The 144,179-nt window shown below is 43.9% G+C and overlaps 2 protein-coding genes across 2 annotated transcripts; one reads left to right on the top strand and one right to left on the bottom strand.

The window, feature by feature from the left end:
* The first annotated feature begins 11,616 nt into the window (after window positions 1-11,616).
* LOC145343338 (selenoprotein P-like) lies at window positions 11,617-26,143 on the top strand. The gene is made up of 5 exons (XM_080189558.1): window positions 11,617-11,743; window positions 16,010-16,221; window positions 19,261-19,476; window positions 22,219-22,336; window positions 24,683-26,143. Exons 2-5 carry the CDS (start codon window positions 16,028-16,030, stop codon window positions 24,968-24,970), a joined length of 816 nt encoding a protein of 271 aa, XP_080045684.1. The 5' UTR covers window positions 11,617-11,743; window positions 16,010-16,027; the 3' UTR covers window positions 24,971-26,143.
* A 27,579-nt stretch (window positions 26,144-53,722) lies between these two features.
* Window positions 53,723-142,672, bottom strand: ccdc152 (coiled-coil domain containing 152). The gene is made up of 8 exons (XM_080189561.1): window positions 142,607-142,672; window positions 114,030-114,135; window positions 94,155-94,223; window positions 91,010-91,074; window positions 86,361-86,463; window positions 75,394-75,521; window positions 63,150-63,239; window positions 53,723-53,845 (listed from the first exon to the last, which is right to left on the bottom strand). The coding sequence occupies exons 1-8, from the start codon at window positions 142,670-142,672 to the stop codon at window positions 53,723-53,725; spliced, it is 750 nt and encodes a 249-aa protein (XP_080045687.1).
* Window positions 142,673-144,179: the final 1,507 nt, after the last annotated feature.

Genomic DNA, 144,179 nt, shown 5'->3' with positions numbered 1-144,179 from the left:
ACTGATTGGGAGGGTGGTGGAAGTGGGATGCCTCACACCTTTTAAAAAGTACCTGGATGAGCATTTGGCACATCATAACATTCAGGGCTATGGGCCAAGTGCTGGCAGATGGGATAAAGTGGGAGTTCAGCTGTTTCTCACTTGCTGGTGCAGATTCGATGGGCTGAAGGGCCTCTTGTGCACTCTATGATTGTACGATTCAAAGAAATTACCTTTAATTCTTCCAAAAGTTTCAGCCAATATACTCAGCCACTCATCAGAGACCAATCTTCTCAGTCCAGGAATCATTTGAAAGTGGTGAGTGAATGGAATCGGCTGCCGTCAGTGGTGGTGGAGGTGAACTCGCTGGGGTCTTTTAAAAGACTTCTGGATGAGTATATGGGGTTTTATGGGATTGGGGGTTATAGATAGGTGTTGATGTGATCGGCGCAACTCGTGGGCCGAAGGGCCTGTTTGTGCTGTAGTGTTCTATGTTCTATGTTCTAACCTTTGATGTACAACCTCCAATGCAAATTTATCCTTTTTCAAGTAGGGGAGCAGAAATTGCACACAGTACATCAAAGGCTGAAATTTCATATACCCCATGGTGGTAGGAATCAGATTGGGAAACCAAAAATTGTGTTTTTTTGTGGCAGTAAAATCAAATTTCCGAACTGAATGCTATTTTCGTTAATCCTTTTCACAGGTCTCAAAGACCTTGCGTGCAAGATGCAGAAGAACAGATTTCTGATGTCAGGATCACTAGAGTGAGCTCTTGAGGAAAACATGAATTTTCTTCTCCATGCTGGTGCTGATTTTAGAAGCCCTAAGAAAAGTACTTCCTTAGAAAGTTTGTGATCACTGAAAGAAACTTGCAATGGATTCTATAGGCTCATCACTCTTTGGGTGAAGAAATGCCCCCTCGCCTCTGACCTAAATGGTCTACCCTGAGTCCTCAGAGTGTGACCCCTGGTTCTGGATTCCCCCACCATTGGGAATATCCTCCCTGCATTTACCCTGTCCAGTCCTGTTAGAATTTTATAAGTCTCTCTGAGACTTGGACTTGGAGGGAGTGCAGAGGAGGTTTACTAGGCTGATACTAGAGTTGAGGGGGTTGAGCTATGAGGAGAGGCTGAATAAACTAGGCTTGTACTCGTTAGAGTTTAGAAGAATGAGGGGAGATCTCATTGAGACGTATAAGATGATGAATGGGATGGATAGGATAGAGGTGGAGAGACTCTTCCCGCTCAGAAAGGACAGTAGGACTAGAGGGCACAGCCTCAGGATAAAGGGGGGGTGGTTTAGAACGGAGTTGAGGAGGAACTTCTTCACTCAAAGGGTGGTGAATCTCTGGAATTCTCTGCTTGTTGAGGTGGTGGAGGCTGCCTCGCTAAATATTTTTAAGACGCGGGTTGATGGGTTTTTGATAAGCGAGGGGATTAAGGGTTATGGGGAGAGGGCGGGAATGTGGAACTGAGCCACGACAGATCAACCATGATCTTATTGAATGGCGGGGCAGTCTCGAAGGGCTAGATGGCCTACTCCTGTTCCTATTTCTTATGTTCTTATGTTCTTATGAGATGCCCCCTCATTTGTCTGAACTCCAGCGAAAACAATTCTAACCTAGTCAATCTCTCCTCATGCATCAGACCTGCCATTCCTGGAATCAGCCTGGTAAACCTTCACTGCACTCCCTCAAGAGCAAGAATATCCTTCCTCAGAAAAGGAGACCAAAACTGCACACAACACTCTAGGTGTGGTCTCACCAAGGCCCTGTACAATTGCAGTAACACATCCCTGCTCCTGTACTCAAAACGTCTCATAATGAAGGCAAACATACCATTTGCCTTCTTTACCGCCTGCTGCACCTGCCTGCTTACCTTCAGTGACTGGTGCACAAGGACACCCAGGTCCCTCTGCGCACTCCCCTCTCCCAATTTACAGTCATTCAGGTAGTAATCTGCTGCCTTGTTTTTGCTTCCAAAGTGAATAACCTCACAGTTATCCAAATTACACTGCATCTGCCATTGATTAATCCACTCACCAACCTGTCTAGATCATTCTGAAGGATCTCTGCATCCTCGTCACAGTTCACCCTCCTACCCAACTTGGTATCATCTGCAACCTTTGAGATGTTACATTTTGTTCCCTCATCCAAATAATTAAGAATATTGTGAATGGCTGAAGTCCTAACACCAATCCCTGTGGCGCCCCATTAGTTACTGCCTGCCAATTTGAAAAGCACCCATTAATTCCTACTCTTTGTTTCGACTTAATTTGATGATGGGTAGGAATAGATTGGAAATTGAGGAACCGGCAACTCCCTTCTCCACTTCACTGCTAATCCTGATAAACCTCTGCAGCATCCGATAATTACAAATTAGGAGGGCATTCCCCCAAAAGTGCTGAATTGGTGGGAAAACTGTTCTAGATCCTGGCTGTTTTGTTAGTTCAGCTTCTCACTCGAATCTCTGCACTCTGTGCATCCAATCATGAATCTCAGTAAAAACCCAGGGAGGCGGGGCCTATTCGCGCCGGGGTCTGCGCGTGCACAGTGGCCCCGATCTGTCAGTCTCTCCATTTGCTGGCCAGCCTGAGACCCTCGCAGTGCTGCCCCTTCAGCCCTCGATGTGGATGTGCCGGCATTGGACTGGGGTAAACACAATAAAAAGTCTGACAACACCAGGTTTTAGTCCAACCGATTTATTTGGTAGTAAACTCACAAGCTTTCGAGGGGACTCCCTCTTCGTCAGGTGAATGGAGAGTTCTGGCCTTAGACAGAGCATATAAAGCACAGACAGTTTACAGATTACTGATTAGAATACGAATCTTTACACCTAACCTGCTGTTCAAGTCCTAAAGTGGCCGACAATGTGTGTGGAAGGAGCACTGATCACAGGTTAAAGAGATGTATATTGTCTCCAGACAGCACAGTGAGTGAGGTTTTGCAAACCCAGGCAAGTCATGGGGGTTACAGATAGTGCGACATGAACCCAAGATCCCTGTTGAGACCATCCTCATGTAAGTTCCACACACATGAGGATGGTCTCAACAGGATCTTGGGTTCATGTCGCACATTGTCGGCCACTTTAGGACTTGAACAGCAGGTTAGGTGTAAAGATTCGCATTCTAATCAGTAATCTGTAAACTGTCTGTGCTTTATATGCTCTGTCTGAGGCCAGAACTCTCCATTCACCTGACGAAGAGGGAGTCAACTCGAAAGCTTGTGAGTTTACTATCAAATAAATCGGTTGGACTAAAACCTGGCGTTGTCAGACTTTTTACTGCCTTCAGCCCTCCCCATGGCCCAATCACAGCCCCCACAACAATTCCTGGGCTAGCCCTGACCCCACCGCCCCGCAGCGCCCCGACATCCAGCCCCCGCAGCCAGCAGTGGCGATCCCCCTAACCCCCTCACCCGGCAGACCCCCACCTCCAGCCCTACCGGCTGACTGCCCTCAGGGTCAGTCCCCTCCCCGCCAGCAGACTACCCCCCATGGCCACCCCGATTGCTGGCCACCCTCCATCCCAGACCGATCGCTGTGCAGCATGGCAGTGGGACTCCCCACCCTCACTGATCGCCCCTAGGCCCTGCCCACAATAGGCCTCTCCCCCTTGAGACTGCCTGATGCCCAATGGGCAGTGCCAAGGTGCCCCCTGGGCATGGGCACTTTGTCCCTTAAGCAGTGCTGGGGGTACAGGCAGACACTGCCAGGGTGCCCATGCCAAGGGGCCACAACTCCCCCGCCCCCGACCCCTTGGGGGTTCTGATTTTCCCCCTTCATTCCATCATCTCCTGCTATTTTCCCAAACGTGGGGAACTATTCTAAACATCGCCAGAATGAAGTACCTCTGGCAGGGTGGGAGATTCAATCGGGCCCAGCAAGTTCCCGATAATCGAATGCTAAATGTCTTTACACAACATTAAAAAGAGATTCAAATGACTTACCTCACTTCCTGCCAGTTTGCAGCATGGTTCTGACTGTTCTCGGTTCTAGGAGATGCGTATGTGTTCCTGGCGCCCGCGCAAATCCCAGAAAAAGGCTAGCCATGCGCATTTCCCAGCCCAACCTGCCAGAAAAGTCGTGATTGCAATGGGAGAATCGCCCCCTGGATTTCCAAACACACTGTTAAAGATAATTTAAACATGTTACAAACACCTCTCCAAAGCATGAATAACAACACTGATATCCAACATTGTAAAAATGATGATGGGCACAAAAACAGCATGTTTGGTTTGTGTTCTGCTGATTTTGCATTGTACCACCACCCCCCTATCATTCCAGAACTCAATGGTCAAGGAAGGTGGGTTGAGTATCAACTTGAAAATCATTCAAATACATGTCAACAGCAGGCAGAAAGCACGAGAGATTCCTGATCAGTCATGTAATGGAAAGCATAGAGTCATAGGATTCCTACAGTGCAGAAGGAGGTCATTCAGCCCATCGGGTCTGCACCGACTACAATTGCACCCAACCTCTAACCCCATCACCCCACACATTTACCCTGCAAGTCTCCCGACACTAAGGGGCAATTTACCATGGCCAATCAACCTAACTTTGGGAAGAAACCAAAGCACCCGGAGGAAACCCACGCAGACACGGAGAGAATGTGCGAACTCCACACAGACAGTGACTTGAGTCGGGAATCAAACCCAGGTCCCTGGCTCTGGGAGCAGCAGTGCTAAGCACTGTGCCACCATGCCACCAAACTGCCCATCTTGGAGCCTTTACTATCACTAGCCACAGCTCCTGAATGAATATAACACGCACATGAATATGTATGTTGTCAAAGCAACTTGATCCCTTAGTGAACTGTAACATGCTATCCACACTTCATGACAAGCTCCCTCCCACCCCCACCCCATTATGGACGAGCGGGGGTTTTGTTGCAGATTTTTAATATTGAGGTCAATGGTCTAGTGGTGGTAATTTTAAACTATTGTAAAGCTAGTCTCTGAGAAACAAACCTACAGGGATTTTCGAGTTAACATTGAGCAAAACACAGTTTCCTTTCTGGAGTTCAGTGAGGACAAACTCTTGGAACTAACAAAATAATGTGAAGAGATGGCATCTGCTGATTGCAGAACTGCTGACAGAGACAACTTCACATTGTACCTTGGCACTGCTCCCAGTTTCAGATGAAGCTTGCGTTGGCTCCAGGTCCTGGGAGCGAGTTCCAAGTTAACATAACTGTTTCTGGGAACAAGAAAAACACAAACAGAACCTTCCTCCCTTTTCAAACAGAATCTTCACATATCAGCTTTTCAAAGTCAACAAGACACAACTGGAAATAACTGGAATTTAAAAAGCAAACTCTTGCAATTTATGAGTTTGTAAAGTGCAGGAAAGAGTAGAGATGATTCTGGGTTCTTCTTGGGTGTTGGTGTCTCAGGGGATGAACCCCATTCCACTAAAAAACAAAGAGCAAAGAAAAGTACAGCACAGGAACAGGCCCTTCAAGTCTATGCTGATCATGATCCCTAACTAAACTAAAAGAAACCTTCTGCCCTTACTCAGTTCGTATCCCTCTACTTCCTCTTGCACCCATCCAGATGCCTCTTAAAAGTTGCGAATGTGCCTGTTTTTACCACCTCCTCTGACAGCGCATTCCAGGCACCCACCACTCTCTGCATGAAAAACTTCCCCTGCACATTCTCCCTTAAACCTATCCCTTCTCACCTTGAACCTTTTAATTGATAATTCCACTCTGGGAAAAAGCCTCTAACTGTTCACCCTGTCTATACCCTCATAATTTTGTAGTCCTCTATCAAGGGTCTCTCCTCAGCCTCCATCTTTCCAGTGAGAACAGTCCTAGTTTATTCAACCTCTCCTCATAGCCAACACCCTCGAGACCAGGCAACATCCTGGTGAACCTTCTTTGCACTCTCTCCAAAACACCTATCTTATTCTGGTAGTGTGGTGACCAGAACTGCATGCAATACTCCAAATGCAGCCTAACCAAGGTTTTATATAGCTGCAACATGATTTCCCAACTTTGTACTCAATGCCCCGGCTGATGAAGGCAAGCATACCATCTTGCCACCTGTCTTGCCACTCGTAGGGAACAATGGACCTGCATGCCCAGATCCCTCTGTATGTTAATGTTCCTAAGGGTTCTGTCATTTACTGTATAATTCACACCTAAATTTGATCCTCCAAAATGCATAACATGCATCATGAATCTCCAATCTCTTTGCTGCTGTTGCAGGGCAGGATCCAGGTGACACCATCACCTCACTTTAGAAGGTAGAATGTTAAACTCATGTGGAACCAAATTGCTCTTGGCCTTCCTTGTTCTTGGTTGGATTAAAAGCATGTTGGTCAACTGAAGGAAAAGAGCCTAACCACACAAACTTAACATTCATTGCAGATTGGACAGATTGAAATTGCAATAGTATGCCCAAGATTGGGCATCATTTGACTGTGCAGTGAAAAGACTGGAGGCAGATTAAATTCGCAATGATTCACACAATCTTTAACCAACTTCTTGCAATGTGTTTGAGGAACCTCACTGGGACAGCTCGCAAGTTGTTTGCCATTTCTTGCTCTACTACTAGTAGGAACTCAAAAGCAGGATCTGAGTTGGTCTATTCTGGTCAATAAATTGATTCAATACTGTCACAGGGCAGTAGATGAAGCTAAGCAATCCCACTATTTATGGATTTAATCAAAGCTCTGTAGTCCAGTCATGAATTGTGGTGGACAATTAAACAGTGAACAGAAGGAGGAGACTCCATAAATATTCCTCTCCCAGCTTTAACAAAGGGTCATCTGGACTTGAAACGTCAGCTCTTTTTCTCCTCAGAGATGTTGTCAGACCTGCTGAGATTTTCCAGCATTTTCTCTTTTGGCTCTAATCCTTAATGATGGGGGAGCCCAGACATCAGTGAAAAGGCAGTGAAGCATTTGCAAACATCTTCCGCCAGACATGTCAAGCGGGTGATCCAGTTCAGCCCCTCCTGAGGTCCCCATCATCACAGTCTTCAGCCAAATCAATTCACTCCACATGATATCAAGAAACAGCTGAAGGCATTGGATACTGCAAAGGGTATGGCCCTGAACATTCTAGCAGTAATACTATATGCCAGAAATAACCATTTCTTATTTAGCCATTGCTGCACTGCACCCATGACTAGGCAAAGGAGTGAAGATCCAAGCTCACATCCAGCAGCCATTGAATGCTGTGTTGGACGTGGTTCTCCAGGCAGCAGCCACCTTTTCTTTGGAGCCTTCCAAGTGCTGGAGCCCTGACAGCGGACAGAATATGAGCAGGCTCCTCCAACAGTTGGTCCAGTCTGCACATGGTCTCTTGCAATGCTGCTGATATTCCCCTGGCTGCCTTGGCATCACCAAGAGGTCTCTTAGGATTGAGTCCGGAATCTCGTCCTCTACTCAGGGCTCAGCAAGGGCCTGACCTCCAGCAGTCTTCTGATTGTTCGAGGCCTTGGTTGCCATGGCTCCTGTCAGCTGTGGACTTGTGTCAGTGAAGCGTTCACTCGATTGCGACCCTGAGCCTATTCCAGGACTTGGACTCACCAAGGTTGTGTATGTATGCTGGTGAAGGATGCAGGTCAACATTGTCTGAAAATTCTGTGACATGTCCCTCAGAGGTGGGTTTGGGGCTGGGGTTGTGACTGGTCCGGTGTGTGCTTCTCCATTTCTTGCTAGTACCTGGAACAAACAAATGATTGATTAAACAGACTCAAAAATTAAAGTCCTCTCATAGTCTGTGGGCACAGCTGACAACTGCAGACTGGAAACATCCTCGCTGACTTGTTTGTGTCCTATTTCACCCTCAGCAGTGTTGGGCATGCTCAACACCAGCCATCCCAGCTCCTATTTCCTCATACTGGGTCAAGACTCTGAAACTAGCAATTCTCCCTCCTCACTCGGCACTTTTTCACCTGTTGAGGACATTCTTCTCCAGCAGAAATTCTGAAGGATTGATTGTGACCCCGGTATTTATGTGAAGAGTTCAGGAACATGCATATATGTGGCAGCTCCTGAGCCCTCCCTAGTAAGTGATTAAGAAACTGTTTAGCCTGTATCTAATATGAGATTGAGAGTGTAAAGTAGTTGCTACACATTCAGTTCTGGTGCCCCATCTGCTGGTCTTGTGTTTTTTGCACTCTAACCCTTAACCTTACCTAGTATCCCTTCTGAAGGTGTCAGTTTGCCATGAATGGATGGTGCACTTACCCAGGTGGAGTGCAGCAGATCATTCATCCTCCTATACTGCTGACTGGTTATTTTTTGGCTGCCATAGGCACTAACCTCTTCTGTGATTTCCTCCCAAGCTGCCACTGTTGGACAGGAAGGCATCCTGTTGGTATCCTTGAGAAACACCACCTCCTACCTTTCTTGGAGGAGTCTCCAGTGAGGCATTGCTGAACCATGAGGCCATGATGTCTTTCCTTGGACATTCTTGAATATGCAGGCTCTAAAGCTCCTGGTGTGCACTGAGTGAAAGGCTGGCAGAGTGCTCTTTAAATATGGTGACTAGACCTCTGACCCAATAAGGTAATGGCAAGACCTCAGTCAGGGAAGAGGTTACAGAATGAGGGTTTACTTGTGGAAGGGGAAATGCCAGGATGTGTATAAGTCAACATGTTAATCTGTGAAAGTGGACTAAAGACAGAGGGTCAAATGGAAAATGGGGCATTGATACCTCCACCTCACAATGTCTATGGGCTATCAAGCAGAAATCCACTAGAGAAAAAATAAGATCAAGTGTTAAGGGGGAGGACTGAGAGGTCTTTCAAAGATTTCTATTATTATTAAGGGTTCTTAACAGTAAATGATTCGGCACAAATGGTGGGGTGGTTTCAATACTTTCACAGGGAGGGTCACAGCTGGTCAAGACCAGTGAGATCTCTGCACCACCATATAGTAAGGGGCTGAGGGCACAGCCTTGTGGGACAGCGTTGAGGAAAATCATGAAGAAGGTATTGTTGTCTATCCTTATTGATTGTAGTCTGTGGGTTAGGAAGTCTAGGATCCAGTCTAGGCGAGGGGCAAGGTTGAGAAGACAGGCCTTCATGAATAACCTCAACTGGCATGGAATTGAAACTGTCCTAGTTCTAGTTTCACCCGCCAGCGGAAACAACTTTCTTGCTTCTGTCTTATCTATTCCCTTCATAATCTTATATGTTTCTATAAGATCTCCCCTCATTCTTCTGAATTCCAATGAGTATAGCCCCAGTCTACTCAGTCTCTCCTCATAAGCCAACCCTCTCAACTCCTTAATCAACCTAGTGAATCTCCTCTGCACCCCCTCCAGTGCCAGTATATCCTTTCTCAAGTAAGGAGACCAAAACTGTACACAGTACTCCAGGTGTGGTCTCACCAGCACCTTATACAACTGCAACATAACCTCGCTGTTTTTAAACTCCACCCCTCTAGCAATGAAGAATAAAATTCCATTTGCCTTCTTAATTACCTGCTGTACCTGCAAACCAACTCCTTGAGATTCCTGCACAAGGACACCCAGATCCCTCTGCACAGCAGCATGCTGCAATTTTTTATCATTTAAATAATAATCCATTTTGATCATTTGATCTAATTTCTCCTTATGCGGCTTATTGTCATATTTCGATTATTACAACTGTTGACTATCTTTCGCAAGTGATATTGACTGCCTCTGAAGATGGCTGATGAAACCAATTTGGGATCTGCAAACTTTATGACGTGTAGGCATTTGTTGTCATGTGGGATATCTGGTCATAGTCATAGAGGTTTATAGCATGGAAACAGACCCTTCGGCAAAACTTGTCCATGCTGCCCAGGTTTCACCACTAAGCTAGTCCTAATTGCTTGCATTTGGCCCATATCCCTCTATAGCCATCCAGAAACTCACCACCCTCTGTGTGAAAAAATTGTCCCTCTGGACACTTTTGTGTCTCGCCTCTCTCACTTTAAACCTATGCCCTCTAGTTTTAGACTCCCCTATCTTTGGGAAAAGATATTGACTATCTAGCTGATCTATGCCCCTCATTATTTTACAGGCCTCTATAAGATCACTGTTAAGCCTTCTACACTCCAGAGAAACAAGTCCCAGTCTATCTAGACTCTCCTTATAACTCAAACCATCAAGTCCCGGTAGCATCCTAGTAAATCTTTTCTGCACTCTTTCTACTTTAATTGTATCCTTAAAGTCACGATGTGTTGTTTGTGCTTTTTTGGCTCTTCCTCTTCAGTTTGTCAGCATTGGGCTTCAAAATGCTTGGATCCTTGTCACAAGGATTTGCTGCCATCTGATTTGATCTAGGGTGTTGGTCACCCAGGAATTGATGCCAGTGTTGCATTTTGTTGGCTTTCAGCACATCTTTGAAGTTCTTCTTCTGTCCTCCACTGATGTGTTGACTCTGACTGAGCTGGGAGAAGAAAACTTGCTTTGAGAGTCTGATATCTGACATCTGAACTGTGTGACCATGCCAATGAAGCCAAAGGTGGATGATCATAGCCTCAAAGTTGTGGTGGTCAGGACGAGGACATGGATACATCTGTCTTCCTATTTATATTGCAAGATCTACTGCAGGCAGCATTGATGGCATGACTCCAATGCTTTGGGGTGTCTCCTGTATGCTGTTCATGTTTCAACCCCATACAATAAGATAGGGATCACAACTATATAGTAGTCCATGAGCTTGTTTTCCATTTTCATGTCCTGATCTACACTCACTGGCTTCCTCAGATGATCAAAGGCTGTACCAGTTTATTCTTAAAATGTTACTGTGATTATGATATGGTGGCACAGTGATTATAACTGCTGCTTCACAGTGCCAGGGGCCCAGGTTCAATTTCCTTCGGTCACTGTCAGTGTGGAGTCTGCACGTTCTCCCCGTGTCTGCACGGGTTTCCTCCGGGTGCTCCGGTTTCCTCCTACAGTCCAAAAGACATGCTGGTTAGGCACATTGACCACGCTAAGTTCTCTCTCTGTGTAGTTGAACAGGGACTGGAATGTGGAAACTAGGGGACTTTCTCAGTAACTTCATTGAAGTGTTAATGTAAGCCTACTTGTGACACTAATATATAAAATGTAAACTTAAATATAGGAAATGTTGAATAATTATTGTTATTCTACCTTATACCTCTTGACTGTTAGTGTGTGCTCGTGTGTGACCATGGCAGAACCAGGGATAACAAAGACAATTTTGGATACTGTTAAATATTTCTGCTTAGATTTATATAAAATGTGGTGGAATTTATCTGCTTCAAGATTTAGAGATTAGTTGTTAAAAGGATCTTTGACCTGTTGAATGAAATCAATTATTCCAAAGCTTGTCATTCCAAAAACTCCTCATGTTTGCAATAAATTTCAGAGATCCAGCTTAATCCTCAAATTTTAACTGCTTTATGTGATCATGAGATTCTCTCTGAGAAGTTTCATTAAGGACGAAAAAAACTCTGGAAGTTTTAAGCTAGTGTCCTCTGCAGGACCTTGAACTACTTTTACTTGGCAAAATATGTTGTCAATAACATTATGGAAAATCTGAGCAAGCATCTAAGAACTTTTGCCCTTTTTCATAAAATGAAACAGTAACTTTCAAGACATAAAAACACAGGAAATGGGAGGGGGCACGTAAGTTGATGATTTTGCTATTATTATGTGGCTGACAGATGTGAACTTTGAGCCAAATCTTGTGACTGCAAAGAGACAAGTGATAAACAACACGGGTATAAATAGCAGGGACAACTGGGAGCCCAGCAGAGAAAGCAAATCGAGCAGAAATAAGAGTTAAAGAAGACGAGCAAAAAAGCACGTAAGGCATAATGTTTTATCATTCTTTTCATTAAGGATTTGCATTGAACTAGTAAAATAAGTAAGATTATCTAAGAGTGCAAAGTGGAGTTTTTCCTTTGCCACAGTATTCCAGTTTAGTTTTTGAAAATTTAACTGAGCATGAATACAATAATGAAAATGATCCTTTTTTCTTAATCAGTCGTGTCATTCTAATTACTCAGTGAATGTACTGGATTTGTTCACGCAGCTTCTGATGAAAAGTTCTATCAGAACAATCCCAATATTGGATGGGAGTTATCAGTCTAAGTTTTAGTTTAATAAAATTTATTTGAAGCTATTGCATAAAGTTGACTGATTCTTGCTGTTTTTATATTCATTTCTAGAATTCGTTATGCATCTCCAATTTTTCTTGCCATTTTTTCTTTGGTACTTCTTTCCATTTTAACATCTTTAAATTTGGTAGAGTTGGTTTGTATTACTTTTATCTGACCACATTGAGATTCTAAACTCTCATTGCACAATATGTATGAAAGGAGCTTTTGTTATAGCGTCACAGGAGTCCGTGCTCACCACAGTCATTGGGCAGCATGGTAGCACAGTGGTTAGCACTGCTGCTTCACAGCTCCAGGGTCCTGGGTTTGATTCCCCGCTTGGATTGTTGTCTGTGTGGAGTTTGCACATCCTTCTCGTGTCTGCATGGGTTTCCTCCAGGTGCTCCAGTTTCCTTCCACAGTCCAAAGATGTGTGGGTTAGGTTGATCAGCCATACTAAAATTGCCCCTTAGCATCCTGAGATGTGTAGGTTAGAGGGATTAGTGGGTAAAATATGTAGGGATACCGGGGTAGGGTCTGGGCAGGATTGTGGTTGATGCAGACTTGATGGGCGAAATGGCCTCTTTCTGTACCATAGGGATTCTATAGGCATGCAGATACACAGTAACTGCACAAAATTCCAGCAGTGAAACTTGACAAACGCTGCTTTTGTCTATGTAAATCTCTCTTGTTCATTGTCAACATTAGAACTTTTTTGGACATAGATGTCTGAACATAGTTGCAAAATCGCCACAGTCCCAGATGACCATTGGTTATTCTCCCCTTTGAGGGGGAAAGTTGACTGGGTGATTTAACCTGAGGATTACCACACCTCAGGCAAGGGGCAAGGTTGAGAAGGCAGGCCTTCATGAATAACCTCAACTGGTATGGAATTGAAACTGTCCTGTTGGCATTTCTCAGCCTTTCAGTCAACTGAGCTAATTGACTCAGAATATAAAGTAACTGACACTGAATGTAAATGTTTTTAACAGTGGAGAAGTCTCCTGGTATGCAACAGGGTCCACTTTACAAACTTTTTATAGTTTCCTGAGTCTCACCGTGTTTCAATGCCATCTAATGCACAAAAATCCTACATTATCACTTTATATTTCACAGTTTTGTTTTACACTCTGTAGTTAACAGACAATCATGTTTTTTAAGGACGGATTGTGGATACAGGACAGTCAAGTTTGCAAAGATGCTATAATCTGTCTGCAAAAAATTGAAAAATCTACCTTTTCAGGTGGCATAAACATACTGGGTTACTGCAATTTTACAACCAAACAGATTTTTAAAAATCATTTCTGCAACATGGGCATTGCTGGCTGGCCCAGCATTTCTTGCCTATCTCTAGTTACCCTTGAGCTGAGTGGCTTGCTAGACCATTTCAGAGGACAGTTAAGATCCACACTTTGCTGTGGCTCTGGAGTCACATGTAAGTAAGGATGGTGGATTTCATTCCCTATAGGGCATTCGTGAACCAGATGGGTTTTTCCAATAATCATTTCATGGTTATCAGTAGATTTTTAATTCCAGATATTTTAACTGAAATCCAAATTCCACCATCTGTTATGGTGGGATTCAAACCCAAGTCCCAAACCCTTGGCTGAGTTTCTGGATTAATTGTCTAGTGATAATATCAGTAGGCCATTGCCTCCATGAGGACATGCCAGTCCTATTTAATAACCATAGCAATGTTGAACACAGTCTGTCACAGGGCAGTAAAATCAGAAACAGCACTCCAAAAAGTTTGAGTAAAATATAAAAAGTCTCATTAATGTGGAAAATTGTTCCTAACTTAATTCAATTTTTTATTACAAAGCATCGCATGTCAGTACAAAGAAATGAAAATGGAAAAGCTGTGTGGTTAGTGTTTCTGCAAACCTCACAAACCATTTGACAAACAGGACATGTTGCATGAAGAATAAATCCCTTCTTTGAATGCTGGTGTAGCAACAATCTACCATTCTACATAGAGTCATATCTCACTTCTAGCTGCAATCAAGATAAATGACATTGTATGGATAGATAGATAGAATGTGGTTGTTTTATAAACAGTAAACAACTTCTCAAACATTTAGGGGGTGATCTTACCACAAAATTTTAAGTGCTGAATGAGCTTGAAAATGGGAGAATTTCAGATCCTTTTTTTGGCAAAGCCACAAGTGAAATCTTATGCTACTTACAATCTATTTCCAGTAGGGGAGGGGGCGGGGCCTAAGCTCACCAGAAAACCAGCCACTCTCAATAGAGGGCGCATTCACAGATCTTTCTGTGCTGCATAACAGGTAGATCTGTCAGTCACCCCTGGATATTTCCCCCCCATCCACCCCTGCTGATCGCACAACTACCACCGCACCCCTCCCCACCCCAAAGCCCTGGGCCAATTGAGTGCACAGCTCCCTCCCACCTACTTCCTCACCCCATCATGACCCTGCCCGCTGAGGCACTGCCCACTTTTGGCACTGTCCGGTGCTAGGCTCGCACTGCCAGTGTTCCAGACTGGCACTGCCCAAGGGTCCCTGCCCCCAATTCCTGTGGGGGGGTGGGGGGGGGGCGGGGTTAATGGCCTCCAGTCCTACCAGTGAGGCTATCACATCAGGTCACTGTTAATGGGGATCATACGTGATCCACGTTGGTGAGGAGCTTCACTGGGCAAGGCAGTTAAAGCAAGCGAACAATTGTGTCCTGGGTGCTTTAATAATATTTAAATCTTTATTTAAATAGATTTAAATATTATAATCAGCCCTTCCCGGCCCAAGGCTGATCTCGCCAGAAATCCAGGCTTGAGAAGAATGCGAGAGATGAGAAATTGGGTACGAACCTAATTTTCCATCTCATGCACGATTTTACTGGCTTGCCTCACCCATTGACTGGTGGAACAAGCAGCTAAAATCTCCCCCTTAGATTTCAGCACTCCAGCTTTAGAAATCAAACCAAAAATGTTGGGGACACCATCTGTGGGCCTACAGGTGAAGATAATTAATATTTCAGATCATGACTTTCAATTCGGGTGAAAGTTATTTGAACTAAAATATTATTTTGTTTCTCTGCCCACTGATGCTGCCTAACATTTTCTGGTTTGATTTTGGAATTCCAGCCACTACAGTATTTCAAATTCTAGTTATAGATCCCAGCATGGCTAATATGATTCCAAAATCACCAGCAAAGATCCAGAACTCTGATGATACATGTGGGATTTGAGTCATCATTAAACAGTATATTTAGTAATTGAGTAGGAGGGCCTAATTTCCCAAAAGGTAATCTATTATTCTCTGGGGCAGATTCATGAGAACTCTAATTGCAGCATCTTGTCTTTTTTTAATGCAATCAATCAAATCAAGTCCAATTCAGAGTCTCGACAAGCTGGGACATTCCTGATCCAAGCTGACAAGACAGGGCTCTCACCTCCTGTCTTGGGCTTGATCTACATGATCCAAACTGATTGGAGTAGGCGTAGCTCCTCCTCCAAGGATTGATCTTAGCCAAAAGGCCGAGATGCCGCTTTTAAAAATTGCTTCAAATTAAGCTAAAATGTAACCTAATGACTTCAACCAAGCACAGCATGTCAATACTACATTTGATCTTAGCCAAAAGGCCGAGAAGCATCTTGTTTCAACTATTTTAATGTTAACTTGTCAACAGTGAAGTAAAATTGAAAAACTATATGTTTTGGGTTGCTTGTGTATTCTAATCTTAATGAATTAAGAAACTTAACTAAATTACTTAAGAAAATACTATTTTTGTGGAGATGAATTCTTTGTTTTTTCCAATCAAAGCTCTCCCTTGTGGTGGTATACCAGAGACTGGTGCTGATCTGAAAAAGCCCGATCTCGTTCTGAAAATAAAATGCTGCAAGTGGATTTTCTGTAAATTAAAATCTGTAAATATATGCTAAACTCAAAAGATGTTTTCTGAAGAAACAAAATTTCTGAAAGTTAGATCTAACTATAAACTTAATACTTTTCTTTCAGCCAAAGCCCTGTGCATTAATGCACAAAGGGCTGGGTGTTGCCCTGACTCTCTGCCTACTCCTGGTGGGGTGGGCGGAGAGTCAGGGACAATGTACGAAACCAACGCCATGGACCATTGGAGAGAAAACACCTATGCAAGATTCTCTGGGTAAAGTGACTGTGGTGGCACTGCTTCAGGCTAGCTGACATTTCTGTCTGCTTCAGGGTGCCAGGTAAGAACTGCAAATTAAACACATTTATTCTTGATTACATCAATAAGCTAGAAACATGTTAAACATTTTTCTGGATGGACTATAATATTATTCAGTATGCCCAAAGTCATTGGGAGTAGAGGAGGGGCAGGCATACGCTGGCTTGACAAACCTTTAAATCATCAGCGCTTGACAAATTGGCAAATTATCAGCAGGACTGGAGATTCATTTTTGAAATAATTACCTGTTACTAGAACTTCAAACAATATCTGGTAAGTCATGATTAAGAAGGACTTTCGTACCAGATAGATACACACTGCATTCCACTCGATTATGACTTTACCTTCTTCAGGTATTAGTTCAGGGAGCTCTGAGCAGTCTGCCACTCCATTATTAAATAGCTCTTCCAAAGAGTTGGCACAGGTACAATGGCCCAAAAGGCTTCTTCTGTGTTGTATTGTTCTGTAATTCAAAACTTTTCTTTCCCCTTGCAAGTTTTATCAAAACTAGTACAGTCAGGAGAGGCCTTTTGTAACCTACAGGAAAACACTGCTCCCTTGTGGTGGAAAGCTAGAGTTGTCACATTTCAATTTTCACCACTGGACTTTTTACATTTATTCACATCTCCAAGCCATAGAATTTTACACAACCTATTTCCAAATCAGTTTGACTGTATGTACTAATCATGTTATGAATTCTGTGGAAGATTTATAATTACTTCCAGTACAAGATAAAATAAATCATCTTTATCTCACCCCAACAGTTAATCTAAACCACCACTAAAAGCGCTCAGTGGCTTGTTACAGATAATTTTAAACTGTTTTGATAGGTTTCTGAGGAATACCGTCCATTCTCAAACTTGAAATATCACTTTCTTGCTATAGTTTTTAAAGACCACTTAAAATTTATATAATCACTGGTGTATCCAAGTTCAGTCATCCGGCAAAGCTTGGCATCACTAAATTTAAAGTTTATTTTATTAGTGTCACAAGTAGGCTTACATTAACACTGCAATGAAGTTACTGTGAAAATTCCCAACTGGACATCCAGCTCAATTACAGCATTTACTTTCATAATTAGCATTTATGAGCTGTATATAGAGTGGCCTCTTGTGGGTTTTGGGTTGGTGACTTAGACTGCACATAATGCCCCTACATCAGTATTTCATTGTTAAAAAGGAAATTTAAAGTATAAAGTTCTCCCCTCTTTTGTGAAAGAAAGCATTAGAGGCTAGTTCTCTGAATTTGCTTTGTTCAGTTAACTTTAATTCAAATTTTGTAAAAATAAAATCTTGTGCTGCTTTATTCATTGTGTGATGACATTATTCAACTTTTTTCAAGTAAAAGATTATTTTTAAATAACAGAACAAATAATAGCATTACCATAAATTTCCTTGACATTTTGCTAGGCTACTTCAAGCTAGTCTGAGCTACTTCCTCTCCACATTACAACCCACGTCCACCTACTTTCAGAAAACTGACCAAATTTATTGTCTGTCAGGCACTTGGGTGACCTCCTTCAGTCCTTCCTTGGGATTTAAAACCCCAATATTGAATGCCCTGCCCTCCCAGGAGCTGCCAAGCAATTAGATGTTGGTAGCTCTCCAGTACAAATAACACCACCAAGAGCAGTGGCTGCTTCTGGTATTACACAGGGATCTTCACAAGAGATTGTTGTGGGATTCTGTGAGAGAGGTGAGCAGGGTGGTTTAAAGGGGGAAGAATCACTGGCAGTAGTGGATGTGAAGGGAAGTGAGTCAGATAGAAGGAAAGGAAGAAGGCCTCAGGGATAATGACCTTTAGGTGGCTCATTAATGAGTTCCCTGCATCAGCTCCTTCCACTGATGTAATGGGGGTCAATGACCAGCGACAATGGGGTGTGTGCCTCAGCCATCATCTAACCTGAAAGCTTGGTAGGAAGGACTACTACTTACAGGGCGAAAAGCTGCAGCATGCTACGGTGCAGAGGGACCTGGGGGTCCTTGTGCATGAGTCGCAAAAACCCAGCCTACAGGTGCAGCAGGTGGTCAGGAAGGCAAATGGGATGTTGGCCTTCATAGAGAGGGGGATTGAATATAAAAGTAGGGAGGTCTTTCTGCAACTGTACAGGGCACTGGTGAGGCCGCAGCTGGAGTACTGTGTGCAGTTTTGGTCGCCACACCTGCGCAAGGATATTTTGGCCTTGGAGGGAGTGCAGAGGAGGTTCACTAGGCTGATACCGGAGATGAGGGGGTTGAGCTATGAGGAGAGGCTGAATAGACTGGGCTTGTACTTGTTAGAGTTTAGAAGGATGAGGGGAGATCTCATTGAGACGTATAAGATGATGAAACGGATGGATAGGGTAGAGGTGGAGAGGTTCTTCCCACTCAGAAAGGACAGCAGGACTAGAGGGCACAGCCTCAAGATAAGGCGGGGGGGCAGTTTAGAACGGAGTTGAGGAGGAACTTCTTCACTCAAAGGGTGGTGAATCTCTGGAATTCTCTGCCCATTGAAATGGTTGAGGCTACCTCGCTAAATATATTCAAGACGCGGGTAGATAGGATTTGGTAGGCAAGGGGATTAAGGGTTATGGGGAGAAAGTGGGAAAGTGGAACTGATCCACTTCAGATCAGCCATGATCTTATTGAATGGCGGGGCAGGCTCGAAGGGCTAGATGACCTACTCCTGCTCCTATTTCTTATGTTCTTATGTTCTATTAAATTCAGCCCTATGTGATTAAATATTAATACCACTTGGGATAATGAAAGGTGGACAATAAATACTCCCTTGCAAATGCTGCCCAGAAACATTTTTAAAAAAATCTACATCCATAATTGCAAATTTAGTGCAATTCTCAACCAGGTTTGGAAACTTCACATAAATGATCATTTTCATCTGGGTAACATTTTAGACAAAATTATTTCTCCTAACTTTCCTTTCCCTTAATCAACTAATTCTTTACAACTTGCATTTATATGGTATCTTTAATTTAGTGAAACACCCCGACTCAAATAAACCTTGGCTAAATTACTTCAGCATTCCATCTTCAGTTTATGATTTTTAAAGTGATTTATCATTTCAGTTTGAAGCGCCTGCAAGAAAAATTAGAGAGCCGTGGATTTGAGAACATCTCCTACGTGGTGGTAAATCACCAAGGGAATTCCTCACGTGAAAGCTACAAACTTCTAAAGTCAAGCGTGAAATCAGAAAAAATTCCTGTGTTTCAACAAGAAGTTAACCAGCCTGACGTTTGGAAGCAGCTCCAAGGCAAAAAGGATGATTTCTTTATCTATGACAGGTTTGTTATGCCATTATATTGCTATCAGAGTTTACTTTTGAAATGAGTCCACAATGTGTCAATATACTGTCGCACTGTTTCTCAACACAAATTGCAGTGAAGCTATACTAACATGACATGGAACTCAGTCGTTTCTGTAATTGCATCTTGAAAGGATGCATCATATTTTTGTTAAAAGTATAAAGATTCTCAGGTTAGCTTCTGCCCCTCTTTGTTCAGACCACATTAGATTAAACTGTGGTTAAATAGGATTAAGGAGAACCCTAAGGCGTTTTACAGGTATGTCAAGAACAGAAGGTTGGTTAGGGCAAGATTAGGGCCAGTTACAGACAGTAGAGGGAAGTTGTGTGTCGAGCCGGAGGAGATTGGAGAGGCGTTGAACCAATATTTCTCTTCGGTGTTCACGCAAGGGGACATGAATGTAGCTGAGGAGGACACTGGGGTGCAGGGGTGTAAAATAGATAGTATTGCAGTTGATACGGGGGATGTGCTGGATATTTTAGAGGGTTTGAAAATAGATAAGTCCCCTGGTCCGGATGGGATTTACCCTAGGATTCTCTGGGAGGCAAGAGAGGTGATTGCGGAGCCTCTGGCTCTGATCTTTAGATCGTCGTTGGTCTCTGGTATAGTACCGGAAGATTGGAGGACAGCAAATGTTGTCCCATTGTTTAAGAAGGGGAGAAGAGACTTCCCTGGGAATTATAGACCGGTGAGTCTTACTTCTGTGGTGGGTAAGGTTTTGGAAAGGATTATTAGAGACAGGATTTATAGTTATTTGGAGAGTAATGAATTGATTAGAGACAGTCAGCATGGTTTTGTAGCGGGTAGGTCGTGCCTTACTAACCTTATCGAGTTCTTTGAGAAAGTGACCAAAGAGGTGGATAGGGGTAAGGCAGTTGACGTGGTGTATATGGATTTTAGTAAGGCGTTTGATAAGGTTCACCATGGTAGGCTTCTGCAGAAAATGCAGATGTATGGGATTGGGGGTGATCTAGGTAATTGGATCAGGAATTGGCTAGCAGATAGGAGACAGAGGGTGGTGGTTGATGGTAAATATTCGTCATGGAGTTCGGTTACGAGTGGTGTGCCTCAGGGATCTGTTTTGGGGCCACTGCTGTTTGTAATTTTTATTAATGATCTGGATGAGGGTATAGTTGGGTGGATTAGTAAGTTTGCTGATGACACCAAAGTCGGAGGTGTGGTAGATTGTGAGGAAGGGTGTCATAGTTTGCAGGAAGACTTAGAAAGGTTGCAGAGCTGGGCCGCGAGGTGGCGGATGGAGTTTAATGTGGAGAAGTGTGAGGTAATTCATTTCAGTAGGAATAACAGATGTGTTGAGTATAGGGCTAACGGGAGGACTTTGAATAGTGTGGAGGAGCAGAGGGATCTAGGTGTATGTGTACATAGATCCCTGAAAGTTGGGAATCAAGTAGATAAGGTTGTTAAGAAGGCATATGGTGTCTTGGCATTTATTGATAGGGGGATTGAATTTAGGAGTCGCAGCGTCATGATGCAACTGTACACAACTCTGGTGCGGCCGCACTTGGAGTATTGTGTGCAGTTCTGGTCCCCACATTACAGGAAGGATGTAGAGGCTTTGGAGAGGGTGCAGAGGAGGTTTACCAGGATGTTGCCTGGTATGGAGGGGAGATCCTATGAGGAGAGACTGAGAGATTTGGGGTTGTTTTCGCTGGAAAGAAGGCGGCTAAGAGGGGACCTTATTGAAACATATAAGATGATTAGAGGTTTAGACAGGGTAGATAGTGATAGCCTTTTTCCTAGGATGGAGAAAGCTAGCACGAGGGGGCACGACTTTAAATTAAGGGGGGGTAGTTATAGGACTGATGTCAGGGGTAGGTTCTTTACCCAGAGGGTGGTGAGGGACTGGAATGCCCTGCCAGCTGCAGTTGTAAATGCGCCTAGTTTGGGGGCGTTTAAGAGATCTGTGGATAGGTTTATGGACGAAATGGGATTGGTTTAGATTAGTGGGTTAGTGTTGTTGTTTTTTTTTAAAAGCTGGTCGGCGCAACATCGTGGGCCGAAGGGCCTGTTCTGCGCTGTAATGTTCTATGTTCTATGTTCTAAGCATCTGTCAAAAAGTTTTCCACTTTTCAGGAGTGGGTGAATGAGAGGAATATCCATCTGATTTGTCTTCTTTCTTTGTGGTAAAATGATGGTCTTCTGTTCAATATTTCTCTAAACTGATAGGCCTAAATCTGGATTTCTTTTCTAAAATCTCCCACAAGGGGAAACATCCTCCAAGCATTTATCCTGTTGAGCCCCTTCAGAATCTTATATGTTTCAATAAGATCACCTCTCATTCTTCTAAACTCCAATGGGTATATGCCCAATCTGATCAACCGTTCCTTATAACACAGCCCCTTCATCCCAGGAATCAGCCTAGTGAACCTTCTCTGAACTGGAAAATTCTGACTGTTAACTCTGTTTCTCTCTCCACATGTTTCTGATGTCTCTCAGCATTTTTGCTTTTATTTCAGATTTCAGATTTGTTTCAGTAATCTATGAGGGGATTCTATCCACTGGTTCAAAAATGCTCCAGGGCAGTCTTTGAAAGGTTGCAGCAACTTTCTGCAATGGTTTATCAATATCGCTTTGCCGAGCAATTGCTCCTCAGTCAGCTATGTTACAAGAGACACACATTTCTTTCCTTCCAGCACTGCATTTAAATTTGAATCATCAGTACATAAAAATCTAACAAACTGCTCATTGTTCTTTAAACAGGTGTGGCAAACTGACTTACCACCTGGAACTGCCATACGCTATCCTTTCCCAACCATATGTGGAGCATGCAATCAGGAAAACATATTGTCAAGCAATATGCACCAACTGCTCTGTAGAGGTAAGCATCAAACCATGAATTTAATTTTATTAACCAAAAGCGAAGAGATGTGTGTTGTTACACTGGTTGGCGACCTGTAACCAGTGGGATTCCACAGGGATCAGTGCTGGGACTGCAACTGTTTACAATATATATTAACGACTAGGAGGAAGAAAGCAAATGAACTGTAGCCAGATTTGCAGATGATGCAAAATAGGTGGAAAGGCAAGTTATGAGAGGGATACAAACAGTTTACAAAGACATATTGATAGGCTATGAAAGTGGGCAAAAAGTTGGCAAATGGTATATAATGTGGGAAAATGTTTAGTTGTTGATTTTGGAAGGGAGAACAAAAGAACAGAGTATTACGTAAATGGGGGTACTTCACAGAAAGCTGCAACACAAAGGACTTGGGGATACTTGTACAAGAAACACAGAAAGCTAGCACACAGCAGATAATCATGAAGGCAAATGGAATGTTAGCCCTTATTTCAATGGTATTGGAGTGTAAAAGTCAGGAAGTCTTGCTGCAACTGTATAAGGTACCAGAGAGACCACGTCTGGAGCACTGAGCAGTTTTGATCCCCTTATTTAAGGAAAAATATTTAATTGGAGGCAATTCAGAGAAGGTTCATTGGGATGATCCCCAGTACAGAGGGACTGTCTTTTGAGGAAAATAAGTCAGGACTCTACTCATTGGAGTTTAGAAGAATGAGAGATGATCTCACTGAAACATAGAGGATTCTGAAGGGGTTTGATAGCGTAAATGCTGAGAGGATGTTCCCCCTCATGGGAGAGCCTAGGACCAGATGGCAGGGTCTCAGAATGAAGGGGCACCAATTTAACACTGAGATGAGGAAGAATTTCTTCTCTCAGAGGATTGTGAATCTTTGGAGGAATTCAGAGTTATGGGGAAAGGGCAGAAAAGTAGATGTGAAGTATGTTGGATCAGCTATGATCCTAATGAATGGCAGAGGAGACTCAAGAGGCTGAACAGCCTCCTCCTGTTCCTATTTCTTATCGACATATGGAAAGTGATTTTACCGAAAAAAAAACTAAGTGCCCAACACAGGAATGCGGGAATTTTTCCTGCTTGTTCTTTTGGCAAGCTTAGATGAATGAATTTCTGGCACTCTGCAACACTTGTGACTAATAAATAAAACTTAAAACTTAACTTAAAGGAGCACTAGGATACAGTGATCATGCAATTAGAAATGGAGATCATGAATCTATCATTGATTGTTTGAAAACTCACCAGATTCACATATATTTTCGGGAAGGTAGTTGAGGAGATGAGGGGATTGAACTATGAAGACAGACAAAATAGACTGGGTCTGTATTCGTTGGAGTTTAGAAGGATGAGGGGGGATCTTATAGAGATGTATAAGATAATGAGAGGGATGGATAGGGTAACATAAGAACATAAGAAATAGGAGCAGGAGTAGGCCATCTAGCCCTTCGAGCCTGCCCCGCCATTCAATAAGATCATGGCTGATCTGTCGTGTCTCAGTTCCACATTCCCGCCCTCTCCCCATAACCCTTAATCCCCTTGCTTATCAAAAGTAGAGAGATTCTTCCCGCTTAGAAAGGACAGCAGGACTCGAGAGCACAGCCTCAAAATAAGGGGGGGTGGTGCAGTTTAGATCGGAGTTGAGGAGGAACTTCTTCACTCAAAGGGTGGTGAATCTCTGGAATTCTCTGCCCGTTGAAGTGGTGGAGGCTGCCTCACTAAATATTTTTAAGACGCGGGTTGATGGGTTTTTGATGAGAGAGGGCATTAAGGGTTATGGGGAGAGGGTGGGAATGTGGAACTGAGCCACGACAGATCAGCCATGATCTTATTGAATGGCGGGGCAGGCTCGAAGGGCTAGATGGCCTACTCCTGCTCCTATTTCCTATGTTCTTATGTTCTTATGAAGGGAATCTGCTGTCCTTGCCTGATTTGACCTATGTGATTCCAGGTCCACAGTCATCTGGCTGAATCTCAACTGCCCTCTGAAATGGATAAGCAGTTCAACGGTAGTGTGGGATGGGCCTTGCCAGTGACACACACATCCCATGAAAGAACAAATGATATCAGCACAAGTCACTCAGTCAGAAAGAAAAAGCTTTGTACTTCTATAGCACCTTTCATGATCATAAGACACACCAAAGGATTTTAGGCCATTGAAGTACTTTTGAAGTGTAGTTAGTCCATTATTGTAGTGTTACAAATGCAGCAGCCAATTATGCACAGCAAGATCCAGCAAACAGCAATGTTATATAATGACCAGTTAACTTTATTTTAGATAACTTCCTTGTCTAAGTTTAATGCAATTAGAAAATCATCTTTACACCATTTTAAATGTCCTGTCTTTGTACTTGCAGCACCATCCTGCAGCATGTAGTGGAAGAAGCAGCAAGGAAGAACCAAAACCTGACACAATGGAACAACCCAGACAGACTTCCCATCACACCCAGCATCACTCTGTCCATAAGAAAGTTAATGAGGATTTGGCAGGAAAGCAACAAAATCAAAACCTGACAGACAACACACAGTTGGGGCAAGATAAACATGAACATCACAGAAAGCATCACCATAACCTTCAAGTTGAGTCAGCAGTAAGGAGCCCTGGCTCCGTTGCTGATAATGGCCCACAACAGCAAAATCTATGAAAAAGTAGAGTAACATGAAAGAAGGAGTTCAAATGAAAACCCGATGGCCTGTCAGAGCTAACTGGGATGAGATGATGATGATACTGACGTCAGCAGCTCGGTGCCAAGTCCTCCAATAACGAAGTGACTTGACAGTGACGAGCACAGTCGTCGTCCTGATTGTGACAGGAACAGGGAAAGCTGACTGAAGGCAGCCTCTCTGAATCCTGACAATGACGACCGATTCCGGTTCTCTGACCACAAGATCGAGTGAGGCACAGCCAATGAGGATCTTGACAAGGAGGTCAAAGCTGACAATGACAAAATGGGCAGCCATGAACAGTCCGTTAGAATGTAAATTGCTACCTGTTCTCATAAAGCTTTGAAAACTCCATGTTGAATTTCAGCTTTAAGGTTCTATCCAACCCCTCTTTTCCACCTTGAGGGCTGAGCTGTTGCCAAACACTATTATGAGGCCAATCAATACAAGGTACCGATTAGACCTTATCGCTATTGCTTGTTTTCCAAATCTTTGTGGTTGCCTCTGTGAGAAGAGCAGCATAAACTATGCTCTAGGAGCTGCGATTTGATGTAAGGCAACACATAGGGAAGATAAGTGAAGCAGAGAAGCTAATCTGCATTATACACAACAACTTTGCAACTAGATGAGTATACTAGTACTTTTGATCTATCACTTTTTTCTACAATAATTTTGAGACAAAATGATTTTTTATTTTTTGTCTTCTTCTAAAACATTTTTCATTTCAATTCCAACAAAAAAAGAAAATGTTTTAGAACAAATTAGAACAAATAACATCCAAATTAGATACAACCAGTGTGACATAAGTTGGGGTCATTATCATGCACATTGCAATTGCAACTCAGTCCTATTCTACACTCTAATTTGAAATATGGACAACAAAGAAATCTTCTATTAAAGTCACGGAACACCAGCTATTAAGCTTTGGGTTTTATTGATAATAATAGAAGACTTTATTGTGATGAAATGAAAGACCATTGTGGCATGTTTAGAAGCAGATGCCATATTTTATGATGGTTACCGGGGAAACTACTGACCCTCATGTACCTGAATCTCTGTATGGTAAATGTTAACAAGATTAGATATATTGGAAAGTCTGCAATGCACTGGAAGTATTTGCAAAAAGATTTCAATAAAATTTCTGTTTCTGAAAAGCAATGTTTTGTATTTCTGTAAAGGGATCCATCAATGGTCATATTTAACACAGGCCTGTTGGTATTGAAAAAAGTGCTGTAGACACTGAGATTTACGTATTGAACAAATTGTTCAGGCTGCTGACTGACAAATCTATCACTTCTCCTGAAGGTCTTGAAAAAAATGACTAGTGAGTTTCATAGAATCATACAGTGTAGAAGAGGCCCTTCAGCCCATCGAGTCTGCACCAACACGTGAAGCACCTCACCACTCACCTCATCCCATTTACCAGCACTTGGCCCATAGCTTGAATGTTATGGCATGATAAGTTCTCATCCAGCTACCTTTTAAAGGATGTGAATATCCTACCTCTACCACCCACTCAGGCAGCACATTCCAGACTGTCACCACCATTTGGGGAAAATAGTTCTTCCTCACATTCCCTGTAAAGCTCCTGCCCCTCACCTTGAACTTGTATCGTGTCGTGACTGACCCCTGAACTAAAGGGAGCAGATGCTCTCTATCTACTCTGTCCACGTCCCTCATAATCTTGTACATCTCAATCAGGTCACCCCCTCAGTTTTCTCTGCTTCAACGAAAGCAACCCAAGCCTATGCAACCTCTCTTCATGTTCCGTTGCACCCTTCCAGTGCAATTACATCCTTCCTATAACATGGCAACCAGAACTGCTCATAATACTCTAGTTGTGGCCTCATCAAAGTTCTATACAACTCCAACAACAATTCCCTGTTTTCGTAATCTATGCCTCAATTGATAAAAGTAAATGTTCCACATGCCTTTTTCACCACCCTACGAACAAGCCCTTCCATCTTCAGATTTCTATGGACAAACACGTCATGGTCCCTTTTTCCACAGAACTCCTTAGTGTCATGCCATTCATTGAATGCTTCCTTGTCAAATTACTCTTTCTAAGTCTATCAAGTAAAGTTTGTTTATTAGTCACAAGGAGGCTTACATTAACACTAAAATGAAATTACTGTGAAACTTCTCTCGTTGCCACACTCTGGCTCCCGTTGGGGTACACTGAGGCAGAATTTAGCATGGCCAATGCACCTAACCAGCACATCTCTGGACAGGGGAGGAAACCAGAGCACCTGCAGGAAACCCCTCACAGATACGGGGAGAATGTGCAGAGTCCACAAAGAGTGACCCAAGCCGGGAATTGAACCCAGGTCCCTGGTGCTGTGAGGCAACAGTGCTAACAACCACTGTGCCAATGTTCCACCCACACTTCACCTCACACTTTTCAGGGTTAAATTCCATCTGTCACTTATTTGCCTATTTGACAATTCCGTCTATATCTTCTTGTAGCTCAAGACATTCAGACTTGAGTTAATCTTTCTGTCCAATCTTTGTGCCATCTGCAAACTTACTACTCCAACCCCACATAGTCATCTATGTCATTTATATAAACAATGAATGATAGGAGGCCCAACACTGATCCCCATGAACACTGGCTTCCAGTCACTAAAGCAGCCTTCTGTCATCACCCTACAACTGAGCCAATTTTGAATCCATTTTATCAAATTACCCTATAGTCCATGTGCATTTGTCTTCTTTACAAGTCTCCTATGTGGGACCTTGTCAAAGGCTTTGCTGAAATCCATATAAACTACATCAACAACACTACCCTCATCTACACACCTGCTCGCTTCCTCAAAAAATTCAATCAAATTTGTTAGGCATGATCTCCCTCTGATGAAGCCATGTTGAGTATCTCTGACGAAACTGTGCCTCTCTAAGTGGACATAAATGCTCGCCTTCAGAATTTTCTCCAAAGTTTCCCCAGAAAAGATTTACCAGGATGTTTCCTGGTATGGAGGGCATTAGCTATGAGGAGAGGTTGGAGAAACTTGGTTTGTTCTCACTGGAGCGACAGAGGTTGAGGTTATTTTCATTGGAGAGAAGAAGGTTACGAGGAGACCTGATTGAGGCATACAAGGTGATCAAAGGATTGGATAGGGTGGACAGTGAGAGCCTTTTACCTCGGATGGTGATAGGTAACACAAGGGGACATAGCTTTAAATTAAGGGGTGGTAATTATAGGATGGATGTCAGAGGTAGGTTCTTTACTCAGAGGATAGTAAGGGCGTAGAATGCCCTGCCTGCAGCAGTTGTGGACTCGCCAACTTTAAGGGCATTCAAATGGTCAGTGGATAGGCATATGGATAACATTGGAATAGTTTAGGTTAGAGGGTCATTAGATTGGTTCCACTGGTCGGCGCAACATCAAAGGCCGAAGGGCCTGTGCTGCGCTGTAATGTTCTATGACTCTTTGACTAGGTTGAGGAGATAGAAGTCTACAAGATTCTGAGAGGCATGGGAAAGTGGATTGTCAGAGGCTTTTTCCCAGGATGGAAGAGTCAATTACTGGGGGGCACAGGTTTAAGGTGCAAGGGGCAAGTTTTAAAAGAGATGTACGAGGCACGTTTTCACACAGAGAGTAGTCGGTGCCTGGAATTCAATGCCGGGGGAGGTGGTGGAAGCAGATACGGCAGTGACTTTTAAGGAGAGTCTTAACAAGTATATGAATGAGATGGGAATAGAGGGATATGGTCCCGGAAGTGGAGGGGGTTCTAGTTAAGTTGGGCAGCATGGTCGGTGCAAGCTTGGAGGGCCGAAGGGCCTGTTCCTGTGCTGTAATTTTCTTTGCTCTTTATTCTTTGTTCTTTGTTCTTATTTGCCTGGATACTTGTCACACAAAAGTTAAATCAAGTAGTATTGAACTTGGATTTAGGATTCTGTAAGGCAACTTAGTAGTAATTGTGTGGGTGATTAATATCAATTGTGTGTGTGAATAAATATTACAGTGCTATCAAGAAGTTGGCTCGCAATTCTTTATCCACCATATAAAGGGTTAAAACCCTTTGCTGCAGGCGCAGCAACATTCAAACCAGGTAAAATGGCAGATTTCCTTCCCCAAAGGGCATTAGTGAATCAGATGAGCTTTTCCAACAATCAGCAATAATTTCATGGTCATCAGTACATTCTTAATTACAGATATATTTTACTTATTGAATTCCAATTCCACTATCTTACCATAACAGGATTTGAACCCAAATGTAAACTGAGTTGCTGGATTAACAGTCTAGTAATAATACTATTAGGCCGTCGTTTTCACAAGTTGATCAGGAGAAGGCAATAATGTTAGGTGAGATTACTGACAGATCATCCATGGTCTTATTGAATGGCACAGCAGGCTCGAGGGGCAGACTAGCCTACTCCCGTGCCTAATTCATATGTTCATATATTCCATTCTGAATTTAATATTTTGAATTTAACAGTCAATTTATAGTACACAGACTTTGCTTTCCCCCATACCAAAGTTTTGTTGTGTTAATCTAGAATTAGAATTTAATATGACTCAGGATCAAAGCAACAGCAAATCACTTCATACTGCAGTCATAACCTGACACTAAATTCGCACCAAAAAATTTTAGCACTGACCATGGAATCCTACAATGCAGAAGGAGGCCATTTAGCCAAACGAGTCTGCACCCCAATAACAATCCCATCCAGTCCCTAGTCCTGTAACCCCATGTATTTACCCTCCTAATTCCCCCTAATCTACACATTTTGGGACACAAAGGGGCAATTTAGCATTGCCAATCAACCTAACCCGCACATCTTTGGAGCGTAGGAGGAAACCGGAGCACCCAGAGAAAATCCATGCAACCACAGGGAGAATATGCAAACTCCACACAGGCAGCCACCCGAGAATGAAATTAAACCGTGATGTGGTGAGGCGGCAGGCTATGCACTGTGCCACCCAGATGATTTGATTTGATTCAAGATTGCCACATGTATTGGGATACAGTGAAAAGTATTGTTTCTTGTGTGCTGCACAAACAAAGCATACCATTCATAGAGTACAGAAGGGACAAGGAAAGGAGAGAGTACAGAATGTAGTCTGAGATGTATCTATTTTAACGCCAGGAGTATAGTGAATAAAGTGGATGAGCTTAGAGCGTGGATTGCTGCTTGGGAATGTGATGTGGTGGCCATTAGAACATAAGAACATAAGAACATAAGAAATAGGAGCAGGAGTAGGCCATATAGCCCTTTGAGCCTGCCCCACCATTCAATAAGATCATGGCTGATCTGTCGTGGCTCAGTTCCACATTCCCGCCCTCTCCCCAAAACCCTTAATCCCCTCTCTTATCAAAAACCCATCAACCCGCGTCTTAAAAATATTTAGTGAGGCAGCCTCCACCACTTCAACGGGCAGAGAATTCCAGAGATTCACCACCCTTTGAGTGAAGAAGTTCCTCCTCAACTCCGTTCTAAACCGCCCTCCCTTTATCTTGAGGCTGTGCCCCCTAGTCCTACTATCCATTCTGAGCGGGAAGAGTCTCTCCACCTCTATCCTATCCATCCCATTCATCATCTTATACGTCTCAATGAGATCTCCCCTCATTCTTCTAAACTCTAACGAGTACAAGCCTAGTTTATTCAGCCTCTCCTCATAGCTCAACCCCCTCAACTCCGGCATCAGCCTAGTAAACCTTCCTACCATTATTCCTACCAAAGTGGACCACCTCGCACTTGCCAACATTAAATTCCATTTGCCAGCTCCTGGCCCATTCGCCCAGCCTATCTAGATCCTTCTGCAGACTCTCCATACCCTCCGCACAATTTGCCGTTCCCCCAATCTTGGTGTCATCAGCAAATTTCAACACCATAGACTTGGTTCCCTCCTCCAGATCATCTATATAAATGGTAAATAGCTGAGGCCCCAGCACCGACCCCTGGGGCACTCCACTAGTCACCATCCGCCAATTCGAATAGCACCCATTGACCCCCACTCTCTGCCTCCTATTTGACAACCAATCCTCTATCCACGCTAACACCCTACCCCCAACTCCATGTCCCCTGACCTTCTGCAATAATCTCTTGTGAGGTGCCTTGTCAAACGCCTTCTGAAAATCAAGAAAGACCACATCCACCGGCTCTCCTCTATCCACCGCCCTAGACACATCCTCGTAGAACTCCAGTAAATTTGTCAGACACGACTTCCCTTTAACGAAACCATGCTGCGTCTGCTCTATCAAGCAATTGCCCTCAAGATGCCTCGCTATTTCCCCCTTGATGATGGATTCTAACATTTTACCTACAACAGACGTTAAACTAACCGGCCTATAATTCCCTGCCTTTTGCCTGGCACCCTTCTTAAACAACCGCGTAACATTAGCCGTTTTCCAATCTTCCGGCACTTCCCCGGAATCCAGAGACGTCTGGAAAATAACCACCAAGGCATCCACTATCACCTCCACCATTTCTTTCAGAACCCTCGGATGCATTCCATCCGGTCCTGGCGACTTGTCCACAATCAGCCCCTCCAGTCTGTCGAGCACCGCCTCTCTCGTAACAGTAATGTCATTAAGACCCTCTAGTCCTACCACCTTTCCATCTCTAACATAAGAACATAAGAACATAAGAAATAGGAGCAGGAGTAGGCCATCTAGCCCTTCGAGCCTGCCCCGCCATTCAATAAGATCATGGCTGATCTGTTGTGGCTCAGTTCCACTTTCCCGCCCTCTCCCCATAACCCTTAATCCCCTCTCTTATCAAAAACCCATCAACCCGCTTCTTAAAAATATTTAGCGAGGCAGCCTCCACCACTTCAACGGGCAGAGAATTCCAGAGATTCACCACCCTTTGAGTGAAGAAGTTCCTCCTCAACTCCGTTCTAAACCGCCTCCCCTTTATCTTGAGGCTGTGCCCCCTAGTCCTACTGTCTTTTTTGAGCAGGAAGAGTCTCTCCACCTCTATCCTATCCATCCCATTCATCATCTTATACGTCTCAATGAGATCTCCCCTCATTCTTCTAAACACCCGGCAAATTATTCGCGTCCTCCTCCGTGAAGACAGACACAAAAAAGTTATTCAAGACCTCCGCCATATCCCCATCCCCTACCACTAAGTCCCCCTTCTCATCCTCTAAGGGACCAACGTTCACCCTAGCCAGCCTCTTCCTTTTTATATATTTATAAAAACTCTTGCTATCCTTTTTTATACTAAGCGCTAGCCCAGCTTCATAGTTTCTCCTACCCTCCTTTATCAACTTCTTTGTCAATCTTTGTTGACATTTAAACCTCTCCCAATCCTCTTCTCGCCCACTACTCTTAGCTACTCTAAACGCCTCTGCTTTTAATTTAACACTTTCCTTCACCTCCTTCGTTATCCACGGCTTATTACCTCTCCTCCTACTGTCCTTTTTGACCATCGGAATAAATTTCTGCTGAGCACCAAGAAAGATCTCCTTAAAGATCCTCCACTGCTCCTCAGCAGACCTACCTTCCAACGCGCTCCCCCAGTCCACATTCGCCAATTCTTCTCTCATCCTACCGTACTCCCCTCTATTCAAACAAAGGACGCGTGTCCGGGAACCCACTTTCTCCTCCTCCATCTGCACCAGAAACTCCACCATACAATGATCACTCTCCCCAAGAGGATCCTTCACTGCAAGGTCCCTAATTCTACCCACCTCATTACACAACACCAGATCCAAGATAGCTCGCTCCCTCGTCGGCTCCAACACACACTGTTCCAGGAAACTATCCCGGCAGTATTCCAAGAACTCCTCCTTGAGCCCGCCGCGTCCAACATGGGTCGACCAATCAATATGGAGATTGAAATCCCCCATAACTACGGCCGTCCCATTCCTGTACGCCGCACTTATTTGCGCGTTAACAGCCCGCCCCACCTCCAGATCATTATTTGGGGGCCTATAGACGACACCCACCAGCGTCTTCCTCCCTTTGCTGTTCCTAATCTCTACCCACAACGATTCCACTTTCTGCTCCTTGGCTCCAATATCATCCCCTGCTACCACCCTGATGCTATCCTTAATCAGCAGAGCTACGCCCCCCACTTTTTCCTCCCGCCTATCCTTCCTAAACACTCGATACCCCTGGACATTCAGCTCCCAGTCCCTGTCACCTTGCAGCCACGTCTCTGTAATGGCCACCAGATCATATCCATTTGTGCCGATCTGCGCCACCAGCTCATCCACTTTATTCCGAATGGTTCGTGCATTCAGATAAAGTGCCTTCGTCCCAGCCTTCACCTGGACCCTATTTGCCGGAACACCACCAACCATACTCACGTCCCCTACTCCCTCTATTATTAGGACATCCTCGGCCTCTACCCTAACCTGTACCCTCTTCTTAACTTTAGACCCCGTAATAGAACATAGAACATAGAACACTACAGCACAAACAGGCCCTTCGGCCCACAAGTTGCGCCGATCACATCATCACCTACCAACCTACAGACCTATCTATAACCCTCAATCTCATTAAACCCCATATACTCATCCAGAAGTCTTTTAAAAGACCCCAGCGAGTTCGCCTCCACCACCACTGACGGCAGCCGATTCCATTCACTCACCACCTCTGAGTGAAAAACTTACCCCTAACATCACTTCTGAACCTCCCTCCCCGCACCTTAAATCTGTGTCCTCTCGTAGCGACCATTTCAACCCGGGGAAATAGCCTCTGAGAGTCCACCCTATCTATTCCTCTCAACATTTTGTAAACTTCTATCAGGTCGCCTCTCAACCTTCGTCTCTCCAGGGAAAAGAGTCCCAGCTCCCTCAACCTAACTTCATAAGGCATGCCTCCCAGTCCAGGCAACATCCTTGTAAATCTCCTCTGTACCCTTTCAATAGCTTCTACATCTTTCCTATAGTGAGGCGACCAGAACTGCGCACAATACTCTAAATGAGGCCTGACAAGGGTCTTATAAAGTTCCAGCATTACCTCCCGACTCCTAAACTCAATCCCTCGATTAATGAAGGCCAGTACACCATACGCCTTCTTGACCACGTCCTCCACCTGCGAGGCCGATTTAAGAGTCCTGTGGACCCGGACCCCAAGATCCTTCTGCTCCTCAACACTACTCAGACTTCTGCCCTTGATAGTGTACTCGTTCATCCCGTTGGTTCTGCCAAAATGGACGACTACACATTTATCCGCGTTGAAGTCCATCTGCCACTTCTCCGCCCAGTCCTGCATCCTATCTATGTCCTGCTGCAACTTTTGCCATCCTTCCAGATCATCCACAACACCACCGACCTTCGTGTCATCAGCGAACTTACTTACCCATCCCTCCACTTCCTCATCCAGGTCATTTATGAAAATGACAAACAACAAGGGTCCCAGAACAGATCCTTGAGGCACTCCGCTGGTGACTGACCTCCATTCAGAAAAAATGTCACCTACCCTCGCACCCTCCCCCCCTCTAATTAGTTTAAAGCCCTGTCTACAGTCCTCTTTACTCGATTCGCCAGCACTCTGGTCCCAGCACGATTCAGACCAATCCCACCCCGCCCGAACAGGTCCCACCTACCCCAATACTGGTGCCAATGCCCCATAAATGCAAACCCATTCCTCCCACACCACTCCCTGAGCCACCCATTCACTTCCTTAATCCTATCAACCCTACGCCCGTCTGCACTTGGTTCAGGCAGTAGTCCAGAGATAACCACCTTGTCGGTTCTACTTTTTAATTCCATTCCCAGCTTTTCATACTCCCTCCCCAGATCCTCAGTTCGCATTTTGCCTACGTCGTTGGCACCCACATTGCAGAGACTTGGATGTCTCAGGGACAGGACTGGGTACTTCAGGTGCCGGGATTCAGATGTTTCAGGAAGGACAGGGAGGGGGGCAAAAGAAGCGGGGGAGTGGCACTGTTGATCAGGGATAGTGTCACGGCTGTAGAGAAGGAGGACGCCATGGAGGGACTGTCTACAGAGTCTCTGTGGGCGGAAGTTCGGAACAGGAAGGGGTAGGTAACTTTACTGGGTGTTTTCTATAGGCCACCCAATAGTAACAGGGATGTTGAGGTGCAGGTAGGGAAACAGATCCTGGAGAGATGTAGTAATAACAGAGTTGTCATGATGGGAGACCCTTATTTCCCAAACATCAGTTGGAATATCCCTAGGGTAAGGGGTTTGGATGGGGAGGAGTTTGTTAGGTGTGTTCAGGAGGGGTTCCTGACACCGTATGTGGATAAGCCTACGAAAGGAGAAGCTGTACTCAATCTGGTACTGGCTAACGAACCTGGACAGGCGTCAGATCTCTCGGTGGGAGAGCATCTTGGGGATAGCGACCATAATTCTATCTCCTTCATGATAGCATTGGAAAAAGATAGGATCAGGCAGGCTAGGAAAGTGTTTATCTGGAGTAAGGGGAAATATGAGGCCATCAGGCAGGAAATTAGACAAGTAAATTGGAAGGAGGTATTCTTGGGGAAAAGTACCAAAGGAAGGTGGCGGATTTTCAAGGAATGTTTGTCTGGAGCTCTGCATGACAATGTTCCGACGAGACAGGGATGTTTTGGTAGGTTATGGGAACCGTGGTACACGAAGGTTGTAATGAACCAAGTCAAAAAGAAAAGAAAATCGTACAGAAGGTTCAGAGAGCTAGGCTATGTTAAGGGTCTAGAGGAATATACGGGTTGTAGGAAGGAGCTTAAAAAGGAAATTAGGAGAGCCAGAAGGGGTCATGAGAAGGCCTTGGCGGGTAAGATTAAGGGGAACCCTAAGGCGTTCTACAAATATGTGAAGAGTGAAAGGATGAGATGTGAAGGAAGAAGAACATAAGAACATAAGAAATAGGAGCAGGAGTAGGCCATCTAGCCCTTCGAGCCTGCCCCGCCATTCAATAAGATCATGGCTGATCTGAAGTGGCTCAGTTCCACGTTCCCGCTTTACAAAGAACAAAGAACAACCCAGCACGGGAAACAGGCCCTTCGGCCCAACGAGCCCGCGCCGCCGCATCACCCTACACCTATTCTACCCTGCATGTCTACGAATGGAACCCTACTCAGTCAGATTCAGGGAAGAAATAGTGTCAATTTGGTAAAAACCGATTAGCCTAAGAGCACATCTTTGGGGTGTGGGAGGAAACCGGAGCGCCCGGAGGAAACCCACGCAACCACAGGGAGAATGCGCAAACTCCCACAGACACAGGCCCAAATCCATGTGTCTGCACAGCCAGCAGTGCTAGTCACTGAGCTGTTGCGGCGCCCGTCTACCGGTCCAGGATCAAGCACACACACCGACATGAAGTACTAGGCCACTCCTGGAACTTCCAAGAGCAGCCCACGCACGACTCGCCGTGTGCATGCCCCTCGCTTGACACGAGGTGGACCTCCACCTGTGGAATAAAGACAAAAATATTAATCTTACAGCTTGCCCTTCCGGTGTCTCCCGAGGTTTAACCCTATTTAATAGCCCCTACCATAACCCTCCATCCTCGTTTCACTCATGTGCCTATCTAACTGCATCTTAAACGAGTCCAACGTTCCTGCCTCCACCACCCTACTCGGTAGCGCGTTCCAGACCCCCACAACTCTGCGTAAAGAACCTTCTTCTCACCTCCAAATTATACCTCCCCCCCTCACCCTTAAATGATGACCTCTCGTGTTCGTACCCAGTCTAGGGAGCAGTCTCTCACTATTAACTCTATCTATTCCCTTCAGTATCTTATATACTTCTATCATGTCCCCTCTCAATCTCCGTCTTTCCAAGGAGAATAGTCCCAGTTTCTTCAACCTCTCCTCGTAACCCAGTCCCCCCATGCCAGGCAACATCCTGGTAAACCTCCTCTGCACCCTTTCCAGAGACTCCACGTCCTTCCGGTAGTAAGGTGACCAGAACTGGACGCAGTACTCCAAATGCGGTCTAACCAACGTTCTGTACAACTGAAGCATTAGACGGCAGCTTTTATACTCTATGCCCCTTCCTATAAAGGCTAACATCCCATAAGCCTTCCTAACAACCTTCTCCACTTGTGACGCAACCTTCATGGATTTGTGAACCTGCACTCCCAGGTCCCTCTGTATGTCTATACTCCTAATCGGCCTACCTTTTATCACATAGCTCCTCTCTGCATTATTCCGTCCAAAATGCATCACCTCGCATTTGTCAGGATTAAATGCCATCTGCCACCTATCTGCCCACTGCACCAACCTATCTATATCCTGTTGTATCACCTGACAATCCAGTTCCGTACCCGCCAACCCTGCCATCTTGGTGTCATCAGCAAACTTGCTGATCACACCACCTACGCCCTCTTCCAAGTCATTTATGTAGACTACAAAGAGGAGAGGTCCCAGTACTGAGCCCTGCGGCACACCACTGGTCACTGGCCTCCAGCCCGACAAGGTCCCCTCCACAACTACCCTCTGTCTCCTATTTCCCAGCCAGTTCTCAATCCACCTAGCTACCTGGCCTCGTATCCCATGCGCCTTAACCTTTTCTACCAGCCTACCGTGAGGGACTTTGTCAAACGCCTTACTGAAATCCATATAGATGACATCAACGGCTCTCCCATCGTCAACCATTTTTGTCACCTCCTCAAAGAATTCCACCAGATTCGTAAGGCAAGACCTCCCTCTAACAAAGCCATGTTGCGTATCCCTAATCAGATCGCAACGCTCCAAATGCTCATACATCCTACCCCTAAGTACTTTTTCCATTAACTTCCCTACCACCGACATCAAACTCACCGGTCTATAATTCCCAGGGTTATCCCTACTACCTTTTTTGAACAACGGGACCACATTTGCTACCCTCCAGTCTTCTGGGACCTCACCTGTGTCCAAAGAAGAGACAAAGATTTGCGCCAGAGGCCCAGCAATTTCATCTTTCGCCTCCCTAAGCAGCCTGGGATAAATACCATCAGGCCCCGGAGCTTTATCCGTCCTTATGCTACCTAAAAGCCCTAGCACTTCCTCTCTCATAATAACTATATCCTGCAACTGAACCTCCGCTCCCTCCAAGAGACCGCACAATTCCGAACCCCTCTCCTTCGTGAATACCGACGCAAAGTATTCATTCAGGAGCTCCCCCATTCCCTCCAACTCAATACACAACTCTCCACTCTTGTCCCTAAGAGGACCAATTTTCCCTCTAACTACTCTCTTGCCTCTAATATAGGAATAAAATGCCTTTGGATTTTCCTTAATCCTACCAGCCAAAGCCATCTCATGCCCTCTCTTCGCCCTTCTAATTCCCCTTTTTAGCTCCCTCCTACTCTCTCTATATTCCTCCAGCGCACTCTCCGTACCCATTTGTTTTGACCTAACATACGCCTCCCTCTTCTTCCTGACCAAGTCTTCAATATCCCCCGTAATCCACGGCTCTCTAATCCTACCTTTCCCATCCTTTCGCTTAACCGGAACATACCTCCCCTGCAACCATTTCATTTTGTCCCTAAAAGCCTCCCACTTGCCAACCGTGGACTTGCCAGCTAACAGTCCCTCCCAATCAGTTTGCTGCAGCTCCCTCCTAATCCTGCCATAGCTCGCCTTTCCCCAGTTCAGCACACTCCCGTTCGGACGGCACTCGTCCCTTTCCATTTTTATCCTAAAGTAGACGGACTTCCCACCTGCCCCGGCTCGTTTCCCAACACTAAATCCAGTATAGCCCCTCCCCTAGTCGGGCTAGTTACATACTGTTCTAGCGACCCTTCCATAACACATTTCACAAACTCCTCTCCCTCCGTACCCCCAGCTCTAGGCCCCCTCCAATTCACTCCGGGAAAATTAAAATCACCCACTACAACCACTCTATTCTTCCTGCACCTGTCCAAAATGCCCCTGCAAATGCCTTCCTCCACTGACTTTGGGCTGTTGGGTGGCCTATAGTACACCCCTAGCAATGTAATCTCTCCCTTTTTGTTCCTCAACTCCACCCACACTGACTCAATCCCTATCTCTTCCATATCGTCCTCCCTCTGCACTACTGTGATGTTTTCCTTGACTAACAGTGCCACCCCTCCACCTCTCTTCAACCCTCCTCTGTCACACCTAAAACACTTGTACCCAGGAACATTCAGCTGCCAGTCCTGCCCTTCCCGTAACCACGTCTCCGTTACAGCCACCACATCTAACTGCCTCACAAACATCAAGGCCCTAAGCTCATCCGTTTTCCCTGCCACACTCCTAGCATTGAAACAGACACAGTTCAACCCACAAGTGTCCCTCGGAACCACCTTCTCCCTTATAATTTTCCTTTCACCCGACTCTCTCCCAGCCACCTCCCCACCCCCCCTCCCTATTAGTTTAAATCATTCCTGAACACCCCAGTTAACCTCCCCGCTAAGACACTAGTCCCCCTCCCGTTCAAATCCTCCCCACCCCTCCTGTACAATTGCCTTTCTCTCCTAAACACCTCCCAGTGATCCACAAAAGTAAACCCCTCTACCCTACACCAGTCCCTCAACCATGCATTCAACTGCATGATCTCGTCATTCTTAGCCCTGCTCGTACTGGGCAGCAACCCAGACAGTGCCACCCTGGAGGTCCTGCTCTTTAGTTTGGCCCCCAACTCCCTAAATTGCCTACGGACCTCTCCCCTACTCCTCCTTCCTATGTCCCCCTCCCCTACGTGTACTATGACCTCTGCCTGGGTCCCCTCCCCTTTCAAAATTCCCTCTACCCTTTCCATTATATCCTTTACCCCTGCTCCAGGGAGGCAGACCACCATCCTGGAGTCGCGCCCCTGCCCACAGAACCTCCCCTTTCTCCCCATAACCCTTAATTCCCTTGCCTACCAAAAAACTATCTACCCGTGTCTTAAACATATTTAGCGAGGTAGCCTCCACCACTTCAACGGGCAGAGAATTCCAGAGATTCCTCCTCAACTCTGATCTAAACTGCACCCCCCTTATCTTGAGGCTGTGCCCTCTAGTCCTGTTGTCCTTTCTGAGCGGGAAGAATCTCTCTACCACTACTCTATCCATCCCCTTCATTATCTTATATGTCTCTATAAGATCCCCCCTCATCCTTCTAAACTCCAACGAGTACAGACTCAGTCTATTTAGTCTCTCTTCATAGTCCAACCCCCTCATCTCCAGTATCAGCCTAGTGAATCAAGGCCAAAATATCCTTGCACAAGTGCAGCGACCAAAACTGCACACAGTACTCCAGCTGCGGCCTCACCAGTGCCCTGTACAGTTGCAGCAAGACCTCCCTGCTTTTATATTCTATCCCCCTCGCTATAAAGGGCAGCATCCCATTCGCCTTCTTGATCACCTGTTGCAGCTGCAGACTGGGTTTTTGCGACTCATGCACAAGGACCCCCAGGTCCCTCTGCACCGTAGCATGCTGCAGATTTTTGCCCTTTAAATAGTAATCCCTCCAACTATTATTCCTGCCAAAGTGGATAACCTCACATTTGCTAACATTGTACTCCATCTGCCAGGTCCTTGCCCACTCGCTCAGCCTATCTAGATCCCTCTGCAGACTTTCCACACCCTCCGCACAATTTGCTTTTCCACTCATCTTTGTGTCATCAGCAAATTTTGTCACCCTACACTCAGTCCCCTCCTCCAGATCACCTATATAAATGGTAAATAGCTGAGGCCCCAGCACCGGTCCCTGCGGCACTCCACTAGTTACCAACCGCCAATCAGAATAGCACCCATTGATACAAACTCTCTGCCTCCTATTAGACAACCTAGGACAATAGGACCTACAAAAGGTGAAGGGGGAAAAGTTTGTGAGGAACCGGTAGAAATGGCAGAGTTTCTTAATGAGTACTTTACCTCAGTATTCACAGTGGAAAATGATCTGAGTGGTTGTACTGAAGGTTTCCGGCGGACTGAAAAGATTGAGTATGTGGACGTTAAGAAAGAGGATGTGTTGGAAATTTTGAATAGCATCAAGATAGAAAAGTCGCCGGGACCGGATGGGATGTACCCCAGGTTACTGTAGGAGGTGAGGGAAGAGATTGCAGAGCCTCCGGCGATGATCTTTGCGTCATCATTGGAGATGGGAGAGGTTCCGGAGGATTGTAGATGTGGTTCTTATATTCAAGAAAGGGAACGGGGATAGCCCAGGAAATTACCGACCGGTGAGTCTAACCTCAGTGGTTGGTAAGTTGATGGAGAGGATCCTGAGGGATAGGATTTATGAACATTTAGAGAAGTTTAGTATGATCAAAAGTAGCCAGCATGGCTTTGTCAAGGGCAGGTTGTGCCTTACAAGCCTGGTTGAGTTCTTTGAAAATGTGACTAAACACATTGGCGAAGGAAGAGCGGTGTATGTCGTTTATGTGGACTTCAGCAAGGCGTTCGATTAGGTCCCCCATGCAAGATTTCTTGAGAAAGTGAGAGGGCATGGGATCCAAGGGGCTGTTGCTTTGTGGATCTAGAACTGGCTTGCCTGCAGAAGGCAGAGAGTTGTTGTGGATGGGTCCTTTTCTGCATGGAGGTCAGTCACCAGTGGAGTGCCCCAGGAATCTGTTCTGGGTCCCCTGCTGTTTGTAATTTTCATAAATGACCTGAATGAGGAAGTGGAGGGATGGAGCCGTAAGTTTGCTGATAACTCGAAGGTTGGTGGGGTTGTGCATAGACTGGAGGGATGTCAGAAGTTGCAGCGTGACATAGATAGGATGCAAGACTGGGTGGAGAAGTGGCAGATCGACTTCAACGCTGATAAATGTGTAGTGGTCCATTTTGGCAGGTCAAATGGGATGAGGGAGTATAATATCAAGGGTAAGACTCTTGGCAGTGTAGAGGATCAGAAGGACCTTGGGATCTGGGTCCATGGTACTCTTAAATCGGCCTCGCAGGTGGAGGATGTGGTCAAGAAGGCATATGGTGTACTGGCCTTCATCAATCTAGGGATTGAGTTTAGGAGTCGGGAGATAATGCTGCAGCTTTATAAGACCCTTGTCAGACCCCACTTGGAGTACTGTGCGCAGTTCTGGTCGCCTCATTACAAGAAAGATGTGGAAGCTATTGAGAGGGTGCAGAGGAGATTTAAAATGATGTTGCCTGGATTGGGTGGCATGCATTTTGAGGATAGGTTGAGGGAGCTCAGTCTTTTCTCCCTGGAGAGATGAAGGATGAGAGGTTACCTGATAGAGGTTTATAAGATGTTGAGAGGTATAGATCGGGTGGATTCTCAGAGGCTATTTCCCAGGGCTGACATGAGAGGACACAGGTTTATAATCATAGAACCCTACAGTGCAGATAAAGGCCCTTTGGCCCATTCGAGTCTGCACCGACCACAATCCTACCGAGGCCCTACCTCCATAAGAACATAAGAACATAAGAAATAGGAGCAGGAGTAAGCCACCTAGCCCCTTCAGCCTTCTCTGCCATTCAATAAGATCATGGCTGATCTGAAGTGGATCAGTTCCACTTTCCTGCTTTCCCCTCATCACCCTTAATTCCCTTGTCTGTCAAAAACCTATCTACCCATAACTTTAATATATTTAGCGAGGTAGCCTCCACCACTTCAATGGGCAGAGAATTCCAGAGATTCACCACCCTTTGAGTGAAGTAGTTCCTCCTCAACTCCGATCTTGGAGTAGTTGTAGACAGTGAGGATGGATGTTACAGTTTGCAGAGGGACATAGATAAGCTGCAGAGCTGGGCCGAGAGGTGGCAGATGGAGCTTAATACGGAAAAATGTGAGGTGATTCACTTTGGTAAGAGTAACAGGAGTACGGAATATAGGGCTAATGGAAGGACTCTGAGTAGTATTGACGAGCAGAGAGATCTCGGGGTACATGTGCATAGCTCCCTGAAAGTTGGGACCCAGGTTGATAAGGTTGTTAAGAAGGCGTACGGTGTGTAGCTTTTATTGGTAGAGGGATTGAATTTCAGAGCCGTGAGGTCATTTTACAACTGTACAAAACTCTGGTGCGGCCGTACTTGGAGTATTGCGTACAGTTCTGGTCGCCGCATTATAAGAAAGATGTGGAAGCATTGGAAAGGGTGCAGAGGAGGTTTACCAGGATGTTGCCTGGTATGGTGGGAAGGTCTTATGAGGAAAGGCTGAGGGACTTGAGGTTATTTTCATTAGAGAGAAGAAGGTTACGAGGTGACCTAATTGAGGCATACAAGATGATCAGAGGGTTAGATAGGGTGGACAGTGAGAGCCTTTTACCTCTGATGGTGTTGGCTAACATCGGGGACATAGCTTTAAATTAAGGGGTGATAATTATAGGACAGATGTCAGAGGTAGGTTCTTTACTCAGAGGGTAGTAAGGGCGTGGAATGCCCTGCCTGCAGCAGTTGTGGACTCGCCAACTTTAAGGGCATTCAAATGGTCAGTGGATAGGCATATGGGTAACATTGGAATAGTTTAGGTTAGAGGGTCATTAGATTGGTTCCACTGGTCGGCGCAACATTGAGGGCCAAAGGGCCTGTACTGCACTGTAATGTTCTATGTTCTATGATCTAAACTGCACCCCCCTTACCTTGAGGCTGTGCCCTCTAGTCCTGCTATCCTTTCTAAGTGGGAAAAATCTCTCTACCTCTACCGTATCCATCTCTTTCATTATCGTACACGTCTCTGTAAGATCCCCCCTCATCCTTCTAAACTCCAACGAGTACAGACTCTGTCTATTTAGTCTCTCTTCATAGTCCAACCCCCTCATCTCCGGTATCAGCCTAGTAAACCTCCTCTGCACTCCCTCCAAGGCCAAAATATCCTTGCGCAAGTGCGGCGTCCAAAACTGCACACAGTACTCCAGCTACGGCTTCACCAGTACCCTGTACAGTGGCAGCAAGACCTCCCTACTTTTATATTCTATCCCCCTCGCTATAAAGCCTAGCATTCCATTTGCCTTCTTGATCACCTGCTGCACCTGCAGACTGGGTTTTTGCGACTCATGCACAAGGACCCCCAGGTCCCTCTGCACCATAGCATGCTGCAGCTTTTCGCCCTTTAAATAGTAATCCCTCCTACTATTATTTCTGCCAAAGTGGATAACCTGACACTTGCTAATATTATACTCCATATCCCTACATATTTATTACCCGCTAATCCCTCTAATCTATGCCTCTCAGGACACTAAGGCACAATTTAGCATGGCCAATCAACCTAACCCACACATCTTTAGACTGTGGGAGGAAACTGGAGCACCCTGAGGAAACCCACGCAGACATGAGAAGAATGTGCAAACTCCACACAGACAGTGACCTGAGCCGGGAATTGAACCCAGGTCCCTGGAGCTGTGAAGCAGCATTGCTAACCATTGTGCTACCGTGCTGGGGAGTAGGTACAGAGGAGATGTTAGGGGTAAGTTTTTCACTCAGAGGGTGGTGGGTGAGTGGAATCGGCTGCCATCGGTGGTGGTGGAGGCGAACGCGTTGGGGCCTTTTAAGAGACTTCTGGATGAGTACATGGGATTTAATGGGATTGAGGGTTACAGGTAGGCCGAGTAGGTAGGGATATGATCAGCACAACTTGTGGGCCAAAGGACCTATTTGTGCTGTAGTTTTCTATGTTCTATGTTCTAAATCATAAATAATTGAGGTCCCAACACTGATCCCTGAGGCACACCATTAGTCACTGATCGCCAACCAGAAAAACACCCATTTACCCCCACTCTTTGCTTTCTGTTAGTTAACCAATCCTCTACCCATGCGAATATATTACCCGTAACACCATGCATCTTTATCGTATGTCGCAGTCTTTGGTGCGGCACCTTGTCAAATGCCTTCTGGAAATCCAGATACACCACATTCACAGGTCCACAGGTTCCCCATTGTCCACTGCACATGTAATGTTCTCAAAGAACTCCACCAAATTAGTCAAACATGACCTGCCCTTCATGAACCCATGCTGTGTCTTACCAATGGGACAATTTATATCCAGATGTCTCACTATTTCTTCCTTGATGATAGATTCAAGAATTTTCCCTACTACAGAAGTTAAGCTAACCAGCCTATAGTTACCTGCCTTTTGTCTATCTTCTTTTTCAAACAATGGTGTCACATTTACTGAAATTGTGCAGGGCATTGGTGAGGCCACACCTAGAGTATTGTGTGCAGATTTGGTGTCCTTATCTGAGGAAGGATGTTGTTGCTATTTAGGGAGTGCAGCGAAGGTGTTCCAGGCTGATTCCTGGGATGGCAAATCTGTCATGTGAGAAGAGACTAAGTCGGCTCGGATTATCTTCACTGGAATTTGGGAGAGTGAGAGGAGATCTGGTAGAGACTCAATGAATGTTACGTTTTGTCTGTACAGCGCACCAGGGATTTCACTTTATCCCAATACATGTGCAGGAGAAGCAGTGGTGTAGTGGTATTGTTGCTAGACTAGAGATCCAGAGACCCAGGGTAACACTCCGGGGAATAGGGTTTGAATCCCACCATGACAGATGGTGAAATTTGACTTCAATAAAAATCTTGAATTAAAAATCTAATGATAACCATGAAATTGTTGTTAGTTGTCACCTCCAACTCTACTTTCAAGTTTGCTGCCAACAACACTGTCGTGGGTGGGATCTTAAATAATGATGAGACAGAGTACAGGAATCAGATAGAGAATCTGGTGAACTGGTATGGCAACAATAATCTCTCCCAATGTCAACAAAATGAAGGAGATGGTCCTTGACTTCAGGAAGCGTAAAGGAGAATGTGTCCCTGTCTACATCAATGGGGGTGAATTAGAAAGGGTCTAGATCTTCGAGTTCTTAGGTGTCCAGATCATCAACAACCTGTCCTGGTCCCCCCATGCTGACACTATAGTTAAGAAAGCCCCACCAATGCCTCTACTTTCTCAGAAGATTAAGGAAATTTGGCATGTCAGCTACAACTCTCACCAACTTTTACAGATGCATCATAGAAAGCATTCTTTCTGGTTGTATCACAGCTTGGTATGGGCTCCTGCTCTGCCCAAGACTGCAAGGAACTACAAAAGGTTGTGAATGTAGCTTAATCCATCACGCAAACCAGCCTCCCATCCATTAACTCTGTCTACACTTCCCGCTGCATCATCAAAGCAACCAACATAATTAAGTTCGTCACGCACCCCGGACATTCTTTTTTCCACTTTTTTCCATCGGGAAAAAAATACAAAAGTCTGACGTCATGTACCAACTGACTCAAGAACAACTTCTTCCCTGCTGCTGCCAGACTTTTGAATGGGCCTATCTCGCATTAGGTTGATCTTTTCTACACCCTAGCTATGACTGTAACACTACATTCTGCACTGTCTCGTTTCCTTCTCTATGAACAGTATGCTTTGTCTGTATAGCACACAAAAAACAATACTTTTCACTGTATATTAATACATGTGACAATAATAAATCAAATAAAATTAAAAAACCTATCTGGTTCACTAATGTTCTTTAAGGAAGGAAATCTGTCCTTGCCTGTGACTCCAGAGCCACAGCAATGTGTTTGATTTTTAAATGCCCTCTGAAATGTAGGGCGGTTCAGGACTGGCAATAAGTGCTGGCCCAGTGAGCAGTGCACACATCCCATAAATGATTTAAAAAAAAATAAATCAAATCAAATCAAAAGAAGGTAATGCGGCAGTGGGTGTTCGCCAGGAAGTGTCTTGTGTTTCCAGGTTTGCCAATTGATTGTACCAGACAGATCAGACAAAAGCAAGACAGAGAACAAGGGAAGTCCACACTAAACTGCATTTATTTCAATGCAAGAGGCCTGATGGACAAGGCAGATGAACTCAGGGTATGGATGGGTACAAGAAACTGGAATATTATAGCAATGACTGAAACATGGCTAAGGGAGGGGCAGGACTGGCAGCTCAATGTTCCAGGGTACAGATGCTATAGGAAAGATAGAACAGGAGGTAAGAGAGGAGGGGGAGTTACACTTTTGATTAGAACATAGAACATAGGACATTACAGTGCAATACAGGTCCTTCAGCCCTCGATGTTACGCCAACCAGTGGAACCAATCTAATGACCCTCCAACCTAAACTATTCCAATGTTATCCATATGCCTATCCACTGACCATTTGAACGCCCTTAAAGTTGGCGAGTCCACAACTGCTGAAGGCAGGGCATTCCATGACCTTACTACCCTCTGAGTAAAGAACCTACCTCTGACATCCGTCCTATAATTACCACCCCTTAATTTAAAGCTAAGTCCCCTCGTGTTAGCCATCACCATCTAAGGTAAAAGGCTCTCACTGTCCACCCTATCTAATCCTCTGATCATCTTGTATGCCTCAATTAAGTCACCTCTTAACCATCTTCTAACGAAAACAACCTCAAGTCCCTCAGCCTTTCCTCATAAGACCTTCCCACCATACCAGGCAACATCCTGGTAAACCTCCTCTGCATCCTTTCCAATGCCTCCACATCTTTCTTATAATGCGGCGACCGGAACTGTACGCAATACTCCAAGTGCGGTGGCACCAGAGTTTTGTACAGTTACAACATGATCTCACAGCTCCGAAATTCAATCCCTCTACCAATAAAAGCTAACACACCATACTCCTTTTTAACAACCTTATCAACCTGCGTGCCAACTTTCAGGGATCTATGCACATGTACCCCGAGATCTCTCTGCTTGTCGACACTACCAAGAGTCCTTCCATTAGCCCTATATTCCCTATATTAGGGAAAGTGTCACGGCCCTACTGAGAGGGGATATATCCGAGGGTTCGGCCACTGAGTCTATACGGGTAGAACTGAGAAATAAGAAGAGGGACATCACTTTGATGAGGTTGTACTATAGGTCCCCAAATAGTCAACGGGAAATTGAGGGGCAAATATGTAAGGAGATTACAGATAGCTTCAAGAAAAATAGGGTGGTAATAGTTGGAGATTTTAACTTGCTCAACATTGATTGGGACAGTCATAGTATTAGAGGGTCGGATGGAGAGAAATTTGTTGAGTGTATTCAGAACATAGAACATAGAACATTACAGTGCAGAACAGGCCCTTCGGCCCACAATGTTGCGCCGACCAATTAAAAAACAATGACCCTCTAACCTAAACCAAACCCTTACCATCCATAAACCTATCCACGGATCTCTTAAACGCCCCCAAACTAGGCGCATTTACAACTGCAGCAGGCAGGGCATTCCAATCCCTCACCACCCTCTGGGTAAAGAACCTACCCCTGACATCCGTCCTATAACTACCACCCCTTAATTTAAAGCTATGCCCCCTCGTGCTAGCTTTCTCCAGAAGGAATTTCTCATTCAGTATGTGGATGGCCTGACCTCCTGTTGGGAAATAAGGAAGGGCAAGTAACAGAGTGTTAGTGAGGGACAAGTGATCATAATTCTATTAGTTTTAAGATAGCTATAGAGAATGATAGGGCTATCCCAAAAGTTAACATTCTAAATTGGGGCAAGGCCAATGTTGATGGTATCAGGCAAGAACTTTCAAAAGTTAATTGGAGGAGTCTGTGGGCAGGCAAAGGGACTTCTGGTAAGTGGCACACTTTCAAAAGTGTGTTAACCATAGTTCAAAGTAAGTACATTCCTCTTAGAGTGAAGGACAAGGCTGGCCAAAATAGGGAACCCTGGATGACTCGGGATATTGAGGCTCTGGTCTAGAAGAAGAAAGAGACACGTGACATGCGTAGGCAGCTGGGATCAAGTGAATCCCTCGAAGAGTATAAGGGTGTAGGAGTGGAATTAAGAGAGAAATCAGGGGGGCTAAAAGGGGACATGAGATTGTTTTGGCAGATAAGGCAAAAGAGAATCCAAAAAGCTTCTACAAATCCATAAAGGGCAAAACAGTAACAAGGGAGAGAGTAGGGCTACCTCAGGATCAACAAGGTCATCTGTGTGCGGATCCACAAGAGCTGGGTGAGATTCTAAATGAATATTTCTCAACAGTATTTAGCGTTGAGAAAAGCATGGATATTAGGGAACTTGGGGAAATAAATAGTGATGTCTTAAGGAGTATATATATTACACAGAATATATAAGTGTTGGAAGTCTTAAAGCGCATCAAGGTAGATAAATCCCCAGGACCTGATGAAGTGTATCCCAGGAAATTGTGGGAGGCTAGGGAGCAAATTGCAGGTCCCCTAGCTGAGATATTTGAATCATTGATAGTCACGGGTGATGTGCCTGAAGATTGGAGAGTGGCAAATGTTGTGCTTTTGTTTAAAAAGGGCTGCAGGGGAAGCCTGGGAACTACTGGCCAGTGAGCCTCACATCTGTGGTGGGTAAATTGTTGGAAAGTATTTTGAGAGACAGGATCTACAGGCATTTAGAGATGCAAGTACTGATTAGGGACAGTCAGCATGGCATTGTGCGTGGAAAATCATGTCTCACAAATTTGATTGAGATTTTTTGAAGAGGTAACCAAGAAGGTAAATGAGGGCAGTGCAGTTGATGTTGTCTACGTGGACTTTAGCAAGGCCTTTGACAAGGTACCGCATGGTAGGTTGTTGCATAAAGTTAAATTTCACGGGATCCAGTGTGAGGTATCTAAATAGATACAAAATTGGCTTCTTGATAGAAGCCAGAGGGTGGTTGTAGAGGGTTGTTTTTCAAACTGGAGGCCTGGTGACCTCAGGGATCATTGCTGGGTCCACTATTATTTGCCATTTATATTAATGATTTGGATGAGAATATAGGGGACATGGTTAGTAAGTTTGCAGATGACACCAAGGTTGGCGGTATGGTGGACAGTGAAGAAAGTTATCTCCAATTGCAACAGGATCTTGATCAATTGGGCCAGTGGGCTGACGAATGACAGGTGGAGTTTAATTTAGACAAATGTGAGGTGTTGCATTTTGGTAGAATGAGCCAGGGCAGGACTTACTCAGTTAATGGTAGGGCACTGGGGTGAGTTACAGAGCAAAGAGATCTAGGGGTACATGTTCATAGCTCCTTGAAAGTGGAGTCACAGGTGGACAGAGTGGTGAAGAAGACATTCGGCATGCTTGGTTTCATCGGTCAGAACATTGAATATAGGAGTTGGGATGTCTTGTTGAAGTTGTAAAGCCACACTTGGAATACTCTGTGCAATTCTGGTCACCCTATTTTAGAAAGGATATTATTAAACTAGAAAGAGTGTAGAAAAGATTTACTAGGATATGACCGGAACTTGATGGAATGAGTTATAAGGAGAGGCTGAATAGACTAGGACTTTTCTCTCTGGAGCGGAGGGAGGCTGAGGGGTGAACTTATAAAGGTCTATAAATAATGAGGGGCATATTCAAGATAGATAGTCAATATCTTTTCCCAAAGCAGAGTCTAAAACTAGAGGGCACAGGTTTAAGGTGAGAGGGGAGAGATGCAAAAGTGTCCAGGGGGACATTTTTTCACACAGACGGTGTTGAGTGTCTGGAACAAGCTGCCAGAGGTAGCAGTAGAGGCAGGGACAATTTTATCTTTTAAAAAGCATTTAGATAATTACATGGGTATGATGGTTATAGAGGGATATGCACCAAATGCGGGCAATTGGGACTAGCTTAGGGGTTTTAAAAAAAAGGTGGCATGGATAAGTTGGGCCGAAGGACCTGTTTCTATGCTGTAATCCTTTATGACTTTGCTGGGAGAGGGAACGAGGAACATTGATGTACAGATTCTCAATCTACCTCTTCACATATGATTCCAGATCCACCATTACAAGATTCACCAGTGGTATCTATTAATAGAATCACAGAATCCCTCCAGTGCAGTGTGAAGCCAATCAACCCATCATGTCTGCACCGACAACAATCCCACTTCAACCCTACCCCCATGTACTTCCTCTGTTCATCCTCCTGACACTAAGGGACAATTTAGCTTGGCCAATCCATTGAACCTTCACATTTTTGTATTGTGTAGACAACAACTGCAAACCTCCTGACAGATATTTGTGTCGTCAAGACATTACTTTTGTTGCATTGTTGTCTTGATGGGGATTGAAATTTAATAGGGGGGATGTGTGTGTGTGTGTGTGTGTGTGTGTGTGTGTGTGTACATGTGTAAAGTGTTACAGAGTATTATTTTCAGTACAGAATGTCCTTATAGACTTTTCTCCTATGTAACGGTTTTGCTGGCATCTGTTGAGGGTTTTGAGTATGATCAAGCAGGTGGTTCGCCCAGGATGAGGCTAGTCCATTGCACTTTGGGCGTGCTGACGCCTGCCATGTCCCCAAATGCGGGATACTCGATTGCAAAATTTGTAGGGTTTTTTATCTGCAAGAGAGTGCTCTGCAAGCAAGATCTGTTTTACTCGTGTTTCTGTTTTCATCGCTATTACTGTCTTGCTGAGTTGCTATTAAACTTTGTTATTTTATTGCATATAAAGAAAATCCTTCTTTTAAACAGACATTCGAGTCACTTTGAGCTCTCAAGTTACCACAATAAACTTTGCTGTCCCGATTCTTTTTCCTGGTTCCCTATATTCTGCTTTCAGGACTTCATCCCTGAACTGTAGAACAGTAGGAAGTACAGAGGACCAGAGGAACCTTGTGGCGCATGTCAATAGATCCCTGAAAGCTGCAGTACGCGTAAATAAAGGTGGTTAAAAAGGCATATGGGAGAGAAAGTTAAAAAGTTTATTTATTAGTCACAAGTAGGTTTACATTCACACTGCAATGAGGATACTGTGAAAATCCCCTAGTCACCATGCTCCAGCGCCTGTTCAAGTACATTGAGGAAGAATTTAACATGGCCAACGCACCTAACCTGCACATCCTAAGATACTATTGTTCAGACATGGCAAGGAACATTGCCTCCAGGTCCTGTTTCAAAAGTTCTCACAGAAGCTGCATCTGGTTTTTAAAAGAAATTCATTCCTGGGATCTGTTTGGCTGGGTCAGCATTTCCCACCTCTAATTGCCCTTGAGAAGCTGGTGGTGAGCTGCCTTTTTGAACTGCTGCAGTACTTGTGCTGTAGATACACCGACAGTGCTGCTGGGGAGGGATTTTAAGGAATTTGATCCAGAGACAGTGAAAGAATGGTGATATATTTCTCAGGGCAAGATTTTCCTGCCGTGCTCACCCCAAGATCAGAAAATCCTGTCCTAGGTCGACAGAACTTTGCATGGTCTGCCCCCAGCTGCTACGATTCCCTGGCAGGTGAGACAGGAAAATTCCACCCCAAGTCAGGATGGTGAGTAACTTGGAGGGGAACTTCCAGGTGGTGCCGTACACAGATATCTGCTGCTCTTATTCTTCAAGATAATTTCAAGATAGCGACATAGAAACATAGAAACCGGAAGCAGGACTAGACCATTCGGCTCTTTGAACCTGCTCCATCATTCACTTTGATCGTGGCTGATCATCAAATTCAATATCCTGATTCCCCCCATTCCCTCAAAAACCCCTTGAACCCTTCAGCACCAAGAGCTATATCTAAGTTTTTCTTGAAGTCAGACAATGTTTTGGTCTCAACTACTTTCTGTGGTAGTGAATTCCACATATTCAGCACAATCTGGGTGAAGAATTTTCTCCTCATCTCAGTTCTAAAAAGTTTACTCCTTATTCTCAAGCTATGATCCCTAGTTCTGGACTCCCCCACCATTGGGAACATTCTTTCTGAATCTACCCTGTCTAACCCTCTTAGAATTTTATAAGTTTCTATGAGATCTCCTCTCTCAGTCTTCTAAACTCCAGTGAATATAATCCTAACTGGCCTAGTCTCTACTCATCTGACAGACCTGCCTTCCCAGGAATTAGCCTGGTAAACCTTCACTGTACTCCCTCTAGAGCAAGGACATCCTTCCTCAGATAAGGACATAAAAACTGTGCACAATACTCCAGGTGTGGCCTCACCAATGCTCTATACAATTGTAGTAAAATATCTCTATTCCTGTAGTCAAATCATCTCAGTATGAAGGTCAACATACCATTTGTCTTCTTTACTGTCTGTTGTACCTGCGTGCTTACTTTTAGCAACTGATGTATGAGGACACCAAGATCTTGTTGAGTATCCACTTCCTTCAATTTACACCCATTCATGTAATATTCTGTCTTCCTATTATTGCTCCCAACGCGGATAAACTATCTTTATCCACATTGCACTGCATCTGCAATGCATAATCCCATCCACTCAACTTGTCCAAATACGCTGAAGCATCTCTACACACTCCTCACAGCTCACCTTCTCATCCAACTTTGTGTTATCTGCAAATTTGGAAATAATATTCAGTTCTTTCTTCCAAATCATTAATATATAAGGTAAACTGTTGTAATGTAAATCCCACTAATCATTGACTGCCAATCAGAAAAAAGACCCATTTATGCTCACTGTTTGCTTCCTATCTGCTAACCAGCTTTCTATCCATCTTAAAACACTGCCAACAATCCCATGCGCCTTAACTTCACATAGTAAAGTGCTTTTACAAAGTAAATGCTAGTGGTCATGGGTTTGGAAGGTACTGCCTAAACAGTCTAATGAGTTCTTGCAGATGGTATTCATTGTTGCCACTGCTGCCACTATTTGTCCAGCATCCTACTTGTGTTTTTTTATTCATTGCTATCCCATTTGGTCCTGGTTGGAACCATGAGAATCCCTCCAGCTTCTACCACAACAAAATTCACGTTCATTCCACATTCAAATTCTGCCCAAAATGTTGGATTTATTGAGGCTGCATAAAGGAGGAATTCCATAATGACTTCAGAAGAGCTATTAAAATTCTTGATCTTCTTAACAGTACTATTTACCTGCTCCACTGTCTGAATTTTATTGCAAAATTAATTAGAATTACAATATTTATTTAAAACAACATCAAACAATGCATGAACACCAAGGCAGAAACTGGAGGCAACAGATTATAATTTTCCACTCCCAGAGATCCTCATAAAGCATAAGTATGTGTCAACAACATTGCGATCTCAATTCAAGCTTTATGTTAATGTCTAACTAAACACTGCATCAAAATAGATTGATACTAAAACCTTCGACGTTTAAGGTGCAAGTCCTGAGTACAATCCCGCTGCTGTTCAAGTTCACGAATAGTCCGACGAAGTGCTACAATCTCTCGGTTCTTTTCCTCTTGTAAATGTTGTAGCTTCTGTCAGAAAGAGAAACAAATCTTTTGATTATTTCACCATTCTCACATCAGCCATTAAGAGATTCTTGATTGGCAAGGAATAAAGGGTATGGGGGTGGGCAGGAAGGTGGAGAGCTGGCTCGAAATGCCAAATGCCTTACTTCTGCTCCAAATTCATATGTTCGTATGTACATATGTTCATGGAAAAACACAAATAGAGGATTAGTTAATTGATAGGAAGCAAAGATGGGGATAAATGGGTCATTTTTAGATTGTCCAGCTGTGACTTGTGGACTGCCAAAAACGTCAGTACTGGGGCCTTGGCTATTCATAATCTCTATTCATAACAAAGACAAAGAGAAAAGAGGCTTGCAGCCATTAATTTTTGTAATTTTGTATTCGTATGTTATTTCTGCTTTATTCTTGATTTTAAGCTTATAGTGAATATTTTATGTCATTTTGTATTTATTCTCAGTTTGGCAGACATTAATCCTAACACAACTATGGTTGTGCTTTGATTAATTTTTTCTTTGTTTTTTTAGACCTCATTTTCAGTTAAAATGCCATGAGGCTGGTGTTGAGACAATGGCTGAAATTCTCCACCGTAGCTGTGAATGTGAACAAAGAATTTGCCACTCAGCCAAATCTCTGCTCACAGCAGCAGGACTGGAGAATCTCAGCTGCAGGCGAAGTCAGAGAATTCAGGCCTACATCTTTGTTTTCTATTTTTCAAACTACAATACCAAAATAAGTTGTCTGTTGTTTATCAGGATCCTGGTTTACTGCATCCAGTGACCGTTAGATTACAAAGTCGCTAAGTAACCTTATATGATGTGGTCACCTAAAGCATTGGGGAATGAAGTTTGTCTGATGGAGCTGATGAAAAGACATAACCAAGAGCTTGGTAAACAAGTTGAATATTGTTAAACCTACATGGCCTTGCAGTCATTGCAAGAAAAACTGATTAGAGCTGAGATTTGTTTTGGGGACGACTGCATTTGGCCTCAAAATGCTGGAATGCAGGTAGGAATTTTATTTAGAAGAGACATTGCTTTGGGGACTCAGGGTTGAAGCCATAGTGGAATAGACACCACTGGAAATGGAATGAAGGATTGGGAACAGAGTGATTGACCTTAGTGCCCATCTTTTGAGATTACTTAGCGATTAGTAAAGTTTGTACAAAGGGGATGGTATTGTATGTACCAATTTGGGGAACTATCATGGTACAGACCAATTTGGGGTTACTGTTTGTACTTAATCTGTCTTTCTTTTTTTCTTCAGATATAAACAAAGAACTTTCTCTTCTCAATAAAGTTAGCTGTGTTCCTTTTTATTTATTTTTCTCTTTCTTTATATATTTTCAATCATAATTATATTATTATATTCATTGTTCAATATTCAATAAAATCATTTTAACATATTACTTAGTTTTAGTCGCTCATCCCTGTTACATCTAGAGAATGGCTTTGAATGGCTTTGAACATAAGTGAGAGTCTGAAAGGTTTTCTGGTAATACAAAGCTAGGTGGAAATGTAAAGTATGACGAGGACAGAAAGATGCTGCTAAGAGATAGAGATAACTTAAGTGACTGGCTTTGGTTGTAAGAATAGAAAGCAGAATATTTTTTAAAAGGTGCGACCCTTGTAAATGTGATATTCAAAGAGAATTGTGTGTACTTGTGCAAGAAAAGCAAAATGTTAGCATGTGGCAAGCAATTGGAAAAACAAATGACATGTTGGCCTTTATTGCAAGGGGATTGGATACAGGATTAAAATAAGTCTTGCTCCAATTGTCTGGGGCTTTGGAGAGATCACACCAGGAATGTTTTAGGAAATTTTGGTCTACATATTCAAGGAAGGATATATTTGTACATGTATACTGGTGTCGGTACAGTGAAGGTTCACTAGATTGGTCCTTGGAATAAGGGGATTGTCAGATGTTGAGAGTCTGGAGTAAATTATGTTTACATTCTCTGGGGCTTAGAAGAATGAGGGTTACATAGGAGTACACCATTTAGCCCTTCAAACTTACACTACTGTTAGATCACGGCTGATCCATTTATTTGATTTGATTTATTATTGTCACATATAAAGAACAAAGAACAATACAGCACAGGAAATAGGCCCTTCGGCCCACCAAGCCTGTGCCGCTCATTAGTCCAACTAGACTCATTGCTCATTGTTCCGTGGGAGCACTGAAGAGAGGCTGCGATTTGCGAGTGGAGAGCTTGTGGGTGAGTTCAGCGACTTTTTCTTTCTTTTAAAAACTAACTTTGTTTAGTGAGTTTAGTGGGGGGTTTTTTTGATTGTTTTAAGTTTGACCCCGGAAGTAGTTGCGAGAGCACTCGGGTCACTTTTTTTTTTCACCCTACTATAAATTAGACCGGAGGGGTTTCCCGATACTCTACACAGGTAGAGTATCCCAGCCCTCCCCCCTCCCCTAACCTAAAAAAAGAGAGAGAGAGAGAGAGGCTCTGTCAGAGAGCTGGTAAGACTGCTTTTGTTTTTGTGTGTGCTGTAAGGGCTTTGGCTCACAGGGCCAAGAGATAAGGTAAGTTATAAGTTTTTTTTACTTTTTCCTCTGGGTTGCTATAAGGGGTAAGTATGAGTGTGAGACCTGTATGTTGCTGCCAATGCAACATGTGGGAGGTCTTGGAGGCTCCTGGCCTGCCAGACATCCACACCTGTGCTCGGTGTGTGGAGCTGCAGGCCCTACAAAACCAGGTTAAGGAGCTGCAAATGCAGCTCGAGGACCTTCGGCTCGTTCGGGAGAGTGAGGAGGTTATAGATAGGAGCTACCAGCAGGTAGTCACACCAGGGCAACGGGATGAGGGCACTTGGGTAACTATTAGGAAGGGGAAAACACGGGTGATGGAGAGCACTCCGGTGGATGTCCCCCTTCAAAATAAGTACTCCGGCCTGAGTACTACTGGGGGGGACAGCTCATCTGAGGGAGGAAGCGGTGGCCAGGTCTCTGGAGCTGAGCCAGTGAGCCAAAAAAATCAAAAAGGGAAGCAGAAAGGTAGTGTTAATAGGGGACTCCACAGTGAGGGGCGCGGACAGGCGTTTTTGTGGACGTAGAAGGAAGTCGCGGATGGTGGTTTGTCTCCCTGGGGTTGGGATCCGGGATGTCTCTGGGCGGGTCCCAGACATCCTGAAAGGGGAGGGTGAGGAACCAGAGGTTGTAGTACATATAGGTACTACTGACGTAGGTAAGAAGAGGGAGGCACTCGTGAAAAGGGACTATAGGGAACTGGGTAGGCAGCTGAGGAAGAGAAAAGCGAAGGTAGTAATCTCAGGATTGCTGCCTGTGCCACGGGAGAATGAGGGGAGAAATGAAATGAGGTGGAGGGTGAATGCGTGGCTGAGGGACTGGTGTAGAGGGCAGGGATTTTGGTTCCTAGATCACTGGGACCTCTTTAGGGGTAGGTGGGACCTGTATAGTAAGGACGGGTGGCACTTAAATACCAGGGGGACTAATATCTTGGCAGGAAGACTGGCTAAGGCTACCGGGGGGACTTTAAACTAGAAAGGATGGGGGGAGGGAAATGTGATGGGGAAACTGGGACGGAGGAGGTTCGCTCCCAGGTAGGGGAGGACCGCAGGCAGTATGGGAGGGAGGTTAGACAGGCGGTGGAGATGGGAAATGCCCAGACTGAGGGGCTGAAGTGTATATATTTTAATGCAAGGAGTGTAGTGAATAAGGTAGATGAGCTTAGGGCGTGGATTGCTGTTTGGGATTGTGATGTGGTGGCCATTACGGAGACTTGGATGTCTCAGGGACAGGACTGGATACTTCAGGAGCCAGGCTTCAGGTGCTTCAGGAAGGACAGGGAGGGTGGCAGAAGGGGTGGTGGAGTGGCACTGTTGATCAGGGACAGTGTCATGGCTGCAGAGAAAGAGGATGTTGTGGAGGGACTGTCTACAGAATCTCTGTGGGTGGAAGTTACAAACAGCAAAGGGTCGAAAACTTTGCTGGGTGTATTCTATAGGCCGCCCAATAGTGACAGGGAAGTTGAAGTGCAAATAGGGAAACAGATTCTGGAGAGATGTTTTAATAACAGAGTTGTCGTGATGGGAGACTTCAATTTCCCAAACATCGACTGGAATATCCCTAGGGTAAGGGGTTTGGATGGGGAGGTGTGTTCAGGAAGGTTTCCTGACACAGTATGTGGATAAGCCTACGAGGGGAGAGGCTGTACTTGACCTGGTACTGGCGAATGAACCAGGGCAGGTGATGGATCTTTCGGTAGGAGAGCATCTTGGAAATGGTGACCATAATTCTATCTCCTTCACAATTGCATTGGAACGAGATAGGATCAGGCAGGCTAGGAAGGTGTTTGTCTGGGGTAAGGGGAGATACGAAGAAGTCAGGAAGTTACTTGGACAAATAAACTGGAAGGAGGCGTTCTTAGGGAAAAGTACCGAAGGAAGGTGGCAGATATTCAAGGAATGTGTGTCTGGAGCTCTGAATGACAACGTTCCGATGAGACAAGGGGGTTTTGGTAGGTCGCGGGAACCGTGGTGCACAAAGGCTGTGTTGAACCTAGTCAGGAGGAAAAGGAAGGTGTACAAGAGGTTCAGGGAATTAGGAGAGGTTAAAGATCTTGAGGAGTATAAGGACTGTAGGAAGGAACTTAAAAGGGAAATTAAGAGAGCCAGAAGGGGTCATGAGAAGACCTTGGCGGGTAAGATTAAGGAGAATCCCAAGGCCTTCTATAAATATGTGAAAGGTAAAAGGATAAGAAGAGAAGGGATAGGACCTATAAAAGGTGAGGGGGGAAAGGTTTGTGTGGAACCAGAAGAAATGGCAGAGGTGCTTAACGAGTACTTTGCCTCAGTATTCACAGTGGAAGCTGATCTGGGAGATTTTGTTATGGATTTGCAGCAGATGGAAAAGATTGAGTACGTGAATATTAAGGAGGAGGATGTGTTGGAACTTTTGAATTCTATCAAGGTAGATAAGTCACCTGGACCAGATGGGATGTACCCCAGGATACTGTGGGAGGCGAGGGAAGAGATTGCAGAGCCCCTGGCGATGATCTTTGCGTCGTCAATGGAGACGGGAGAGGTTCCGGAGGATTGGAGGATTGCGGATGTAGTTCCTATTTTCAAGAAAGGGAACAGAGATAGCCCGGGAAATTACCGACCGGTGAGTCTGACCTCTGTGGTTGGTAAGCTGATGGAGAGGCTTCTGAGGGACAAGATTTACGAACATTTGGAGAGGTTTGACATGATCAGCATGGATTTGTCAAGGGCAGGTCGTGCCTTACAAGCCTAGTTGAGTTCTTCGATAATGTGACTGAACACATTGACGAAGGAAGTGCCGTGGACGTAGTGTACATGGGCTTCAGCAAGGCGTTTGATAAGGTCCCCCATGCAAGACTTCTTGAGAAGGTGAGAGGGCATGGGATCCAAGGGCCTTTGGCCTTGTGGATTCAGAACTGGCTTGCCTGCAGAAGGCAGAGAGTGGTTGTGGATGGGGCTTTTTCTGAATGGAGGTCAGTCGCCAGCGGAGTGCCTCAAGGATCTGTTCTGGGACCCTTGTTGTTTGTCATTTTCATAAATGACCTGGATGAGGAAGTGGAGGGATGGGTAAGTAAGTTCGCTGATGACACTAAGGTCGGTGGTGTTGTGGATGGTCTGGAAGGATGGCAAAAGTTGCAGCAGGACATAGATAGGATGCAGGACTGGGCGGAGAAGTGGCAGATGGACTTCAACGCGGATAAATGTGTAGTCGTCCATTTTGGCAGAACCAACAGGATGAACGAGTACACTATCAAGGGCAGAAGTCTGAGTAGTGTTGAAGAGCAGAAGGATCTTGGGGTCCGGGTCCACAGGACTCTTAAATCGGCCTCGCAGGTGGAGGAGGTGGTCAAGAAGGCGTATGGTGTACTGGCCTTCATTAATCGAGGGATTGAGTTTAGGAGTCGGGAGGTAATGCTGCAACTTTATAAGACCCTTGTCAGGCCTCATTTAGAGTATTGTGCGCAGTTCTGGTTGCCTCACTATAGGAAAGATGTAGAAGCTATTGAGAGGGTACAGAGGAGATTTACAAGGATGTTGCCTGGACTGGGAGGCATGCCTTATGAAGTTAGGTTGAGGGAGCTGGGACTCTTTTCCCTGGAGAGACGAAGGTTGAGAGGCGACCTGATAGAAGTTTACAAAATGTTGAGAGGAATAGATAGGGTGGACTCTCAGAGGCTATTTCTCCGGGTTGAAATGGTTGCTACGAGAGGACACAGATTTAAGATGCAGGGAGGGAAGTTCAGAAGTGATGTTAGGGGTAAGTTTTTCACTCAGAGGGTGGTGAGTGAATGGAATCAGCTGCCGTCAGTGGTGGTGGAGGCGAACTCGCTGGGGTCTTTTAAAAGACTTCTGGATGAGTATATGGGGTTTAATGAGATTGAGGGTTATAGATAGGTCTGTAGGTTGGTAGGTGTTGATGTGATCGGCGCAACTCGTGGGCCGAAGGGCCTGTTTGTGCTGTAGTGTTCTATGTTCTATGTTAGACCATTCTTTTGTATCCCTCCATTCCCAGTCTGCTCATGTGACTATCCAGATAAGTCTTAAACGATCCCAGCGTGTCCGCCTCCACCACCCTGCTTGACAGTGCATTCCAGGCCCCCACCACCCTCTGTGTAAAATACTTCCCTCTGATATCTGAGTTAAACCTCACCCCCCTCGCCTTGACCTGTGACCCCTAGTACATTACATATTAGTATATTAGTATACAGTGAAAAGTATTGTTTCTTGCGCACTGTACAGACAAGGTATACCGTTCATAGAGAAGGAAAGGAAAGAGTGCAGAATGTAGTGTTACAGTCATAGCTAGGGTGTAGAGAAAGAGCAACATAACGTGCTGTATGGCCATTCAAAAGTTTGATGGCAGCAGGGAGAGAGTATAAAAGAGTTAGAACAAAGTTTTAGATACATAGAACGAGAGTAAAAGATAGAATTCTAAGGTATGCTGGGCACAGCTTGCAAGAAGTTGCCTCACTCTGTTTCCATCTTGGAAGATTATGATCTAACTCTTACTTTCTTGTCTGTCCCCTGTTTTGATCCAGCAGGTGGCCAGTGCCATCCAAACCAAATCCCAAAGAGAAAAACTTTGCAAGCTTTGACAACTATTTTCCATTTGTATTTTACTACTGGAAGATATGTGTATCACAAATTCCAGTAACACTTTTGCAGGTTTTAAATATTGAATTAAAACATTTAGTCATAAAAGAAAACTTAAACACACAAGGTTATATTTACACGATTCAAAGTATTCATACTGAATGTTCCCTCCAAAAAATTTCAATTTGGTTAAACTTACAAATAAACACTCCTTAAACCAACAATCCCTATAGATATTTCATCTATAAAAAGAATTCCAGTAATATTACCGTAAGACATTCATAATCACTCTCTCCCACCTTGCCACCGTGTTGTGGAAAATTCTAAAAATTTTATATGAAAAAGAACAAAAACACTTTTCTGGGCTGGTTGAAAACTACTTCACTTTGCTTTTTTTTCATAGCTTTCTCCTGGCACAGAGCACAATCCAGGAGGTATTACATGGCCATACCCAACATGACACCCAACCCCTCTTCAAATATGCTTTTCTCCTTCATAATTTCTCATTGTCTTTATCCTTCTTTGAAACTCATCTTTCCCAGGGTATAAAAATATTTTATCTTCCTATGGCCACCATAGGAAGATAAAATATTGGGCAGCACAGCAGTTAGCACTGCTGCTTCACAGCTCCAGGACCTGGGTTTGATTCCCGGCTCGGGTCACTGTCTGTGTAGAGTTTGCACATTCTCCTCATGTCTGCATGGGTTTCCTCTGGGTGTTCCGGTTTCCTCCCACAGTGCAAAGATATGTGGGTTAGGTTGATTGGCCATGTTAAAATTGCCCCTTAGTGTCTTGAGATGAGTAGGTTAGAGGGATTAATGGGTAAATATGTAGGGATATTGGGGTAGGGCCTGGGTGAGATTGTTGTTGGTGCAGACTTGATAGGCCAGTTGGCCTCTTTCTGCACTGCAGGGTTTCTATGATTTCTATAATAAACTAACCACTTATGGGTAAAGTAAAATTTATTTGGTTAAAGTCTTACCCAATTGTAAACCGCTTTTGTTTCCCAAGCAAGATCAGCTTGTCGGGACTGCTCCCTGCTGATAGTAGGGCATCCAGTTCTTCGTAGAACTTGTCTTTCATCTCATCCGGGTTGTTCATTGTGAGGGCATAGGCACTGATCAGGTTGGCTTGACTTCTGTTCTGTAGCGGAAGCTGTAATGTCATAAGCCGGTCGTTCACACCCTTGGGTAGACTATCAAGTTTCTGAACAAGGTGATTCCTGATGGTGAATCCAACTCCAGCATCACGACACTCATCGCGGCCATGACTGCTCCAGAAAAAAGTGTATCCACCTCCAGTTTCAGTCAACTGACCTACGTTGGCAAGATGAGTTTCACTCAGGGCTGCAGTGTCAGTGTTGTATTTTGCAAGCTCTCTGGTCTGTCTGCTGTAGGGTTGTCCAAAAGCGTCTGCACGTTCCAAGTGCCAATGGTGAGTGGTGTCACCTTGTGTTTTATTTTGTGTGTTCGACCGCAAGATGGGATCCCTGCCAGTCGCGGTAAACTGGCCAGGGTGTAGTTAAGCAGGCAATGTTTAGGGCACCTTTTCTAACCCCTTCCTCATTCTACGGAGGTGAGCAGTGCGTTCCTGAAGAGGACTGCTCAGTCGCCCAGGTAGACGCCGGGTTCCACTGCTGCATCAGTCAGCGGAAAACGACATTAGACCTGAGCCGCCTGCGTGCAGGTCCGTGACTACAGCTCCCAGTGTATCCACACCACTTCACCACTCGCCCATCGCCACAGGACTTCAAGGGTTGAACAGAACACTGGTGATAATGATGATGGTGTCGAAACTAGCGCTTCACTTGGATTAAAGTAAGGGAGAGTTGCGCAGCGTCAGCCTCACTCTCTTTTCCCAAGTTTATATAGAATCCGCCAAGTTTATATAGAATCATAGAATCCCTACAGTGCCGAAGGAGGCCATTCGGCCCATTGAGTTTACACCGACCACAATCTCACACAGGTTCCCTTATCCTCACGTATTTACTCTGCCGAACCCCCAACTCCAAGGTTAATTTAGCATGGCCAATCAATCTAACCCGCACATCTTTGGATTGTGGGAGGAAACCAGAGCACCTGGAGGAAACCCACACAGACACAGGGAGAATGTGAAAATTCAACACAGTGACAAAACAATATAAAAATAAATTCAGCATTTTTGGTTCAGAATCTGTGCAGGAAACTGCCTCTTTGAGAACTCACCCTCTTAAAGATATTCTGAGGTAGTGCAGAAGAATCCTGGTGTGGTGATTTCTTTGAAGTGCTCTGGATCTTCAGTAGCTTGGTGTTAAACTGCATGAATTATGATATAATAAAAAATGTAAGAATTTTTAGCAATTGCAAAAAGTTATTTGGTTAACAAACTACTCACTTTTCTTTTATCTTTTATTCATTTGTGGAGCATGACTGTTGCTGGCTGGCCAGCAATTATTGCCCATCCCTAGTTGTCTTTGGTGGGAAGCTGAGAGTCAACCACGTTGTTATGGCTCTGGAGTCACATGTAGGCCAGGCCAGGTGAGGAAAGCAGATTTCCTTCCCTAAAGGACATAAGTAAATCAGATGGGTTTTTCTGAAAATTGACAATGGTTTCATGGTCATCATAGATTCCTAATTCCAGATATTTTTATTGAATTCAAATTCCACCATCATTAGCTAAACTTCTGGATTAATAATCTCGCAATAATACCACTAGATAATTGCTACTTTCCAACACTATCTGCCTATTTTTGCAGCTTTATCAATCCATTATTTTTTAAGAAACTCATCTATTATTTAAACTCATTGACCTGGGTATTCACCAAGCCAGGTTAACTTGCGAGCCCTATGAAAAGGAAGGGTGGGTTGCGATTCCAGGATTCCAAATCCCATTCTTGGGCTGTCCAATTTTTGGGCGTGCTATAAAGTGTACAGGCTGCTTCCTACCAGGAGTCCATATCTGACAATCCCGACTTGACCAGCCCCATTGCAAAGGTAAGTATCCCCTACTCCTTCACAAATGTTGGGTCAGGATTTTCAAAAGTTGCGATTCAAAGCCCATTAGAGGACTTGTGAACACTGGCATGCATGAAGAAACCCTTTGAAAGGTCAGTTTAAAAAGGTCTCCTAAGACATGTTATGCAACTCCATCCACCCCATATAGCCCTTCATTTCCCCCTGCCAAGTTCTATCCTGCCACCCTTGCTTTTATGTCCTCTCAAATTTCCTAAGCCAAGGTCGAGCACTCCTGGGCCCACTGAATCACTGTCCACTTTCGAGAATCAATGAACATCACTGTGTCTGATGAGATGTTAAAAATAACTTTGAAAGATGATCAATTTCTTCTATGAGAAAAAAACATCTGGAGCATGCTAATAAAAATGTGAATTATTTAAAGTTTCACAAACCATAAATCCTTGAAACAATTTAACTTTGTGTCAACAAACACTGTGAAATTAACCACAGAGATCAGAGAGGCTGAGCTGTCAATCAAATGAAAACCGCAGGGATCTGTGCTAGGACCCCAACTGTTCACGTTATATATGAATGATTTGGAAGAGAGAACTGAATGTAATATCTTCATATTTGCAGATGATACAAAGTTGGGTGGAAGGGTGAGCTGTGAGGAGGATTCAGAGATGCTTCAGTGTAATTTGGACAGGCTGAGTGTGTGGGCATCTGCATGGCTGAGGCAGTATAATGTGGATAAATGTGAGGATATCCATTTTGGTAGCAATAATAGAAAGACAGATTATTACTTGAATGGGTGTAAATTGAGAGAGGTAGTTACTCAATGAGGCTTTGGTGTGCATCAGTCACTAAAAGTAAGCAGACATAGCAGGAAGTAAAGAAGGTGAATGGTATGTTGGCCTTCACAGTGAGAAGATTTGAGTATAGGAACAGAAATATTTTACTGCAATTGTATAGGGGGTGTTGGTGAGGCCACACCTGGAGTATTGTGTGCAGGCTATAGAGCGAGTGCAGTGAAGGTTTACCAGGCTGATTCCAGGGATGGCAGGTCTGTCATATGAGGAGAGACTAAGTCGGTTAAGATTGTATTCATTGGAGTTTAGAAGACTGAGAGAAGATCTCATAAAAACTTATAAAATTCTATGAGGTTAGACAGGGTAGATTCAGGAACAATGTTCCCGATGGTGCGGAAGTCCAGTTTGAGGATAAGGGATAAAACCTTTCAGAACTGAGGTGAAGAAAAATTTCATCACCAGAGGTTGGTGAATATGGGGTATTCACTACAACAGAAAGTAGCTGAGGCCAAAACGTTATGTGATTTCAATAATAAACTAGATATAGCTCTTGGGGCTATAGGGAACAAGGGATTTGTCGAAACGGACTTCAGCAAGGCCTTTGACAAGGGCAAAAACATTAGTGGGTGTCATATATAGACTCCTAAATGGCAGTGATGATGTTGGGAATGACATTAAATACAAAATTAGTGAAGCACGTGATAAGGGAAGTTGGTGATCATGGGTGATTTTAATCTGCACATAGATTGGGCAAATCAAATTAGCCGCAATGCCAAAGTGAAGAATTCCTGGAGTGTATACAGGATAGTTTTTTATATAGGCTTTTTATACATATATACAGAGCATGAGGGTAGCCAGGGAGAGGGTTGGCCCACTCAAGTACAGGGGAGGTAATCTACGTGTGGAGCCAGAGGATATGGGCGAGGTATTAAATGAGTACTTTGTGTCAGTATTCACCAAAGAGAAGGACTTGGTGGATGATGAATCTGGGAAAGGGTGTGTGGATGGTTTGTGTCATGTTGAGATCAAAAAGGAAGAGGTATTGGGGTTTTTGAGAAACATTAAGGTAGACATTTCCCCAAGGCCTGATGGGATATACCTCAAAATACTGAGAGAAGCCAGGGGGTAAATTGTTGGGGCCTAGAAAGAAGTCTTTGCATCCTCCCTGGCTTCAGAGGAGGTCCAATAGGATTGGAGAATAGCCAATGTTGTTCTTTTGTTTAAGAAGGGTAGCAAGAATAATCCAGATAATTACAGGCCGGTGAGCCCTATGTCAGTAGTAGGGAAATTATTGGAGAGGATTCTTCAAGACAGGATTTACTCCCACTTGGAAATAAGTGGACATATTAGCAAGAGGCAACATGGCTTTGTGAAGGAGAGGTCGTGTCTCACTAACTTGATCGAATTTTTCGAGGAAGTGACGAAGACGATTGATGAGGGTAGGGCAGTAGATGTTGGGGAAATAAAAATAGTGATGTCTTGAAGAGTGTACATATTACAGAGAAGGAGGTGCTGGAAGTATTAAAGCACATCAAGGTAGATAAATCCCTGGGACCTGATGAAGTGTATCCCAGGACACTGTGGGAGGCTAGGGAGGAAATTGCGGGTCCCTAGCCAAGATATTTGAATCATCGATTGTCATGGGTGAGGTGCCTGAAGATTGGAAAGTGCAAATGTTGTGCCTTTGTTTAAAAAGGGCTGCAGGGAAAAGCCTGGGAACTACAGGTCAGTGAGCCTCACATCTGTTGTGGGTAAATTGTTGGAAGGTATTTTGAGAGACAGGATCTACAGGCATTTCGAGACACAAGGACTGATCATGGACAGTCAGCATGGCTTTGTGGATGGAAAATCATGTCTCATAAATTTGATTGAGTTTTTTGAAGGGGTAACCAAGAAGGTAGATGAGGGCAGTGCAGTTGATGCTGTCTCCATGGACTTTACCACGGCCTTTGACAAGGTACCGCATAGCAGATTGTTGCATAAGGTTAAATCTCATGGGATCCAGGGTGAGATATCTAAATGGATACAAAATTGGCTTCTTAGCAGAAGCCAGAGGGTGGTTGTTTTTCAAACTGGAGCCATGTGACCAGCGGTGTGCCTCAGGAATCAGTGCTGGGCCCACTGGTATTTGTCATTTATATTAATGATCTGGATGAGAATATAGGAGGCATGGTTAGTAAGTTTGCAGATGACAAAGATCGGTGGCATAATAGACAATGAAGAAAGTTATCTCCAACTGCAAGGAATCTTGATCAATTGGGCCGGTGGGTTGATGAATGCCAGATGGAGTTTAATTTAGACAAGTGCGAGGTGACGCATTTTGGTAGACTGAACCAGGGCAGGACTTACTCAGTTAATGGTAGGATGTTGGGGGGAGTTACAGAACAAAGAGATCTAGAGTACAGGTTCATAGCTCCTTGAAAGTGGAGTCACAGGAGGACAGAGTGTGAAGAAGGCATTTGGCATGCTTAGTTTTGTTGGTCAGAACATTGAATATAGGAGTTGGAATACCTTGTAGTTGTACAAGACATTGGTAAGGCCACATTTGGAATACTGTGTGCAATTCTGGTCACCCTATTACAGAAAGGATATTACTAAACTAGAAAGAATGCAGAAAAGATTTACTCGGATGCTACCAGGACTTCATGAATTGAGTTATAAGGAGAGGCTGGATAGACTGGGACTTTTTTCTCTGGAGTGTAGGAGGCTGAGAGGTGATCTTATAGAGGTCTATAAAATAATGAAGGGCACAGATCAGCTAGATCGTCAATATCTTTTCCCAAAGGTAGGGGAGTCTAAAACTAGAGGGCATAGGTTTAAGGTGAAAGGCGAGAGATACAAAAGTGATATTTGAATCATCGATTGTCATGGGTGAGGTGCCTGAAGATTGGAAAGTGCAAATGTTGTGCCTTTGTTTAAGAAGGGCTGCAGGGAAAAGCCTGGGAACTACAGGGCAGTGAGCCTCACATCTGTGGTGGGTAAATTGTTGGAAGGTATTTTGAGAAATAGGATCTACAGGCATTTAGAGACACAAGGAGTGATTATGGACAGTCAGCATGATATACAAAGATACAAAAGGGCAATTTTTTTCACACAGAGGGTGGTGAGTGTCTGGAACAAGTTGCCAGAGGTTACCATTTATATAGATGATCTGGAGGAAGGAACCGAGTGTATGGTGTCGAAATTTGGTGATGACACCAAGATTGGTGGAACGGCAAATTGTGCGGAGGGTGTGGAAAGTCTGCAGAAGGATCTAGATAGGCTGGGCGAATGGGCCAGGAACTGGCAAATGGAATTTAATGTTGGCAAGTGTGAAGTTGTCCACTTTGGTAGGAATAATGGTAGGAAGGACTATTACTTACATGGTGAAAAACTGCAGCATGCGACGGTGCAGAGGGACCTCGGGGTCCTTGTGCATGAGTCACAAAAACCCAGCCTACAGGTGCAGCAGGTGGTCAGGAAGGCAAACGGGATGCTGGCCTTCATAGCGAGGGGGATTGAATATAAAAGTAGGGAGGTCTTGCTGCAACTGTACAGGGCACTGGTGAGGCCGCAGCTGGAGTACTGTGTGCAGTTTTGGTCGCCGCACTTACGCAAAGATATTTTGGCCTTGGAGGGAGTGCAGAGGAGGTTTACTAGGCTGATACCGGAGTTGAGGGGGTTGAACTATGAGGAGAGGCTGAATAAACTTGGCTTGTACTCGTTAGAGTTTAGAAGAATGAGGGGAGATCTCATTGAGACATATAAGATGATGAATGGGATGGATAGGATTGAGGTGGAGAGGCTCTTCCCGCTCAGAAAGGACAGTAGGACTAGAGGGCACAGCCTCAAGATAAAGGGGGGGCGGTTTAGAACGGAATTGAGGAGGAACTTCTTCACTCAAAGGGTGGTGAATCTCTGGAATTCTCTGCCCGTTGAAGTGGTGGAGGCTGCCTCGCTAAATATATTTAAGACGCGGGTTGATAGGTTTTTGATAGGCGAGGGGATTAAGGGTTATGGGGAGAGGGCGGGAAGGTGGAACTAAGACACGACAGATCAGCCATGATCTTATTGAATGGCGGGGCAGGCTCGAGGGGCTAGATGGCCTACTCCTGCTCCTATTTCTTATGTTCTTATGTTCTAGTAGAAGCATTTAGATAGTTACATGGATACAATGGGTGTAGAGGGATATGGGCCAAATGCTGGCAATTGGGATTAGCTTAGGAGTTTTTAAAAAAGGGCAACATGGACAAGTTGGGCCTAAGAGCCTGTTTCATGCTGTAAACCTCTTTGACTTATGACTCTGAGATGTACGAGGCAGGTTTTTTTACACAGAGGGTGGTGAATGCCTGAAACATGCTGTCAGGAGGTGGTAGTGGATGTAAATACAATAGTGATTTTTAAGGGGCGCCTAAACAAATACATTAATAGGTTGGGAATTGGGGGATATGATCCCTGGAAGGGTAGGGGTTTTAGTTCAGTGGGGCAGATGGTCGGTGCAGTCTTGGAGGGCAGAAGGGCCTGTTCCCGTGCTGTAATTTTCTTTGTTCTTTGTTAGTGGAAGATAATTTTAGATTGCTCTAGGAAATAAAGCAATGGAACCATAATCCATTCTTTATATGTTTTAATTGCATGACAGTGTGATTCCTGATTGTTGTTAGTGCCTTGCTGTGGATATCTGTGTCCCACTGTACATCGAAACAGAATTTGTTTTCCGTGATCCATATTTTAAGCAGATAGAATGACAAAATACTTCAGCTAAAATTGTTTTTTCAAGAGGAAATTTGTGAATTTAGTTTCTTGTTTGTGTTGTAGTTTTTCTATGTTCTATGTTACTTGCTAGCCTGTTGACAAAGAACTAGATGCTGTATTTTATGAAGCCAGGCTCTCGGTTGTGAATGAAACATCAGAAACATCCGAGTCTTATGTCCTGACATTAACCTGGTAATGAAAATTAACTTTAAATAAACATTAGAAGCACTTGAATTAGCTTGCATTAATTATCTTATATTAATATTCTGGATAAATAATTTGTTTTGATAAGAACAGTGTTTTCTCTCAGATTACAGCATACTGTGAATATATTCTGAGAAGGAAACTTATTTATTTTCTAAGAACAACGGGCACAATTTAAAGAGAACACTGACACACACCTTTTATTTTTGAGGAAAGAGATTAACTTTGGGTGATAAACTAATTCGGCAGGAGATTGTAAAAGCTGGGCTTGATTTATATCCCATTGGTAAGTCACCTCTCCACAGCAGACAGTCTGGCTGGCTGCTGGCATCTAAGGATCAAGAAACCTGGCAACCTCCCATCTTATATTTGTGGCAGGAGTGGACAGGTTCAGTGGTGTCTGACACAAGGGAGAAAGGGATGCGGAGGTGTGGCAAATAAAAATAGTAGTGGTCCAGGCTGTCCTTGTGGGGTACCTGTGCCTCTAGGTCCCACAAAGAAAACAGGGAAGGCGATGGCTGAGTGGTATTATCGCTAGACTATTAATCCAGAAACTCAGCTCATGTTCTGGGGATCCGGGTTCAAATTCCGCCATGGCAGATGGTGGAATTTGAATTCAATAAAAATTATCTGGAATTAAGAATTTACTGAGGATCATGAAACCATTGTCAGAAAAACCCATCTGGTTCACTAATGGTCCTTTAAGGAAGGAAACCTGCCGCCCTTACCTTGTCTGGCCTACATGTGAGTCCAGAGCCACAGCAATGTGGTTGACTCTCAACTGCTCTTGGACAATTGGAATGGTCAATAAATGCTGGCCAACCAGCGAGGCCCATGATGCAGAGATGCTTTGAGTGTGTGGGCATCAGCATGGCAGATGCAATAGAATGTGAATAAGTGTGAGGTTATCCACCTCAGTAGCAATAACAGAAAGACAGATTATTACGAATGGGATTATGATGAATGGGATGGATAGGATAGAGGTGGAGAGACTCTTCCCAGTCAGAAGGGATAGTAGGACTAGGGGGCACAGCCTCAAGATAAAGGGGGGGGGCGGTTTAGAACGGAGTTGAGGAGGAAAAAAAGTTGATTCGTTGGTTAAAAAGAAAAAGGAGGCTTATGTTCGGATGAGACGTGAGCACTCGGATAGTGCACTAGAGAGCTTTAGATTGGCTAGGAGGGAGTTGAAGAGCGAGCTAAGAAGGGCTAAAAGAGGACATGAGAAGACTTTGGCTGATAGGGTTAAGGAGAATCCTAAGGCGTTCTATAGGTATGTCAAGAACAGAAGGTTGGTTAGGGCAAGGTTAGGGCCAGTTATAGACGGAAGAGGGAAGTTATGTGTGGAACCGGAGGAGATTGGTGAAGCATTGAACCAATATTTCTCTTCGGTGTTCACGCAGGGGGACATGGATATAGCTGAGGAGGACACTGGGTTGCAGGGGAGTAGAATTGACAGCGTTACAGTTGATAAGGAGGATGTGCTGGATATTCTGGAGGGTCTGAAAATAGATAAGTCCCCTGGTCCGGATGGGATTTACCCCAGGATTCTCTGGGAGGCAAGAGAAGTGATTGCAGAGCCTCTGGCTCTGATCTTCAGGTCATCGTTGGCCTCTGGTATAGTACCAGATGATTGGAGGTTAGCGAATGTTGTCCCATTGTTTAAGAAGGGGAACAGAGACTTCCCCGGGAATTATAGACCGGTGAGTCTCACTTCTGTTGTGGGCAAGGTTTTGGAAAAAATTATTAGGGATAGGATTTATAGTTATTTGGAGAGTAATGAGTTGATTGGAGATAGTCAGCATGGTTTTGTGGCGGGTAGGTCGTACCTTACTAACCTTATTGAGTTTTTTGAGAAAGTGACCAAGGAGGTGGATGGGGGTAAGGCAGTGGACGTGGTGTATATGGATTTTAGTAAGGCGTTTGATAAGGTTCACCATGGTAGGCTTCTGCACAAAATGCAGATGTATGGGATTGGGGGTGATCTAAGGAACTGGATTAGGAATTGGCTAGCGGATAGGAGACAGAGGGTAGTGGTTGACGGTAAATATTCATCATGGAGTTCGGTTACAAGTGGTGTGCCTCAGGGATCTGTGTTGGGGCCACTGCTGTTTGTGATTTTTATTAATGATCTGGATGAGGGTATAGTTGGGTGGATCAGTAAATTTGCTGATGACACCAAAGTCGGAGGTGTGGTAGATAGTGAGGAAGGGTGTCATAGTTTGCAGGAAGACTTAGACAGGTTGCAGAGCTGGGCCGAGAGGTGGCGGATGGAGTTTAATGCAGAGAAATGTGAGGTAATTCACTTTGGTAGGAATAACAGATGTGTTGAGTATAGGGCTAACGGGAAGACTTTGAATAGTGTGGAGGAGCAGAGGGATCTAGGTGTATGTGTACATAGATCCCTGAAAGTTGGGAATCAAGTAGATAAGGTTGTTAAGAAGGCATACAGTGTCTTGGCGTTTATTGGTAGGGGGATTGAATTTAGGAGTCGTAGCGTTATGTTGCAACTGTACACAACTCTGGTGCGGCCGCACTTGGAGTATTGTGTGCAGTTCTGGTCCCCACATTACAGGAAGGATGTGGAGGCTTTGGAGAGGGTGCAGAGGAGGTTTACCAGGATGTTGCCTGGTATGGAGGGGAGATCCTATGAGGAGAGGCTGAGGGATTTGGGGTTGTTTTCGCTGGAAAGAAGGCGGCTAAGAGGGGATCTTATTGAAACATATAAGATGATTAGAGGTTTAGATAGGGTGGATAGTGATAGCCTTTTTCCTCTGATGGAAAAATCTAGCACGAGGGGGCATGGCTTTAAACTAAGGGGGGGTAGTTATAGGACAGATGTCAGGGGTAGGTTCTTTACCCAGAGGGTGATGAGGGATTGGAATGCCCTGCCTGCTGCAGTTGTAAATGCGCCTAGTTTGGGGGCGTTTAAGAGGTCTGTGGACAGGTTTATGGACGAAAAGGGATTGGTTTAGGTTAGTGGGTCATTGTTGTTGTTTTTTTTTAACTGGTCGGCGCAACATCGTGGGCCGAAGGGCCTGTTCTGCGCTGTAATGTTCTATGTTCTATGTTCTATGAACTTCTTCACTCAAAGGGTGGTGAATCTCTGGAATTCTCTGCCCGTTGAAGTGGTGGAGGCTACCTCGCTAAATATTTTTAAGACGCGGGTTGATGGGTTTTTGATAAGAGAGGGGATTAAGGGTTATGGGGAGAGGGCGGGAATGTGGAACTGAGCCACGACAGATCAGCCATGATCTTATTGAATGGCGGGGCAGGCTCAAAGGGCTAGATGGCCTACTCCTGCTTCTATTTCTTATGTTCTTATGTACTTGAATGCGTGTCAATGAGAGAGATGGATTTTCTTTATTCATTCGTAGGTCATGGGTGTCACTGGCTGGCCAGCATTTATTGATGTGGAGATGCCCGCATTGGACTGCGGTAAAACAGAAAGAAATCTCACACCAGCTTAAAGTCCAACAAATTTATTTGTAACAAACACCCCAAGCTTTCGGAACATGTTGTTCCTTCTCCCACCCACCTGATGAAGGAACAACGTGTTCCGAAAGCCTGGGGGCTTTGCTACAAATAAATTTGTTGGACTTTAAGCTGGTGTTGTGAGATTTCTTTCAGCATTTATTGCCCATCCCTAGTTGCCCTTGCTCAGACAGCAGTTGAGAATCAACCATCTTGCTATCGTACTGGAGTCACATATAGACCAAACCAGGTAAGGACAGAAGATTTCCTTCCCTAAAGGACATTGGTGAACCAGGTGGGTTTTTCCAACAATTGACAATAGTTTCATGATTATCAGTAGATTCTCAATTCCAGGTATTTTTATTGAATTCAAATACCACCAGCTGCAGTGGTGGGATTTGAACCCAGGTCCCTAGAACATTAGCTGAGCTGCTGGATTAAAGATCTAGCCATAATACCACTAGGCCATCATCTCCCCGAGAACGAAATATTCAGCAAGACATTGGTGCCCTCGTGCATTAGTCACTGAAAGTAAGCGCGCAGGTACAGCTGTAAAGAAGGCAAATGGTATGTTGGCCTTCATAGTGAGAGGATTTGAGTGTAGGAATAAGGATGTTTTACTGCAATTGTACAGTGTTGGTGAGGCCACATAGAACCATAGAAAATTACAGCTCAGAAACAGGCCTTTTGGCCCTTCTTGTCTGTGCCGAACCATTTTTGCCTAGTCCCACTGACCTGCACTTGGACCATATCCCTCCACACCCCTCTCATCCATGAACCCGTCCAAGTTTTTCTTCAATGTTAAAAGTGACCCCGCATTTACCACTTTATCCGGCAGTTCATTCTATACTTCCACCACTCTCTGCGTGAAGGAGCAACCCCCCACCCCCAATATTCCCTTTAAACTTTTCTCCTTTCACCCTTAACCCATGCCCTCCGGTTTTTTTCTCCCCTGGCCTCAGTGGAAAAAGCCTGTTTGCATTCACTCTATCTATACCCATCAAAATCTTATATACCTCTATCAAATCTCCCCTCATTCTTCTACACTCCAGGGAATAAAGTCCTAACCTATTCAACCTCTCTCTGTTACTCAGCTTCTCAAGTCCCAGCAACATCCTTGTGAACCTTCTCTGCACTCTTTCAACCTTATTTACATCCTTCCTGTAACTAGGTGACCAAAACTGTACACAATACTCTAAATTCAGCCTCACCAATGCCTTATACAACCTTACCATAACACTCCAACTTTTATACTCGATACTCCGATTTATAAAGGCCAATGTACCAAAAGCATTCTTTAGGACCCTATCCACCTGTGACATCACTTTTAGGGAATTCTGTACCTGTATTCCCAGATCCCTCTGTTCAATTGCCCTCTTCAGAGTCCTAACATTTACCCTGTACGTTCTACTTTGGTTTGTCCTTCCAAAGTGCAATACCTCACACTTGTCTGCGTTAAATTCCATTTGCATTTTTCAGCCCATTTTTCTAGTTGGTCCAAATCCCTCTGCAAGCTTTGAAAACCTTCCTCACTGTCCACTAAATCTCCAAACTATGTATCATCAGCAAATTTGCTGATCCAATTTACCACATTATCATGCAGATCATTGATATAGATGACAAACAACAATGGACCCAACACCGTTCCCTGCGGCACTCCACTAGTCACAGGCCTCCACTCAGAGCATTGTCTTCTGACTCCTAAACTCAATTCCTTGATTGATGAAGGCCAGTACACCATACGCCTTCTTAACCACATCCTCTACCTGCAAAGCCGATTTGAGAGTCCTATGAACCCGGACCCCAAGATCCTTCTGATCTTCCGCACTGCTAAGAGTCTTACCCTTAATATTATATTCCTTCATCCCATTTGACCTGCCAAAGTGAACTACCACACACTTACCCGGGTTGAAGTCCATCTGCCACTTCTCTGCCCAGTCTTGCATCCTATCTATGTCATGCTGCAACTTCTGACACCCCTCCAAACTATCCACAACACCACCAACCTTCGTGTCATTGCAAACTTACCAACCCATCCCTCCACTTCCTCATCCAGGTCATTTATAAAAATCACAAAGTTATCGCTTCTAGCCTTACCTGGGGGCTTCTGAGAGGGATTCCTCAGCGCATCTTTGGGCTAACCCTGAGATGTGATGCTGGGAAACCAGGAAGTTACACTATATTTACCAATCAAGCCATTAGGGAAGCCTGAGGTCAAACCTGCTCCCAAGTAGTCCTTTCATAGGCTGGTTTAATCCTCTCAAAAAACTTCCCTTTTTACACAATAGTTCTGTCCTTACCTCCATCTGCAATTTGATGATTTCACTTTGTTTCTCTCTCTCCTGGGAACGCATCTGTCTGTTCATTAGTTGAATCTCTGTTTCCTTTTTGTCAATAATTCCATTGAGCTCTTCCTCCTTTATTTCAACTGGCAAATAGTTTAACCAAATATTAATAAACAAAAGTAGAATTAGAAAATATATATAAAATGTCATGAACTGCAGCTTAACCAATAGCATTTGTAAGTTTAGCAACATTCTTTATTTTTGTCTCTGTTCTTGTTTCTATTTATAAAATATACATTATTAATGAATTTAACAAATTTTTGTCTCACTCTTTTATATTTATGCATCTCATACCCTTATCTTGTCACCTCAGGTTTTGTAATATTAATTCCATCAATCTAAGCAAGCTGTTAACCTGCCTATGCGCTCCTAAAATTGTTTACAGTTCTTTTCATAGTGTAATAATATAGTTTTGTTATGGTATTTAGAGGGATTAAGCACTGCAAGATTTTTTGTTCATCTTCTTTCACCTTTGTTTCAACAAGGGTGCAATGTTTGCAATTCTCCAGTTCTCTGGCATCACTCCTCATTCTGAAGTAGATGGAAAAGTTATAGTCAGTGCCTCTGCAATTTCATAGAACATAGAACACTACAGCACAAACAGGCCCTTTGGCCCACAAGTTGCACTGATCATATCCATACCTTCCAATCCTACCTATAATCCTCAATCCCATTAAATCCCACGTACTCATCCAGAAGTCTCTTAAAAGACCCCAGCGAATTCACCTCTACCACCACCAACGGCAGCCGATTCCACTCACTCACCACCCTCTGAGTGAAAAACTTACCCCTGGCATCTCCTCTGTACCTGCTCCCCAGCACCTTAAACCTGTGTCCTCTCATGGCTACCATTTCAGCCCTGGGAAATAGCCTCTGAGAATCCACCCGATCTATACCTCTCAATATATTATAAACCTCTCAACCTTCGTCTCTCCAGGGAGAAAAGACCTAGCTCCCTCAACCTATCCTCATAAGGCATGCCACCCAATCCAGGCAACATCCTTGTAAATTTCCTCTGCACCCCCTCAATAGCTTTCACATCCTTCTTGTTGTGTGGCGACCAGAACTGCGCACAGTACTCCAAGTGGGGTCTGACAAGGGTCTTATAAAGTTGCAGCATTATCTCCAACTCTTGAACTCAATCTCTTGGTTAATGAAGGCCAATACACCATACACCTTCTTGACCACATTCTCCACCTGCGAGGCCGATTTACGAGTCCTGTGGACCTGGACCCCAAGGCCCTTCTGCTCCTCAACACAGCTAAGACTCCTATCCTTGATACTGTACTCCTTCATCCCATTGGACCTGCCAAAATGGACCACTACACATTTATCCGCGTTGAAGTCCTTCTGCCACTTCTCCACCCAGTCTTGCATCCTATCTATGTCTCGCTGCAACTTCTGACATCCCTCCAGACTATCCACAACACCACCAACCTTTGTGTCGTCAGCAAACTTACCGATCCATCCCTCCACTCCCTCATCCAGATCATTTATGAAAATTACAAATAGCAAGGGTCCCAGAACAGATTCCTGGGGCACTCCACAGGTGACCAACCTCCATGCGGAAAAAGACCCATCCACAGCCTTCTGCGGGCAAGCCAGTTCTGGATCCACAAGGCAATAGCCCCATGGATCCCATGCCCTCTCACTTTCTCAAGAAGTCTTGTATGGGGGAACCTTTTCGAATGCCTTGATAATTGCTCTACCAACAGGCTCTGACCCCACACCCTTGGCACTGCCTAAAGCTCAGTGATAGTTTGCCCCTTGGGTAATGCCAGGGGGCCAGTCTGACACTGCCAGGCTGGTATTGCCAAAGGGGCACCCCACCGCTTACCCCTGGCCTCTGGGGTGGGGGGGGTGGTCCTCAATGGTCTCTCCTCACTCCAGCGTGGTCAGGCCACCTCTTCCCCGTGGGGAGCTGTTATAAACCTCGCTGGAAGGAACCAGTCCTGGTGGGGTGGCGCCGGGGTGGGGAGGTGGGAGACACAAGCAGTCCTGGGCCCACCAATGATATTGAAATACCAATTAGCATATTGAAATCATGCTTCCATCGTACACCTCTACAAGAGGAAGGGCAAACGGCAAGTATGCGACAACCACCGGGGAATCTCACTGCTCTCCATCACAGGAAAAACCCTCGCAAGAGTCCTGCTAAATCGTCTGGTCGCTCATCTGGAGCTGGGCCTGCTTCCAGAGTCACAGTGTGGCTTCCACAAAGGTCGTGGGACTACTGACATGATTTTTGCTGCGCGCCAACTTCAGGAGAAGTGTCAGGAGCAGAATTGCGAGCTCTACACAACCTTTGCTGACCTCGCGAAAGCCTTCGACACTGTAAGCAGACAAGACCTGTGGAGGATCATGTCAAAGTTCAGCTGCCTCCCCAAATTCATTCAGATGGTACGCCTGTTCCATGATGGCATGATGGCCAGAGTACTGGATGGCGGAGGATCCTCTGAGGCATTCCCAGTCACCAATGGCGTCAAACAGGGCTGTGTGCTCACACCCACACTGTTCAGCATGATGTTTATTGCCATGCTAAATGATACCTTCCAGGACAGTGTTGCTGGAATCAGCCTCAAGTACAGAGTGGATGGGAAGCTTTTCAACCTGAGGAGTCTTCAAGCAAAGTGAAAGAGACTGTTAGAACATAGAACACTACAGCACAAACAGGCCCTTCGGCCCACGAGTTGCGTCGATCACATCAACACCTACCAATCTATAGACCTATCTATAACCCCTAATCCCATTAAATCCCATATACACATCCAGAAGTCTTTTAAAAGACCCCAGCGAGTTCACCTCCACCACCACTGACGGCAGCCGATTCCATTCACTCACCACCCTCTGAGTGAAAAACTTACCCCTAACATCACTTCTGTACTTGCCTCCCCGCACCTTAAATCTGTGTCCTCTCGTAGCGACCATTTCAACCCAGGGAAATAGCCTCTGAGAATCCACCCTATCTATTCCTCTCAACATTTTATAAACTTCTATCAGGTCGCCTCTCAACCTTCGTCTCTCCAGGGAAAAGAGTCCCAGCTTCCTCAACCTAACTTCATAAGGCATGCCTCCCAGTCCAGGCAACATCCTTGTAAATCTCCTCTGTACCCTTTCAATAGCTTCTACGTCCTTCCTATAGTGAGGCGACCAGAACTGCGCACAGTACTCCAAATGAGGCCTGACAAGGGTCTTGTAAAGTTGCAGCATTACCTCCCGACTCCTAAACTCAATCCCTCGATTAATGAAGGCCAGTACACCATACGCCTTCTTGACCACATCCTCCACCTGCGAGGCCGATTTAAGAGTCCTATGGGCCCGGACCCCAAGATCCTTCTGCTCTTCAACACTACTAAGACTCCTGCCCTTGATAGTGTACTCGTTCATCCCATTGGTTCTGCCAAAATGGACGGCTACACATTTATCCGCGTTGAAGTCCATCTGCCACTTCTCTGCCCAGTCCTGCATCCTATTTATGTCCTGCTGCAACTTTTGACATCCTTCCAGACCATCCACAACACCACCGACCTTCGTGTCATCAGCGAACATACTTACCCATCCCTCCACTTCCTCATCTAGGTCATTTATGAAAATGACAAACAGCAAGAGTCCTAGAACAGATCCCTGGGGCACTCCACTGGTGACTGACCTCCATGCCGAAAAAGACTCATCCACAACCACTCTCTGCCTTCTGCAGGCAGGCCAGTTCTGGATCTACAAGGCCAAAGGCCCTTGGATCCCATGCCCTCTCACCTTCTCAAGAAGTCTTGCATGGGGGACCTTATCAAACGCCTTGCTGAAGTCCATGTACACCATTCTGAGAGATACTGTTCTGAGAGATTTCCTCTTTGCTGATGACTGTGCCCTGTATGCTGGCTCAGAGCCAGAGATGCAAGTCAGTATGGACAAATTTTTCACAGCTTGTGACAACTTTGGACTCACCATCAACATTAAAAAGACTGAAGTCAGGCACCAGCCTGCTCCTCATGCACCAACACAGAACCCATAATCACAATCAAAGGGCAGAAATTACAGGCAGTGGACCAGTTCACTTACCTTGGCAACACCCTCTCCCAAGCAGTGATTATTGATACAGAAGTTAACTGCAGAATAGCAAAGGCAAGTTCTGCTTTTGGTAGACTGCGCTCCACTGTATGGGAACGTCGAGGAATCAGCCCAGCAACAAAACTGCAGGTCCACAGCGCTGTGATACTCACTACCCTCCTGTATGCCTGTGAAACATGGACTGTGTATCAAAGGCATGCAAGACAGCTCAATCTTTCCACATGACTTGTCTTTGCAGAATATTACGCATCCAAAGACAAAGTACCAGACGCTGAAGTTCTCTCTAGAGCAAGTCTACCATCAGTCCACACACTGCTGATGAGAGCGCAGACCCCGTGGGCAGGTCAAGTCATCCGTATGTCAGACGAGCACATACCCAAGCAGCTCCTTTTCGGGGAACTCTCTGCTGGAAGATGCTCGCATGGAGGGCAGAAGAAATGTTTCAAAGACACACTAAAAGCCTCCCTGAAGTTGTTTGACATTGACACGACCACCCAGGAAACGCTGGCACAAAACCGTCCTACCTGGCACTGCCTCATTTACAAAGGTTGTCAAGCTCACGAAGCAAAGTGTATTGCTGAAGCACAACTTAAGCGCGAGCTGCACAAGTCCAGAGCCACCAGCGCAACAACTACAGTGTCTACACAAGTCTGTCCAATATGTGCCAGGACATTCTGTGCCCAAATTGGCCCTGATCAGTCATCTTCGGACACACCACAACCAGCCTCAAAATGACTATTGGTGTCGAGGTCCTCATCGATGACAATGGACGAACAACAACAACATCAGAGTGTGGCGTGTCTGACCTCAGTTGGCCTGTTTTAGGTGGACTGTGTACTTACCAAGAACATTATAGGATAAGATATATTTTGCAAACTTGTATTATCCTTAAAAATCTGTGTATCTCTGTGAAGAATGGTTGGGTGAAAAAGTATTGTATTAACATCAATATTTTCTTCTTCTGTTAATATTGGCAGTCCAATTCTGAAAAAAAAAGTTAGGATTTATTGAGCCAGGGTTCCATTCTGGGACCTGACAGTCCAGAAGTAACATCAGTTGGGATTATCACGAAAGTGAGACTCTTCTCAGATTCAAAGTTTGGAGAATGGGTTCTTGGATGCTGACTAGTAATAAATTGCAGGGTGATTTTGACACGGAAAGCAAGTTACTGAAAGCTGAATAGCAAAACTTGGACTGGAATTTATTGTTAAAAGGTAGCATCTGTGAATTTAAAAAAAAAGAATGTAGAGGTACTGAGGTGCATGATGTAAGAATTAGTGTTGCAGTGAAGTATATTGTATGGATTGAAATCCAAAATGGCATTGCAAGTTGCTAAGTCTTTCCTGAAGATGGAAGATCTAACCCTGACTAGTTTAAAGAAAGTAACCAAGAGTCCGTTAACTGAATTTGCAGTTTAATTGCAGTTGGGATTACCTGTAGGGATAAGGAATGCATGCCTTCTATATTCTCATCCAAATCATTAATATAAATGAAAATAAAGTGACCCCATCATTGATCCCTGAGGCACACCACTGGTCACATGCCTCCAGTTTGAAAAACAACCCTCTACAACCACTCTTTGCCTTCTGTCATCAATTTCGTATCTATTTAGATACCTCACCCTGGATCCTGTGAGATATAATTTTCTGCAACAATCTACCATGCAGTGGAAGGAATGAATGTTGAAGGTGATGGATGGGGTACCAATCAAGTGGGCAAATTTGCCCTGGACGGTGTTGAGGCTCTTGAGTGTTGTTGAAGCTGCACTTAACAAGGCAAATGGAGGGTATTCCATCACACTTGTAACTTGTGCCTTGTAGATAGAGGTAAGCTTTGGGGAGTAAGGAGGTGACTTACTCAATGCAGAATTTCTAGCCTTGACCTGTTTTTGTAGTCACAGTATTTGTATGGCTGGACCAGTTCATTTTCTGATCAATGGTAACCCCCAAATATTGATAGTGGGGGATTCATTGATGGTAATGCTATTGAATGTCAAAGGAAGGTGGTTAAACTTTCTCCTATTTTTTGAGAAGGTGACCAAAGAGGTGGATGGGGGCAAGGCAGTTGACGTGGTATATATGGATTTTAGTAAGGCGTTCGATAAGGTTCACCATGGTAGGCTTCTGCAGAAAATGCAGATGTATGGGATTGTGGGTAATCTAGGAAGTTGGATCAGGAATTGGCTATCAGATAGGAGACAGAGGGTGGTGGTTGATGGTAAATATTCATCATGGAGTTCAGTTACGAGTGGTGTGCCTCAGGGATCTGTTTTGGGGCCACTGTTGTTTGTAATTTTTATTAATGATCTGGATGAGGGTATAGTTGGGTGGATTAGTAAATTTGCTGATGACACCAAAGTTGGAGGTGTGGTAGATTGTGAGGAAGGGTGTCATAGTCTGCAGGGAGACTTAGATAGGTTGCAGAGCTGGGCCAAGAGGTGGCGGATGGAATTTAATGCGGAGAAGTGTGAGGTAATTCACTTTGGTAGGAGCAACAGATGTGTCGAGTATAGGGCTAACAGGAGGACTTTGAATAGTGTGGATGAACAGAGGGATCTAGGTGTATGTGTACATAGATCCCTGAAAGTTGGGAATCAAGTAGATAAGGTTGTTAAGAAGGCGTACGGTGTCTTGGCGTTTATTGGTAGGAGGATTGAATTTAGGAGTCGCAGCGTCATGTTGCAACTGTACACTACTCTAGTGCGGCCGCACTTGGAGTACTGTGTGCAGTTCTGGTCCCCGCATTACAAGAAGGATGTGGAGGCGTTGGAGAGGGTGCAGAGGAGGTTTACTAGGATGTTGCCTGGTATGGTGGGGAGGTCCTATGAGGAGAGACTGAGGGATTTAGGGTTGTTTTCGTTGGAAAGAAGGCGGCTAAGAGGGGATCTTATTGAAACATATAAGATGATTAGAGGTTTAGATAGGGTGGATAGTGATAGCCTTTTTCCTCGGATGGAGAAAGCTAGCACGAGGGGGCATGGCTTTAAATTAAGGGGGGGTAGCTACAGGACGGATGTCAGGGGTAGGTTCTTTACCCAGCGGGTGGTGAGGGATTGGAATGCCCTGCCTGCTGCAGTTGTAAATGCGTCTAGTTTGGGGGCGTTTAAGAGATCTCTGGATAGGTTTATGGACGAAAAGGGATTGGTTTAGGTTAGTGGGTCATTGTTTTTGTAACTGGTCGGCGCAACATCGTGGGCCGAAGGGCCTGTTCTGCGCTGTAATGTTCTATGTTCTATTGGGAATGCACATTGCCTGGCACTTGTGTGGAAAGAGCCCAGGACTGGATTCTGTCCAGGTCATGATGCATTTTCACATGAAGTGCTTCAGTATTTGAGTAGTTGCAAATAATGTTGAACATTGTGCGAACGTCTGAGAACATCCCCATTTCTGACATTATGGCAGAAGTGGGAAGGCCGTTAACTAAAAAGCTGAAGATGGCTGAGTCTAGATGCTGCACTATGGGACTCCTGTTGCACTGAGATGATTGACTTCCAGTCATCTTCCTTTGTTTAACTCCAACCAGTGGAGAATTTCTGCCCCTGTTTTCCGTTGACATCTGTTTGGTAGTGCCCCTGATTGCTACACTCGATCAAATGCTGCCTTGATGTCAAGAGCAGTCACTCTCACCTCATCTCTTGAATTCAGCTCTTTTGTTCATGTTTGAACCAAGGCTGTAATGAGGTCAGGGGCTGAGTGACACTGGCAGAGCCCAAACTGAGTGTTTCTGAGCAGATTATTACTGAGAAAGAGCCTCTTGATGGCACTGTCACAGACAGTTATAGAACATAGAACGTTACAGCACAGTACAGGCCCTTCAGCCCTCAATGTTGTGCCAAGCTATGTCCAATCCCAAGATCAAGCTATCCCCTCCCTGTCATTCTGTTGGCTCCATGGGCCTATCCAATAACCACTTGAAAGTTCCTAAAGTGTCCGATTCCACTATCACAACAGGCAGTCTATTCCACACCCCAACCACTGAGTAAAGAATCTACCCTGGATATCCCTCCCATATGTCCCACCATGAACCTTATAGTTATGTGTCCTCGTACAGCTACGTCCACCCGAGGAAAGAGTCTCTGCACATCCATTCTATCAATCCATCTCATCATCTTATAAACCTTGAGGGCATCTTTCAGCATCTGGGAGGTGTCTGTTGCGATCGTCCTCATCTGAGCAGATCCTGTGTGTACAGAGGGTTTGTCCACAGGGGATTATAGAGGTTTACAACATGGAAACAGGCCCTTCGGCCCAACTTGTCCATGCCACCCTTTTTTTTAAACCCCAAAGCTAATCCCAATTGCCTGCATTTAGCACATATTCCTCTGTACCCATCGTATCCAAGTAACTATCTAAATGCTTTTTAAAAGGCAAAATTGTACCCGCCTCTACTACTACCTCTGGCAGCTTGTTCCAGACACTCACCACTCTCTGTGAAAACATTGCCCCTCTGGACACTTTTGTATCTCTCACCTTAAACCTATGCCCTCTAGTTTTAGACTCCTCTAACTTTAGGAAAAGATACTGACTATCTAGCTAATCTGTGTCCCTCATTATTTTCTAGACCTCTATAAGATCACCCCTCAGCCTCTTATGCTCCAGAGAAAAATATCCTAGTCTATCCAGCCTCTTCTTATAACTCAATCCATCAAATCCTGGTAGCATCCTCGTAAATCTTTTCTGCACTCTTTCTAGTTTAATAATATCCTTTCTATAATAGGGTGACCAGAACTGCACAGAGTATTCCAAGTGTGGCCTTACCAATGACTTGTACAACTTCAATAAGACATCTCAATTCCTGTATTCATTGTTCTGATCGATGAAACCAAGCATGCCGAATGCCTTCTTCATCACTCTGTCCACCTGTGACTTCACTTTCCAGGAGCTATGAACATGTACCCCTAGATCTCTTTGTTCTGTAACTCTCCCCAATGCCCAACCATAAGTCCTGCCCTGGTTCAATCTACCAAAATGCATCACCTCGCATTTGTCTAAATTAAACTCCATCTGCCATTCGTCAGCCCACTGGCCCAATTGATCAAGATCCCGTTGCAATTGGAGATAACTTTCTTCACTGCCACTATGCCACCAATCTTGGTGTCATCTGCAAATTTACTAACGATGCCTCCTATATTCTCATCCAAATCATTAATATAAATGACAAATAACAGTGGACCCAGCACTGATCCTTGAGGCACACCTCTGGTCACATGCCTCCAGTTTGAAAATTCTCTACAACCACCCTCTGGCTTCTGTCAAGAAGCCAATTTTGTACCCATTTAGCTACTTCACCCTGGATTCATGAGATTTAACCTCATGCAACAACCGACTATGAGGTACCTTGTCAAAGGCCTTGCTAAAGTCCAAGTAGATAACATCAACTGTACTGCCTTCATCTATCTTTTTGGTTATCCCTACTGAAGGACCCTTTGATCACTTTCCTGACGATCAAGAATAGACTGAAAGGGCGATAACTGGCTGGGTTGGATTTGTCCTGCTTTTGTGTATAAGGCATACCTGGGCAATTTTCCACATTGCTGAGTAGATGCCAATGTTGTTGCTGTACTGGAACAGCTTGACCTGGGACACAGCAGGATCTGGAACACAAGGCTTTAGAACTATTGCCAGAAAATTGTCAGTGTCCATAGCCTTTGTAGCATGCAGTGCTTCAGCAATTTCTTGATATCATGTGGAATGAATTGACTGAAGACTGACATCGGTGGTGCAAGGGATTTTCAGAAGAGGCTAAGATAAATCAGTCACCCCACACCCCTGGGTGAAGATTGGAGCAAATGCTTCAGCCTTATCTTTTGCACTGATGTGCTGCTCTTCTCCATCATTAATGGTAGGAATATTTGTGAGCTTTCTCCTCCAGTGAGCTAATTAATTGGCCAGCACCATTTGAATGGAGTAGAACAGCAGAATTTAGACCTGATCTGTTGGTTGTGGAATCACTTAGCTGTCTCACTTGTTGTTTATACTGTTTGACAAGCAAATAGTCCTGTGTTGCAACTTCACCAGGTTGGCACCTCATGTTTAGGTATACTTGGTGTCTGTCTACCTCCCATAATATTCTGCCCCAGGGTTTTCTTCTGTGGTGCTTAGCAGTGTTCCCTCTTAGCTTTCCGCATCCTATTATAAAGATACACAAAGGATATACTGGCACTGGAGGAGGTGCAGAGGAGATTCACTCGGTTGATTCCGGAGTTGAGAGGGTTGGCTTATGAGGAGACACTGTGTAGACTGGGGCTATACTCATTGGAATTGAGAAGAATGAGGGAAAATCTTATAGAAACATATAAGATTATGAAGGGAATAGATAAGATAGAAGCAGGGAAGTTGTTTCCACTGGCGGGTGGAACTAGAACTAGGGGGCATAGCCTCAAAATAAGGGGAAGCAGATTTAGGAGTTGAGGAGGAATTTCTTCACACAAAGGGTTGTGAATCTGTGGAATTCCCCGCCCAGTGAAGCAGTTGAGGATACCTCATTGAATGTTTTTAAGGATAGATACATTTTTGAACAGTAAAGGAATTAAGGGTTATGATGAGCGGGCAGGTAAGTGGAGCTGAGTCCACAATCAGATCAGCCATGATCTTATTGAATGACGGGGCAGGCTTGAGGGGCCAGATGGCCTACCCCTGCTCCTAGTTCTTATGTAACCTTTAAGTTATTGATTGTGTATGGCTGCAAATTTAAACATGTTGTAATGAATACACAGTTCAAACACAAAAATTTGTTGGGACTATTGGATGGTCAGTGCATGGATTTGGTTTCTCATTAAAGTCAGTAGCAGGAATGCTTTGGGCTGCTTATTACAACTGGCCTTTCTGTCCACTGCTGACAGTATGCCAAATACTCACACTTCCGGCTCAGATCTTGCTGAATCTTTGCACATTCCATCTTGTGCTCCTTTTCCATTGTTTTCATCTCTAACAGCAGCTTCTCAACATTTTCTTTATTCTCCTGCAAACATATTGCCATGAGACTCAGGGTTAAAAATTCATTTCTCTCATTCATTGGGCATTGGTGAGTTGGCTAGACAGCATTTAAAAGTAGCACGACATGTGATGAAAAAAGAAGCAGATATGACGTCAAAAATTTCCAGTTTTGCAAAAGGGGAGAAAGTATTAACTTTATTACCAGTGGTAGGAGACCCATTAAAAGCAAGATTTAGCGGGCCTTAACAAATTGAAAGAAAATTGAGTGAGGTGGATTATTTGGTAAGAATGCCAGAAGAGTGTATCATTTTCAAATGATATTTTGGTAGGGAAGGAAAGCAGCAGGAGCTTCTGATTAGTTAGTTGTTACAAATCAGACTGAAGAAACAATGGACGTGCAGACTTTTAAATCCAGATTTCTACTGAATTCAAATCATCTGCTGGGATCCCAAGGCATTACTCTGGATTAGTAGTCCAATGACAATATAACTGTGTCATCACCACCCCCCAACCCCCTCCCCATCATTCCAAAAATTCAGTATTACATTTCTGTGAATAAGTATGCTAGCACCTGGGCTGAAGGAAGTACTTTCAGGCACTTGGGCATGGGTTGTTATGATGGGTCTTAGAGGTGGGTGGGGACATAGGATGGCATGGGCTTGCATGGAAGAGACATTTAAGTTTAAGTTTGATCATTTGTCACAGGTAGGCTTACATTAACAGTAATGAAATTACAGTGGTAATCCCTTAGTTGCCAGACTCCAGCGCACGTTGAGTACTCTGAGGGATAATTTAGCATGGTCAGACACAGGAAGTGTGTGGTGGGTTGGGGGTGGGGGTGGGGGTGGGGGGGGGGGGGCGCGGGAGGGGGCGGGTGCAGGGATGGGGGCTGGAGGATTGTTTTATGTTTTAATCTTCTCTAAAGTAACTTAAAGTGCGAGACCACAAAAAAGTCAGCCACCTGCCCAACGCACAGCTGCACCCAACAGTCTCTGGACTTACTCTGGGGGTACCAGGCCACACTCCTAATTCAGCAGCCCTTCTCACCTTGGAATGAAAATTCTATCTGCAGAAAGCCATTTTTAAAAAGGCCGGGAATTCTCCCATCTCCATGCCCTTGACCTGGGAGCGAAGATCTGAACCATTGCATTACACCCATCTTCAAACGCAATGCAGTTGGAAAGTGGGGCATAAAATGATTAGCACGATTGGCGCTGGTTTTCGTGACCAGCGCCATGTTACGAGCGCTCGATTTCTGGCAGTCAGCCTCTCACTAGAAATGGGTGTGAGGCAGGTTCATGTATTTAAATTTATTTAAATGTTGTTTAACATCTGCTTAGAGAGCTTGCTGCTCAATCATCCAGGTTCACCCTCCTTTACTGCCTCGCTGGGAAAGGTTCTCGCCAGCAAGGAATAGGCATGCTCCCCATGAACACAGAACAGTCTACTTGACTTCGCTAGTGGAACTGGAGGCCATTAAGGCCTCCCGGGGAGGCCAAGGGCAAGGGGGCGGGTGCTCCTTGGGCAGTGCCAGACTGGCAGTGCCACCCTGGCACCTGGGCAGTGCCAGCAGGGAGGACAATGTGGTGAGGGGACCCACTGCCATTCTGCAGCGATTGGTGGGGGGAGGGCAGCAGGGCCACGATCAGTCGGGGAGGGAGGGGGTCTGTGATTAGTCTGGGTGATGGGTGGATGTGGTAGGGGCTGTATGTTTGGCTGTGGCCCCCGCAATTGCAGGAAGGGGAGCTGCATCAGGCTGTCCTCACTAGCAGGGGCCTGACAGCTCTTTCTTTGTCTGTCAGACCCCTGCTACCGCTAATGCGCATGCGCAGCATCAGAGGCCTGCGCACGTGCACTACCTCCCTCTGTAGGCTTTTGGATATGTTAAGCTCTGCCTACAGACCTCTGCAGCAAGTAACAGGCTCGTTTAGAATTTTGCGAGCAGAGTGCATGGCGGGGGGGCCTGAAAACACACCCAAAAGACAGATCTGAAACTCTCCCAGTTTCACTTCTGCCCAGCACTAAGAAAAAAATGATAAAATCGCCCCCTTCATGTCAGCATTTATTATTTTTTATAATTAACAGAGAAATATCAAAAAATAAATGTGTGAACTGAAAGTCTCATTTCAGATATTAATTGAACAAATGATTCACAAATAGCGAATTTTGGATTACAGTTTTCATTAGGCAGATGATTCAGACAGCAAATCAGCTAGGAAGTGGGTGGAGGCTGGTACCATTCTTCTTGTGTCTTGAAATGAATATCAAGTTCTGCGTCACATGGAAATGTGAGGTGATGCATTTTAGGGAAGGGAGCAGTGAAGCAATCTAGACTTAATATTCTAAACATCATGAAGGGATGGGGCAAGGGGCTAAAGTTCCATCTACACAAATGCTTGAAGGTGGCAGGAAATACGGAGAGAACAGTTGGAAAAATTTATGCCACAACAAGAGCATTGCATTCAGTTACGACACTTTGTAAAAAATGAGAGTCTTAAGAGGGGGCAAAGGAGATTTATCAGAATAGGTCCAGGGCTGAGGAATATTAGTCACAAGGTTAGGTTGGAGAAGCTTTTGCAAGGCCTTTGACAAGGTATCACCTGGCAGGTTGTTGCATAAGGTTAAATCTCATGGGATCCAGGGTGAGGTAGCCAATTGGATACAAAATTTGCTGGATGACAGAAGACAGAGGCTGGTTGTGGAGGATTGTTTTTCAAACTGGATGCCTGTAACCAGCAGTGTGCCTCAGGGATTGGTGCTGGGTCCACTGTTATTTGTCATTTATATTAATGATTTGTATGAGAATTTAGGAGGCACGGTTAGTAAGTTTGCAGATGACATCAAGATCGGTGGCATAGTGGACAGTGAAGAAGGTTATCTAGGATTGCAATGAGATCTCGATCAATTGAGCCAGTAGGCTGACAAATGGCAGATGGGGTTTAATTTAGACAAATGTGAGGTGATGCATTTTGGTATATTGAACCAAGGCAGGACTTACTCAGGTAATAGTAGGGCGTTTGGGAGAGTTATAGAACAAAGAGATCTAGGAGTACAGGTTCATAATCCTTGAAAATGGAATTATGGGTGGACAGGTTGATGAAGAAGCCTTTTGACATGCTTGGTTTCATTGGTCAGAACACTGAACATAGAAGTTGGAGTGATCTTATAGAGGCCTATAAAATAATGAGGAGCGTAGATGAGGTAGCTAGTCAACATCTTTTCCCAAAGGCAAGGGAGTCTAAAACTAGAGGGCAGGGGTTAGAGCCATTCTTCGCATATCACCCAGTCTCTGCTCTTCTTTTGTAGCCATGACATTGATCTGGCTGGTCCACTCAAGCGTGTGGCCAAAGAAATAATTTCTTATATGTTAATGGTTATAATGGTGCTAGTAAAGGTAAAGGCCGAGTCAAGGCTTTCTCTTATCATTGCCACCATCACTTTCAATTCCACATTTTACTAACCAAATCCAAACTTCACCAACTGGCATGGATTACTTGTCCATTAACATTATCCCTCTGCCACCTATCAGGAAAACCCAAGAAACTGTAATAGTTCTCTGTTGGTAATATTCTTGTCATTTTTTTAAACTGTTGGGTATGTGAGTGATAGTTAAAGTAAGAGATAGCATGACTGTATGAATCTAAACTATGGGTTTGATATAGTAATGAGTCTAGAAATGCTTCAGATGGATGTTTACATAAGGTAATTTAGTGAGGATGTTTATGGAACAGGGGTAGATTTGAATGGGTTACTTAGTTTAGAGAAGATATGCAGGGTGTAAATGTGTTATAGATAAAGAATAGATTGAGTGAGTTTACTCTTTAAAATTCTAAAAACCAAAGCAAAGAAGTAAAATTAATCAATTCTGGGAAAGAGCATTTTTAAAGACACTAGCAGAGGCAAAAAAGAGATCAAAGGAAAAGAACATACTTAAGTAGATATTCAAACCGATGAAGGTAGCTGTTATGGATCTCAGCAGACAGCAGGAATTGCTAGCCAATTCCTGGCAAACAGTGTGAACAAAGCCAGATTTGAAAAGCCAACTGCTGTTAACCTCAGTCGGCACCCCAAGAAATATCAAAGGCACTGTGTAGTAACAATTACTGGACTTCTACAAATTATAAAATCTAAAATGTGTTGCTGAACAGATATGGGAAAAGGTTAAATTAAGGTTGTGGGAACTGTCTTAAAGAGTACAGTGAGAATCCATTGTTTTGTTTGAGTGTAGTTCTTGTTTCACTACAAAATCATCACAAATAGTTGGGGAATTCATTTCTGGATTTCAAAACTTCTCGTTCTATACAAATTACAAATAAAACAAACATAAGGTAATTGTTTTAAGTTTCCCTTCTGGGATTTGAACAGCTCAGCATTTTCCATCCGCTGTACCTTAACACCCCATCCCCCAAATAAACTCTATGCATTACATATTAAAGTGTCAGATTATTGGTAATAAAATCACCACCACAGAAATTTGACAGTTAACTGTGCTGTTAAAGAAAATTCCCCATCATCAGGTTAAACCTTCACAGCATTAAATCTAGGGTGACATTGTATGTTCCAGATCTTACCCTTTCAGCCACTTTTAGCTTCTCATCTTGATCCTGGATACATTTTTTTAAATGTTCATTTTCATCTGTTAAAATAGAGACTTTTAAAGATATCTTAAATTAACTCAGAAATAATTTCAAAAATAATAGTATAAACGTAGCAGCTAATAATTATGTATATATATGGTGCCTGGAGTGAGGAAGCATTGAGGGAATGGTGCACTGGCCAAATCCGAGCCTGCCCACTAGAAAACTATTGCATTGACCATGAATGCATTATTAATGAGACAGGTCACACCGGGAAGGACATGTTAGGGTGCAAAAATCTGCCATTGCAGCCAATGTGTAAATTAACATTCTTCCTGCTATTAGTGCAATTCTGGGGGACTTATGTCCATTGTCTTAATGAGATTGGTTGACTGGCATTCTTACCGAAAAATTCTAAGTGCTGAACGGGCATAAAAATGGGAGGTTTCCAGATCTGTTTTTCCAGCAAGGCCACAAATAAAATCTTATGCCACTTAATTCAAAAAATGACACAATCTGTTTCCCACCAGTACAGGGAGGGGGCTGGGAAGAAGCTCACCAGAAAGCCAGCTGCTCACACCAGAAGCACAATTGTGCACGCGCAGGTCTCTCTATTCTGTGCAACAGAAGGGAGAGATGTATCAGTCACCTCCCCCAATTGGATATCGCCTGTGCCCTCCCCGCCCACCACGATCACTGACCTTCCTGGCCAATCAGTCTCTCAAGCCTCTACATATTGCCTCTCCACCCACCCCAGATCACGTCACCCCCTCGGCTGGCCTGACCCAGCTGAACACCCCTCCCCCTCAGCCCAGCCAATCATCTTCCTCTGGCCTGGTCAATTGTACATTGCATACAACTTCTTCCCCCACTCCAGTCGACGCCCTTTGCAGAGTATAGAACATAGAACATTACAGCGCAGAACAGGCCCTTCGGCCCACGATGTTGCCCGACCAATTAAAAAGCAACGACCGTCTAACCTAAACCAATCCCTTTCCATCCATAAACCTATCCACAGATCTCTTAAACGCCCCCAAACTAGGCGCATTTACAACTGCAGCTGGCAGGGCATTCCAATCCCTCACCACCGTCTGGGTAAAGAACCTAGCTCTGACATCCGTCCTATAACTACCACCCCTTAATTTAAAGCTATGCCCCCTCGTGCTAGCTTTCTCCATCCGAGGAAAAAGGCTATCACTGTCCACCCTATCTAAACCTCTAATCATCTTATATGTTTCAATAAGGTCCCCTCGTAGCCGCCTTCTTTCTAACGAAAACAACCTCAAATCCCTCAGTCTCTCCTCATAGGACCTCCCCTCCATACCAGGCAACATCCTGGTAAACCTCCTCTGCACCCTCTCCAAAGCCTCCACATCCTTCCTATAATGTGGGGACCAGAACTGCACACAATACTCCAAGTGCGGCTGCACCAGAGTTTTGTACAGTTGCAACATGACGCTGCGGCTCCTAAATTCAATCCCCCTACCAATAAACGTCAAGACACCATATGCCTTCCTAACAACCTTATCTACTTGATTCCCAACTTTCAGGGATCTATGTACACATACACCTAGATCCCTCTGTTCATCCACACTATTCAGAGTCCTACCGTTAGCCCTATACGCTACATATCTGTTATTCCTGTCAAAGTGAATTACCTCACACTTTTCTGCATTAAACTCCATCCGCCACCTCTCGGCCCAGCTCTGCAACTTGTCCAAGTCTCTCTGTAAACTATGACACCCTTCCTCACTATCTACCACACCTCCGACTTTGGTGTCATCAGCAAATTTACTAATCCACCCAACTATACCCTCATCCAGATCATTTATAAAAATTACAAGCAGCAGTGGCCCTAAAACAGATCCCTGAGGCACACCACTTGTAACTGAACTCCATGACGAATACTTACCATCAACCACCACCCTCTGTCTCCTATCTGCTAGCCAATTCCTGATCCAATTACCTAAATCACCCTCAATCCCATACATCTGCATTTTCTGCAGAAGCCTTCCATGGTGAACCTTATCAAACGCCTCACTAAAGTCCATATATACCACGTCAACTACCTTACCCCCATCCACCTCTTTGGTCACTTTCTCAAAAAACTCAATAAGGTTAGTAAGGCACGACCTACCCTTCACAAAACCATGCTGACTATCTCCAATCAATTCATTACTCTCTAAATAACTATAAATCCTATCCCTAGTAATTTTTTCTAAAACCTTGCCCACAACAGAAGTAAGACTCACCAGTCTATAATTCCTGGGGAAGTCTCTGTTCTCCTTCTTAAACAATGGGACAACATTCGCTATCCTCCAATCTTCTGGCACTATACCTGTGACCAACGACGACCTGAAGATCAGAGCCAGAGGCTCTGCAATTGCCTCTCTCGCCTCCCAGAGAATCCTAGGGTAAATCCCGTCCGGCCCCGGGGACTTATCTATTTTCAAAACCTCAAGAATATCTAGCACATCCTCCTTATCAACTGCAATACTGTCCAGTTTACAACCCTGTAACCCAGAGTATGTAGTTTCTCCGCCTGCCTCGCCTTAGGCCCCGCCCCATCATGGCCCCATCCACTCCCATTAGGACAATGCCCCACAGGCCCCACACTTTTGGCACTGCCCAGTGCCTGGTGGGCAGTCTGGCACTACCAGGATTCAGGACTGGCAGTGCCAGGCTAGCACTGTCCATCGGGCCCTTCTCCCCTACCACCGACTAGTTCAATAGGGAATAGATTTAAAGTAATTGGCAAAAGAAGCAAAAGCAACATGCCGTAGCAAATAAGTGTGGAATGCACTGCCTGAGAGTACGATGGAAACAAGATCAATCGAAGCTTTCAAAGGGAATTATAACGTTATCTGAAAATGAAGAATGTGTCGTGCTATGGTGAAAAGGCAGGGAATGGTACTAGCTGAATTGTTCATTCAAAGTGCTGGTGCAGACACTAAATACTTTCCTTCTGAGCTATAACAATTCTGAGATTCACCCTTTCCTGAGTTTGTGAATTTGCCAACTTTTGTTGGAAGAATAAAATGGATGGAGACAAGGAAAGAGCAGAGAGAATATCTAAATTAAAGAAATAAAGCTCACATACTACGACATTTTCTCAATCTAATTCACTTTGAATCCTTACCTCTCACATCACATTGTTTTTGGATGGTGCCCTGCAATTCTGTTATCATTCCATGAAGTAAACCACATTCTGAAAACAGAAATATCCAACACAATACTTGTTAAAAATATTTCCAACACGACAAGCACTAGTTCAGAAATTAAAATTTGTGCTGTTGGGACTGTTTATGTTGGTTAGGGGCAGAATATTTTGCTCGATTATCCACTGGTATCTAAGCACATTTGTTCAGGATATTCAGAGAGTTAAATTCTACGATCAGATGAAATAATTACAGTAGATAAATGTGAATCAATCTATTTTAGGAAAAAAAGAGCTGAAAATGGAAGCAAAGAAAAATGGAAGCAAAGGTTCTCTCAAAGGAGAGAACAGAAAACCTGGGGATATGCTCACACTAACAACTTGAACATGATTGTGGAGCATTATACACCTAAATCAATACTTTCCTAGCATATATCCAACTCCCTTTTGAAAGTTACAATTGAATATGCTTCCTGGTCACTTTCAGGCAAAGCATCTAGATCATAGCAATCTGCTGCACAAAGAAATAGGTCTCTTTTGCCAATTACATTAAGGCTATGTCTTCTGATTATGACACTCGAATGTAAACTGTTTCAACCATTCAAAAACAGAAGATACAGGAGCAAGGGTAGATCATATGGTCAACTAAGCTAGCTCCAATCATGGCTGGATGTTAGTATTCAGCTCGATTTTCCAATCTGCTCCCTATCTTTTCATTCCCTGAGAGATCAAAAATCCATCTGTCTCAGAATGAATCATCCACAACCCTCTAAAATAGAGAATTGAAAAGATTCACAAGCTTTGAGTTAATTTCATTCCAAAATCATCAGGCCCTTATCCTGAGATTGTGCCCACCTCAGCCAAGGGATACAACCTCTCAGGTTCTATCCAGTCAAGCTCCTTCATAGATCACCTTTCATTCTTCTAAACTCCAGAGAATATAGGCCCAATTTACTCAACCTCATAACACTCATATCATAGAGTCATAGAACCCTACAGTGCAGAAAGAGGCCCTTCAGCCCATCGAGTCTGCACCGAACATACCCTACCCCAAAAGCCCTACATATTTTACCCACTAACCTATGCATCCCTAGACACTAAGGGGCAATTTCCTTGCATGGCCGATTAACCTAACCCTGTGGGAGGAAACCCATGCAGACACGAAGAGAATGTGCAAACTCCACACAGACAGTGACCTGAGCCGGGAATCAAACCCAGGACCCTGGACCTGTGAAGCAGCAGTGCTAACCACTGTGCTACCGTGCCACCCCCGGGATCAACATAGTGAAACTGTGCCATAGCAAATTAAAGACAAATATATTCTTCTGTGAATATGAAGACAGAGGGCAGGATTTTTCTATCCTAACATGGGGTGGACCTGCATCAGGTGAGCAGAAAAAGAGGCAATGAATACCCAACTCTGGAGTTTTATGCAGAGGGGATCTCTGCAAGGGGAGTGTTTAGCAACGAGGGAGCACTGCAAGGTGGGAGCTCTATAATGGGAAGTGGTTGGCAAGGGTTGGCTTTGCAAGGGGAAGTCGTCAAGGGAGGGTATCTGCAAAGGGGGTGTCAGCAAGGACATGCAGTTTGTGGAGGGGGGGGTGTCCAGGGATGGGCTGTGTCAGGGACTGTTGACAGAGGACATATCAACAAGGGGCTTGAGAGTGTCCTGATGTCCAGTTGACAGCAACCTGTGTTGGTTTTGGGGATAGCGTTGCTGCTGTTGATGAGGGGGATCCAATGTCGATGGGGGGAGATGGGGGAAGGTTATAATTGATTCCCTGATAGGGACCTGGGTTTGATTCCTGGCTTGGATAACTGTCTATCTGGAGTTTGCGTTTTCTCCCCATGTCTGCATGGGTTTCCTCCAGGTGCTCCGGTTTCCAACCACAGTCTGAAAGACGTGCTGGTTAGATGCATTGGCCTGAACAGGCACCAGACTGTGGCAACTAGGGGAATTTCACAGTAACGTCATTGCAGTGTTAATGTAAGCCTTACTTGCGGCTAATAAATAAACTTTACTCAGACTCCTTGTATTAAAATAAATACTATCCAATCTTGCTGAATCCTTTATGCCTTCACTGGTCTATAACCTCTATGACTTCCTGACTCACTTGCCATCTTTTGTAATTTTGATTGTACATCTTCCCCTGTTGAACCTTCCTTAGGATCCCACATCCCGGTCAAGTTAGTTTAAACCCTCCCCAACGTCACTAGCAAACCTCCCTGCAAGGACACCGATCCCATTTTGGTTCAGGTGCAACTGTCTGCCTTGTACAGGTTGCAATGTCCCAAAAATCTAAAGCTCTGCCTCCTGAATCATCTCTCCAGCCACACATTCAGCTGGGTAATCTTTCTATTCCTAAATTCACCAGCACGTGGCACCAGAAGTAATCCAGAAATTACTACCTTCTGGCTCCTGTTTTTTAATCCACTTCCTAGTTCCCTAAATTCTGCTTGTAGGACCTGATTCCTTTTTCTACCTATGTTGTCGATACCAATATATCTGTTTGCCCTCGCTAGGATCAAAATATTGCAATGTTTATGCTTTTAATAAGAACATAAGAAATTGGAGCAGGAGTAGGCCATTTGGCCCTTCAAGCCTGCCCTGCCATTCAGTAAGATCATGGCTGATCTGAAGTGGATCAGTTCCACTTTCCCACTCTCTCCCCATAACCTTTAATTCCCTTATAAGTCTCTATAAGATCCCTCCCTCAGCCTTCTAAACTCTAACGAGTACAGGCCCAGTCTATTCAATCTCTCCTCATAAGCTAACCCCTTCATCTCCGGTATCAGCCTGGTGAACCTTCTCTGTACTCCCTCCAAGGCCAATATATCCTTTCACAAATAAGGGGACCAAAACTGCACACAGTACTCCAGTTGCGGCCTCATCAGTGCCTTGTACAGTTGCAGCAAGACCTCCCTGTCTATCCCCCTCGCTATAAAGGCCAACATTCCATTTGCCTTCTTGATCACATGATGCACCTGCAGACTAAGTTTTTGTGATTCGTGCACAACCCCCAGGTCCTTCTACACAGTAGCATGCTGCAGCTTTTCACACTTTAAATAATATTCCTTCCTACTATTATTTCTACCAAAGTAGATAACTTCACATTTGCTAACATTATACTCCATCTGCCAGGTGCTCACCTACTCACTCAGCCTATCCAGATCTCTTTGCAGACTTTCTGCGCCTTCCACACAATTTGCTTTTCCACTCATCTTCTAATAATGGCTATTTTAGTACTTTGAAGAGGTTGAGGGTTCTGAAAGGAGGAGAAACATAGAAGCATAGAAGATAGGAGCAGGAGGAGGCCATTCGGGTCTTCCAGCCTGCTCCACCATTCATTATGATCATGGCTGATATCCAACTCAATAGCCTAATCCTGTTTAAGAAAAACATCAGAGCTGTGTGTGTGCTCTGCTCAAAGCAAAAGTGAAACTAAGATTTGATCACATGACATATTCCCCTTTTCATGATACCTTGCAGATATACCTTAAAAACATTATAACAAAAACCTGGTCTACATCCCAAATTGCTGAATTCATAGAAAGACTTCTCTTCGACAGCTCACATCTATTCCTTTAACTCTAGGTTAAGGTGCAGTTTAAATTTAGGAAACCCCAATAAATTTGCATGTCTTGTGAATTGCTGGTTCCAATCACTTAATGAGGGCAAAAGAAGTGCTGATGCTAAAACAGATAATGAGTTACACTTGTTTACAGGAAGAATTTTAAGTGTGAGAAAATGGTAGCACCCATTTATTAAAACTAATAATATTACAGCAGTTGAATGCACAATTAGCATGCACATCAGCTCCAACATTCAGTGCAGATTTAACCCATTAACAGTTTATTCAAGATAATTAATTGCTTCAAAAAACAACATAGAATTACAACAAATGTATGCAGAGCAACAACTATTCAGTTCAACTGGTCTATACCAGTACTTATACAAATATGAGCCTCTTCACTCCTTTTCACCTAATCCAATCAGCATAACCTTCTGTTTCTTTCTCTCTCAAGTGTTTATTTCTTGTTAAATTTATCTGTGCTATTTGCTCCTTCTCTTTTGTAAAGAATTACAGCCTGTTCCTAATAGTTGTAAGCAGGAATTCAAATTTCTTCAGTTGCCATGATTGGATTTGAACCCATGCCTCCAGAGTACAAACTTGGGATTCTGGATTACTAGTCCAGCGACATTACCACTACACCCCCTAGTTGACCATTCAAGGAGGTTTCTCCTGAGTAAGGTTTGGGGAGTCAGAAATTTTCCTGACTCTGTGCACCTGACTCAAGAAAGGAGCAGGAGGCAGAGGGGAACAATAAAGGGCAGATGCTTTAATTTTTTTACTTCTTTCATGGGATCTGAGCATCATTGGCAAGGCAGCATTAATTGACCTAATTGCTCTTGTGAAGGTGGTGATGAGTCATTTTCCATCAGGTCCACAGAGCTGTTAGGAAAGGAGTTTCAATTTTTTAGCTCAGCAAGTGAAAGCACAGTGATATAGTTTCATGTTAGGATGGTGTGTGACTTAAGGGAAACCTACAGGACGTGGTGTTTCCATGCATTGTTATTCTGGCAATAGAGCCCACCTAAAACAGCAAGGAGGTATGGTTAGTAAGTTTGCAGATGACACCAAGATTGGTGGCATAGTGGACAGTGAAGAAGGTTATCTTTGATTGCAATGGGATCTTGATCAATTGAGCCAGTGGGCTGATGAAAGGCAAATGGAGTTTAATTTAAACAAATTTGAGGTAATGCATTTTGGTAGATTGAACCGGGCAGGACTTACTCAGTTAATGGTGGGGCATTGGGGAGAATTACAGAACAAAGAGATCTAGGGGTACATGTTCATAGCTCCTTGAAAGTGGAGTCACAGGTGGACAGAGTGGTGAAGAAGGCATTCAGCATGCTTGGTTTCATCGGTCAGAACATTGAATACAGGAGTTGGGACATCTTGTTGAAGCTGTACAAGATATTGGTGAGGCCACACTTGGAATACTGTGTACAGTTCTGGTCACCCTATTATAGAAAGGATATTATTAAACTAGAAAGAGTGCAGAAAAGATTTACTGGGATGCTACTGGGACTTGATGGTTTGAGTTATCAGGAGAGGCTGGATAGACTGGGATTTTTTTCTCTGGAGTGTAGGAGGCTGAGGGGTGATCTTATAGAGGTCTATAAAATAATGAGGGACATAGGTACAGTAGATAGTCAATATCTTTTCTCAAAGGTAGGGGAGTCTAAAACTAGAGGGCATAGGTTTAAGGTGAGAGGGGAGAGATGCAAAAGTATTCAGAGGGGTAATTTTTTCACACAGAGGGTGGGGAATATCTGGAACAAACTGCCAACGGTAGTAGTAGAGCTGGGTACAATTTTGTCTTTTAAAAAACATTTAGATAGTTACATGGATAAGATGAGTATAAATGGATATAGGCCAAATGCAGGCAATTGGGATGAGCTTAGGGGTTTAAAATAAAAAGCTGCATGGATATGTTGAGCTGATGGGCCTGTTTCCAAGCTGTAAACCTCTATGACTCTGAGGTCGCAGCTTGGGAAAGTGCCTTTGAAGAAAGGTTTGGTGAGTTGCTGCAGTGCATTTTATGGACTTTCAAACCAATATTTCAAAAGATTAGCTTCTTGCTTAGTTCATTCATTTCCGAGCTTTTGAGCAGTTAATTCCTTTATATTTTCAGAACGATGGCACATTTATATTTCATTAATGGCAAGCTTAAGAGGTGGCTTGAAAGCTGTGGGAGGTCAAAGGGGCGGATGGGAGAGCATGAGCTGTCATGAAGAAAGTGTGGAGGTGTGAGAGTGCTGACTGACTGTTAAGTTATTTATATACTTTTACAATATCCAACAAAATGTTTTCTTTCTATCTTCACATCTCTGGCTCTTTTCAAGAGCATCAATCACAATTCCATCTTTCACTTTGCAAACCTGACCTTCGGGCACTTTCTCCCAATCAGGTTTGCAGAGTTAGCAATTTTCCCAACACTAAGCTCCTGACTCAGGAGCGAAGATTTAGGCCATGGAGTCATTAATGGCACAGAAAGTGACACTGAGTCCATGCCAGTGTTCTGTAAAGCAATCCAATATATACAATTGCCCATACTCCATGTCCATTGTGCTGTAAGTTTAATTCTCTTGTGTAGACATATAATTTATTTTTGAAATAATTTGTCATCTTGCCTTCCATCAAGCTCTAGATTCTTAACACTTACTGCATAAAGAAATTCTTCCTCTAATTTTCCTTGCCTCTCTTGCCGCAATTTTTAAATGTGTCCCCTAGTCCTTGTTGTATCAATTAATGGGAACAGCTTTTCTTTATCTATCTTAGTCTACTCTGTTTCATCACTATAGCGATGGAAGAGGTAATCAATAATGCTAATAAGTGGCTTAGCAGTAATCTGCTCATTGATACTCTGGATTCCACAAGGATCACTCAGTTCCTGACCTCATTACAACCTTAGTTCAAACACGGACAAAAGAGTTGAACTCCACAGGTGAACTGAATGACTGCTCTTGACACTAAAACAGCATTTGACCAAGTATGACATTAAGGAGTCCTCGAAGAACTTGAGGCAATGGAAATCAGGTCCAACCATCTTCAGCTGCTTCATCAATAACTTTCCTTCCATCATAAGCTCAGAAGTGGTGATATTCACTGATGATTGCAACTCATCAGATACTAAAGCAGGCCATGTTCAAATGCAGCAAGAACTGGACTATATCCAGGCTTGGTCTGGCAAGTGACAAATAAAATGTGTGCCACACAAGTATTAGGCGATGATCACCTTCAACAAGAGAAAATCTAACTATCGCCCCTTTACATTCAATGATGTTACCATTGCAGAATTCCCCCACTATCAACATCCTGAAGGTTATCATTGATCAGAAACAGAATTGGACTATCAATATAAAAACTGTGGTTGCAAGACCAGGTCATAGGCTAGGAATCTTGTAGGCAGTACCTCACCTCTTACTCCCAAAGGCTTGTTCACCATTTACAAAGTAAAGTCAGGAGTGTGATGGAATTCTCTCCATTTACCTAAATGAATGCAGCTCCAATAACACTCAAGAAGCTCAACACCATCGAGGACAAAGCAGCCTACTTCATTGGAAATCTATCCAGGCATTCATTCCCTTCACCATCAATGCACAGACGACAGTGTGAACCATCTATAAGATGTTTTCAGCAACTCACCAAGGCTTCTTAGATCGTGGTCACATCTGAACCCATGACCACTACCATCTAGAAGGGTAAGGGCAGCAGATGCACAGAAATACTATGATCTGGAGGTTCCCTTTCAAGTCACACACAATCCAGATTTGGAAATATATCGGTGTTCCTTCACTGTCACTCGGTCAAAATCCTGGAATGCCCTCTTTAACAGCACTACCTGGACTGCAGTGGTTCAGGAAGCAGTTCACCACCATCTTCTCAAGAACAATTAGGGACTGGCAAGGATTGAGTCTGTCTGGTCCAAATTTGGCTTTGTTTTGGGGCAGTCCTACAGGCAGATCTGGGTTTACTTGCTTCTGGATCCTTTTTAAGGGCGATTATATAATTGTCTGCCCCCAAGTGGTAATCCTCTAACTCAGTTGCCCTGCTGTGGGTGTCCACTTCCATCAGGAACTTTTGTAACTTGTGTGCCCTACTTGCTGCTTTTCCCAACAATAAAGCCAGTGTATTAAGTTGGGCCGACAGGTGTTTTTGAATTGTGACATTACTTTTCCTGCATACAAACCGATCTCTTAGAATCTCATTGAGCATCAACCTGAATTTACAAGCTTCTTCCAGACATCTTGTTAAGAAACCCATGACAGACTCTCACACCTTCCACATCGCTAAGTAAAACCAGAACCTTCTCAGGATCAAAGGGTCATAATATTCTTTCATGAGGTCACCCAATTCCTATAAGGTTTTAGTACCTGGAGCCTCCGGAAAAATTATGCTGCTCATATCATCAAATGCCAACTGTCCACGTGGTCAGAAGAATGACCCGTTTCTTTTCATCTGACACTGTGGGTGGGATATTAGGCCTCGCTTGTCCCAAAACTGTAAAATCCTGCCTAAAGTCAACTTTCATTTCCATGGTCTTCCCCTCACCCACTCCGATTCCCATGGCAGGCAGGAGGATAAAATTCCAGCCGATGTCATTAGCCTTAAAGTAATAACACATTTGTTTTACATATTGGGCCCAGTCCTCCACAACAGGGTCAAAAGGGTTCAGTTTCCCAAACAGAGGTGTGACACCTGACAATGCCTTTTACTCCCAGTGCACCATGGCTGTTAGTGAGCAAGTTCCTTTGGGTCATTCTTTTTTCCTCATCACCACTGAAATAAGTCAGCTGAGGCAGTGTCCCTTCACCAGATTCCCTTTTATTTACAAGTTCATAGAGTGTTACAGGTTCTGTGTCAGCACCTGGAGTGCTGGGAGACCTGAAACTCCCAGTTATATATACAAAGACGACTCCCTGATTGGGCAGGCAATAAAGAGCTCAATCAGAAAGTTCATATTCCAAGAAGTCAACGTCAATTGCCTCGTTGAAGTCATTATAATTTTAAAGCCATGTTTTCTGTTTTATTGCAACACCATATTCTCTTTCATGACTTAAATGATCACCAGAATAAAAACATAGGAATTAGGAGCGAGAGTCGGCAATTCAGCCCTTCGATCCATCATTCTATACGATCATGGCTGATCTCCATTTCATCCTAACTTCACTACCCTGCCTTTTCCCCACTACCCTTTATCCTGCTTTTAATTAAGAATTTATCTATCTCTTTCTTGAATCCATTGATTGATTCTGCACTCTGGGCAGTGAGTTCCATAGATTCACAACTCTCTGTGAGAGGTAGATTCTCCTTATCTTTGTCTTGAACTTTCTCCCCCTTACTCTACAACTATGACATCTTGTTCTAGACTGTTCTAGAAGGGTGAACATTTGGTTAACATTGACTTTATCAATCCCATTTAGTATTTTATAAAGCTCAATTAAATCCCTCCTCATTCTTCTGTACTCCAGCGAGTAAAAGACGAAGCTACTCAACCGCTGTTCATATGACAGCCTGATGATGGAGCAGCACTTCCAAAGCTCGTCATACCAAATAAACCTGTTGGACTTTAACCTGGTGTTGTCAGACCTCTTACTGTTCCCACCTCATTCCAACGCTAGCATCTCCACATCAAAGAACTCTAGGATGTCTGTCAAACAAGAAATGCCCTTTACAAAATTGTGCTGACATGGGTGAATTGAGCTTTGCTTTCCCAGATGCTCAGTCACCTCCTCCTTAATGATTGACTCCAGCAACTTTTCCAGCAATTTTGAACTTTACATGGGACTAGACACCAACATCAACAGTTTATGGATATTTTATGATTGCTTAAACAGTACAACACTTTACTTAAACTTTGATTTGCTAATTTGCAATTTTTAACATCCTTGTTAATTTAACAAACATTGAACAAATAATAATAAAAGTGTGCTGTTGATATATTTTATGTTTAAGAGGAATATTTATAAAACCGTTTTTTTACAGGCAGTCGTATGCCTGGAAGGAATGCAGCTCAGATGCTGGGAAAGCAGGATAATTATTGTATAAAATATTGAGGGGCATAGATCAGCTAGATAATCAATATCTTTTCCCAAAGGCAGGGGAGTCTAAAACTAGAGGCCATAGGTTTAAGTTAAAAGGGGAGAGATACAAAAGGGTCCAGAGGGGCAATTTTTTCACACAGAGGATGGTGAGTGTCTGGAACAAGCTGCCAGAAGTAGTGGCAGAAGCGGGTACAATTTTGTCTTTTAAAAAGCATTTAGACAGTTACATGAGTAAGATGCCAATCAAGGGATATGGGCCAAGTGCGGGCAATTGGGACTAATTTAGTTATTAAAAAGGGCGGGATGGACAAGTTGGGCTGAAGGCCTGTTTCCATGCTGTAAACCTCTATGACTCTACTTATTTTAGCCATTTAGAGTTTATTACGCTAGAGCTAATGGACTATTGTTTCCAAATAAAAGATACCCTGAGGCTTTTGATTAAAGGAATGGAATGTAACTTTTGAGTAGACTGAATGACAGTGTCATGTAATAATGTGGTTAATGGAAGGAGCTATATTTGTGGCAGAGAAAAAGCTTTCAGTTCTGTTTGGGGTTTGTTTACAGGTAGGTCTGCAAGCTGCTCTGAAAATTAAAGCCTCTCTGAAAGCATAGAGACTGTGTACAGTCCTTGTAGCAAGTTTGCTTATGGTTGTTAACTGTATTTAAAGTGGAGTTTTGCATTTGTAAGAGAGTGTTGCTTATTTGAAACAGTGATAAGTTAGAAAATAGAGTTGTTTCTTTTCATTTTTAAACATTTTTCAATTTTAATGGTTTAACTGTTTTCTTTATTAGAGTTGTATTTAAACTGAGTTTTGAATAAAGCTTTATTTTGACATAATGACCCTTCATTTGCCTGTGGAATTATTTCTCTAGTGAAGCATCCTATCCTCACATTTATGCCAAAGTAGAAAAATTGTTGGAGTCTAATTTGGATTCATAATATACCTTGGTGTTATGATCCAATGAGATGCTACTGTGCTTTTAAGAAGTGTATTTTAATCAACTTCTGTGCAGTTTTTTCAAGCAGGTTTGGCATTTTTGTTTTGATGCCATGCTCTCTGTGTCGATATCTTTTTTGGTGCTGAAGCAGGATAATTGAAGCGATGTTTATTTTTAATTTGGCCTAATGCAGTGTCTTGGAGTTTTATGAACTATTTTGAATTGTTTGGCGGGGTCTGATTGATACCTTGGGGCAGTTTTTTTTTCCACAGGACAAATCCAAAGGGTTTTAGTTTCAGTGGGGCAGAAGCTGTTTGGACTGTAGATTAAAAGCAGTGTTTTCTGTCTCTTTCTGGAGTGAAAATTCTACTGTCTGTGAGATGTAGTGGTTATTTTCCAGACCTTGGTGGTTATTTTCCAGACGTCGCTGGATTCCGGGGAAGTGCCGGATGATTGGAAAACGGCTAATGTTACGCCGTTGTTTAAGAAGGGTGCCAGGCAAAAGGCGGGGAATTATAGGCCGGTTAGTTTAACGTCTGTGGTAGGTAAAATGTTAGAATCTGTCATTAAGGAGGAAATTGCGAGGCATCTTGAAGGGAATTGCTTGATAGAGCAGACGCAGCACGGTTTCATTAAAGGGAAGTCGTGTCTGACAAATTTGCTGGAGTTCTATGAGGATGTGTCTAGGGCGGTGGATAGAGGAGAGCCGGTGGATGTGGTCTTTCTAGATTTTCAGAAGGCGTTTGACAAAGTACCTCACAAGAGGTTATTGCAGAAGGTCGAGGGACATGGAGTTGGGGGTAGGGTGTTAGCGTGGATAGAGGATTGGTTGTCAAATAGGAGGCAGAGAGTGGGGGTCAATGGGTGCTATTCGGATTGGCGGATGGTGACTAGTGGAGTGCCCCAGGGGTCAGTGCTGGGGCCTCAGCTTTTTACCATTTATATAGATGATCTGGAGGAGGGAACCGAGTGTAGGGTGTCGAAATTTGCTGATGACACCAAGATTGGGGGAACGGCAAATTGTGCAGAGGGTGTGGAGAGTCTGCAGAAGGATCTAGATAGGCTGGGCGAATGGGCCAGGAAATGGCAAATGGAATTTAATGTTGGCAAGTGTGAGGTGGTCCACTTTGGTAGGAAGAATGGTAGGAAGGACTATTACTTACGGGGCGAAAAACTGCAGCAGGCGACGGTGCAGAGGGACCTCGGGGTCCTTGTGCATGAGTCGCAAAAACCCAGTTTGCAGGTGCAGCAGGTGGTCAGGAAGGCGAATGGGATGCTGGCCTTCATAGCGAGGGGGATTGAATATAAAAGTAGGGAGGTCTTGCTGCAGCTGTATAGGGCATTGGTGAGGCCGCAGCTGGAGTACTGTGTGCAGTTTTGGGCACTGCACCTGCGCAAAGATATTTTGGCCTTGGAGGGAGTGCAGAGGAGGTTTACTAGGCTGATACCGGAGTTGAGGGGGTTGAGCTATGAGGAGAGGCTGAATAAACTGGGCTTGTACTCGTTAGAGTTTAGAAGAATGAGGGGAGATCTCATTGAGACGTATAAGATGATGAATGGGATGGATAGGATAGAGGTGGAGAGACTCTTTCCGCTCAGAAAGGATAATAGGACTAGGGGGCACAGCCTCAAGATAAAGGGGGGGCGGTTTAGAACGGAGTTGAGGAGGAACTTCTTCACTCAAAGGGTGGTGAATCTCTGGAATTCTCTGCCCGTTGAAGTGGTGGAGGCTACCTCGCTAAATATTTTTAAGACGCGGGTTGATGGGTTTTTGATAAGAGAGGGGATTAAGGGTTATGGGGAGAAAGCGGGAAAGTGGAACTGAGCAGCGACAGATCAGCCATGATCTTATTGAATGGCGGGGCAGGCTCGAAGGGCTAGATGGCCTACTTCTGCTCCTATTTCTTATGTTCTTAGTGAGAAGCTATAGGCAAGTAGTATCTCTGTGTGCAAAAAGTTCCAGGACTGAGAAGGCTTCAGTTTTTCCTATTCAACATCCAAGGGAGTAATCCACAACAGCGGTCGGAAAGCTGCAAAATCCAGCATCATGTGAGCATACTTGCTTTCTGTGCTAAGCCTAGAATGGGGTGTATGTTTATAGTGGTTTGTTTAGATTGGAACAGTATATTTAACTGTTAAAGTTTGTACAATATCATGGTTGTTCATTTTTGTAACTGGAGAAAGTTATGCTAATTTTCTTATTTTATGTTAACTCGGAGTATTGAGTATAAAAGTTGGAGTGTTATGGTAAGGTTATATAAGTCATTGGTGAGGCCGAATTTAGAGTATTGTGTACAGTTTTGGTCACCTAGTTACAGGAAGGATGTTAGGAAGATTGCAAGAATGCAGAGAAGATTCACAAGGATGTTTCCGGGACTTGAGAAGCTGAGTTACAGAGAGAGATTGAATAGGTTACGACTTTATTCCCTGGAGCGTAGAAGAATGAGGGGAGATTTGATAGGCGTGTATAAGATTTTGATGGGTATAGATAGAGTGAATGCAAGCAGGCTTTTTCCACTGAGGCTAGGGACAAAAAAAAAACAGAGGGCATGGGTTAAGACTGAAAGGAGAAAAGTTTAAAGGGAATATTGGGGGGAGCTTCTTCAAACAGAGAGTGGTGGGAGTGTGGAATGAGCTGCCGGATAAAGTGGTAAATGTGGGGTCACTTTTAACATTTAAGAAAAACTTGAATGGGTTCATGGATGAGAGGGGTGTGGAGGGATATGGTTCAAGTGCAAGTCAGTGGGACTAGGGAAAAAAATGGTTCGGCACAGACAAAAAGGGCCAAAAGGCCTGTTTCTAAGCTGTAATTTTCTATGGTTCTATGGTTCTAACTGTATCCTTAAATAAACATTGTTTGATAAAAGCTCCCTTGTGGATCACTTGAATTATACCTGGAGTGAAACATCTTTAGCTTACCCGTGCCAAATTCAAAGTGCAAAACATATAGTCTAGGCTGACTTTATAAAATACCTTAGAGTTTCTGGCCTAGATTATAACACCAGGACCCTTACAAACAAAAATACTTTATGTAGCACCTTTCAAAACATCACAGCACCCCAAGCTCTTCATAATCAGTGAAATAGTTTTGAAATGCAGTCTCTGTTGTAATGTAGGAATGGCAACGAATTTGTTCAAACTCTCAAAGATCAGATAATCTATTTTCATGATGACGAATGAAGGAAAAATATTGGCTAGGATAACCGCCTAGAATGTCTGTACTAATCTTCGGAATAATGCCAATTGACTTTTTACATCCATCTCATTGGACCAGCCTTGCCTCTGTTTAATTTATCTCTAAAAGACATCATCTTTGACTAAAAGCAGCAATCTATCAATTCTGTGTTAGAATGACAGCCAAAGATTTTGTGCTCATGTCTTTGAAATATGTCTTCAATTCATATCCTTCTAAATCAATGGTATGTGTTGTCACTGAGTCACAGATAACTCAGAAGCAACTGGCAAAAAGTGGGGTGTATGAGAGTTGAAGCAGGGAAGATAACCTGTTAGCAATCAATACTTAGGGCTCATGTGTAGAAAATAACATTTGGGCAAAGCACTGTTGTGGCACCAAGAATCATTTAATCACGTTTTAGTGATAATCAACCAATTTGAAAAGACAGAACAAAACTAATGGTTAAAGGAGAAATGTACAAGCCTCCAAAACAAGTTATTTCTAACTTGAAGATAATAGTTACTCACACAGTATGTAAAAAATCTGAAATTTCTAACAACTCTGCCAAAAAGAATGTTCCATGGCAAAAAGTATGATATGTTTTGTCTGTGCAGAGTTGGCTCAAACTACAGTTTTCCTATCGCCCCAGCAGTCCACAGCAGGTGCCATTTCCCTGGCCCTACACGCAAACCTAGAACACCTGGACAACAAGGACACTTACGTCAGATTCCTTTTTATTGACCATAGCTCAGCCTTCAACACCATTAACCCAACAAATCTCATCTCCAAACTTCATGGTTGAAGGCTTTGTTCCTCCCTTTGCAACTGGATCCTAGACTTTCCAACCCACAGATTGCAATCTATAAGGATAAGACACAACACCTCCTCCAAGTCTATCCTGACTACCAGTGGCCCACAAGGCTATGTCCTCAGCCCCTTACTGTACTCCTTTTACACTTATGACTGCGTGGCCAAATTCTGCTCCAAATCCATTTTCAAGTTGCTGACGACACCACCAGCGTCTGGTCAGTTGTGAACTTCCTGGGCCATTTTATATAATCAACTTTGCTAATTACAATATGGAAATCAGCATTTCTATCTATTTAGTAAGCCTGGGATTCACTAAATTTTCTGACCCCACCAGTGGTATGGTCCACAGAAACTACCAGCCTGGCACCCTGGCAGTGCCCCATGCACTGCCTGCCTGGCAAACTGGGCACTGGGCAGTGCCAAGAGGGTGTGGCTTTGGGGACAGGGCCAAATGATGGCAGAGCCAGAGCAGGAATGGGGGGGAGGTAAGATGGGAGGGAATGGGAGTAACTCTGCATTGGGGATGGGGGCTGATGGTGGGGCCAGCACTCAAAGGCTGCGTCCAGCCATCAAGAGGCTATCCATCTGGGGGTTTGGGGCTGGACATGGAGAGTGGTTCAGGGTGAGCAATGAGGGCTAGGGGAGGGTTCTGGGCCTCAGAAATCAAGGTTTCTGGGACAGCAATTGGGTGGAAGGGAACCGTGGCCAGCGATTGAAGTTGGGGGGTTGTTTAGCCCAGTAATCATGGGGTGCTGCTGGGCCAGCGACTGGGGGTTGGGGTGAAGTGTTTGGGACCAGTGACGTCTGTGTCTGGGCCAGTGATGTTGGAGGTGGGGAGGGGTTGGGGGTACTGGTGATGTGGGGGGAGGGTCTGGGCTAGCAATCGGAAGGCCAGTGATGTCCAGGGTCAGAGGCATGTGTCAACCAATCACCCAGTATACTGGAAGAGCAGTGCATGTGCACTGGACCACTCAGCACTCTGATGCTAGTGTGGGATTAGGCCCTGCCTGCCTCCAACCACCGGGCAAGAAACAATATATTGTTTCTTGCACACTATACAGAAAAAAGCATACTGTACAAAGAGAAGGAAAGGAGAGAATATAGAATGTAGTGTTACAGTCATAGCTTGGGTGTAGAGAAAGATCAACTTAATGCGAAGTAGATCAATTGAAAAGTCTGATGGCAGCAGGGAAGAAGCTGTTCTTGAGTTGGTTGGTATATGATTTCAGACTTTTGTATCTTTTTCCTGATGGAAGAATGTGCAAGAGAGAATGTCTGGGGTGCGTGGGGTCCTTGATTGTGCTGGCTGCTTTTCCAAAGCAGCACGAAGTGCAGACAATGTAAATGATGGGAGGTTGGTTTGCATGATGGATTGAGCTTCATTCATGACCCTTTGTAGTTTCTTGCAGTCTTAGACAGAGCAAGAACTATACCAAGCTGTGATACAATCAGAAAGGATGCTTTCTGTGGTGCATCTGTGGAATTTGGTGAGACTTGTCGTAGACATGCCAAATTTCCTTAGTCTTCTGAGAAAATCGAGGCATCGGTGGGCTTTCCTAACTATAGCATCCAAATAGAGGGACCAGGACAGGTAGTTGGTGATCTTGACACCTAAAAGCCTGAAGCTCTCAACCATTTCTACTTCATTCCCATTGAAGTAACAGGAGCATGCCTCCATTACGCTTCCTGAAGTCAATGACAATCTCCTTCATTTTGTTAACATTGAGGGAGAGATTATTGCCTTCGTACCAGTTCACCAGATTCTCTATCTCTTTTTTGTACTGTGTCTCGTCAATGTTTATGGTCTGACCCACAATGCTGATGTCATTAGCAAACTCGAAAATGGAGTTCGATGGGAATTTTGCCACACAGGCATACGTGTAGATGGAATATAGTAAGGGGCTGAGAACAAAGAACAGAGAATAGTACAGCATAGGAAACAGGTCCTTCGGCCCTTCAAGCCTGTGCTGCTCATTGGTCCAACTAGACCATTCGTTTGTATCCCTCCATTCCATGAGGACACAGCCTTGAAGAGCACCCGTGTTGAAGATGATTGTAGAGGAGGTATTGTTGCCTATCCTTACTGACTTTGTGGGTTAGGAATTCTGGGATCCAGTTGCAGAGGGAGGAGCTGAGCCCCAAGTCATGAGGTTTGGAGATGAGTTTTATAAGAATAATGGTGTTAAAGGCTGAGCTGGAGTCCATGAATAGGAGTCTGACATAAGTATCTTAGGTAGTCCATCCACCTAGTACACTTTGGCCAACTCTATCCTCATTTCATTGCAATTCTCTTTATTTAAGTTAAATTCAATTGTTTCCAATGCAAGTTTCCATTATCAAACTGAAGATTAAATTCTATCATGTTATGATCACTACTTTCTCAGGGATATTTTACTCAGAGGTCATTTATCAAACCTGCCTCATTTCCCACTACAGATTCAAGATATTCTATTTCCTGTTTGGCTCCATGACATATTGCTCTAGTAAGATACCAGAAATAAATAAACGTAACTTTAAAAAAGGCAAGGGAGGCCATTCGGTTGGTGCTGGCCCTTCGTTGGAACCTAATGCACTCTATGAATTTGTAACTACCATTTCCAACTTGATTAATCCAATCAGCCTAAAGATTAAAATCACCCATAATCATTAATCAATTCATTTTACATGCTCCTATTATTTGCTGATTTATTCCCTTTCCTACAGTGTGGTTATTGTTTGGGGGGTTTATACAGTACTCCTACCAATGTCTTCTTTCCCTTGCTGTTTTCACATCCCTCCAAATGGACTCTGCATCATCTGAGCCTGAATCATTTCTCACAACTGACCTCATTTGATCTTTTATTAACAATGCTACCCCACCACCTTTTCCTTCCTTCCTGTTCATCCGAATGGTCAAATATGCCTGGATACTAAGTTTCCAGTTTTGATCTCCTTTCACTCATATGGTGGTACAGTGATTAGCATTGCTGCCTCATAGCACCAGGGACCTGGGTTTGATTCCCGGCTTGGTCACTGTCTGTGCAAAGTCTGCACGTTTTCTTTGTGTCTGCGTGGATTTCTTCTTGGCGCACCAGTTCCCTTCCACAGTCCAAAAGATGTGCTAGTTAGGTGCATTAGCTATGCTAAATTCTTCCTCACTGTACCTAAACAGGTACCAGAGTGTGGGTGCTAGGGGAATTTCACAGTAACTTCATTGCAGTGTTAATGTAAGCCTACTTGTGACACTAATAGATAAACTTAAAAGTAACGGTTATGAGATTATATCCATTTACTTTGATTTGTGCCTTCAGTTCATCTACCCTTTTCCAAATGTTTTGTGAAGTTACAAACATACTTGCCTTTTTGCCACTTTTAATCATCCTAACTTTTCTCTGTAGACGGCTCTATTTGTGTCTTGTCCTTGATTACCCTGTCTACCATTTTTTGCATTTTACTGTACATTCTTTAATTACTGTATTTGTTTTTTTTTTCCTTGGCACCCTGTCAAGTTCTCAACCTTTGCCATTCCAGTTTAAATCCTCCCCAAATTCACTGTCAAATACTCGCCCTAGCACATCAGTCCCAGTCCTGCCCAGGTATAACCCGATTTGTATTTCTCCCATTTCCCAGAACCAGTCCCAATGTCCCAGGAATCCCTCCTTCTTGCACCATATTCACCTAGCATACCCTGGTATTTCTACTCTGACTAGCACATGGCACAGGTTGTAATCCTGAGATCACTACCTTTGAGGTCTTAGCTTTCAACTTACTTCCTAACTCTCTATATTAGGCTTTTAGAACCTTGTTCCTTTTTTTAACCTATGTCACTGGTATCAATGTGTACCATAACCAATAGCTATTCATCCTCCTCCTCCAACATGTTCTGAAGCCGCTCTGAGACATCCTTGAACCAAGCACCAACGAGACAACAAGCTATCCTGGAATCTTGTTTGCGGCCACTGAAAAACCTATTCCCCTTACAATTAAATCCCCTATAACTATTGAACTTTCACACTTCCTGTATAGTAGAGCCAACCATGGCACAACAAATTTGGTTGTTACTAATAGGCCATTCCCCCAGCAGTAGCCATCGCAATATATCTGTTCTGCAGGGAATGGCCACAGGGTTTTCTCTTACTCTACCTGGTGATCACCCATTCTCTTTCTGTCTATGGAGTCTTAGCCTGAGCTATAACCACCCCTCTATCTGTGTTATCCACGATGCTCTCTGCCTTGCAGATATTCCAGTGTCCCCAGCTGCCAGCCCAGCTTCAACACCTGGATTTCCAGGATCTGCAGCTGGAGACATTTCCTTCACACATGCTGGCCCCAGGCACTAGAAATGTTCCCAGCCTCCCACATGGAACACGAGGAGCAGACCATGGTTTTGAGTTCTCCAATCATGAATTTCTTAAAATTAAACCTTATAGCTCAATTACGCTAGGGCCCTCCTTTCCTGATCCTTGTTGCTATAGAATATACAAACCATAAACCACAAAAAGACCTTACAAACTATAAGCAATAAAAGTAGTAAATACTTACCTGATCTTACCCATTACTTACCAATCAGCTCTCTCTCTTGCAGCCTCTACTGCTGCAGCAGGGTGAGACCACTCTCTGAAGATTTAGAAAGTTAGAAAGCAAAGAAAAAATGCAAGGAACACTTCTTTCCATCGACACCAAATTTCCATTGTGCTCCAAATTGTCAATTCCTACAATTACTCTGTGTGTGACTCATTTAGAATGTGTTTTCTCCCACTGCTCATGTGTAAGCTCTTGAAAGTAGGACTTGCATTGGGAGGTGGAGTTGTCACTTACCTAGCAACTGGCAGCACTTATGGCTGTGGAACGAGCTCTTTTTAGATGCATTGGCCAACTCTTGCATTGGGGCGATGTAGATGGAGGTATACGCAACCAAGGCCATGAAATCTGGCCCATGGCAATGGAGAGTCTGCCAAAGGATATAGGGCTGCCTCGTTCCATTCAACTGACATTGATTAATCATACACTGTGATCCCCATGCTCCTTCTTGGAGCTACCCAAATTAACCCCTGAGAATCTAATCCAGATACGTCATTCAGATAATATTCAGTTATTTTCCACTCTTAACTTGTAGTTTACCTCATGATGAGAGTTATTGTACCCTGATATTCACATATTTCTGTCGTCAAAGGTGCAAAAGTCTCTGCTTATGACTCTCATATCAGCTGTTTTAGATGGTGTATTATAAATGTCACGAAAGGAATTACTCAATACCTCCAACAAATTTAAGTGATCTTAAGCAAAATTCAAAGTAAGGCTGCAAATAAAGAAGCACGAGCTCCTGCCCAACTTTAATTACCTTCTTTCATGCAGTTTTCTTTAGTCTGTGTTAGTTTGACCAAACGATTTGCTTCCTCTAACTGAATCTCCAAGAGATTGTTTCTCCCTTGAGTTTCAGCTATTTTCTAAGAGTAAAAAGAAATAGAATCAGAGAATCACACAGTGCAGAAGAGGCTCTTCAGCCCATTGAATCCACACCAACACATTAGGAACACCTGACCTTCCACCTAATCCCATCTGCCAGCACTTGGTCCAAAGCCCTGAATGTTATGACGTGCCAAGAGCTCATCTAGATTCTTTTTAAAGGATGTGGCAACCTGGTTCTACCATCCTTCCAGGCAACACATTCCAGACTGTCACCAGACTCTGTGAAAATGGTTTTTCTCACATCCCTCCTAAACCTCCTGCTCCTCATCTTGAACCTATGTCCCTTCGTGACTGACCCTTCAACTAAGGAGAACAACTACTCCTTATCCACTCTGTCCATGTTCCTCATAATTTTGTACACCTCGATCAGGTCGCCCCTCAGTCTTCTCTGCTACAATGAAAGCAACCCAAGCTTATACAGCCTCTCTTCATAATTTAAATACTCCATCGCAGGCAGTATCCTGGTGAATCTGCACCTCCTCCAGTGCAATCACATCTTTCTGATAATGTGGCAACCAGAAATCCACACAGTACTCTAGCCATGGCTTCGTATATACAACTTTGGAGTTGTATATACAACTCCAAAATGACTTCCCTGCTTTTGTAATCTATGCCTCAAATCATAAAGGCAAGTGTCCTATATGTCTTTTTCTCCACCCTACTAACATGCCTTTCCGCTTTCAGAGATCTGTGGACAAACATAACAAGGTCCCTTTATTCTATAGAACTTCCTAGTGTCCCACCATTCATTGAACACTTTCTTGTCAAACTACTCCTCTCAAAGTGTATCACCTCACACTTTTCATGGTTAAATTCCATCTTCCATTAATCGGTCCATTCCTTCTATATCTTCTTGTAGCCAAGACACTCCACCTCACTGTTAATCACCCAGCGAATCTTTGTGTTATCTGCAAACTTACTAATCCTATGCCCCCATATAGTCATCAATGTTGTTTATATGAGTGACATAGAGGGGGCCAACACAGATCCCTATGCTGTGCCACTAGACACTGACTTCCAGGCACTAAAGCAGCCTTCTGTCATCACCCTGGTGTCAAGGAGTGGTAAGGCTGATTAGTGTTTCCCTCCCTCTCTCCTCCTCTAACCAAAAAAACAGTTACTGTGAGAATATTCCTGTACTGTAATTTCCTTTGTTCTTGTATACAAGTTCCCCTCCAATTCACACATCATTCTGATTCAGAACTTATTGTTGCTCCTTCATTGCTGCTGGGTCAAAATGCTGTAATGCCCATCCTCACAGCACTGTGGATATACCTACAATATGTGATTTGGGATGGCACAGTGGCACATTGGCTAGCCCTGCTGCCTCACAGTACCAGGGACCCAGGTTTGATTCCCAGCTTGGGTCACCGTCTGTGTGGAGTTTGCACATTCTCCCCATGTTTGTGTGGGTTTCCTCCAGGTGCTCCAGTTTCCTCCCACAGTCCAAGGTGTGTGGGTTAGATGGATTGGCCATGCAAAATTGCCCCTTAGTATCAGGGGACTAGCTAGGGTAAATGTATGCGTTTATTGGGAGAGGGCCTGAGTGGGATTGTGGTCAGTGCAGATTCGATGGACCGAATGGCCTCCTTCCACACAGTATGATTCTATGATAGTCTATGATTGCAGCAATTCAAGGCAGCTCACCACCAACTTCTCAAGGGTTTGGCAACTAAAACCTGAACCAACGAGCCCACATTCCATAAAAGAATATCAAATAAAGTCTAGGGGAAATAGTTTAAAAATAAGAGGTCTCCCAATTAATATCAAGATGAGAAGAATTTTTTTCTCTCAAAGGGCCATGAATCTTTGAAACTAACTTTGCCAAAAGCCACAGAGGCAGGGTCATTGAATATTTTTAGGAACATAGGAATTAATTCAGCCCTTTGTGTCTGCTCCACCATTCAGTCAGATTATGACTGATCTCTCCCTGGTCTCAAATACACCTCTCCACTTGTTCCTCAAATCCCCTCATCCCTTTTTGATAAGAAATATATCTATATCCTTCTTGAAACCATTCAGATTCCACCGTGCTACGGGGCAGCGAGTTCCACAAATTCGCCATCCTCTGTGACAAGTAGTTCCTCCTCATCTCAGTTTTAAATCTACTGCGTCTCAACCTATCCCTGTAGCCTCTTGTTTGAGATTGCCCCATAAGAAGAAACATTTGGTCTATATTTACTTCATCATCCCTTTTAAAATTTTACGTACCTCGATCAGATCTCCTCTCATCTTTCTAAACTCCAGCGAGTACAAGCCCAAACTGTTTAATCTCTCCTCATATGTCAACTTTTCACCCTTGGAATCAATCTAGTGAACCTCCTCTCCACTGCCTCCAATACTGGAGCCAATTTGACATCCATGTTGCCAGCGACCAATTTGATTCCATGGACTGATCAGCCTGTACGTGGTATTTTTGGACAAATGTCCAAAGGCATTTGCCCAATTTAACAAATGCCTTTGGGCATTTGCCCAATGCCCAAAAGCCTTTGTGAAATACCTTTGGATGGCAGGGTGACATAGTGGTTAGCTCTGCTGCCTCACAACACCATGGACCTGGGTTCAATTCCTCACTTGGGTCACTGACTGAGTGGAGTTTGCACGTTCTCTCCATGTCTGCATGGTTTCCTCCAGGCGCTCCAGTTTCTTCCCACAGTCCAAAGATGTGGGGGTTAGGTGGGTTGGCCATACTAAATTGTCTCTTAGTGTCAGAGGACAAGCTAGGATAAATGTATAGGATTATGGGAATAGTGCCTGGGTGGGATTGCAGTCAGTGCAGATTTGATGGGCCAAATGGCCTCCTTCTGCACTTTAGGATTCTAAGATGTTCAAGTACACTACACCAACTGCATTACGTCCATCAATCCTTGCTGTTACCCCATCAAAAACTCAATCAAGTTAAATTAGTTAAATATGACTTACCTTTAACAAATCAGTGCTAGTATTAGTTTAGAATTGTTTTTTCACTGGAGTTCGGATGAATGAAGGGGGATCTCAGACTTATAAAATTCTAATAGGACTGGACAAGATAGATGCAGGGAGGATGTTCCTGATGGTGGGTGTGTCCAGAACCAGGGGTCACAGTCTGAGGATTCGGGGTAGACTATTTAGGACAGATGTGAGGAGACATTTCTTCACCCAAAGAGTGGTGTGCCTTTGGCATTCATTACCGCAGAAAATAGTTGATGCCAAAATATTGAATGTATTAAATTCTCCCTCAGTGTACCCGAACCGGCACTGGAGTGTGGCGACTAGGTGATTTTCACAGTTTCATTGCAGAGTTAACGTAAGCGTACTTGTGACACTATTAAATAAACTTTAAAACTTTAAAACTTTAAACAGAACTGGATACAATACTCCAGCTGTGGTCTCGTCAACACCCTATACAATTGCGACACTTCTCTATTTAATATTCCAGTCCCTTTGCAATAAATGCCAACATTCCATTTGCCTTTTTTATTATGTGCTGCACCCACATACCAACTTTCTGCGATTCATGAACACAGACACCAAGATCCCTCTGCCCGGACGCATTTTGAATCTGCTTTCTATTTAGGTAATAACTTGCCTTTCTATTCTTTTCAGCCAAAATAGACAACCTCACACTTATCCACATTAAACTCCAACTGCCAAATTTGGAATTCTCCTAGCCTATGTCTATATGTCTGTAAAATCTTCATATCCTCTTCACTGACTGCTTTCCCACCTATTTTAGTTACATCTGCAAATTTTGCTATGTTACACTCTGTCTCTGCTTCCAGATCATTTATGTAGATTACAAACGGTTGAGAACAAAGAACAACACAGCGGCCCTCCAAGCCTGTGCCACTCATTGGTCCAACTAGACCATTTTTCTGTGTCCCTCCATTCCCAGTCTGCTCATGTGACTATCCAGATAAGTCTTAAATGATCCCAGTGTGAAAACCTCCACCACCCTGCTTGGCAGCGCATTCCAGGCCTCCGCCACCCTCTGTGTAAAACTCTGACATCGGAGTTATACCTCACCCCCCTCACCTTGAACCTGTGACCCCTCATGTTTGTCACCTCCGACCTGGGAAAAAGCTTCCCACTGTTCACCCTATCCATACCCCTCATAATTTTATACACCTCTATTAGGTCTCCCCTCATTCTCCGTCTTTCCAGGGAGAATAACCCCAGTTTACCCAATCTCTCCTCATAACTAAGACAAGGTCTGAGGTCTGAGGACTGACCCCTGCAGCACTCCACTGGTTACATTTTGCCAGCTAGAGGAGGACCTATTTATCCTGACCCTCTGCTTTCTATCAGTCAGCCAATCCTCAATCCAACTGAGTATTCTAGCCCCAGTCCCCTGCGACCTCACCTTCTGAATCAGTCTTTTATGGGGCTCCTTGTCAAACACCTTCCAGAAGTCTAGATAGACCACATCTACAGGTTCCCCTCTATTCATCTTGCTGGTTATGTTCTCAAGTTTGTCAAGCATGACATTCCCTTCATAAAACCGTGCTGACAATGGTGGATTGAGCTTCGTCTTTCCAAATACTCAGTCATCTCCTCCTTAATGATTAACTCCAGCAACTACCCCACCAGAGATCAAGCTCACAAGCCTAGTTTCCTACTTGTTGCCTCTCTTCCTTTTTGAATAGGAGCCTCATATTAGTGTGTTTCCAAACCATTGGAGCCCTACCAGAATTCTGAAATATTACAACGAATGCATCCGCTATCTCTGCTGCCACCTTGGGGTATAGGCCATCAGGTCCTGGAGACTTATCTGCCTTTAATCCCATTAGTTGATTCAATATCTTCTCATTAGTTCCTCTGCATTAACTATAGTTTTTGGAAAATCTTCATCATTCTCTACCATGAAGACAGAGGCAAAATATTGGTTTAGTGCCTTTGCCATCTCTGTATTCCCCATTAATACCTCACCAGTATTGTCCTCTAAAGAGCTAATACTTACTTTAGCTATTCTCTTCCTTCTCATATTCTTAAAGAAGCTTTTGGTTTCTGTGTTTATGTTTTCTGCCAGCTTCCTTTCGTAGTTCATCTTAACTTTTTTGATTCTCTTTTTAGTAGCCTTTTACTAAACCTTAAAGGTCTCCCAATCCTTCAGCTTGCCATTATCTTTTGCAATTTGGTATGCCCTAGTCTTTTTGTGTTTATATCCTTTTTGATTTCCTTGTCTACCCATGCAACATTTTTCTTCCTTTTATAATCCTCTTTGTCTCAGGAATATACTATAATTGGGGGGTATTCAATATCACGCTGAACATCCATCATTGTTCTTCAACTGTCCTACCCTCCATTATTTGTGCTCAGTTTACTTGGGCCAACTCTTTCCTTAGGCTTGAATAATTACTTCTGCCCAAAGCTGAAACTCTAGTTTGGCAGCTGTCTTCTCTCGCTCAATCTGAATCTGAAGTTCTAATATGCTGTGATCATTCTTCCCAAGAGGATCTTTAACAACAAGACCATTCATCAACCCTTCTTTGTTACATTTCAGGTTATTTATTAGTGTCACATGTAGACTTACAGGTGACACTAATAAATGTGACAGGGGACCTGATAGAAGTGTACAAGATGATGAGAGGTATTGATCAGGTGGACTCTCAGAGGCTTTTCCCCAGGGCTGAAATGGCTGCCACAAGAGGATACAGGTTTAAGGTGCTGGGGAGTAGGTACAGAGGGGATGTCAGGGGTAAGCTTTTCACTCAGGGTGGTGGGTGCGTGGAATCAGCTGATTCCACGCACCCACCACCTGAGGGTCTTTTAAGAGACTTCTGGATGAGTACATGGGACTTAATATGATTGAGGGTTATAGGCAAGCCTAGTAGGTAAAGATAAGATCGGCAGAACTTGTGGGCCAAAGGACCTGTTTGTGCTGTAGTTTTTTTCTATGATTCTACTTTAACACTGCAATGAAGTTACTGCGAAAATCTCCTAATCACCACACTCTGGTGTCTGTTCGGATTCCGCTGAGGGCAAATTTTTTTCTGATTGTGGGAGGAAACCGGAGTACCTGGAGGAAACCCATGCAGAATGTGCAAACTCCACACATTGATCCAAGCCGGGAATCGAATACGGATCCCTGGCACTGTGAGGCAGCAGTGCTAACCATACGCCACTGTGCCACTCAAAATGCTAAGAATATTTAACATTAAATTTAAAATAGTCTGCTCCCTGGTTGGTTCCATAACATACTGCTGTAAGAAACAATCCATTGTAAACTCTTTGAAATCTCCCCTGCAGTTACCAATTTGATTGATCCAGTCAATATGCATGTTAAAATCACCCATGGTTACCAATTTTGAGTCAGAGACAGATGGATTTTGCGCTCAAAAAAGGAATCAAAGTTATTGGGGGTAGGCAAATTGACGCACAATAAGATCAGCCATGAAATTACTGAATTGTGGAGCAGGCTGAAGGTGTCCAATCGGCTCATTTGTATGTTCGTCCTTTGCTTCTGCTTGTGTTTTGCTAGCCAGTAATTGCCCAATACAGTATACCCACTGGAACAGCTGGCAAGCCTTAGCAGCTTTCAGAAAGTATGTCTTGCCCCACACAAAGCCACTTATCTTTAACTGATTGCTTCTCTCCAGTTGTAACCACAAATGCAAAGTTAAGAAAGCTCACCAATGCCTCTACTTTCAAAGAACAAAGAAAATTACAGCATAGGAGCAGGCCCTTTGGCCCCCTCCATGCCAGCAACAACCATGCTGTCTGATTTAACTAAAACCCTCTACCCTCCCAGGGACCAAATCCCTCCATTCCCATCCTATTCATGTAATTGGTCAAGATGCCCTTAAAAATCACTACCATATCCGCTTCCGCTATCTCTCCCGGCAACAGGTTCCAGGCACCCACTACTCTCTGTGTAAAGAAGTTGCCTCATACATCTCCTTTAAACCTAGTCCCCTGCACCTTAAACCTATGCCCCATAGTAATTGACTCTTTCACACTGGGAAAATTCTGATAATCTATTCTGTCCACGCCTCTCATAATCTTGTAGACTTCTATCACGTTGCCCCTCAACCTCCGTCATTCCAGTGAGAACAAGCCAAGTTTCTCCAATAAGTGAAAGAATAGGGCCTATTAAGTGTGACGGTGGGAAAGTTTGTATGAACCGGAAGAAATAGCAGAGGTACTTAATGAATACCTTACTTCAGTATTCACTATAGAAAAGGATCTTGGTGATTGTAGTGCAGACTTGCAGCGGACTGAAAAGCTTGAGCATGTAGATATTAAGAAAGAGGATGTGTTGGAACTTTTGAAAAGCATCAAATTAGATAAGTTGCCGGGACCAGATGGGATGTATCCCAGGCTACTGTGGGAGGTGAGGGAGCAAATTGTTGAGTCTCTGGCGACGATCTTTGCATCATCAATGGAGACGGGAGAAATTCTCAAGGATTGTGGATGTTGTTCCTTTATTCAAGAAAGGGATTAGAGATAGCACTGGAAATTGTAGACCAGTGAGTCTAACCTCAGTGGTTGGTAAGCTGATGGAGAAGATCCTGAGAGGCAGGAGTTATGAATATTTAGAGAGGCATAATATGATTAAGAATAGTCAGCATGGCTTTGTCAAAGGCAGATCATACCTTACGAGCCTGATTGAATTTTTTGAAGATGTGACATTGATGAAGGAAGAGCAATAGATGCAGTATATATGGACTTCAACAAGGTGTTTGAGAAGGTGCCCCATGCAAGGCTTACTGAGAAAGTGAGGGAGCATGGGATCCAAGGGGACATTGCTTTGTGGATCCAGAACTGGCTTGTTCACAGAAGGCAAAGAGTGGTTATAGATGGGTTACATTTTGCATGGAGGTCCGTCACCAGTGGAGTGCCCCAGGGGTCTGTTCTGGGATCCTTACTCTTTGTGATTTTTATAAATGACCTGGATGAGGAAGTGGAGGGATGGGTTGGTAAGTTTGCTGATGACACAAAGGTTCGAGGTGTTGTGGATAGTGTGGAGGGATGTCAGAAGTTGCAGCGAGACATTGATAGGGTGCGAGACTGGGCGGAGAAGTGGCAGATGGAGTTCAACCCCGATAAGTGTGAAGTGGTTCATTTTGGCAGGTCAAATAGGATGGCAGAATATAATACTAATGGTCGGACTCTTGGCAGTGTGAATGATCAGAAGGATCTTGGGGTCGTAGTTCATAGGACGCTCAAAGCAGCTACGCAGGTTGAGGGAGCTCGGCCTTTTCTCCTTGGAGAGATGAAGGACGAGGGGTGACCTGATAGAGATGTATAAGATGTTGAGAGGTATTGATCGAGTGGATATTCAGAGGCTTTTTCCCAGGGCTGAAATGGTTGCCACAAGAGGACACAGGTTTAAGGTGCTGGGCAGTAGGTACAGGGAAGATGTCAGGGATAAGTTTTTCACTCAGCTGCCAGCAACGGTGGTGGAAACGGATTTGATAGGGTCTTTTATGAGACTTTTAGATAAGTACATGGAACTTAGTAAGATAGAGGGTTATAGGTAAGCCTAGTAATCTCTAAGGTAGGGATATGTTTGGCACAATTTTGTGGGCCGAAGGGCCTGTATTGTGCTGTAGTTTTTCTATGTTTCTAAGATTATGAGAGGCATAGACAGAGTGGATAGTCAGAAGCTTTTTCCCAGGGTGGAAGAATCAATTACTGGGGGGCGCAGGTTTAAGGTGCGAGGGGCAAGTTGTAAAGGAGATATACAAAGCAGATTTTTTACAGAGAGTAGTGGGTGCCTGGAACTCATTGCCGGGGGAGGTAGTGGATAAAGATATAGTAGTGACTTTTAAGGGATGTCTTGGCAAGTACATGAGTAGGATGGGAATAGAGGATCAAGTTCGTGAGACACGACCTCCCCTTCACAAAACCATGTTGCCTCTCGCTAATATGTCCACTTATTTCCAAGTGGGAATAAATCCTGTCTTGAAGAATCCTCTCCAATAATTTCTCTACCAGCCTTACATCAGAAGACTACAGAAATTTGACGTGTCAGCTGCAACTCTCACCAACTTTTACAGATGCACCATTTCAAGCATTCTCTGGTTCTACCACCGATTGGTATGGCTCTTTTTCTGCCCAAGACTGCAAGAAACTACAAAGAGTCATGAATGAAGCCCAAGTGCATCACGCAAACCAGCCTCCCATCCATTGACTCTGCCTACACTTCCCGCTGCCTTGGAAAAGCAGCCAGCATAACTAAGGGTCCCATGAGCCACGACATACTATCTTCCACCTTCTTCCATCGGGAAAACAATACAAAAATCTGAAGTCCTGTATCAACTGACTCAGGAACAGCTTATTCCCTGCTGTCAACTGTTATTTGAATGGACCTACCTCACATTAAGTTGGTCTTTCTCTACACCCTAGCTATGACTGTAACACTACATTCTGCACTTTTTCTTTTCCTTCTCAATGAACAGTATGCTTTGTCTGTATAGCACACAAAAAACAATACTTTTCACTGTATACTAATATATGCAACAATAATAAATCAAATTTAAAAAAAAATCAAAATCAGCATCCACTTAAGAGCAAATAATATGTGTAATTTTGTGGTTTGCTTTGGCAGATTGCCACATGCCACATTCTGGGCTGGATGTTTAACATATGTATATAACAGGAAAAAGAATACTGCAATTTGACTACCATCTTCAAGAGATGCTTCAACACTTCAATTACCTATCTTGGGAATCATGTTTTCTGACCTTTTGAACATACAGTTATTTATGATCCAAGTCAGAATGAATTCAATTCTCCAGTCAGGTAGCTGAGTATGTTGTTTACATATTGACAACTAATCTTCAGAACTGCTTGTTATATTTTAGTCATAATATAAAATTGGTGCATGAATTTTTATAGATTCAAATCAAAAAGTAGATTATAGAAGATTGGATTGAATTAGTTTCCACTGTTTTCCCAGAAGTCTGACACAGTGGACAAAAAAATTACCCAACTACGCAGAAAAGTATATATCACCGTGACATATTTATCAGAAATATTGGACTGCTAGTTCTTTGTAACATAGCGGGAATTGATGATATTGCTTTATTCCGTCACGAAATATAATTTAATTCTGGCCCAGACATTTCCATTTTTTTATTTTAATGTTTTGTGATAAACTGTATGCCTGGAAATTACTTTGAGGAAACTTAGAATTGTAATAATTAAAGTGCAAGTTAATACAAGGTCAGCAACGGTAAATATTATGGCTAAGAGTACTAGGGCTAAGAATTAATTGTGGAGTGCTGTCTGTGGCTTTCTGGGTCTAGCCTATACACACAGCCACTTCCTATGCACTCCGCTGTGTGTAGCTGCAAGAAGGGCAAACACAGATACATCTCCTGGGTGTCGATACAGCTGATAGAAACATAAAAACTAGAAGCAGGAGTAGACCCTTTGAGCCTGCTCCGCCATTCATCTTGATCATGGAATTCAATATCCTGATCCCCCCTTCCTCCAATATCTCTTGATCTCTTTAACCCCAAGAGCTATATCTAATTTCTTCTTGGAATCAGACAACATTTTAGTGTCAACTACATTCTGTGGTAGGGGGATATCCCTGTTCATTCATGGTTTCCAGTTGGGAACACTTTCCATCAGGCCACCCCTCAGTCTTCTCTGCTTTAACGTAAACGGCCCAAGCCTGTTCAGCCTCACTTTATAATTTAAATGTTCCATCCCAGGTAGCATCCCAGTGAATCTCCTCTGCATCCCCTCCAGTGCAATCACATCCTTCCTTGCTACAGAGGGAGTACAGTACAGCAAAGGTTTATCAGGTTGATTTCTGTGATGGCAGATCTGTCATATGAGGAGAGGCTAAATCGGTTAGGATTATATTCACTGGAGGTTAGTAGAGTAAAAGGGTTCTCATAGAAACTTATAAAATTCTGACAGGCTTAGACCAGGTAGATTCAGAAAGAATGTTCCCAATTTTGGGGGAGACCAAAACTAGGGGTCACAGTTTGAGGATAAGGGGAACTGAGGTGAGGAGAAATTTCTTCACCCAGAGGGTGATGACTGTGTGGAATTCCACTGCTTGTTGAAGTCCAGGTCTAAGATGTTCGAGTCAAGTGACTCCAACTTATACAAGAAAGCCAGATATGATCTAAGGAGATACATCCATCTAGATGCCAAAAGACAATACCAAACCAAGTTTCCAAGTTGGTAAAACTGTCTGTTAGTCCAGCCAAGCACATCTACTACCCTTAAGTTTCAGTACAGAAATTGATCATAATTACTTCCATCCTGGTAGCTTCTACCACTGTGAAGGACTAAATCAGCAATAGCAGCATCAATGCTCCTAACTTTCCTGTCACGTCACACCAACCTTACTCACTCCTTTATTATCAGTGGGTTAAAAATGGGAAGGCAATGGCTTAGTGGTATTATCATTCGATAATTAATCCAGAAACTCAGCTAATGTTCTGGGGACATCTCACCATGGCAGATGGTGGAATTGAATTCATAGAAAAAAGTCTGGAATTAAGAACCTAGTGATGACATAAGAACATAAGAACATAAGAAATAGGAGCAGGAGTAGGCCATCTAGCCCTTCGAGCCTGCCCCGCCATTCAATAAGATCATGGCTGATCCGTCGTGGCTCAGTTCCACATTCCCGCCCTCTCCCCATAACCCTTAATCCCCTCTCTTATCAAAAACCCATCAACCCGCGTCTTAAAAATATTTAGCGAGGTAGCCTCCACCACTTCAACGGACAGAGAATTCCAGAGATTCACCACTCTTTGAGTGAAGAAGTTCCTCCTCAACTCCGTTCTAAACCGCCCCCCCTTTATCTTGAGGCTGTGCCCCCTAGTCCTATTATCCTTTCTGAGCGGGAAGAGTCTCTCCACCTCTATCCTATCCATCCCATTCATCATCTTATACGTCTCAATGAGATCTCCCCTCATTCTTCTAAACTCTAACGAGTACAAGCCTAGTTTATTCAGCCTCTCCTCATAGCTCATGAAACCATTGTCAATTGTTGGAAAAACCCATCTGGTTCATCAATGTCCTTTAGGGAAGGAAACCTGCCATCTTTACCTGGTCTGGTCTACATGTGACAGAATATGGCGCTCGACTCATCGATTGACAGTTTCGATGTACTACAGCAAAAAACCGCATCGACCTTCTTAGAAGGCAAACACGGGACAAGAACTTTGTTATCCAGTACTTCCCCAGAGTGGAAAATATACTACATCTTCTTTGGAGCCTTTAATATATCATCGATAGTTATAAATATCTCGTGAAGGTCATCCTCCACACCTCCACTACTTGCCTTCAAACAACTACCCAACTTCAAACAGACCATTGTTCACAGCAAACTACCCAGCCTTCCGGAAAACAGCGACCACAACCCTGCAACCTCTCAGGATATACCAGATCATCGACATGGATGTCACCATCAGACTCACCATGTACTCTCCAGAATCAGTACCTGTATTCTCCATGTTGATAAGGGAGACGATGGCCTAGTGGTATTATTGCTAGACTATTAATCCAGAAACTCAGCTACTGTTTTGGGGACCTGGATTCCAATCCCATCATGGCAGATGGTGCAATTTGAATTCAATAAAAAAAATCTGGAATTAAGAATTTACTGGTGACTCTGAAACCATTGTCGATTGTCGAAAAAACCCATCTGGTTTACTAATGTCCTTTAGGGAAAGAAATCTGCCATTCTTACCTGGTCTGGCCTACATGCGACTCCAGAGCCACAGCATTGTGGTTGACTCTCAACTGCTCTTGGGCAACTAGGGATGGGCAATAAATGCTGGCCAACCAGTGATGTCCACATCCCACTAATGAATTTTTTAAGAAAATCACACATGAGAACACCACCTGCCAAGTACTCCGTACATACTCATGCAACTCAGATAACATTGTCTACCTCATATGCTGCAGGAAAGAATGTCCCTCTTTGGATTATCTACATACTGTTTCAAGAAGCCCTCCTGGATGCACCTTACAAATTCTGCCTCTAGCACTAATTAAGTCCCAGTCAATACAGGGGAAGTTAAAATTGCCCACTTCAACAATCCTGTTACTTTCACACCTTGCCAAAATCTGTCTACACATTTGTTCCTCTATTTCCCGCTGGCTGTTTGGAGGGCTGTAGTAAACCCCCAATGTTGTGACTACGCCTTTCCTATTCCTGAGCTTTACCCATATTGCCTCGCTGTATAAGTCCTCTGAGGTGTCCTCTCGCAATGCAGCTGTGATATTCTCATTAGCCAGTAGTGCAACTCCTCCATCCCTTTCACATCTCCCTCTATGCCGCCTAAAACATTGGTATCCTGGAACTTTAAACTGCCAATCCCGTCCTTGTCTATGGCAACAACATCATAGTTCCAAGTACTAATCTGAATTCTAAATTCATCTGCCTTACCTATTACATGTCTGACAGTGAAACAAATGCACTTCAGTCCACCAGACCCTCTTTGATCAGCAACCACACCCTGCCTGCTTTTTCTCTGAGGCTTACTAGCCCTACTCTATTTCTCCTTCACTTAATTCACCTTTGCTTTTGTTCCCCCACCCCGCCAAACTAGTTTAAATCCTCCTGTATGACACTAGCAAACCTCCCAGCCAGAATATTCATGCTCCTCCAGTTTAGATGCAACCCATCATTCTTATACAGGTCCCACCTATCCCAGAAGAGATCCCAATGGTCCAAGTATCTGAAACCCTCCCTCCTACACTAGCTGTTTAGCCATGTGTTGAGCTGTACTATCTTCTTATTTCTAGCCTCACTGGCACTGTAATCCTGAGATTACAACCCTAGAGGGGTTTTTAAACTTTCTACGTAACTCGCTAAACTACTACAGCTGCAGGGTCTCGTCACTCTTCCTGCCAACGTGGTTAGCATTAATGTATACCACGAGCTCTGGCTGTTCACCCTCTACCTTCAGAATGCTTTCTGCCCATTCAGAGACATCTGGACCCTGGCACCAGGGAAACAACATGGTACCCTGTAGTCTCATGCCATCCTGTTGTCCCTCTCTGCTTAACAACAGAGCCAGACATGGTGCCATTGCTCTGGCTGCTGCTGCTGCTGTTATCCACTGATAGGCCATACGCACCCCCCCCCCTCCACCCCCCTCAATAGTTTCCAAAACAGTATACTTACTAGAGAGGGCGACGACCACAAGGGATTCCTACACTGACCATCTGCCCCTTCTATCAGTCATCCATCTATCTGCCTGCATCTTGGGGTCACCACATCTCTAAAACTCCTATCTATGATGCTTTCCACTTTCTTCATGCTCCTAAGTGCATCCAACTGCTGTTCCAACCTATCCATGCGGTCTGTGAGGAACTGCAATTTTGTTTTATACATTCGTAGGACATGTGCGTCGCCAGTATTTATTGCCCATCCCTTGTTGCTCTTGAGAAGGTGGTGGTGAGCTGCCTTCTTGAGTCACTGCAGTTCATGTTCTGTGGGTTGACCCACAATGATGTGGATATGCCGGCGTTGGACTGGGGTAAACAGTCACTGACGAAGGGACTAACCCGAAAGCTTGTGCGTTTATTATCAAATAAATCGGTTGGACTAAAACCTGGTGTTGTCAGACTTTTTACTGTGTTGACCCACATTGCCATCAGGGAGGGAATTCCAGGGTTTTGACCCAGTGACTGTGAAGGAATGGCGATAGATTTCCAAGTCAGGATGATGAGTGGCTTAGAGGTGAACTTGCAGAAGGTGTTCCCATTTATCTACTGCCCTTGTCCTAGATGGAAGAAGTTGTGGGTTTGGAAGGACCTTTGGTGAATTGGGTACACTTCCTGCTGATGTTGTTGTTCAAGACGCTGAAAGCGTCACGAATCTCCCACATCTCACAAGGCATGGGTCAGTGCCAAGGGGGCAGCACCAGATGAGGCAGGGCCTAATGAAGGATGGGGCCTGATGGGGGCGGGGCCTGATGGGGTGATCTGAGGGGGTGGGTCTAACTGCCATTCTGCAGTCAGGATTGATGAGGGAGTAACGAGGCCAGTGATTGGGGCTGGTCATTAGGGTGCAGGGTGGGGTGGGGGGGGGATCAGCCTGCATGGTGTGGGAGGGTGGTTTGGGACTGCTGCTGACAGGGATGAGGGAGTGTGCTGATGATCAGGCCGGGCAGGGTTGTCGGGGCTGGCTCAGGCATGTTCGGGGGCCAGCAATTGGCTATGGTGGGGTGAGAAGGCTAGCATTGCGGGGGTCATAGGGCTGGCCAGCGATTGGGAGGCTGACAAATGGGCCACTGCACATGTGCCAATCTTGGTGCTCACAGATTATCGCACGTGCAATAGCTGCTCAGCGCTATGCTGCCGCCCTCTGGGAATAGGCCTCACCCACAGATTTCCAATATGATTTACGCTAGTGCACTCTGCAGTGCACAGAGTGTGGGAGATTCTTCTCTGAATCACCGCTGTAAAGACCAGCATGAATTACTCCAGTTTTCATGCTAATGCGACACAAAAATCTTTTTGGGGATAATTGCCCCGTTGTTTCTAAGTTTGTTCCACAACCAGAGGAATGAGCTCCTCTCAGGCTTACAACCAATGTAGGCTTCCACTTTCTATTGTTTTCATGAAGTCAATGCCAAGATAAATAGCAGAATGAAACTCCTGCACATTCCACAGCATAGTTGAAAATTGGATAAAAACAAAGTCATTACTCAGGATCAGTGGTGAACACTCAACTTAAAAGATTTTAAAAATGAGCAACCAAAACCTTTGGAACTTGTTATGAACAGTCCCTGGACGAGGCTTCCCAATTTGTTCAGACTTTGGACAAGATGCTCCCAGGTGAGGAGGGATGAATTAATTCCTCTTATTTATTCAACCTCCTCGGTTGGTATCAACCAAGTTAACAGTAACTTAATTGCAGTGTTAATGTAAGCCTTACTTGTGATGAATAACTAAACATTAAACATTTTACTTTAAAAAATTGATGGATGGAGTCATCAACAGTGCTACCAAGCACTAATTCAGCAATAGCCTGCTCTGTGATGTTCAGTTTGGATTCTGCCAGGGTCATTCAGTTCCTGACCTCATTATAGTCTTGGTTCAAACAAGGACAAAACAGCTGAATGCCAGAGATGAAGTGAGCTCTGACGAAGAGTCATCCAGACTTGAAATGTTGGCTCTAGTCTCTCCCTACAAATGTCAGGCCTGCTGAAATTTTCCAGCATTTTCTGTTTTTGTTTCAGATTCCGAAGTATTTTGCTTATAAATTATATGAGGTAACAGTTTCTGTCCTTGACATCATGGTAGTGTTCAACTGAGTGTGGCATTAAGGAACCGCAGCAAAATTGGAATCAATGGGAATCAGGGGGGTCATATCTGGCACAAAGGAAGATGGTTGTGGTGACTGGAGGTCAATCATCTCAACTCCAGGATATCACTGCAGGAGTTCCTTAGGATAGTGTCCTAACTCAACCATCTTCAGCTGTTTCATCAACGACTTTCCTTCCATTATAAGGTCAAAAGTGGGGATATTGGCTGATGATTACATCTTGTTCAGTTTCATTCAAAGCTCCTCAGATACTGAAGCAGTCTCTTTCCAAATGCAGCAAGACCTGGACAATATCCAGGCTTGGGCTGACAGATGGCAAGTAACATTCACACCACACAAGGGCCAAGCAATGACCATCTCCAACAAGAGAGGAACTAACTATCACCCCTGGTCATTCAATTACTTTACCATTGCTGAATCCTCCACTATCAACATCCTCAGGGTCACCATTGACCAGAAACTGAAATGGACTAGCTATATAAACATTATGGCTACTCAAGCAAGTCAAAGACTAGGAATACTGTAGCGTATAACTCACCCTCTGACTCCCCAAAGCCTGTCCACTGTCTACAAGGCGCAAATCAGGGGTGAAATGGAATACACTCTACTTGCCTGGGTGAATGCAGCTCCAGTAACACTCAAGAAGCTCAACGCCATCCAGGACAAAGCAGGCCATTTTTTTGTTACCATTTCCACAAACATTCACTCCCCTCACCATCGATAAATAGTGGCAGCCAAGTACACCAGCTGTCACTAGCAGTTGGTTTGAAGATTCCTGGTTATGCAGGGTTCTGCAGTGACAGTGAACAATCAGAAATATATTTTCAAGTCAGGATGATGAGTCACTTGCAGGCAAAAACCAATGTGCTGGTGTTCTCATGAACCTGCTGACTTTGCTTTCTAGATGGTCATGGATTTGGAATGTGCTGCTTAAGAAGCCTGGATGAGTTCCTGCTCTTATCTTGTAGATATGATGTGGACGTGCTGGCGTTGGACTGGGGTGGGCACTGTAAGAAGTCTCACAACACCAGGCCAAAGGCCAACAGGTTTATTTGGTATTGTGCAGCTCCTTGATCAGGTGAATGGAGAGTTGGGTTCACAAACAGGGTATATATAGACAAAGACTCAATTGCAAGATAATGGTTGGAATGTATGTCTTAACAGGTAATCATTTTTTACAGGTACAGATAATGCAAGTGGAGAGAGGAATAATCATAAGTTAAAGAGGTGTGAATTGTCTCAAATCAGGACAGTTAGTAGGATTTTGCAAGCCCAGGCCAAATAGTGGGGGTTATATATAGTGTGACATGAACACAAGATCCCAGTTAAGGCCATCCTCATGAGTGTGGAATTTGGCTATCAGTTTCTGCTCGGTGATTTTGCGTTGTCGTGTGCCTTGAAGGTCACCTTGGAGAATGCTTACCCAAAGATTGGAGGCTGAATGTTCTTGACTGCTGAAGTGTTTCCCGACATGAAGGGAACACTCCTGCCTGGTGATTGTCAAGCAGCATCCATTCATCCGTTGCTGTAGCATCTGCATGGTCTCGTCGATGTACCATGCCTTGGGACGTCCTTTCCTGCAGTGTATGAAATAGACAACATTGGCCGAGTCGCATGAGTATGTACCGTGTATTTGGTGGATGGTGTTCTCACGTGTGAAGACTTTGGAGAGGGTACAGAAAAGATTTACCAGGATGTTGCCTGGCACGGAGGGCATTAGCTATGAGAAACTTGGTTTGTTCTCACTGGAACGACGGAGGTTGAGGAGCGACCTGATAGAAGACTACAAGATTACGAGGGGCATGGGCAGACTAGATAGTCAGAAGCTTTTCCCAGAGTGGAGGAGTCAATTACTAAGGGATATAGGTTTAAAACAGGGGATGTGAGGTTTAAAGGAGATGTACGAGTTAAGATTTTTACACAGGGGGTGGTCGTGCCTGGAACCCGCTGCCGGGAAAGGTAGTAGAAGCAGATACAATAGTGATTTTTAAGGGGTGTCTTGACAAATACATGAATAGGATGGGAATAGACAGAAATGGTCCCCAGAAGGGTAGGGGGCTTTAGTACAGTTAGGCAGTGTGGTTGGTGCAGGCTTGGAGTGCCAAAGGGCCTGTTCCTGTGCTGTAATTTTCTTTGTGTGATGATGGCATCTGTGTTGATGATCGGCATGTTTCATGTGGCAGGGTTGTGTGGTGTCATGGTCACTGTTCTCCTAAAGACTGGGTAGTTTGCTATGAACAATGGTCTGTTTGAAGTTGTGCGGTTGTTTGAAGGCAAGCAGTGGGGGTGTGAGGATGCCTTGGCAAGATGTTTGTCTTCATTGATGACATGTTGAAGGCTCCAAAGAAGATGTCATAGCTTCTCCGGGGAAGTACGGACAACGAAGGGTGCTCTGTTGGCCATGTGTGGTATTTGTCTTCTGAGGACAGTGCAGTTTTTCGCTGTGGCGTGTTGGAACTGTCAATCAATGAGTCGAGCACCAAATTCTGTTCTTACGAGAACGTGTTTCAGTGTCTGTAGGTGTTTGTTGCGTTCCTCCTCATCTGAACAAATCCTGTGTATACAGAGGGCTTGCCATAGGGGATGGCTTCTTTAATGTGTTTAGGGTGGAGCCTGGAGAAGTGAAGCATCATGAGGTGTCCAGATCACCAACAACCTGTCTTGGTCCCTCCATGTGAACACTATAGTTAAGAAAGCCCACTAACGCCCCTACTTTTTCAGAAGACTAAGGAAAAATTTGGCATGTCAGCTATGACTCTCACCAACTTTTACAGATGCACCATAGAAAACATTCTTTATGGTTACATCACAGCTTGATATGGCTCCTGTTCTGCCCAAGACCACAAGAACCTACAAGAGGTTGTGAATGTAGCCCAATCCATCACACAAACCAGCCTTCCACCCATTGACTTTGTCCACACTTCCCACTGCCTCAGCAAAGCAGCCAGCATAATTAAGGACGCCACGCACCCCGGACACTCTCTACAACATAGAACAGTACAGCACAGTACAGGGCCTTCGGTCCTCGATGTTGTGCCGAGCTATGTCCAAACCCAAGATCAAGCTATCCCCTCCCTATCATTCTGCTGTGCTCCATGTGCCTATCCAATAACCGCTTGAAAGTTCCTAAAGTGTCCAATTCCACTATCACAGCAGGCAGTCTATTCCACACCCCAACCACTCTCTGAGTAAAGAATCTACCTCGGACATCCCTCCTATATCTCTCACCATGAACCTTATAGTTATGCCCTCTAGTAACAGCTACATCCACCCGAGGAAATAGTCTCTGCAAGTCCACTCTATGTATCCCCCTTATCATCTTATAAACCTCAATTAAGTCACCTCTCATCCTTCTCCGCTCCAAAGAGAAAAGCCCCAGCTCCCTCAACCTTTCCGCGTAAGACCTACACTCTAAACCAGGCAGCATCCTGGTAAATCTCCTCTGCACTTTCTCCAATGCTTCCACGTTCTCTCTTCCACCTTCTTCTATCAGGAAAAAGGTACAAAAGTATGAAATCATGTACCAACTGACTCAAGAACAGCTTTTTCCCTACTGCCATCAGACTTTTGAATGGACCTGCTTTGCATTAATTTGATCTTTCTCTACACCCTAGCTATGACTGTAACACCACATTCTGCACTCTTGTTTCGTTCTCTATGAACAGTATGCTTTGTCTGTATAGCGCACAAGAACATAAGAACACAAGAAATAGGAGCAGGAGTAGGCCATCTAGCCCTTCGAGCCTGCCCCGCCATTCAATAAGATCATGGCTGATCTGTTGTGGCTCAGTTCCACTTTCCCGCCCTCTCCCCATAACCCTTAATCCCCTCTCTTATCAAAAACCCATCAACCCGCTTCTTAAAAATATTTAGCGAAGAAACAATGCATTTCGCTGTATGTTAATACACGTGACAATAATAAATCAAATCAAATAAAAAAAACAAAAGATCCATGTGTCCAAGAAGGCAAATGATTCTGGAGAGTAGTGCATGCTGAGTCTGATGGTGGGATGGAACTTGATGTTATCATACAGTTGTTTCAGTGATTCTTGCCGTGAATTCAAAGGAAGAAAATGTCATTGTTGTATCTAGTGGATAGCATCAATTGAAGGTCCTGTGCAGTGAAGAGGTCTTGTTCGAACTTGTGCATAAAGATGTTGACAATATTGAGGTGTGAATTTGGTCCCCATGGCTGTTCCGTGTGTCTGAAGAACTGGTTGTTGAGCCAGGATAAAGCAGATGAGTTGTAGAATTGTATCTAGAGATTGGCAGTTGTCGGTGTTCAGAACTGAGGCAGTTGCAGAAATGCTGCCGTCATGGGGGGCGTAGAATACCGAGACGGCCATTGTGACGAGGAGTGTTCCTGGTTCAACTGTTCCATGGGTACTGAGTTTCTGTAGGTGTAGTGGACAGTGAGGAAGGTTTTCAAAGCTTGCAGAGGAATTTGGACCAGCTAGAAAATAGGCTGAAAAATGGCAGATGGAGTTTAATGCAGACAAGTGTAAGGTATTGCACTTTGGAAGGACAAACCAAGGTAGAACATACAAGGTAAATGGTAGGACATGAAGAGTGTAGTAGAACAGAGGGATCTAGGAATACAGATACTTAATTCCCTAAAAGTGGCATCACAGGTAGATAGGGTTGTAAAGAGTGCTTTTGGAACATTGGCCTTTATAAATCAAAGTATTGAGTATAAGAGTTGGAATGTTATGGTAAGGTTGTATAAGAATTGGTGAGGCTGAATTTAGAGTATTGTGTGCAGTTTTGGTCACCTAATTGCAGGAAGGATATTAATAAGGTTGAAAGCGTGCAGAGAAGGTTTACAAGGATGTTGCCGGGACTTGAGAAACTTAGTTACAGAGAAAGGTTGAATAGGTTAGGACTTTATTCTCTGGAGTGTAGAGGAATAAGGGGAGATTTGATAGAGGTGTATAAAATGATGATGGGTAGAGATAGAGTGAATGCAAGCAGGCTTTTTCCATTTAGGCAGGGGGAGAAAAAAACTAGAAAACATGGGTTAAGGGTGAAAAGTTTCAAGGGAATATGTGGGGGAGGGGGGTTCTTCATGCAGACAGTGGTGTGAGTGTGGAATGAGCTGCCACATGAAGTGGTAAATGCGGGCTCACTTTTAACATTTAAGAAAAACTTGGACAGGTACATGGATGAGAGGGAGGTGGAAGGATATGGTCCAGGTGCAGGTCAGTGGGACTAGGCAGAAAAATGGTTTGGCAAAGCCAAGAAGGGCCAAAAGGCCTGTTTCTGTGCTGTAATGTTCTATGATTCTATGGAGTACAGACCCAGAATCCTCAGCCATTCCTCATACGACAAGCTCTTCATTCTAGGGATCATTCTTGTGAACTTCCTCTGGAACCTTTCCAAGGCCAGCACATCCTTCCTTAGATATGGGGTCCAAATCTGCTTACAATACTCCAAATGGAGTCTGACCAGAGCCTTATACAGCCTCAGAAGTACATTCCTGCTCTTGTGTACTAGCCTTCTTCACATGAATGCTAACATTGCATTTGCCTTCCTAATTGCCGACTGAACCTGCACGTTCACCTTAAGAGAATCTTGAACAATGACTCCCAAGTCCCTTTGTGTTTCTGGTTTCCTAAGCATTTTCCCATTTAGAAAATAGTCTATGCCTCCATTCCTCCTTCCAAAGTGCATAACCTCACACTTTTCCACATTGTATTCCATCCGCACTTCATTGCCCACTCTCTAACCTGTCCAAATCCTTCTGCAGGCCTCTGCTTCCTCAATACTACCTGTCCCTCTACATATCTTTGTATCATCTGCAAACTTAGCAATAGTGTCTTCAGTTCTTTCTTCCAAATCATTAATGTATATTGTGAAAAGTTGTGGTCCCAGCACTGACCCCTGAGGCACACCACTAAGCACTGGCTGCCATCATGAAAAAGACCCCTTTATCCCCACTCTCTGCCCTCTGCCAGTCAACCAATCCTCTGTCCGTGCCAGGATCTTGCCATTAACACCATGGGATCTGAACTTATTTAACAGTCTCCTGTGCGGCACCTTGTCAAAGACCTTCTGGAAATCTAAATAAATCACTTCCACTGACTGGCCTTTATCTAACTTCCTTGTTATCTCCTCAAAGAACTTGAACAGATTTGTCAGACATGATCTCCCCTTGATGAAGTCATGCTGATTCAGTCCTACTTAATCATGCACTTCCAAGTATTCTGTGATCTCATCTTTAATAATGGACTCTAAAATCTTGCCAATGACCGAAGTCAGGCTAACCGGCCTATAATTTCCCTTTTGCTGCCTCCCTCCCTTTTTAAACAGCATTGTTCCATTTGCTACTTTCCAGTCCTCCAGTAATTCCTGAAAGATCACCACCAATGCCTCAATAATTTCTTCAGCTATCTCTTTTAGAACCCTGGGGTGTAGACCATCTGGTCCATGTGATTTATCTACCTTCAGACCTTTCAATTTCCCCAGAATCTTCTCCTTAGAGATGGCCATTACACTCCGCTGTGTTCCCTGAGTCTCCTGGAGCTATGGCATTCCACTGGTTGGAACACAACATAGAAACATAGAAGATAGGAGCAGGAGGAATCCATTTGGCCCTTTGAGTCTGCTCCGCCATTCATTACGATCTTGGCTGATCATCCAATTCAATCTCTAATCCTGCTTTTTCCCCATAACCTTTGATCCTATTCATCCCAAGTGATATATCCAGCCACCTCTTGAATACATTCAATGTTTTCGTATCAACTACTCCCTGTAGTAATGAATTTCACAGTCTCACCACTCTTTGGGTAAAGAAATGTCTCCTCACCTCCGTCCTAAATGGTCCTGAATCCTCAGACTGTAACACCTGGTTCTGGACTCACCCATCATCAAGAATATCCTCCCTGCATCTACCCTGGCTAGTCATGTTAGAATTTTATAAGTCTCTATGAGATACCCTCACATTCATCTGAACTCTAGTGAAAACAATTCTAACCTTGTTAATCCTCAAACATCAGTCCCGCCATCCCCAGAATCACCCTGGTAAACCTTCGCTGCACTCCCTCAAGAACAGGAACATCCTTCCTCAGAAAAGGTGACCAAAACTGCACACAATACTCTAGGTGTGGCCTCACCAAGGCCCTGTATAATTACAGCAACACATCCTCCTTTGTACTCGAAACCTCTCGCAAGCCATTTGCCTTCTTTACTGCCTGCTGCAACTGCATGCTTACATTCAGTGACAGATGCACAACGACACCCGGGTCCCGCTGCACATCCCTTCTCTCAAATTACAGCCATTCAGATAGCAATCTGCCTTCTCATTTTTGCTTCCAAAGTGAAGGATCTCACACTTATTCAAATTATTACTGCATCTATCATTGATTTGCTCCTCACCCAACCTGTCCAGATCATACTGAACATAAGAACATAAGAAATAGGAGCAGGAGTAGGCCATCTAGCCCTTCGAGCCTGCCCTGCCATTCAATAAGATCATGGCTGATCTGAAGTGGATCAGTTCCACTTTCCCACTTTCTCCCATAACCCTTAATTCCCCTGTCTATCAAAAACCTATCTACCCGTGACTTAAATATATTTAGCGAGGTAGCCTCCACCACTTCAACGGGCAGAGAATTCCAGAAACTCACCACCCTTTGGGTGATGAAGTTCCTCCTCAACTAATGAATCTCTGCACCCTTGTCAAAATTCACCCTCCCTCCCATCCAACTTGGTATCATCTGCAAACTTTGAGATGTTACATTTTGTTCCCTTGTCCAAATCATTAATGTATATTGTGAATAACTGGGGTCCCAATACCGATCCCTGTGGCATCCTACTAGTTACTGCCTGCCAATTTGAAAGGCACCCATTAATTCCTATTCTTCATTTCCTCTCTGCCAACCAGTTTCCTATCCATCTCAAAATACCTCTCCCAATCCCATGCGCTTTAATCTTTCTCAATAATCTTTTGTGTGAGACTTTGTCAAACACTTCCTGGAAGTCCAAAAATACCATATCTACTGGTTTCCTCTTGTCAACTCTACTAGTTACATCTTCCAGCACATTTATCAAGCATGATTTCCCCTTCATAAACTCATGCTGACTCTGTCTGATCCTGCCACTGCTTTCTAAATGCTCTGCTATGAAGTCCTTGATAATGGATTTAAGAATTTTTCCCACTCCCGATGTTAAGCTTACTGGTCTATAATTGTGATGTGGAGATGCCAACATTGGACTGGGGTAAGCACAGTAAGTAGTCTCACAACACCAGGTTAAAATCCAACAGGTTTGTTTGGTAGCACAAGCTTTTGGAATGTTGCCCCTTCATCAGGTGAGTCTCACCTGATGAAAGGGCAACACTCTGAAAGCTCTTGCTATCAATTTAACCTGTTGGACTTTAATCTGGTGTTTGTGAAACTATTGACTGGTCTAAAATTCCGTTTTCTCTCTATCTCCCTTTTTGAACATTGGAGTGACATTCGCTACCCTCCAATCTGCAGGGACTGTTCCAGACTCTATAGAATCCTGGAAGATGACCACCAATGCATCCACTATTTCTAGAGCCACATCCTTAAGTACCCTGGGATGTAGATTATCCGGTCCTAGGGGTTTATCCACCTTCAATGCCATCAACTTTCCTGGCACCATTTCTCTAATATTGATCTCCTCAGTTCTTCCCTCTCCAACATTTCTGGGGAACAACTCTGAGGAACTCATACATCGATGTCCTGGAATTGAGGTGATTGACCTCCAATCACCACAACCATGTTCCTTTGTGCCAGGTCTGACTCCAATCAGCAGAGGATTTTCCCATTGACTCCAGTTTTGTTAGACCCGCAATGGAATGGACTGGACACTCAGAAGATCGGGAAAACAACTGAACAGAGCTGGTGATCTCTGATGGTCCCCATACTTGAGGGAGAACATGGAGAACTTGAATCCTTTACATCTTCTGAGAGAGCTGAGAACAATGTTGCAGAGATTGGTGAAACCACCACAAAGCTTATCTCTGTGAACCAGGGATGATGGCAGAAACTTCAGGAGAGATGTAGGAATAATGTAAAGAATGTATTTAATACAATCAGAGACTTGGAAGGTGATGTAGTGTAAGGGAACAGGGTTAAAATTAAATAAGTAAATATACAAGATCACATGACAACAGAATATGCTCAGAGATCGTTCTTTGTAGAGCCTTGTGCTAAGCATTGTAAAGTTAGTATAATATTCAATAAAAGGTAAAGTTCATCAACAGTTTTGCCTCTTGCAGTCTTTATCCTGACCAAGGACAACCTCATCTACGACCCACAACAACAGACAGAGAGGTTTACAGCATGTAAACAAACCCTTCGGCCCAATTTGTCCATGTCGCCCTATTGTTTTAAACCCCTAAGCTGGTTCCATTTGGCCCATATCCCTCTATACCCATCTTACCATATAACTGTCTAAACACATTTTAAAAATTATACCTGCCTCTACTACTACCTCTGGCAGCTTGTGCCAGACACTCAACAGCCTCTGTGTGAAAAAAATGCCTCTCTGTATCTCTCCCCTCTCACCTTAAACCTATGCTCTCTAGTTTTAGACTCCCCTACCTTTGGGAAAAGATATTGACTATCGAGTTGATCTACGCCCTTCATTATTTTATAGACCTCTACAAGATCACCCCCCTGCTTCCTACGCTCCAAAGGTCCCAGTCTATCCAGTCTCTCCTCATAATTCAATCCATTAAATCTCAGTAGCATCCTCATAAATCTCTTCTGCACTCTTTCTAATTTAATAATATCCTTTTTACAATAGGGTGACCAGAATCGCACACAGTATTCCAAGCGTGGCCTTACCAATGTCTTGTACAACTTCAACTCGGCGTCCCAACTCGTGTATTCAGTGTTCTGACCAATGAAACCAAGCATGCTGAATGCCTTCTTCATCACTCTGTCCACCTGTGACTCCACTTTCAAGGAGCTATGAGCATGTACCCTAGATCTTTTTGTTCTGTAACTCTCTCAAACACCCTACCATTAACTGAGTAAGTCCTACCCTGGTTCAATCTGCCGAAATGCATCACCTTGCATTTGTCTAAATTAAACTCCATCTGCCATTCGTCTGTCCACTGGCCCAATTGATTAAGATCCTGTTGCAATCGGAGATAGCTTTCTTCACTTGCACAATGCTACCAATGTGTCATCAGCAAACTTACTATGTTCTCATCCAAATCATTGACATAAATGACAAATAACAGTGGACCCAGTACTGATCCCTCAGGCACACCGCAGGTCACAAGTCTCTAGTTTGAAAAACAACCCTCTGCAACCACCCTCTGGCTTCTGTCATCAAGCTAATTTTGTATCCATTTGGCTACCTAACCCTGGATTCCGTGAGATTTAACCTTATGCAATAACCTACCATGTAGTACCTTGTCAAAGGCCTTGCAAAAGTCCATGTAGACAAATCAACTGCACTGCCCTCATTTACCTTCTTGGTTACCCCTTCAAATTTGTGAGACATGCTTTTCCAGTCACAAAGCCACGCTGACTGTTTCTGATCAGTCCTTGCATTTCTAAATGCCTGTAGATCCTGCTTCTCAAAATAGCTTCCAATAACTTACCCACACAGATCTAAGGCTCACTGACCTGTAGTTCCCAAGCTTTTACCTGCAGCCCTTTTTAAAGGCATATTTGCCACCCTCCAATCTTCAGGCACCTCACCTGTGACTATCAATGATTCAAATATCTCTGCTAGGAGACCCACAATTTTCTCCCTAGCCTCCCACAATGTCCTGGGATACACTTCATCAGGTCCCGGGGATTTACCTATCTTGATGCACTTTAAGATTTCCAGCATCTCCTTCTCTATAACATGTACACTTTTCAAGACACCACTATTTATTTCCTCAAGTTCCCTAACATCCATTCTTTTCTCAACAGTGAATACTGATGAGAAATATTCATTTAGGATCTCAATTATAACATATTCAAGGTTTCCTTGTACGTTTGGCCACAGGGAAACAAATGTTAAAACCTCACCACATCATTGCCTCTTCTAGGCCACGACCTTTCTCCCACCAGGTTCTTCTGGCTGGTTGGGGAATGGGCATCATTGCTGCCATTGACAGTTAAAATCATATCTGAATGATGTACGTCAAAAACCTCTGGCCTCATCCGCAGCTGGGATTCTCCGTTGCTGCTGCAGTGAATGGAGTTTCGGCCATGTGCCAAATTTTCCAATCTCACTGGCAACAAGGTGGGAAGGGACAAGATTGGAGACTTCTGTCTGCAATTGTGTCCTGACACACTAATAAATCTGGTAGTTGAAATGGCTTTGTGTTTGAATACATTGGGAAAGCAGTGAGGTGATCAGATTAAAATCAGCCCTTTTCTCATTTTATCAACTCAAGGAATACCAGGGTTAATTATTGCCCAAGAGTTATGCTGAAATGATTACAATAATGCAATAATAATCTTTTAGTCCTTGCTCCCTACAAGAGTAGTTCATTGCTCTAAATTTGGGATCAGTAAGTTTATTATATACATGACAGCACAGCTTATTCACCTAGTCTAGCTTTGGGTGTGTCAAACTACCAGTTTTAAAAAATGAAACAGAACAAAGGAAATCCATTACATTTAAGAAAGGATTCTCTCCATATTGAGCAAACCCAAATTGTAAATACCATCTACAGACTCATTTTATATATCTCTGAGATTCTTTCCCTAGTTTTTCTTTGCTCAAGGCAAAGTCATAGGGTCATACAGATTTACAGCATGGAACAGGCCCTTCGGTCCAACTTCTCCTCGCTGCCCTTTTGTTTTTAAAACCGCTAAGCTAATCCTAATTGCCTGCATTTGGCCCGTATCCCTCTACACCCATCGTACCCATATAACTAAATGCTTTTTAAAAGATAAAATTGTACCCGCCTCTACTACTGCTCCTGGCAGCTTGTTCCAGACACTCACCACACTCCGTGTGAAAAAATGGCTCCTCTGGACATTTTTGTACCTCTCCCCTCTCACTTTAAATCTATGCCCTCTAGTTTTAGACTCTCCTACCTTTGGGAAAAGATATTGATTATCTACCTTGTCTATGCCTCTCATTATTTTATAGACCTCTGTAAGGTCACCCTTCAGCCTCCTACGCTCCAGAGAAAAAAGTCGCAAAGGTAACAACCTGAACTCATTCTGAATTTACAACATATTTCCTCGTACCCCAGTGTTAACCTTTAATATTCCTCATCTGCTTACCTGTTCCAGAAGGACAAAGTTTTCTAGCAATTTATCCAGATTTGCAGCATGAGTCACTTTCTTCATTTTCTTGTTTTAGCTGTTCGGCTTTTACAAAATCCTGAAATTATTTCTTAGTTTATTCCTCAATAAATCTTTAATTTCATTTCCTAAATTACACTGAACTAATTTCTTAAATTTGTAAAGAAAATAATAACAACTGAATACATATTTGCTGGGTGATATTTTTCTAACCACCTCCCATTTAGTATAATTTGTACCTGCTACTCCCTTCTCCTCTTCCTCAGATGTAATCTATTCATTTCTAACTCCACCCAAGAAATGAAACATTAACAGCCTTTGTAACCCAGGATGGCTTTCTATTTTTAATCCCTAAGAATGTTTTTTTAATCTCTAACTCCCTCTGATGCCCATCAGGACATTTTCTCTTCCCTCTCTGCATCCCAGGGATATTTGGCTCATTCTCACTGTCCTGAGTGGATAGCATTGTCTACTCTTTTATTCTTTCATGGGATGTGGCCATAACCAGGGCCAGCATTTGATGAACACCCCTCATTGCCCCTGAACTGTGTGACATGTTCGGCTATTCAGAGGGAAGAGTCAATCAAATTATTGTGGATCTTGAGTCACATGTCGCCAGAAAGGGTAAAGATGTCAGGTTTCCTCCCTAAAAGTGAACAAGATTGGTGTCATGGTATTCATTACTTCTACAGATTTATCAACTAAATTTGAAGTCCACCAGCTACCAAGGTGTGATTTGGACTCATGACCTCAAAGCATTAGCCTGCGCCTCTGGGGAGGTGGTAACATAGTAGCAACATCACTGGACTAGCAATCCAAAGGCCCAAGCCAATACCCTGGGGACATTTGTTCAAATCTTACCTCGGCAGATGGTGGAATTTAAATTTAGAAACAATGTGCAGGAATATAGGAAAAAGATAAGGGGGTGCCATTAAGTCATGATGTTCGTTTAGAGAGCTGGTGTAGACATGATGGGCAAAATTCTGAGCTGTAACAATCCTGTGGTTACTAATCCATTTATATGACTATTATGCCATCATCTTTCATCCCTCCCCCACTAAGTTCATTCCAGATTCTTCCCCTCAATATCTCAGGAATTTATCTCTCTATCCTGGGTATTTCTATCTCCATTGCAGATTTTTCCCTCTATAATGCATTTCTCTCTCTATCCTGGATATTGTTTCTTTATCCCAGGTTTTTCTTTCTATCCTAGGTCCACTTCCTCTCAAGATTTCCTCACTTTCTATCACAGATTTTCTCTCTCACTTAATCTGTTCCAGGTTTTCACTCCCTCTCTAATCCGGGCTTTCTCTCTCTATCCCAGATTTTCTCACTCTCTCTATCCCAGGTTTTCTCACTCTCTCTGTCCTGGGTTTTCTCACTCTCTCTATCCGAGTTTTCTCACTCCTTGTCTCAGGTTTTCTCACTCTGTCCCGGTTTTTTCTCTCTCCCTAGAGTCATAGAGGTTTATAGCATGGAAACAGGCCCTTCGGCCTAACTTACCTATGTTGACGTTTTTTTAAAACTCCTAAACTAATCCCGATTGCCCTCA

The sequence above is a fragment of the Carcharhinus amblyrhynchos genome, chromosome 5, assembly GCF_965287045.1.
Source record: "Carcharhinus amblyrhynchos chromosome 5, sCarAmb.v2.hapA, whole genome shotgun sequence".
Classification (NCBI taxonomy): domain Eukaryota; kingdom Metazoa; phylum Chordata; class Chondrichthyes; order Carcharhiniformes; family Carcharhinidae; genus Carcharhinus; species Carcharhinus amblyrhynchos.
Note: the sequence above shows the minus strand (reverse complement) of the source record. Positions and strands in the feature narration are given on the sequence as shown.

Coding starts and splice junctions, on each gene's coding strand:
- ccdc152 (XM_080189561.1), bottom strand. CDS start 142,672: ATGAAGAAAGTGACTCATGCTGCAAATCTGGATAAATTGCTAGAAAAC. Junction 91,075..94,154: donor AAAACAATGTGATGTGAGAG/GTAAGGATTCAA, acceptor CTATTTTAACAG/ATGAAAATGAACATTTAAAA. Junction 86,464..91,009: donor AGCTAAAAGTGGCTGAAAGG/GTAAGATCTGGA, acceptor ATATGTTTGCAG/GAGAATAAAGAAAATGTTGA.